The sequence below is a fragment of the Clinocottus analis genome, unplaced genomic scaffold (assembly GCF_023055335.1).
Source record: "Clinocottus analis isolate CAN_PGR_092001 unplaced genomic scaffold, fCliAna1.0.p SCAF_13, whole genome shotgun sequence".
NCBI classification, from domain to species: Eukaryota; Metazoa; Chordata; class Actinopteri; order Perciformes; family Cottidae; genus Clinocottus; species Clinocottus analis.
In genome coordinates, this window is record NW_027175854.1 from 10,397,887 (window position 1) to 10,541,608 (window position 143,722).

Below are 143,722 nucleotides of genomic sequence, written 5' to 3' on the forward strand. Positions count from 1 at the left end.
ACTCCAGCACCAGGGGCAACGTTTCATACTACCTCACCAGCCACGTATAGGAAGTGCTCTGGCGTAATTTGATATTTACATAATGTTTTAATGTTTTCAGTTTACCAAATTGATATTTTCTTCTAGGCCAAGCAAGAACATCTAGGTCATTACCAAGAGTAGAAAAAGAAATATATTAAAATGGAACTTGTTGAAATTTGTGAGAATTTCTGTTTGCTCGCTGCCAAGATGCAGCCCTCGGTGCATTAAGTGCCTGGCAGAGGACCTACAGTTAGGCTGTTGTTTAAGTTCCCAACAGCATACATCACTTGCTGATATAGTCTGTCCAAGGTTACAGAAGTTGCATGCCTTTATGGAAAGTATTTCATGAGGCTGATTAAGCCGGAGCCACGAAAAACGCACCAGTGCCACGCCACACTGTGGGTCTGCTGAAGAAGAAGAAGAAGAAGAAGAAGAAGAAGAAGAAGAAGAAGAAGAAGAAGAAGAAGTGTTGTGTTTGCTGTGCGTATGTTTCGTGCATGGTTCTCAATGATGCAGACTAGAAAAGGAGGTTCGTGCTAATCGCCATGACTGATGCTCTACTGCCATCGAGTGGAGCCAAGAGATAGAGCATGCACATGGAGACCAGCTTTTTAAGTGGATTCTGGGTAAATCAGGCATGAGTAAACATGTTGTTCGCTCTAATTTGTTAGTGTGTGTGTGGTTGAGTTATTAGATCTGACGAGATACAAGATGAGAAGCATTGGAAGCCGAGAGTTTTTTTTCATTCTCTGATGTTGCAATCCCACTTACAAACAAGTTGTAGGAAAAATGATGTTATACACATGTAAAATCAGATATTTGTGTAAGAAGTTATCTGCCACTTTCCTTTTTTTTCAAATATCTTCCAACAAGGTTTGTTTGGATTTAATAGGTGGAAGCTTTAAAGGTCCGTAACTTTCACCTGGATTCACCTGAGCGGTCCATTTCCTCCCCAGCTGTGGAAGTACACCCAACAGAAAACCTTCAGCACTCACAGATGTTTGGCAAAACGGTCCGTCAGTCTGTAAATTAGGACACATCTGGTTCTGGAATATTGCTGACCTCTGACAATGCACTGAGATTCTCCAGATGAACAAGTTGAACTATCTACTGTTAGAATGAGTCTTAATGTCGGTCGTCTGGGGAAGTTTCAAGGTGATATCTTTTACTGAAATGTTTTACCTTCCTCAACTTCAGTCAAATGCATATAATGTTACATGTGAAGGCCGTTTCATCAAAATCTTGTTTTTTTCCCTCAAACTCTAATAATTTCATTCCTATCAATATTCTGAAGGTTTTGTAAGAAGGGGCGTGATCATATAGCATTCATAATCTCATTTATAGAAGAACATTTTTATTTTTGAAAATTGCCAAATTATTTTTATGGCTGTTGACAGTATTTTCTGGCTTTTATCGTGATTGAAAAAAAAAAGAGATAACTTGATATGACTAATGAGATGGGCATGTTTCATGGGTTATTTATTTGTGACACCCTTATTCACCTGAAACACCATCTTTCAAATGGCTGCTGTTTTTGCACCCTCCGTTGTTGATTTTTTATTGTATCATAAAACAGAAAAGATGCATTTCTAAAATAGGAAAAACCATTTCAGAGTGGCAGCGGATCCACAGGTGTCCAAGAGGCCTCATAGGATGGCGAGAAACAAAAGGTCACTCCGCCACGCAACTCATCAAACGGTGAACCAGACGAGCAGCAGCCAAAGACCGTGCTGGTTTCCAATTCCCTCAGATAATAACAAGGCCATTCGGGTACAGTAAGTAAGCCCATAATCCCAGCTCTTTTGATTGAATTTCACAGTTCACGCGAAAAGAACATCTTCCCCTTGTCCACAATGAACACCCCCTTCTCTCTGCTATCACTCAGTGATGGTGAACCGGTTTGATCATTCAGAGGAATCGACAACAGTAGTGTCCACAAGACATAGTTAGTACAAGGCACGTGGTAATGAGAAGTGAAAATGAGAAATGAAAAATCCATTCAGTGATAATGAGAGGTCTGAGGAAGCAGCAAGTAAAGACCCAAAGAGGTCGAAAATCCTATTCAGGTGTGTGTCAAGGGTCACTTTCTGTCCATTATGTATTCCTGTACTTGTGTGGAGGGTGTGTGAAAGCACGTCAAGAAAGTTCTCCAGGCAAGTAAGTCCACTAAGGGCTTGTGGGCCAAACGAACCCAGGACACCAGAAGTCAACATTGACTTTGTACTTTGTTACACGTTACATCATGTTATGTAAGGGAGTCCGCCAGGAGCAGCAGTTATTTACCCTAAAACAACTGTAACCATCAACCAAGTATTTTTGTTGCATAAATAAAAAGGAATGCACTCCAATTTGTAGATCAATGTGTATGATATCCATATAATCAAGAAACAGGAAGTACCCAAAGAGCCACAGGGCAGGTGGAAGTGGAGCTTGGCTTCCCGGTCCTGCTTGTTTGGGTCAAACAAAGTCAAAGTTGATTTATTTGTTGTGTAACTTTCTTAATGGAGTAACGCCTCGTACGTCTCTGACTAAACTTAACTAACTATTTTACTAACCTTTCCCGAATCGATCTGTTGCCTCAATCTGTCCAAGTTGTATCCTGTGAAGATGGAAGCATATTTTAAATGGTGGTCTGAATGTAACGAGCGGAAGAGACGCTTTGCACGAAAAATTAGGAATGAATTGTTGTAAGATATCCTATTAACCGCTTTATGAGGATAATTTTCACAAAGTTTATGATGTGGACTTGGGCGTTTCTGCAAACGAGATACAATGTTGATATAAAACATATTTACATAGTTTTTCTTGAAGAAAGGTAAAGCACGGAGGGTAGTAAGTCAGCTTCATGCTCCACTCCCCGGAGGGTAAAAAAAGTTTTTTTATAGGTCGGACATGCTATACCTGTTCTGACAAAGCCCAGCTCCTGTTGCGATGCACTGATGGCAAGCAGAGGATGTAGATGAAAAAATAAATACATTTCCATGCTTGTAGGCAGACGTTGGTGGTGAGAAATCCCGTCAAGGCCACCGTAGAGTCATTTTATTTTTCTTATGCTAATATATATGTTCAGTATGCACCGTCGTCTCAAGATCTGGAGCGTGACAGTGGTGTCAGTTCTCGCGGGTGTCAGTGTCTCACGTCGTTTCAATCTCCAGGCTTAGCTGGAGGTGACACTTTTGGGATGAGGAAGAGAAAAAAAAAGGAAAAGTGTGCAGGAACCGAGCGATAGCTTTTTGATAGAGCGTGCACCAAGACAAATTCAGTCCAGGTTGGGCGTATGTAACATCAAAATATAAGTTACTATTACTTGTGGAAGGGGGCTACCCTGACCACTTCCCTTTCTCTCAGTCACCAAATATCCTCTGTAGGATTACAGACAGGGAAATGTACTCTGAGTGCATTTATCTTGTTATGTTTTAAGGAATAAATGTCGATGGGATTGCACGCAATTAAGGCATTGTGGAACGTCGCTTTTGTCGTTTTCAGTCCTGCAGCAAGGAGTGAGTTTATAATAATGCTATACATTATTCATCATGCACACGTGTACTCACTTACGCTCCCTTTGAAAATGGGACAATATGAGTAGATGGAGCCGCACTGGAAAAAAAATCACATAAAGCTTCAATAGAAACCTCATTATTATCATGTGTTTCATGAGCGACATTAGTGTTTTAAGGTCTCCAGGGATATGGCGTGTATCTTTTATTTCATTTCCCACATGTTAACATCACAGTCATTATGACACAATGCAGCTTCTGTCTTCAGAGGGTTCGCGTGTCACATAAGTTTGGGTTCAATCATTGTTTCCGATATATTTCAGAAGGAAACAAAGCGTTTTATGGAGAACGCAGCTGTTCGGCATATCTTATGTCGTCTTTCCATTTATTGCTCCACTAACTTTATTTTTAGAAATGCACATAACATTTCGATTGTCATGGATCTCCCCCATAACGATTGACAGTGATAGCGATGTGACTTGTGTTCGAAAATATGTCATTTTGGCTCGACTGCGTATTAAAACACGGGGCTGTCTGCTGATATCCGTGAGAGTCAGGAGCTCCTGGTGGAAGGTCACAGATGCTATAAGATGGCCGGAGCACGGCGGCGAGCTCCTCACATCCCAGATATATTTGATCCAAACAAATTGATTCTCGACAAACACAGACGGCTAATTTCCATATTGTATTCTCCCCCCCCCCCAAAAAAATAAACCACCCTCGACACTTTCTGCAAATCTGTCTGTTATCCTCGCCGTTGCTGATAGATATGTTACCCTACTGTATGCAATGCTTGATGTTCAGTGGCGGATGACATCCTCATTAATAGAAAGGCCGGCGCGGCAGATGGGGTCGGGCCGCGACATGAGGATGATGGAAGAGCTGGACAGGAAACTAGTGTACCAGATTAAGGGGGACGAGCAGCTTGGCTTCCCGGTCCTGCTTTCACATCCATGCTTGTGACTTCATAGACGGCAGAGTTGGACCCCGGGTGTCCCAGCTGCTGCCTCCACATGCTGAGGACCCCTGGCAAGACCCACTGTTGAGTTTACCTCTACTCAGATCTCTGATGCCCCCAACAAAGCCAGCTGTAAAATATATGCATTATTCATTTTGATTTTACTAACAGTGAGAAAAAAGGGCAACTTGTCTGTTGTGATATAAGGCAACGGTGCAAAACTCACAGATTAATCTTTGATTTCCCCGTACCACGTTCAGCTGAAAGTGACGTGTTGGCATTCACTGTTTTGTTCAGTCTGCTGAATGTAACACGATTCTCTCTGTCATAGTCATATTTTAATGATTAGCACTGCTGCTTTACACTTTTATGACATAGAAATCGTAGATTCCCAAACCTCCAGGGAAGACATTGGGTACATTAATGTCACTCTGATATGCAAATGGACTTCCACAGGCATAAAACTCGCTCATCCAAAGGCAGTTGATGGAAGAAGGAGCCGTGTTTTTTACTTAAAGGGGAACTACATCCGTTTTCAAGCCATGTTGACGTGATCTACATACAGGCAACCGTTGAAAGTCATGATAACGAGGATAAAAAGCCTGAAAGCCCACGAAGCGAACGGGTGGAACAAACTAACATTGCTCGTAATGTTACATAACATCACGTCAGAAAACCCAGCAAGAGTGGTCCTTTATTCAAGTTAGTTTCATTACTTTGTTCAGTTTGTTCAGTACTTTAACACAAACAATTATGTTTTTTTTTTCAAACTTTTAACTAACCAAGCAATGTGTTGCCTTAACCTAACTAAGTATCTCACAGCTCACAACACAGGCTGTTCTTGCACAGCGTTCACAGCCACACCCACAAACATTATTCCCTGTAATGTGTTCGGAGTAGAATAAGTTGAATTCATTTAGTTAGTTGTTTGACAAGGGGAAAAGGAGAAAGAAGCAGAAAATGTATTTATTTTCCAAACTGCTTAGTATGTTTTAATACTCTACTCATGTCAGCTGTGTTCCCAACCCAAACCACCCACCCACCAGCAGAAACCCTAACTAAGCTGCAGCAGGTCAACATCCTTGTGCATAGACATACTAAGCTATATCAGTGGGGTTTTTTCTTCTTCAAACCGAGCAGAAGGACATGCATTTAGCTGAAAAGGTCTGTCTTTGTGATGTGATCACAGTGAACTGCCAAAGTACACAAAACCAACTCTGCATAGCTGAATGGATTCAAGACTGAGACACTCAAATATCAGAACATTCCCGGAAGCTACTAGCGTGAATTGAAAAGACGACGTTTGCCCTTCCGTCAGTAAAAGCGGGAAAAGGAAAGGCCTTTGCTTCGATGGAGCGGATGTTTTAATTCAAATCGGTGGACTTCTTTGTTTTCTTTCTTTTGATGTCTCCAAGCGCTGTGACGTCGGGTCACATCTCTTTTTCTAACGCTGTGGAGGCGTTTCACAAAAGACGACGCGACCCCGTCCGCTCCCTCTGCTGTTTGTACCAGCGGTCGACAAAGAAATCGACATAATAAAGACATTGACAACGACAAAAGTTTATTTGGAAATGAGTTCATGCATTTTATATATATATATATATATATATATATATATATATATATATATATATATATATATATATATATATATATATATATATATATTACATTGCAACATCCATAAATATGTCCATCAAATCTTTTTTTTTTTTTAAATACACCTGTTTCTGTTTCACAAGCCACTGGAAATACTCACTGAGGAATTCACACCTTTATATATATATATATATATATATATATATATATATATATATATATATATATATATATATACATACACACACACACACACACACACACACACACACACACACACACACACACACAAATACACACACACACACACACACACACAATTAATAATCTAATGTGTGAGAGCTCAGAATTTGATAACGAAGGAAAAGAGACCGACAATGAAAATGTCGCGTCGCCCCCCAGCACTTCAGGATTAGCGACACGGAGCTCTTGTCCTGTTACGTAACACTGCAGCTCGCCTGCCCCTCACAGTGGAGAGGAGTCCTCCCTCCTCCTCCCACAGGGGGGTGCTACACCCGCATCCCTCCTGGCTGTATCCACAGTCAGCACAAATGATGATGGAGGTCCCGCGGGGTGGTAATGGGGTTACACGAAGCAATTTCCTGCTCGAGCCCTGCAAGCTTACATCAACCCCTCTCTTCGTTCCTCTTAAAAGCGGAATCCTAATCGTTCTGCTGGCAGAAATGCAGTTTGAGCTTTGAAGATGTTATTTCTCCCCCACCCCCCACACCAAAAGAAATAAAGTTTTGGCTTTGAAGATACTATTATTATAGCGATTTATTTATTTATTTCCCCCAGTATGGACTTGAGTCTTAAAGTGTCTGAGGCGTTTTGGATTTGAAAATGAAAACTTCAAAAGTGTTTTAAGCAGAAATATCAGTCGAGTGGTTTGCAACAGTGCATTTATATTTCCAGAAGCAAGCATAGAAATGCCTTCACTTCTCAATCATGATTTCAATTGTGAAAATCCTGCAGTCATAAATAGATATAGACAAATATTGAAACCACAAATAACCTATCAATTTGGCCTTTTTAATTTTGTATTTCCCATCAGTGAATTCAATTATAGGTATAGAACCCACATTAAAATGTAAACTTTCAGTGGTCTCAGTTCAACAGCAGGTGATGTCTGATGAGTGTTGGGCCAAAGAGCAGCGAGCGAGTTTGCTCGGCATTAAAACTTGATACTGATAATCAATGTTTGATTTTCCTAGCATGATGGGGCAGTGTGTCCTCAAGCACGCGGTTCAACACGGACGACGGTAAACAGGACGAACACGGTGCTGAAAGACGTTTCACTGGCGTAAAAGTACAGACCACCGAGTAGAAATACTCGGGAACAAGAGTCCTTCATTGAAAATGTCACTTTGGTAAAACTACAAAAGTGCTATGAATAGAAAATACACAAAATAGCAAAAGTAAGTCTGGTATAATTATTGATGCATTTATGTGTTTATGACTTCAATGTTTTATATGTTTAACTGAATATTGTGATGGGTAGTTTGTAAATTACCCAGCAGTAGTGATGTGTCGTTCGTGAACAAGGACTCGAAAGTAACGAGTCCTCTCAAAAAAAGATTTGTTTTTTTACTGAACGAGATTAAAAGAACCGAGTCGGTAAAATGATCCGATCTTCCCATCGCTACCCAGCAGGGACTGATAAAGTCTTATTGCTACATAGAAATACGATGGGAATTTATTTCTTGGTTGTATTTTTTTCTTTTCAGCGTAAAATTCAGGTCATAAGCCGATACTTTGACCCATGCGGCTTAAATATCGGTGCGGCTAATTTGTGGATTTTTCTGATTCCTTATTAAGCAGCAGTTGCAGAGACTTATGGTACAAAATGCATTTAAGTCAAACTAGTATGAGGCAGTCTGGCAGTTAGTGCGGAGACAAAATAAGTACGCTTTCAAACAAATGTAGTGGAGTGAAAAGTACAGTATTTGCCACTGAAAGTGTACAGTAGAAAGAAGCAGAAAAAGAGTCGATGTATAGCAGAAAACGGAGATATGGAAGTAAACTACCAGCAAAGGTGGTTGCTACATTCCATGCATGATAATGCAATGAGTCTGCCTGTCTGAAATGTTCATGAGGGCGTACTGGTGAGGTTACAACACTGATGTTAAAAAACAGCACAAACACTTCTTCTGTCTTCACACACTGTCTTCTCTAAATCCAATTTAGCCCGCGATGACACATGTGCCACATGAAGAAATCAGGTACAGACAGACAGACAGACAGACAGACAGACAGACAGACAGACAGACAGACAGACACTTTAAACTGAGATTAATGATGCACGCCGTATGACTCTATGTGAGCTCATTGAACATCTGCATGCGGCAGACATCAGCCAATTGGTATGCATCATGACTTTCTCAATGACCTGGAGGAGAAACAGGCTGGGGGCAGTCATTACAGATCAATGTATTTCATTGCGTGGTGTACTGGAATCAAGACGCCTGGGGTGAAAACCCCCCAAAAAACGAGACAGTAAGAGAAGTCAGACAGAACGCAGCACCTGTGTAACGTCGATGATGGAAGACTGAACCGTGTCTGAATGATGAAGAGATATGCCCAGCAGCATATACAGCTGAGCCCTTCTTTCTTAACAATGATGATGATGATGATGATAATGGAAGGACTTATCAAGACGAGTGCCTGGGTTGACAAGTGGAAAAAGGAAAGTTTCCATTTGATACTCCAGCACCTCTGGAGAAAGTGTAGGTTATGATACGAGGCCACAAAGTGGGATATTATTATGCCGAGCATGAAGTTAGCAGCAAATGAATTCTTTGTATTTGTTCGATCAAGTGTAACAGAATTTAACACAATTTCTTATTTCTCTGACAGAAAGGCACTCACTTTTGCTCTCGGCATGAGAAACAAATCCTGATTAAATTGGTTTGTGACCAACCCCTAAGGACAACTTTTGAATCTCATTTGTCCCAATATAGGCTTAAGAAACTGTTCACACAGCGTTTCTAGAATACTAGAGTAGCATGACAGGATCTAAACTGATAAGTGGGGCATGTTCGGAAATGGGCCCGTAAAAATAAATGGTGGGGGGAGGGGGTAAGGCACATTTGTGGAGACACAGCTTGTGGAGGAAATAGGCCACGCTCATAGAATGCTGAACATTTATAGCATAAAAGTGCAATAAAGGTGATACTCAAGTTTCATCCCTGCTATAAAAAGGCATACTGGGCACACAGCCACAACTTTAAAGGTTTGGTGAAATGGTAGGATTTAATTTTCACGTTCTTTCAAGCGTTCTTTTTTTTTAACATTTGTAACCCTATTTAGGTGTGAATTCAAACTTCACCAACGCACACCTGAGCATGATTCATCCCTAAAACAGTCTGTGTTGTGTGTGCTGTGTGCCATGTCGAGTGTACAGAATACACCCTCAAGAAGCAGTTGACACACCTGAGAAACAAGCAGGTGGGACGAAACGCCAACCGGATATAAGGAGGCGCGTTAAATGTTATTCCATTGTCTCGACGACGGGAGCTGAATGGCATGTTCTGCCACCAGAGAAGCTGCAGGACAGACCGAGCGATAAAGAGAGACTGAACACGGAGACGCTGACTGCGGTGGAAGGAATGTGTAAAGCCTTACTCACTGCTTTAGTTTTCGGTGACCTCGCCTCACCCGTGCAAGTCTGCACAGAGGGCATGCCAGGCTGTGTGCACTGGAGTATGTACAGTGAGTTTATACTGTAGCATGCTGACGCGGCAGCTCTCGGCTCTGCTCTCTCTTCATCTGAGAAGAGTTGAAGAGCTTTAGGCTGATAAGGACACAAGAGACTCCCTTGTTCATGAAGTGCACTGCTTACATGTTCTGTATGGGATGCAACATCGTTGTTGCTTGTTTTGTTTTGAGATGTATATTTGAGGTATTACTCTACATCATTTTGTTGTCATAGTTGTTGCATCATATTTTAAATCTCAATTTATACTTTTTTTTTTTTTAAATTCATGGAGCCCAGTTAAAACCAGTGCAGCAGAGTGACAATAAAAGAAAACATCTTTTTTTTTCTGTCATTTTTGTCATTTTAAATGATAAGAATCATAGTAAGAAGTATCAGAGTAAGAAGTATGTGTGCTCTGGGAACTGTACTTGTGAACAAAATGAATATATATATATATATATATATATATATATATATATATATATATATATATATATATATATATATATATATATATATATATATATATGAATATGCACGAATAAATAGATGAAAGGTCAGCGGTTCAAAGAGTGATAGGTGTGTTATCGTTGAATGTGTTGCTCAATCAAAATCTCCTGAAGACATTTATCAAAAGAAACATTTCCAGTTGGAACAGCTGGAAGTCAACATCAGAGAACAGGGTGGACCTTTAGTTTCTGGACGGATCCCCAAACCTGATCGATATCGCCTCCTAAAATGTGATTGAGCGAGCGTACCGTGATTGAACCAGTTGCTGAAAAAACAACCTGAGGCAGTTTCTTAAATTCTGTCACAACTCCCTGGATTACCGACTGAACTCTACCCAATGTTTCATCATTGGAATGTTGTGTTCGCTGTCCAGGGTGCAGCAGGGTGAAAACTCCCAGCCTGCAGTAAACACAAGCCTCTGTTCAGCAATGTAGACATTTCATTTAATTTGTTTTTGTATTAATTAGAAAAGGTGCACTCAGCTCGTGTGTCCCCAAGGACGACTGATGTCATGTTTGATCGGATGAATAAAAACCTAAACTGTCACCGTCTAGACTACATTTTCCACTCGCACGTCTTGGCAACAGTTTGTCATCTGCCCTCGCCATGAATGAGCCCACAATATATTTCCGGCTGATGGGTCATGTATATAAGGTTAGCCGTGGACAGGCACGCATGCATGCAAGCACACGCACACACACAGCCACACACACACACACACTCACACACACACGACTGAAAACACAATTTTCTTGGATTTTTCTTTGGGCCAATAGAAAACTTTTGACCTGACACATTAGTAGTATCGGATATATTTTAATATGTCCGATACACCACACGGCCTGAAAAGTTTGTGGAGCTAATATCATTATTACTACTACACATGACGTCATACTGAGTGTAATCAGCACCATTCCTGAAAACAGCTGAAGCTGGTAATTGTCTCGTGTTAAGCATTTCTGATCTGCTTTAATTGATGTGTTGAAGGCATACATTGGCCTTCAGGAATATAGACTAATTAAATTCAAAATGTCAATTTCAATACAACACTATTAGCAAGAAGGGTTGTTCCCACTCCCTGTCCATTAATGCATCCTCTAGAGTTTCATTCACACATTCATCCAATCAGCATGTCGAGCAAAGGGCCTGCCCTCATTAAAACAATGCACATCATCTGGAAGTTCAAGTTACTTATAAGGTTTACTTTCAACTCATTTCATATAATTAATGAGTGGGAAACATGTATTCATTCTAATCTTGGTGTGTTATACTATATAATGTATCTGGTCTGAACTGCAGTGGGTACAACATCTTCTGTATCTACATGCAGAAAAAGACAAAAGTTTGATTCGATCACGGCAGCGGAATTCCATGAAAGGTGAGCTGCGAGGCTCTGCCCTTCATGCAGCAGTGCGTTTGTGGGCAGGACATAAACAAAGGTGCTGCACTCCATTGGCTAAACTCTACCAATATGGTAATGTGATGTCAGAGAAGGTTCAGCCTCGTTTGAAAACTCTCCATACATACACACAACCTCCCGAGAGAGAGAGAGAGCGAGATAGAACAACAGTCGTGTCTGGCAAGGACGCCAGATTTACGGTAACATCTACAGCCTGAAAATGAGTTGTGCGAGGTGAGCTATTAATTATGCTTTTGACTGAACTCCTTTTACTGCAATTACAACGCACTTGGGTGTGAAACAGTATCCTCGTGACGGTAGATCTCCTTTTAAACCCCGTCATGTCTTCCTCCTCAGAGTCCTCCATGCCTTTGGGAGTCAGCCGGCTGTGACGCCCGTCGACCTCGCCGTGTGCCTGAGCCTCAGCCAGCGGCAACCTCTCTCCCAGCTGCTGTTCATGTCTCCCCTCAAGGCCACACCACGTCGGCACCAGCTGACCGGCCTTTACCCTCTGCTTCCCTCCTCCTCCTCCTCCTCCTCTTACTCTTCCACCGCTCCCTCTTCTCCCCCCATCTACTCGTCCTCGCCGCGGCTCTCCACCCCCGTGCCCTCAGAGCACCGGAGCTGCTTCCGCAGGGACGGCGGCACCGGCGGTCCGAGCAAGAAGCGCGTGGTCTTTGCCGACACCGTGGGACTGGCTCTCACCGCCGTGCGGCTGTTTGTCTCGGAGCCCTCTTACGCCGGCTCCACGCTGGCGAGGAGACCCTTCTTTGCCAAGCTGCAAAGCCAACAGTCCACCTCCGACAAACTGCAGCGCAACAGGCTGCGGCTGAGTTTGCCCCGGCCGGCGCTTGCCTCTCAAGCCTCCCTTGCGTGCGTGCAGTTGGAGAGCTGCAACGTTTCGGAGCACTCCTTGAGCGGCAAAGTGCGCGTCAACCATGTCAGCGTTGACAAGGCCGTGCACGTGCGGGTGACCTTTGACTCCTGGCGGAGCCACCATGACATTCCCTGCACGTTCCTGCAGCAGCAGCGCCTCGGGAGTTCCGATGTGGACATATTCGCCTTTGACTTCAGCTTACCGAAGAGCAAAGATCCAGCGGAGCGAGTGGAGTTCCGCGTGGCCTTCAGGCCGCGACCCGGCGCGGCGCCACACTGGGACGACAACGGGGGGCAGAATTACAAGGTGTGCGTGGAAACAGGCGGATGGAGCGGTCACCAAGGCGACGCCTACCGTTGTCACCCCACGCTGTCCCAACAGCGGCCAGCGTTGTGGCCTTTGCACGTGTCCCCCGGCAAGCAGAACTCTGCCGATCCGCACCACCTTCAGAGGACGTTATCGAGCCGAGTCAACCAAATGAAAATAAACTGTGAACTGTGAGAACAATAATGTGACTATATGGATTAACACGTATTTAAAAACAGAGTAATGGCTGTGTGAGCCTCGAGTGTTGGATGGGCTGAAGATCTACCCTGTCAAAATGTGATCCATACATCCTGTGTCACCGTTGTGATTAAATTATTTTTATAAAGGAGCTTTGCTTTCTTTTTTCCCTTCGCTCTGCAGAAGTTAAATCCCAATCATTTAACACATGCCACTTCATAGAAATGCAGCCTAAAGTTGGCAATGTGTTTATTTTTGTCAGTGTGCATTGTGTATCGTGACACATAAGCCTTGATCAAGATTCAGGGGGCCCTTGAGGAAAAGCAAAAAAAACATGACACCAAAACACGCGTATCGGTACACAAAGAGAGGTGATGTTGTGGTGGGAACCTTCTGAGCTCACAGCTGCTAACCTTTCTGTTTTCTCTCTCCAATTGAACAACTGACTGAACCGATGTGCTTTCTCACGGGCGTTATTGCTCCTGGCGTTATTCCCGGTGTTCCTTTTCATGTGGGCTCATCATTCATCATACTGGAGGGAACAAGTCAACAAAGTAAAAGAACTCCTGGACACTCCCCTGGAAGTTGGAACAACACGTCGAGATTTGTTACTCCTTGCACGATCCTCGATGTTGTTTACACACACCGAGGGTGGAGTCCTCCGTTACATAATGTTGCAGTCGCGGTGAGAAAAGTGTCTCTGTCTGCTTTCGACTCCTTCTTAGTCACCTCTCTGTCGTACTTGTTTCTTTGTCCCTCACTTTCTTTTCTCTCAGGCGGGTGCCGCCTTCTCTCTCCTGCAGCAGGTTTACCCACCTTGTACCCTGAAGAGCTTATTTATTCATGAGGCCGGTGTCCGGTGTTCAAGGAAAGATAAGCTAAAGAAAGCCATAGAGCACAAGACATGTTATCACGCACAACTATAGTGAAATGTACAACGTATCCTAATCCAGTGGTTAGTACGATATCTTACAAAAAAAGCTCTTCTTTGTTTATTGCGCCTTTTTCCGTGAAGGTCCAGAAAGACGCGTCCATGCGTCTCGCCATACGTCCTTTTTAAAATAAACCTTTCTCTTCAAAAGGAATCAACTTAGTCAGGTCTAGGCAACCAAAATACCTGGTTATGTTTTAAAAAACACTTTGGTTTGTGATCAAATAAGATACGTGAACTAGAAATCAACGACGGCGGTCTCATGTTTTTATTTGACCCATCAACTGTCGTTCTTCACACTTCCTGGTTTCTGATTACTAGAATTATGTATCTATGAATTACAGTGCATACATTGTTTGCAGTTTGAGCTACGAACGCTACATAAGAATAGCCTGATCTGTTTGCTAATTACCCATGGAGGTAAATTACCAAGCCTTTCATCAACCCATAATCTCTGACATAATTATGCACCATTCACTTGTTTAAGAACATACCATTCCAATGGTAACGTAGCATTATTTATTGGATACGCCTCAGGGAGATAATGATCTCAGGAGAGACTTCATGACGTACAACAACAACGCTTCAGTCACGCAACACAGTACTCTCACCTGTTAAAACTATCACAACTGTTCTTCAAAGTATAATAAGGGCGTTCCTCATAACTGGAACATACATTCCTCTCAGGAACTTGAATTACCTACAAATGTAACCTGTTTGTTTCGCAGTACGTTATGGTAATAAGGTGGTGGAACCGGTATTTCCGATGCCATTAATTATAATGTTACGCATTCGAGGTGCAAGTTCTGCTCATTCGTTGTAACGTGGCTCCAAACGTGTCTACCAACAGCTAATGACACCATGATAAGAAAGAGACGCACATACTTGCGTAAGGTGTTAGATTTGAAAACAGCCTTCAAGGGGTCCAGTATCTATTTTTGGATTCTTTGCAGTTGTCGTTTTTCTCATTTTATCTGTAATCCAGCAGCGGCCGGTAGCTGGCTCACGGCCAAGCAGCCAGCTAACGGTTGCTGGCTTAGTGCTGTCTGCACAATGGCCTGAAGCTACTTCACTCATCCAGTGTGCTGCGCCTGGGATCACTGGGAGTGGCGTGCGGGAGCTAGTGGCGGCGGCTAGCTGACACCGATACACTAACGATGCAGTGGATCTGTTTTTGGAAATCTGGTGTCAAGTGATCTGAATAAAAGCAACGAGAATCTCACCCGAAAGCGTCAGTTGTGTGTAGCGGCTAAAGAGAAGAGGGCTTAATAACAAGTGCTGCCAGCAACACAAAAGCAGCTGGAAATGAACTGTTTTTCACACAGCGCTGTGCTTGTATTGCCATTGCCAAAAAGTGGCTCCTGGTAGCCGTTGGCAGAATCCACACATGGTTTTGATAATAATAGTAATAGTAATATTGCTAACAAACTCGACTTACTGATGGATCTATTTAAAAAGAAGAAGTTATAAAATCCTCATTTACACGCACACAAGCTGAAGCAAAAAAACAAAACAATCCCAGTTTAATTGTATTCCTAACAGAGTTATTTATTTTTAAGTGCCAATATGACATACAATACATGGGACTTTTACAGAAAGCATAACAGGACAGCTGACATAGACCAACACATAAAAGTCTGTGCTGCCACTTTCACCCCGCAAACTAGAAATGAAATAGAAGACTGTAGTGCCCTCTGTGGTTAAAACAGCATGTGACATGATGAGAGACACACATCAATAAACCTAACAACAAGGTTATATCAGCACATGGAAAATGAGGAGGAAATACTAAATGGTTCTAAGCAACGGTGTCCCATTATTGTGTCTGTGTGTGCACGTTAATATTCCCAATAAGCCTAAACATGCACAACCATTTTTCTTTCTTTATATAGATCTGTCACTTTATCTCAGCTGTCTTCACTGACACTGGTCGCTGGGCAGGTGCTCGTGCTCGGGGATCCAAGGCGCTCCGCTAAAACACTCTGCGGCCTTCCTGTCACACTCGCAGATGAACATCTCACACTCGTTGTTGTTTGCTGAAGAAGATATAGGAGCGAGAGGGAGACTCTGTGACTACCAAAATGCTGACCAATATTTCATACAAATTAAAGAAAGTGAGGATAACATAATAATACGACTAATAATAACTTAATTTTAGCACCTTTGATAAGTTTGCAAAGTGCTACCACAGATAAGCAAAGCATAGACACAACTTAAATTGCAGTAAACAAAAAAGACAATACCATAGAGGCATTGAATACAACTAAACTAAACAAATAGCCAAAAAGAACAGTAGAAAACAAACAAATATATAAAATATACAAACAAAACCATGGGAACAAAATGACTGCATAATAGATCATAAAAAGACATAAAAGGATGAAATCACTTCAAAGTAATTCTATAAAAATGGGTTTCAAGAAGTGATTTAAAAGAAGTTATTGATTCTGCCATGATGGCAAAAGAGTGCGATCACCCTTTGATTCAAGCTTGACTTGGTACCGGCCAGGAGGGCCCCACCACAGGATCTAAGGATGCGAGTTGGCTCAAATGCCGTTAACATTTTAATAATATAATCTGGGGCCAGACCCAGGCGGGCCTTAAGATGGATCAACAAAATCTGAAAATCACTCCTAAAACTAGGAGCCAGTGGAGAGAGGTCAGAACTGAAGAAATGGGATGTTGTCTGTTAAAACCAGTAAGAACATGATAATAGAAGATGATAATATCAGCTTGATTAATACAGGAGCCCGAGGAAAGTCCCCTTTGTCTCGGCGTACTCACGGCCACAGGTGACCTTCTTGTTTTTCTCGTCACAGCTGTACTCATACAGCTCGGTGTAAGGATTGTCGACGATGGCCCAGCACGCGGGGTGCTGCATAGCTGCGTTGTAGCAATGGTCATGCACTTGGCAGCACCTACAGGTAAAAATAAAAAGTCCAACAAGACGCATTTTAATCAGATTGGACAATGAAAATGATATTTTATTGTATTTTAAGATGAAGCAGGCTGGTTCATTACCTATCCAGATCATCCACAGGTGTGCCAGAGCCTCCCTTGCCGCAGTAGCAGCCGTAGTCGGCGTAGTCGAAAATGGGCCAGCTGTCAGGCATCACGCACAGGATCATCCTTCTGAACTGGTTCAGGGCCTTTAAGTCCAACGACTGGGCTGAGGGACGACAAGCAGAAGTCAGAAGACGCGTGTGTTCCTAGGAACTGTGCGTGCGATCGTGGAGTCGTACTCACCAACAGAGAGGCCCGCGGCCAAAAGAAGCAGCGCCTGGAGGGTGTTCATCCTGGAGGGCAGGAGGGTTGAGTCAAGTAGCTCTTAATCTAATATCAGGCCGCTCTTTTTATATCATGAGCGAGACCTTGGGAGCTGCCCCGTCAGCTGTTCTTACAACACAGGTGTGTTTGCCTCGACAACAAACACAAACCAGCATCTGTAAAAGCAGGGAAGAATTCCCACAGTCTTTAAGCTCTGAACCCTGAGCCCAGAGTGTCTCTCCAGGCTTGAGTTGCTCAACCTAACCACGAGAGAGAGGATCTGGGGGTCTGGGGTGCGCTATATAAAAGCGCTGTTACTGGTTATGTTCAAGGCTCACCTCAAAGGCTTTGGTTGAGGGAGGTGCTCAGTGGGTGATTGTCTTGTGTCTGCATTTGCTCCGGCCATGCTCTTGAAATTCAATTTTCAATACAATTTATTTTGTTTAGCCCAAAATCACAAATGTGTGTGCTACAATCTGTACACAAACCCCATCCTCTGGCCCAAGGCCCCCACATCGGTACAGGAAAATAGCCCCAGGACCCTCTGATTGGAACGTCTTCCAGGCTCCACGGCTTACGAGACTATTTTTTGTTTTTTGTTTAAACGTCTTCAATAAGCAGAATTGAATGGTTGATAAATAATCATCAGGCGGACATCAATTTACAGAATGAATCGTCATCTTTGTCATGCAGCTGTATTTCAATTGGTTTGGTTCAGCTTGTCATGATGATGTAATACTCTCACGCTCCTACATACATAAGCACGAGGGCAAATACAACCTGTAAGTTCTTGTTTCGCCACACATTCAGAGACGTGGAAAATCCCAGGCTTGAAACGAGGAAGTGTCTGGTTTCCCAGCACATCTGTGAAATTACAACAGCGCCCCCTGTGGTAACTTGAGTTCAGACGTCGCTTTTTAAGAACAGTAAACAGCATGAGAGACAAAAGGCCGATCAGACTCAGTTTATTGACAGAATGGCGACGCCATTACGAACACAACAGGAGTAATTCTGCACACGGAGGGAATGGTGGATGGTTACAGATATGATACATCAATGATCCTCAGTAAAATTCATCTGTCACATAACAAAACAAAGCAAAAAATGTATATGTTGTGCTGAAGCGTGGATTCCTATTGTGATTCAGTTGTCTGGTCTTTACTGACACCGGTCGCTGGGCAGGTGCTCGTTCTCGGGGAGCCAAGGCACTTGGCTGAAACACTCGGCGGCCTTCCTGTCACACTCGCAGATGAACATCTCACACTCGTCGTTTTCGGCTGGAGGGGGAGGTAAAGCAGAGGAATTCTGTGGTTAGCAAAAGGCCGACTTTGGAGGAAGAAAAATGTTCACGCCCCACCACCTAAAAGATGGTCTCCGTGAGATTTCTGCTGTATTTTTTAAAAAGCCTCCTGTGGACAGGTGTTGGAAATTAGCATTCACTATATACACTGAACACAATGCATCTGGTATTCTTTCATGCATAGATATGTGCTAGAAATTCTAATGCTATTGTGTCCATGTCAAAAAAAAAGTCAAGTAACCTGTTAACGGCGTAACGTAAACATTTCCATGCAAGTACAGGAATTTCGCCATGAATTTATTAATGACATTTATTGTCTGTGTACTTCTCATGCAGTTTATGGGGAGTGTTCGTCCTGAAACCACAAGGTAGTCGGTTTCACCCCCGGTCCCCCTATAGTTGGCATGTTGAAGTGTCCTTGAACGAGACACTGAACCAGTAGTTGCAATGTGGCTGCAGGTTTCATGAGCAAATGAAAAAAGAGCGAGAAAGTCCCCTTTGTCTCAGTGTACTCACCACCACAGGTGAGCTTCTTGTTTTTCTTGTCACAGCTGTAGTGGTACAACTCGGTGTAAGGATTGTCGATGATGGGCCAGCACTTGGAGTGCTGCATGGCTTCACTGTAACACCTGTCATGGACTTGGCAGCATCTGCAGGTAAAAAACAAAACAAGATTAAAACAAGGTGAATTTCAACACGTTCTCATTCCAGCTGGTCACATGGCGTTGCTGGTCGGATCACTTTGTAACACAGCGCATGCCTAAAGGGCGTCGGTATTTGACGCACGTATATATAATATATATATATATATATATATATATATATATATATATATATATATATATATATATATTCATAATATTATTAATTTTAAAAAAAATATTAATATTTATACATTATACAAATTCTCAATATTTGTGTTTTTGAGCTATGGATTATACCCAATAAGATTTGTAAAATAGGATGTCTGCGCAAAATATGTGCTTATCCTGTTTCGCCCAAGAAAGACGGGTCTAATAAGCAGTCACTAATTAAAGATACAAATGAGTGAGATACAATTTATCCAATCGGCGCCCTAAAAATCATCCACGAGGGGGCCACTCTCATTTAGCCCCAGGGTACACGTTCCCATCTCTCTTTCTCGTCAGTGCTCGGCCCAATCCCAATCTCCACCCTTACGAACTCACAGACTTTGAGGTGCGCTCCCACAAAGTCCTTAAGGGCTCACGGGTGTCCCATTGTCAAATTGTCAAAGTGCCTGAGGGCTCTGTGGCGGACATTTTGAGCCCTTCATGAACTCTTTTCGTAAATCAGCATTTAATGAATAAGAGGAAGGCAAGCATATTTAACAAATATTTCATTTGAACAAAAACAAGTATATAAAGATGACTTCTCATCTCGTGAGAAAGATGTTCAAATCGGTGAATAAAAAGTATAAAATAAATACTCAATTGTACGCAATATTTTTGATGTAGTCACGTGATGTTGCAGCAAAGTGCTGTCCCATTCATATTTACACCAGCTCAAGCCCTCACAGCCTCTCACACTCAACCACTCAGCAGCTGACATCAGTGAGTCCCTGAGGGTTCGGGGAACAAATGTTGAATATTCAACTGCAGAGTAGTAATGCGTAAAACCTTTTTTTTGCATTGAATGATGAAATTGCCACCACCCGCCACTATAGTGCATCATTACCTATCCAGATCATCCACAGGTGTGCCGGAGCCTCCCTTCCCGCAGTAGCAGCCGTAGTCGGCGTAGTCGAAAATGGGCCAGCTGTCAGGCATCATGCACAGGATCATCTTTCTGAACTGGTTCAGGGCCAAGTAGTCCAACGAGTGAGCTGAGGCACGACAAGCAGGCGGCGTCAGAACTCCCATTCACACTCCACCAGAAGACGCGTCCATTATTCATACAATGCATACAGATATAGAGCATTTTGGGGAGTCATACTCACCAACAGAGAGGCCCGCGGCCAACAGAAGCAGCGCCTGGAGGGGGTTCATCGTGCCGGGAGGGTCGAGTCAAGTAGCTCTCACTTTAACGTCAGGCCCCTCTTTGTGTATGTGTATATATATATCATATAGGACCTGCCCTGTCAGCTGTTCATGCTGCACATTGTATGGACTCCAAGATGTACACAGACACCAGCATGTGTAAAAGCAGGTAAGAATTCCCACGCTCCCTGAACTCTCCCTGTACTCTACATCATGTATGAATGGTGAAAAGTACACTCACTGAAGTACGGCCTCGTACAAATTCAAGGCCCTTGTGACCACTACATACTTCCACTCCACAACATTTTTTTTTATCAGATTATTCCACAATTTAAAGAATTATCAGTGGCAACTCCAAAAAAAAATGTTCAAATGAGCTCCACCTTCTACATTTTATACTTTTACTTCTGCAGCCTTTTTTGATCAACACTTGATCTAAATACCCCCCTCGCCCACACACACACACACACACACACACACACACACACTGTACTATACGATGCCTGTGAGTGTCTTCTTTACATTGTTTATATCTATACGTGATCGAGTCGGACAGCAACTTGTCACACCCTCGTGTCCAATCTCCAGATAAATGTGAGGTAGACTGCAAACATGTTCCCCCATATGTACAGAGGCATGGAAAATCCCAGAGTAACCGTGATATGAGCGGCGATGAGGTCAAGAGGGGGGTTAAGGACAGAATGTGTCCTGAACAGGAGCGACGTGGAGGAGCGTGTGTCCGATTTCCCGGCACATCTGTGTTATTTCTGTTTTATTGACTTTTAGTTTGCATTCACCGTAGGTCAATACATACACTAATAACATGGGTAAAACAACACTTTTTATGTGTTCTACATTTCAAGCATTTTGCAAACGGAATGTTATTTTAGTATTTCTTAGTCAACTCAATTGTTAAATGAGCGTAAAGTGTAATAAACACAATTATCATGATGAACATCTTATTCTGGAAGGAATGCAGACATCTCCACGGCCGAGGCGTCCAACACGCTGCAACAAGAGAAATTGATAAATAGGAATATAGGCGATAGTAAAAATGTGTATTTTATAATATTTTGAAGTGAACTGTCCTATCATAGCCCATACACATACATATATACATACATATATAAATACATATATATATATATATATATATATATATTTATATACACATACATATATATATGTATATCTATATATATGTATATCTATATATATATGTATATATATCTATATATATATATATATATATATATATATATATATATATATATATATATATATATATATATATACATATACATATACACATATACATATATACACATACACACATATACATATACACACATATACATATATACACATACATACATATATATAATTTTTATTGTGGCTGTTATGAACGTCCCTAATTCTTTGGTACTTGCTGTCATTTCTGCATTTCTCCTCTTGGCCAATCAGCATGGGACATCTCTCTTCAGGTCTTAAAAGAGACGGGGAACTGCACACGGGCATTGTGATCCTTCCTGGATGTTATGAAAACATTATTTTAACCGATTAACTTGATAAACACTGGTCTTTGGGCCCTTTTTAGACTTCTTTGGCGTCTTAGCTTTCCTAATTGAGGGTGATTACAGAGTATTCTAAAGTGCTAGTCTAAAGATTATCATTCCTGAAGGCTTTAGTTAGCTTATTGGTTTAATTTAAATGAAACCCTCTTTATACACATTTGCTTATTATCAAAGAGGCTTTTGTTGATTAATGAAGAGGTATTAAGAGGCTTATTTTTTTTTCCTCCTCATTGTGAAGGCACTTCACAACTGATCTGTTTGTCCAGGTAAATATTTCAGTATGTTGTGTTTGAGGAGCTTGTACGCTCCTTCCCAATCAGCTGACATGTTGGGGTTGTTGGGTTTCAGTGCCGACCTCAAGAACAGTGTGCTCAAAACAAACAAACAAACCACATGTGAATTTTGAACTTAATATTTAATACAAATATCTCTCAAAATTAGGGAGAAAAAAATAAAATGTACACACCAGCATGGTTCAAAGGGTCAACGACATTCATGATACTGTGATTTATTTGATCGTTTCGCATTTTCGTATAAATAAATAATCACCACGCTGCAGCCAAACAAAATGAGATCTTTACTGAAGAGATTGTCAGCCTCCAGTGGCCTGGAGAAGGAACATTAACATCATGCTCTCATTTGATAATTGCAATTCCACCAATGATGCATTGATGCAAGTAGATGCCACAACTTTTTTTAAACTCTAAGCACAGTCCAGAGTTCATCCAACACACACGGACCATCAACAGTACAAACGTGAACAAATCTTACATGATCTGGCTCCCAAATCAGGACTCTTGGTCTTTTTTTGTCAAAATATCTTCAATATTTAATTCAAGCCCCCCCCACCCCCCCCCCCCCGCCTCCATCTAAAGGTGGCGCTGCTGTTAAAAGATTGGCAACGTTCCATGGCACAAAGTGATGATGCCGTGCTGACTAAGCTTGCGGGAAACAACTATCTGGTGCGACTGTTCATTTCTGGAATGCATTTCAATGTGATTCAGCTTGCAGACCAGTTCAGACGGGTCAGCGCTGTACCTCTGATGCATTCTCGTGCTGCAAGTGTACATACACTGTATGCATATTCTACTCTAACAATAAACGCGTGTTCTCATAGTGCAAAGCTAATACATTTGTTATATAACAAAACTCATCAAAGAAAAATATATTATGGTTTCAGTCTAAAGTAAGAAGCTGCTCTCGTGTAAATCGTGACCACAACAGTGCAACCAACTATAGAAACTAAGTAGAAAAAAAACATTATGGAATATTCTCACAAATGATAAAATGTGCGCTTTGTCGGTAAATATAACGAAACACATTCTCAAGATTAACAGGCAAATGAAAACAGTGGAGAACTACTTGCAGTGCATTCCCTCCTCACCTCCGCCGTCATGTTTTCTATGAAACACCTCAGCGACCTCGTGGATCTGAGGTGCTTTGACCTGTTTTCCCAGCGTTACCAGTAGGGCTGGGCAATATATAGATTTTATTTTTCTCTTTTTGAATATTGCCATGTGGCGCGAGTGTTTTTTAAACGCTGCATGACATTATAAAGGTTACCTTTTCTCACTCTTTCGTAGCTTATCCACATTACTGATCTCAAATCTGGTGTTCTTGATGTTCTCCACATGGCCCAGCCTTACTCACTCTTCATTACATTTCTGTTCACAAAATGTCCAACCTCCATTATTACTGCCTATCTATGTCTACGAAGCAAAGACAGTGTTGCCGATAACTAAAGAGGGCAATCAGTGAAGAAATAAAAGGCAGGTTATGTGGGATTGGAATGACCGAGTGATATGTATTATCCTGAACAGATGTGCACAACAACTGGATACACAGGGAGTGTACAAAACAGAAGCTCTGCACTATTTGTAGCCTTCTGCTTAATTCAGGATTCCAATCCAGGACAAAATAATTCCCCTGCTGTCTCTATGTAACAGAAAGAACAAGTTGAGCTGATGTTTTGTACACTGTGTACAGGTGTACATACTCAGATTAAAAAAAAGTCTTCAATCAGATGGGCTTGTAGAGCAACGTGGTGACATACTTCTTCTTGTAGCGATGTGTCGCGCTGAGCACCATCACTCCATCCTGTGACCGGGGAGAACAAGACAACGTGGATTGGGAAAATAAATTACTAAAAAAGCAACTCGTCAGAAACAATGAAACGCATGCTTACAGCCGCGTTGCGTGCGGGCCGACGGGAACAATGTTATCAGTCATCACCATGTGCAGGGATGAGTGGCAGGGCCCGCCCACTAATCTAAAACCGCTCCGCTCGCTAATCCCCATCAACAGCGGCGCGGTGGAAATGTCGACCGCTACTACTTTTTCATAAGAGCGGCTTGTGCCTCCGTTACACTTTCTGACGAGACGGTCGGATGGTGCACGAGCCGACTGGAAAACGTTTGGATCAAACCTGCCGGTTCTTAACGTCTCGGCCCATTTGCATCGGCGCAGTGAGCTAAAAATACCTTCAACTTTCCAGATAGGTCAATAAGTTAAGCTGAAAAATAATACCAACAGTATTTTGTATGGCATCATTGTTGGTATTTATATATTAGTTTGCATGTTAAGTTTTTTTTTCCTATTAAAAAAAAATGTATAAAAAAAGGTGAGCATCTGTCCTTCAGCTCCTCTCTTCAGAAGCTTTATCATCATCGTCGGCATTCCATAGATACAATCTGCTGTGCAAGCAATGTGTGAAGCTCGCTAACAGCTGCAGCAGCTCGCGCTTTCACAGTTTCTACTCAAAACAACAAAGCTGGTCCTTTCTCAAGCGGCACCACAGAGACTTTCTGTTACACTTTCAGGAGCCACGAGGTGCTGGAAAAATACACAACACTTGGTGTGACCGAGTCAGCTTGATTTTTTTTTTTTTTACCTTAATGGAAAGAGCGTAGAGGTGGTTGAGCATGACGTGGTTGGGTTCTGGGAGAAGTGCAGGATCACACTGGATATGAAAAGAAACAGAGGGGGAAAGTTTATTGAACTTACTTTCATAGAAAACATGAACGTTGCACATGCAGCGGAAGTGTAAGTCCTTTGGATACATTCCTCGTCTCCATTTTTACAGATTTACTTGATCAACTACTGAGTCGAGACGTTGCCTGATGCTCAACAATAAGGTCTATGACAGAAACATTGCTTCTCAAAAAAGTGACTATTTCCAGTTAATGTACCACAAGTATGTGACGATAAAGCGCAAAATTAGTTTTATTATTTCAGTAAATGTAAATAATTGGGACTATGCCTCATTAAACTGCCTCACACCTACTTACAGAAATCCCAGTGTCTTTGTTGAGGATGACCTGTAGCAGGTGAGGTGGGAGGATGGGTGGCGATTTAATCTTCTCTTCCTGTTTAGGAACATATGCGTCCTGATGATATGGCCCGGGAGGAGAGCTGGAGAAGTCTGATTAAGGAGGTAGAGGGGGGGAGATAAACATTTCCACAGTTCCGTTTCGAAATCATGACCAAACATTTAGGATCAAACCTCTTGACTTGAAGCACTTGAAGTTCATGCTGCATGATTTCATAACTTTGAATAAAAGTGTCTTTGACATAGTGGATGAATTTTTCAAAATAAGAAAGAAAATGTCATTCTGTACCGGCTTTGGGGCCCCGCCCATCACAGTCAGGGGCTCGTCCAGCACTCACCTGACATGTCGGAGCATTTCTGCGAGTCCACCATGAGAGCGTCGAACACTTCGAAGTCCGTCTTCCTCACCTGGATGATGTTGTTGACTGTCCCCAGCTGACTGGTCACAACCGGCTGCAAGGAAATGCGAGACAATGCACAACTTGAAGCGCGGATATTTAAACCCTACCAGACGCTTATTTAGAATTTTATATAATACATAATCGTTGTTTTAAGTCGACGACAAGTGTTTTATTTGCAGGTTACAGGAGACTTCTAGGGACACAAGCGAGACTGAAAACTTTGTCTCTCAAAAACATTTACTGGACAATGAATCATTTTCCTATTTGTACGAGGAAACGGGATTGCTCCTGTTATTCAACGTAGCTCGAATGTGGCCTCCCTCAGAACAGTGCTCGCAGGCAGAATTAAAAACTCCCTCATAAATCCGGTATGATTTAATAATGTAATACTCACCTCCGCTGGGTCGTGGGTCCACTGGCCGTCCACGTAGAACTTGTACTGGTGCTCCCCTTCTGGCAGATCAACAATGGCCACAAAGGTGTTCTGACTTTGACACGGATGACAAAAGGGGAAACGTTTGGCGCACACAAATCGAGTTAACACAGAGCATCTCTTCAGCCTCATTAATAAATGACAACGAATGTCAATGAATAACTCATTGTTATCATGGGAAACCAATCTTCAAGTTTGCACTTGAATGGTATTAGCTTGAATGAGAAATGGCAAATGATTTCTGCATAACAGTGCTCCTATTGAGGGCTACAGATGAAAATTTGCTCTCTTGACAGCGCATTTACATTGAAAAACTACAAATTAATATAGGATTATAACACTATAAAAAAACCACATGGTTCTATCTATCCCCTCTCACCTTCGTATGAGAGGAATCTTGTTGACCCAGTTGTTGAAGGACCCGGAGAGGTAGACATCCTTGCCATCGCCGGTCCAGCGAAAGACTGTTGGTCGGTCCAGAGTTGGTGCTTTGTCATCTACGTCCAAGTCGTGCTGCCACGCAAGGAACTCTTCTTTATCCAGAGGAGCCTAAAACAAGCGCCATCAATTCCCCGGGTGCAAAATGAACATGGTCACACGTGACCCCGTCTCAAAGGCAGCGGCGCAACGTACCTTCATGTCCTCGCCGTGAAATATATCTGCATCATCGGGGCTGTCCATCAGGATTTTTGGGCCCCCTCCCTCTTTGGTACCTCGGCTGTCCCTCCGCTGACCCTTCTCCCCGTGGCCCATGGCAGCCCGCTCGCTGCTCGTATTCCCCATGGCTGTGTCTTCTTGTAGGCTGGTACAAGGTCACTGTGAAGTCAAAAAAAATGAATAAAAATAAAGCCGGCAAGCAGTTTAGAAGACTGAGCGGAGAAGTCTTTTTTCTCCTTTAATATAAATAGAGGTAATTAATCATTAATAGCTGCTACCAGAGTGCTGGCGACAAAAGTTGCGTTTTAAGACCTCATCGCTCAAATGAGAAAGATAAAAAAAATAAAAATTACACCCGAGGCGCTAACGCTCCCATCTAGAATGATTTACTATGTGCTTCAGCAGACTAAGTTAAAGCAAACGTGCAGCAAATTACAAGCAGCAGCGGGTCAGGACCATTGAGAAGAACTTGACAGGCCTAGAATTTGCCGCACTTCAGAGAGAGGCACAGCACTTTGTACAACACCACATCAACCCGACAGCTGACAGCGGTGCACAAAGTGGCTTCATAGACACACTGCATGCTCACAAAACAATCCATGCAGCTGGGAACATTTTGTTCAGCATGATACCTTTTTCTTTCAAAGGTTGTGTTGGATACGCTACTTACTCCATGTCACATTTGTCACGTTAACTATTTGTATTTCTTTACCTTCCTTAGTTTCACAGCAGTATACCATTTAATTGCAGAGACTAGAAACCTCACAATCAACGTTACCTGGCTGTCATCTTTTGTTTTACTTGTTTGTGTTTCCTTTTCTATGTTATTGCTTCATGATAGTACCAACACAGTGCCAGTTGCAGAAGCAAGCAAACGGCAACATGACCTTGACAACAAGAAAAAAATAGTGCGGCTGAAAGGCATTTCTAGCAATGGATCACCGATTACCAGGATGCTTTGACTCGAGACAAAAACAAGTGAGTGTAAAAATATGTTGTTTTTCTTTAGTAACAACAGTTAAATGCAAGATCTTATATTTTAATAACTTGGGTAGTGGTGCTACAGATGTGGTTCGCATCAGGAAACAGTCACAGATTGGATCAGCACAAAAGAAAACAGAAGCAAATGCAACTTTTAGAGACCCCTGAGCCTGAGATACCATCTGCAAAACCATATTGGCAGATAGAGATCCTTTTGTTGTTTGATTATGCAGCTTGTCTACAAGGCTCAAGGCTTTATTGCCCCCCTCCCAAACATCATTTCAGTCTGTAAACAATCAAAGAAAATGTACTTTGTTAATGTCATTTATAGCGTTTTCACACAGATCAAATGGTTAGGCAAAAAATATTGTACTTTCATTGATTTTGAAACAAACTTTGTAATTTAATGAGGTTTGATTATCTGCTTAAAGATAGTGTAAATAGGTCAGAATTCATTCATTTCACGAGATTACACGTGAACACGTCCTGACATCGGTTCAATTTACATTTGCCCAACGCTCATTTTCACCGAACGGCACCTGAACGCATCATAGTGTAATTGAACGGAACCTTCATCGGCTGTCCCTTTTACAGAATTGATCTTCTCCGGTCTATTCCAACACGGGCTGCTTGTTTACAACGTATAGCTTGATTTCTCACTGTGACGGGGAACGCAAACTGTGTGAATAATCAGCGGTTCACATGTGTGCCGATCCGTGAGGGAGGGAGGGCGTACAGATCGATAACGATCCGTTACACCACTCACTATCTAGTTAACAGCTACCAGTAGAAGTCGATACTCCTGAGTTATGCTCACACTACAGTAGATTACTGGTGATGATGGAAGGTTAAGTTTTTTCCCGACTTCGCGTCAAAATGACATCATATCCACCGGGGCTATAACGAACGTGACGTTAGCTCGTGTTTTTTTTAAACCTGGCGTGCAAGAAAATGAGCTCCATTATAAGCTATCTCTTGTCGAATTAAACGTAGTAACGTTCCTGCAATGCGGGTGACGTTTGACATTTAGCAGCTAGCCTCTGTGTGCTACGGACCCGGTTGACGTCCTCACGACCCGACCCTGCTAGGTTCATGGGAGCGACGGATATTCAGACCGTGAATGCACCGACTGTAAACGCAGATATGCGCCATGCTTTTGAAAAAAAAACAAACAAAAAAAACATTTATTTGTTTTACCTGACAAGCGTCTGCTGTCGTCGGTGTCCGTGTTAGCTCATTTGACCCATTTGTGAAGGGAAGAAAACAAAACATTTGGTCATTCTCAACAAACCCGCCCCCCTTATCAGTTCGCGCATGCGCAGCAGATCGGACATTTATCTGGGGTACATTTAATTTAAAAACGGCTGATTAATCGCACATTACCCCCCCTCCCCCCATCCACCCTCCTCCTTTCACACACACACACACACACACACACACACACACACACACACACACACACACGCGCACACACATACATACAACCATGCACATAATAATACGTATCTATGTTTAGTATTTTTTTTATCATGATAATATTTTAAAATAGCCCCCTGTGCTGTAATGTCATGTTTTCAACACTAGATGGCAGCGTGAGCCCAGCGAGAATGTAAAGCTCTGTCTGCAGTGGACTGATGAATGGGTGAGCCTTATTTTCTAATGTAGGTTACAAAAAAATAAGTATTTTTCTATAAAAACTGATGCACTGTAAGGGGTATGTATAAAATGCACCCACTGGAAATAGTGTATAATCTGAAATAATCAGGTTAACACTTTCTAAAAATTGGAAACAACAAAGATGGATATAAAAAGAATCAAAGAGCTGGGCCTGCTAGGAGGCCGTCCTGTGAGCCAGACGGCTGTGGCTTTATATCTGGCACTGCGACAGCCGAGAAGGCCGAGTAGGCTCCAAGGAAGAAGTTGGCCTGGCTGGTTTGAAGGTGGTTTGGAGGTGGGCTGTGATGGAGGTGGATCCAAAACTGGATCGGGAGATGGAGTGGCAAGTTAATTCTTTTGATGTGTTGAAATTCAGTTTTATCAGGATTACTATTATTAGTCGATATTTTAGGAGAATTTCCTTCTCCCTACCAACACCTGGCTTGTCGGCTTTGATAGAATCTTTCGCCCCGAAGCCCAAAACACCTCAAGCTAAATCCCAAACTGGGAGAGCGCAGTAGAAATCCTGCATTGGCCATAAGATCTGCCGATGAACTCTGCAGATGTGAGTGAATGGCTGACATTTCGCTGTGGTTTTATTCCGGCGCCACTTCCCCCGAGCCATGACCACACCGTCACTGTTGTTTACCACTACTCAGCCCAGCCGAGTGAAGCCATCACACAGCAGCAGCAGCAGCAGCAGCAGCTGGCCCTGATGGACTCTCTGTCGGACGAGCCAGATAACCTTTTATTCTGAGTTACTCTGGATTACACATGGGAGGGGTCTGGGTGGCGATGGCTCACAAAGTCACACTTGTTGCTTTGGCACTCTTACAGACTCGGAATCTTTGCCCGATGCAACTTGACACACTTGTCTTGATGCAATTTTTGTGAAACATTTTAAAGCGCTGAAATTTGAACATGATCAAAAGAAAACCTTCTTTTCTAGGCTGGATGCATAGTTATAATACCCAAAGGTTTCATGATAACCAATAAAAATGTTGTCTGACTTCCCTTCCCTGTCTGTAGCCAAAGCTCATTGGTTCCTACCAAAATAAAACTTATTAAACATTGTCATTTCATATTTTAAAAAGGCTCAGTCAATTTGTTTTATTGTGTGCACTGCTGTTAATTGCACAACTATTCTGGACTATTTTTCGCCCGAGTATTAATAACAGCAAAACGATGTATGTTTGACTGATGTAAGGACGTTTGGGATACATTTGTTGTTGGTTTTGGTCTCATAATGGGATTTGTTGACCATAAAATACAACACAGAATATTGCCAGCCTCACCCTTCAGGTACAATCCTGAAAACATGCGTTTCACATTTTTGGCATGAAAGCTTGATCATTCAGTTGGTCTTACAACGTGTCAAGAGTTGCTTTGGTCTACTAAATTTAAATTAACTGGAACAACTTTGTTGAATGGATGGTTCCACTGACGGCTCCATCAAACTGAGTGATGCGCACCAGTGCAGCTGAATTACCTGTCAGTGTGAAACTCTGCTGCCCACAATATGAGAACTCTTTTGATGCAATCAATACCTCTGAGGTTAAAGCTGTCTGAGGTTAAATTTCACTCTTTTATCAAAGATAGAGTCGTCTTCAAACCTTTTCAAAACATGTGCACGCAAGTATAATATGGATTTTGCAAATGGTTTCAACATGCACTGAAACACCCTTTCAGAAATGTCTGTACTCAAAAATAGAAATATGTACTCAGTAAATTGTGATTGAAAGAATACAACCACCTAACAACCACCTTGGCAAATATATTCATTTGTTTAGGACTGGAAACAAAATATGTTTGTTGGAAGAAAAACAATATTCACACTTAATCATGTACTATTTCACTGTTATATTCAGACTTCTCATTTTACTGTCTCTGTTTAATCTTACACACAAACTCAGCATGTCTCCTGATAGCAGGGAGACAGGTGAATCTGTATCTTTCTATCTGAAAGAACTTGCAGTTTCTTTGTTATCCTATGACCCTTTCTCACAAACCGCTCTATGGGACGAGGAGAAAGGTTCCCGATTAGGCCGAAAACGTCATGAGGGTTTCTGTTTGTGGGTCATGATGTGTATTTAAAAGGTGGTTCTTGGAGAGATCTTTGAGCAGTCTTGGATGTGCAATTTGTCTATCACCTTGTACTTCTAACTCTGCTCCTTCCTTGCAACGAATAAATGTTCCTGTTTTAATGATTTTACTCCGAGGGGTCGAGTGAATTTTTCTAACAATGTTCTTATATCGTCTTTATATTTGTACGCTTACTATTTTTACGAACATGAAACAGATACATTTTGATGATTCTCACTGCTTTATGTGCTGCTGTCTTCATAGCTTAAACCATGGCCTTGTATCTTCATTTCAACTTTTTTCAAGTTTTTGTTTCAACACTGTAAAGTGTGGCAGGACGTTTTTGTTAGAGAGATAAAGAGTAAGTGGGCATAAAGATCCTAAATTGAATATCCCAAATGGTATGAAGGCTGCATCACAAAGCTTTTAAACAATCTCATTAGCCCGGTAATTTGTGAGGCTACTTGGGTGGGACAACCTTGGACTAATTCAAAGCTCAAGTTTCCCATTTGACCCAGCATTTAGTGCAGCAATTAGCCCGGTCGAGAACACCATGATTGAATCTGTTATGAAACAATTACATAAGATCCTCATCTAAATGATTTCCCTCCCACACACACTCTCTCGCATTCTTTGTGTCCTTTCATCTCTCTTTCGGAATTGGTCTCTGTGTCTGTTTCTCTATTTGTGTGTGTGTGTGTGTGTGTGTGTGTTGTTCTCTCTTCCATTCTGACTGTATGACCTTAGAGCTAAACATTTACGCAGATGCTTCAGACATTGTATTTGTATTTGAATGAAAAACGTGAGACATTAAGCTTTGAGGCAGAAAAGTCTTTATAACTCTATTGCCTGACAACTAACAAAGTTTGGACGAACCGGAAGGCCATCCAGACACTCCAAAATATAAGAACAAGTAACAACAAGGAAGGCAAAATGAAATAAGCCTTTATTGTAGTGGCTCATGTGGTGGATCATCAAAAGACAATCGGTTTTAAACACTTTAGGTCTTCCTGATTAACAAACAGACAACACGGATATTTTCCTCTCTTAAATAAGCATAAGATTTTTTAATACATCATACATAGGCAACACATTCCCTCCCCATTGCGTGAAATACCCAAGCTGGTTTAGTACTCCTAATCTTCAAACTATAACGCTCTAAGATGCCGTTTAGAGTCAGTTTTGGACGTGTCAGGGAAGTCATGTCAACTAACACTTGTTACACACAGAGGGTCTTTTCAAATGTAACTTTCACCATCACAGGAAGTTATGGGTCTAGGGAACAAAACCACTTGGTTCGCTTGAGGAAAACAGCGTGGTTGACATGACTTGATGAACACCTCACGTGACAAACGAGGGACAAAAGACTCGACTAAAGACTGATGAGAAAATTCATTGTGAATTCCAAAATGTGTTTTGGCCGGGACAAAAACAGCGGTCTCCTGAATGAAAGTCCTGTGTTTGCTTCACCCATCTTCCGCACCCTCCCACCTTATGTGGACTCGTAGTAGTGCAGGGAAGAAGTATGTTTGTAGGCCAATCCGGCAACTGAGCATCATACTTCTACAAAAAGCCACTGGTGGTTTTCTATTGGATTGTTGCAGAAAAAAGGTTTAACACGAGTTTAACGCTACTGACACATTTTTTTCTTCGGCAAGATAATCTCCATAAGTGAACACTACTTTTATGGTCTTTTAAACATGAATGCAATTGGCAGAAGTACAAGCTAATGTTGGCTGGAGAACAAACTACAATGCAGCTCTATGATTACGAGTATAGACAACGTGGCTTGGAAGGCAAACTAGTTCATGTGTTGTCGCCTTTTTTAAGACACGTAAAAGCTTAAATGTTTATGATAGGAGTGGCTACTTAAAAAAAAAAAAAACATTGAAAAAAAAAATCCTGACTCATTCCTGCAGCACTCTGTTGGGAAGCAAGTGTGTTTACATTGTAGTTCATTGAAGTTATGGAAGATATGTCCCACACAGGCTTTAATACAGGCTGTGAGAAAACACAGAGAAAAGAGGAAACTATTTTCTACAGAATACATGTGGAGTCTGTCCTCATTGCTTTGGTTAAGTTTCTGTATTCTGTCTTCCCGTTTCTGTCCACCTCCCTCTGGTGAGAAGGTCTCCTCTTGGCGGGATAGAGATCCTCTTCCATTTTCATTGTGCACAGGTGAAAGCTCCGGTGGCCATGATGCCTCTCAGAGCTGTCCTCTTGATGTAAGCTCGGGCAATCAATCAGCTGCTGTCTGCTCTGACTGTGCCACGACCCTCTTGACATTCAATCTCCAACGTACAGTGAGCGCTTTGTGACTGTATGAGTAGGGCCAGCCCTGTGCCCCCTGTATAATGTGTAATTGACACTGGATGAAGTAGCAGTATTCTGTTTTCTGCTCCATCCACTTAGAATATTGAGCAGGGAACAATCAGGTTGATGGAGCCGATAACCGTCTGCATTCTAAATAAGCTTAGAGTCAAAGCAAGTTTAATGCCACTGGAATCGTCCGATTTTTAATCCCTGCCCCCAGAGTTACGGTTGCTACGTCTGTCGAGCTTTCCGGTCGAGCGTGGCGCCTATACAACCGACCAGCGGTGGCAGATTCAGGGTTAAAGGTTCAGTTATATTGTCATTCGTCGTAGCTAATGGGTCAACAAGTATGACTGCATTGAAATATTTCCAATTAGAATAGAATGGAACGAGAGCAAGAAATCCAAATGATATTTACAAGTAGAGACCAACGATGCAGCGCATCGTACAGAACGTGCGTCATGAGGAGAGCTGCTTATTCACGATGGTGCGCAGAGGACGTGATGGATGTGAGGAGTCTCGCAGCCTGAGGGCAGGAGCTGCTCTGTATTCTGTTCGGCAGCCGATACCTCTGCATCTCCTGCCAGATGGCAGCAGGGTGAACAGGCTGTGGATGGGAGAGGCACCGGCTTGAAGCTTCCTTTGGGCTCATGGACGGGTACCAATGGTGTCGTGGGCGGCTCTGAGGGCGCGCTGCGGAGCCGCGAACGCCCCGCGACATATTTGTTGTGTTTACAGTCAGGGAGCTTTCTAGTGTTCCTCTACAAAAGTTGACAATGACTTGGCATGAGGATTTTGGCTTCTTAAGAAGTTAACCCTTTGCTGTGTGTGTGTGTGTGTGTGTGTGTGTGTGTGTGTGTGTGTGTGTGTGTGTGTGTGTGCATATTCTTTGTCATATATGGTAAAAAATAAAATTGACCAAATTTTAAAAAAGCTGGCTTTTCTTTTCTCACCTCGTGAAATAGAGCCCGATGGCTGTAGACATTGTCAGCTATCAGCTGTGGCTATAACTTGATAATTTGGTTGGAAAGTGTCTCTGACTTTTTGTTTTCCAGTTGCTTTGTGAGTCTTAACGATGCGTACAATGCCGACGCTACAATGCCTGGACTGGAAGGACAGGATTCAATCCATCCCCGATAGCCCCCCTACCGGTTGCAGATGGGCAGCTTCTTCCGCCGTCGTATCATAAACCACGAGGTGGAAAACTCAGCGCCTCAGGACACCCGTTGTTACCTAGAAACCATCGACAATAACCGCACAAGGGAGACTTCAACAAACCAGTCGTGGCTGTTCTTTTTTTGTACATTTGTATCTATAGCCGTGACAGCCCTGTTTGTGTGTGTGTGTGTGTGTGTGTGTGTGTGTGTGTGTGTGTGTGTCATCATGGCAACATGTGGTTCTGAAACAGAAACCACAGAAGTGGTTTTGAAGTGTTTATATTTCTCTCTGTCTGTCTGTCACGATGCTGTCAGGGGAACACTAAAGGTTTGACTGATTTGTTCCGTTTTTACCTTCCCCACATAAATGCAAAGAAATCATGAGAGAGGTCTAAATATGACATGTTCTTCTCTGCATATTGCAAAATGTGTATAAATATTCAGATGTAGGAAATTACTGGGAAATACTTAACTTCAATCTTTGCAATCCAGTCCAAATGAACATAGTTACTACAACTATGTTTATAGTTACATATACATAGTTATGAGCTATTGAATTAAACAGCAATGTGGATATTTTATATGTAATCTTACACAGCAGATGTTCATATGTATTGTTCATGTATTGTTCATGAGAGATACTAAGCACAGCTTAACATTTAGCAAAATGTTAGGATCGCTTCTTTAAAAAACAAAAACAAAACAGAGGTACAAAATATTTAGGAATATGACTTAAACACGTATTGTGTAAACATATTGTGCTATCCTTGGTAAATGTTTGATGTTTCTTATTTCTTTTATTGGAGTTTAACAACATGGAGAAAAGAAACAAAACCAAGATTCTCAATTAAATGCCATGCATTTTATTCATCACTGCGACACATCCCTCAGACCATCAAGATTCATGTCATAACCATACTTTATTGACTAAGAGGACATAAACCCGTCATTACATGGCATAAACAACACATGAAGTTCTACTGGTTACAGCACGTTTCCAGTGATTCTACGGGCAGTTTTCATGTGCATTTTTAAATCGTTGTATAACCTGTAACATTATAGAATCCCCACCACATTTTCCCATTAACATGTTTTTTTTTTTCTTTTTTCTTTTTTTAACAGTGTCTTAACAAAGGACAAACGCTTGCGCCAGATTTCCCATTGTCTTTCATCTTTCTTCCTGACAGTGATCATGTCACATATCCGCATCCTCGTTCCCACAGTGCAACTAAGGACCACAAGTAGAGGGCGGATGTTCCCACCTTGACAAAGTGCAGCTCTGAGCGCAGCGGGAACAACATGTACGATATGGCAGTATGTGCACGTCGTTTATCCGGCTTAGCTTTCGTTAGGGTTCACGTCCCTTTTTTATTTATTTTTTCACGGTTAATACTTCGGAAGAACATAGACACTTGGATGAGGCTAGGGATGAACAGAGGATACATCGGAGGGTACAGGAATAAATACAGCTTTATTTTGATGCATAATAATAATAATAATAATAATCATAATAATTTATACCGGCGTGAATAGCAGTTCTTCATATAATATCAGGTACGCGGACAGCTTTTCATTCCCGTTTTGGTATATGTTCTGAGAATAGCAGCTGCAGGGGAGGGGTATCGGTTAATCTCCACCCTCGAAGTCGGTTCACGTGTGAAACACTCCCAATAATGAATTTGCGCGTGCCTCTTGTGTTGTGTGATTAACAATTTCGATGGTGAATGACACAGATCTATTACAGTAGCAGAGAACTATTATTAGGGCACGATGAGGCCCGAAAGAAATGAATACTTGAAACAGCAACAGCCTGTCACACTGATGTATACCCGCATGGAGACAGGTGTGTTTTGCAGCTGGAGGGGCCAAACAGTGTGTGGCATATGTCATTTAATAGAGTGCGAGCATCCTGGGAGCTTTGATTTGGCCACGCGATCGCTCCACTCAGTGAACCGGCCTGCGAGCGGTCGTGGGTGGGTTGTTCTCTTTCCCCGTCGTGGACCTGTGAAGGCTGATGTCGCGTGCGTCGTCAGCCGGGTGTGTTGTCGTGGGGTTGGGGGTGATGCAGAGGAGGGAGAGGTTCCGTCGATGCCTTGATCCGCTGTCTCTTGGCGCTCCATCCAGTTCGCTCAGTTGCTCTCCGTGTGTCACACAAATGTGTCTTATCTTCCTCCGTTCGTCTGTAGACTACAGGGAACTCTCTCTCTCTCTCTCTCTCTCTCTCTCTCTCTCTCGCTCTCTCTCTCTCTCGCTCTCGCTCTCTCTCTCTCTCTCTCTCTCTCGCTCTCTCTCTCTCTCTCTCTCTCTCTCTCTCTCTCTCTCTCTGCTGGGGTGCAGTGGAGGATCCTGGACTATAGAGGCACACGGATGTGCATGGCAGAACTATTGGGCCGCGCAGCCAATAGGTAGATGGCACTCTCCTTTAAAAAGTCCACCCAGGTCACTGGCCTGTTGGATGAGCAGAGTGGAGTTATTTACAACAACAACAGAACAACAACAGAGAAAAAGGCTCTTTTGTTTCATTGTAGTGTGTAGTCTCAATATGTTGTGTACTGTCTCAAAAGAAAAAAAAACAACTAAGATAAACAATGAATAGACTCCACGATCAAGCATGGAGCCAAAGTCTGATATATCTTCCTTCAACGTGCCATTGGTTTGCCCAAAAACTATTAAAAACATAGTAACTACGTTAACATGCACAACCATATTCCACTATTATTCACAATATGACAATATTTCAAATTTCATTTAGATCACTCAAACATCATATTCAGTTTGGATATTCGGAATTAGGCCTTAATCCGAATCGAGCATTTTCTGAGTAAACCATGTGGGATATGCTGATATTGTTCTGGTATGAGGAGCATGTTTTTGCACATGTATCTACCAATTCGGAATATGGTTCCCATGTGTATATATGTGTTTGAATATGAGAACATATCGTTACGCCAATCTTTTTAAGAAGGTGGTTGAAAAAAATGACACTAATCGGAACAAAATCGGAAGGCTGCATGTAAGCAGGAATAGTATTGACATTAAGTTTCATTAGACATGGAAACAGCTTATTATGAATATTGTCTTTTTTCTAAATAAGGGCTAAAAACATAATATTTAGTGCACGCAAACGTAGTCAATGAGCAACACTGTTGCACTCGGTGAGATGTTCCCTCATAAGAATGAACTTATTTTGAGTGAATCCTCCAAAATACTCAATATAGTGAACTAAATGTATTTGTATCCGCTGCTAAAAATGCAGGTTTCAGTTCTCTTAGCTGAAAACTACACAGTGCAGCCGTTCAAAGAAATTAGGTTGTCCCCCCCCCATATTTGGTAATATCATAGTTTAGTATTTGGCCTGTGATCTCCTGTAATTTACCTCACGCTGCTTCGAATATTAATATATGAAAACACTTGTTCTCTGCCTGGATGATCTGCTAATTAGCATCCAACTGAATACGACTATCTTGTCTAACTCTCTTTTTTATTGTGGTTCCCTGAAGTCGCTGCCTCAAGTGCTAGTGCATTAACTGCGATCATTACAAAATGTCGAAGTGTGGTTTGAGAAAAAGTCTCAAAAGCCATAATATGCCAGAAAGGATTTGTCTTCATTATCTAGTGACTCGGAATCTGAGTTCCAGGTCATTTGGAAGGACGGCGAAGCCTGAAGCAGGAAGGTTGACGCCGTCCGCACTGCTGCAGACTTCAAGGTTGTTTTGCTCAAAAATCCATCCCATTTTTGCTGCCCACGAAACGCTTACTGTCTTTGAACAGCGGGGAGCTACGTGGGGAAAAGGCCTAATCCAACAGGGTGAACAAGTTCACGTTAATTTCACTGCTGAAGGAAGGCAGCAGGCTTGTGAAGTCCGTTAGTGAAAGCTGTGCGAGGAAAGCTTCACCAAATAGTTATTCAATGTAAAGCTGTAATCTGGTGGCGGAAGCGTCTTAAACGTACACAATCAATACTGGCCGTCAGGGGGCGACTCCTGATGTTATTGAAGTTCGAAAAAAAGACCCTAATTTTCATTTTATTTAGTACTTCAGTGAACATTGTGAACATGAATTTACAGTCCCAATAGTTGGTTTCTTCGATACAGTATGATGTTCATTAAATATATTATTGTCCCATTCAGAAAAGAATAAATAATAACAGTATGCTTTAAGCTTTAAGGCATAGCTAACACGGACATGCCTTCATTTTTGTCTTTGACCCTTTTACAGTTTGTTTTTCAGTTCATGAAAGTTACATTTTGGTCGCCTAATAATGTCTTGTTCTGCTTTTGATAGAAATGAGCTCCGCCATCTGGTTCCAAAAAAACAAGATGGCGACGATCGAAAGGCCGAACTCGAGGCTTCAAAACCACTGTCAACAACTCATCGGGTAACACAGTGGTGGCTATGTCAACTTCCTGTCTATGGTTGTCATATTGTTAAGTATTTCTAAAAGCTGTATTTTCTGAATCACACACACACACACACACACACACACACACACACACACACACACACACACACACTCATGAACACACTTCAAATACAAGAGGACGAACCTGCTGTCATCGGTCTTGCTCCTTTCACTGCCAGAGCTGGCCGGACTGCTCTCGCACATGGGACCAACATGGCTGATGCTGCACCACAGGACAGAAAAGCACCAGTGAGAAAGAAGGCTACAGGAACAGTGCAAAAACAATGCTTTTCCTTGCTCTGAAAAAAAAGGAAGAACAAGGGAATTAATGTTTTTCTAAGGAAATTGCACACCATGCAAACTGAAGACCGATAGTGATTTTAGTGGACAAGGACATTGTCTGACCCACATCTGTAATTCCAACATTCAAATATAACTTATTTGTTGTGGGCAAGCCAAAGAGGTAGTTAGTACGTCACTGTATTTAAATGAGTTGTAGGAGCAGACAATCCGCCACTTGTAACACCTTGTAAAGCACTGCAATGTGTGTGTAGGATTCAAGTTTGAAGTTTCGAGGTTTTTACTTTCTGAGTTTTCTTGCCCATGAGATTGTGTAGAACTGGTTACGTGTTAAAAATACATCATCAGATGGCATAAAAATCAACAAAATTCAGTCCAGTTTGAACAGACGGCAAGAAGTCTCGTCTGGACTGTGCCGCCGTCAGCTGCTCCAACAGTAATCTTCAACTTTGTAGAAATTGGAAAGCAAAAGTCGCAAGTCTCTGCTCCAGAAAAACAAATTCAATTCCCATAAATGTTCATCAAATCCTCATGTTCAAATCACATCCTGAGAACCACCCAGTGATGCAGGTTATCTCTTCCTCATCTTGTAGGGTGGAGCTCTTTTACATTTCCTGGAGAAAAAAATTGTCCGAGCCAAACGCATACTGTAATAGCATTGCTTATTCAGTAATTCCAGCTAGTTTTAATGCAATTACGTCAATGAATTTGTGTATTGGCCAAGTCTTTATAATAAATGTGGTTAAGTCACTGTTTCGAGTCTTAACAGTGCGTAGTCTCATACAAATTCAAATCAGCAATTTATCTTTTGATTCATTAGTATAAATTGATGTATGAAGTATATGAAATGTTAGAAAAGACCACTACAGTTAGTCAGAGATCATGAGGTAATGGCTTGTTTTGTCTGAAACTCCAAAAGAATCATACATCAACTATGTATGTATCTACTGCATTAGTAAAGCAATGTTTAAGTCAAACCTGATGCCTTCATCATAAAAGAATAAAACCAGTGTATTCCACACAGTGAGGCATACAGCTTATTAAATTAAACACTGGTATTAAATCGATACGCGGTAGCGGACGATACCCACAGCTTCACGAGTTTTAGATGTTTCGGAGTCGGATAGAATCTCTCCTGATGAACCTCCTGACTGATGGCTCCTTAAAAAACACACGGTAGCTTGTGAAGGTCTATAATCCTGCGATCAAAAGGGAGTTTTCAGGTGCATTTAGTTTTGATTTGCTTTCTAATGAACACGAATGCGCTTGCATCTTGGTGTGACGCGAGGACCCTCTGTGCCCGGTGCACACTCACGCTCCTTTGGTCCACAGTGTCCTCTTATGTTGATAAGTGAGGCTTTTAAATCGAAGCTCCCCCGACGAGAACAAAAGGCTTTCTTTTGATCCCTATAATTAGAGGCCAGTCTGAATCTTAACCAGGCCTCGGCATAACAAGACCTAATCATATGAAGGGCTCACACTCTGCTCGTTAAACTCCATTCAAGGATGCATCCATCTTTGATTGCTGAATGTAGTCTTGCTTTTTTTCTCCATTTTTTTTTTTTTGGCGTAAAGGATGATCTTCAGAAAGAAATCATAGCGGTGGGGGCTGTCTGAGAATACTCGAGGGTTGCAGGGGTGATCGAGGCTGTTGAAGTGAGGAAAAAAGGAGGCAAGCCGTGCAGTGCTGAGTCACACTCACCCACAATTCATAGGAGAGCAGAGTCCCATGAGTCTGTGGGAGAATGCCGCATGTTGAATAGGTGAGAGGGATGGAAATGGTACAGCAGAGGAGATTTGACAGCACAAAAAGGTTATAAGCAGTAACACGCACGCATGTGCACGCGCACGCGCACACACACACACACAGACACGCACAATCACACAGAGTACAAACAAATGTGACCTCATCAGAGTACATCAGGGCTTATTTTCCTTTTATGACTACTTTGATGAGGTCTGTCTGTGAGTATAAAAGTATAACAACTAACTGATACAAGTATATATATATATATATGTATATATATATATATATATATATATATATATATATATATATATATATATATATATATATATATATATATTCCCTATAGCGTTTTCTGCCATCAATAATATTAACCCAATGAAATGGAAACTACAAGGGACGCAGACTATACATACAACAGCTGTAAAATGCAATCCAGTACAATAATAATCCAGCAAAGAGAGCTTTCTTTAAAGGTTATTATGTTTGATTTTTGTTAAGACTTGATCTTGATTCACTTTCAAGGCTGTACGTTGCGGTGGAGTTGCACCGGATTGCGTTTTATCGGGAAATGCCTTTTTTATGTGGCCTCTCCTTTGATCTGTTATGAGCTAACATATTTGTTATCACATATTTTTTCAGGGTTTGTTTTAATTATTGTGTCCAGACCTCGTGGCCATGTTTGGAGGATGGGAACCTTTACTGCTCTCAGCCAAAACAAAAATGCAAACCGCTCTGTGCTCAGTCTCCTTCAAGAGCCATCAAAGGAGCCCAATTCAAGTGAGTTCCAGGCAAAAAGCAAAGCAAAAGCAACCAGCTTCATCAATCTAATACGTGCCAATGTATTAAAAGCAGGAATTCAGTCTTGCTCAGCATCAAACTGACGGGCACCTTGTGCATGACATGAGAGCCTGCCCAGGATACATGAATGAATGAAACACATCAGATTGGTGCTTTTAATATGATTGGGGAAACTGGCCCCATGTACTTTCAGATTTTTTTGAAAAACTTTTAATCGACACATGATTCGCAATTCCCTTTTCTTCAATTTCTCCGTCAGCGTTGTGCTGCCGTGAGCTTTGATTGCATTCAGCACTCGACAATGTGCAATCCTTACAGTTCTTTCGTGTTTTGAGCTGAGAGGTGCACAGGGACAAAGAAAGATCATTGTATTGAGAGCCAGAGGGAGGTCGACGAGTCCAGTTTCGTGCTGCATGACCTTGGGAAAATGGGTATTCAAAGCAGATACTTGAAGGGTCATAGCTGTGGGTTTTGATTGGAAAAACTCGCCAGAGGACGCGTTGAATTATATATGAATGCCACCAGCGAAAAACTACTGAACAGGGTTGTTGAAATACCTGAGTTCATGTATAATCTATGCTGAAAGTATAGCGTGGGGTGTTTTATTGTTTTTGTTCTCATTGTGTTTTGATGGAGAAACACTATCCTCCTTTTTGACGTCTTGGAAGAAAAGTGTGACTGGTATGCAAATGTTGTAATCCACAAATGTTGCAGTGGTAAAAGAATGCCTGTTTTCACTTTAATTTTCCTGCACTGTCTCTAAAGCTTACATATGTTTTCTGTTTTGCAGAGTCAACAGCTGTAGCAATAGAGCCCTGCAAACCTTGAGTGATTTAAAGTTCCAGATCAATGTCGACGTGAAGGAGATTTACTTTGCAAAGGTTGAATTCTAAAAGCTACCGTCTTGATGCCTCGTTGACAAACAGAAGTCCGAGCACTTTGGCCAAATACATTAGTTAATTGCTTGAGGTTGTGATTGAAGGCCTTTCACCTTAAAGACTATGTGTCAGTGTAGATTAACAAAATAAATGGCTCGCTGATGCAGTAACGTTCCATCTGAGCAATGCGGCGAAACTTTTTTTTTTTTTGCAACGGAAACACACAAACACGACATTGACATATCTTCAACCTTCTAAGTTGCTGACAGTTGCTTATTTACGCATCCAGCAGTTACGGAGCATTACTATTAATTTGGGGTTGTGGTGAATGTAAGTCCATCGTTCGCCCTGTTTTCGCTCTGTTATTGGTTTCTACCAACCCCTCATGGAAATATCTGGTACTTCAGCTGCTAAATGCTTCATTGGCTGTGTCTACTACCGGACACTTGAGCACTTTGAGTACTGACTTTCAGTGCTTAGGGCGCCACACTGACAAAACCAGGAGAATTCAGTGCACTGAAAGTACCCGGATGGTGCACTGCAAACGGTCACAAAATGCAGTGTAAAACAATGGGGACACTACTCGCCCCAAACGGGCGCCATCTTGGCTACGTAGCGGAAGAGGAGGAGCCCTTTCGCCAGCTTTTCACTTATTTATTTATATGCTCCTGCCGCGACTGGGGAGGTGTCGCAGTTTCCACATGGAGTGGAGAAAGAAAGGGGTGAACAAGGGACAAAAAGAAGGCAAGAAGTGCATTTGTTTTGTCAGTTTTAGTTTCGCAGGTATTGCGAGCAGATTTGCGTACGTCACTTCTGCTAAATGGCTAACGTAAGTCTTTCATTATATACGGCGCTTAACTGCGACGGAGTGCACTACAGATGTTAGTGCACTGTATTGCAGTGCATTGTATTGCTGTGTACTTCGTAAAGTGTTTGGTAATAGACACAGTCATTATGTTCACTGGCCAGTTATGGAAGCAGTAAGTCCTAACCAAAACATTAATGTAGCAGCCAGACAGCTAGCTAATGAGCTAAAATTAAATATTAAGCCATCTGAAGCAGAGGGGATCTTCAGTGTTAGTTCTCTGTCGGTTCACAACTAATACCATTTTATTCCGTTGTATAACTAGTCAAAAGCTTAAATAGCCTAGCTTGAATGGCAACACCTATCAAATAAACTAATTAATTATTAATTGATCCTACTATTTCTATTGGTGCTTCTTGAAAGTAATGTTTTAAAGTACAGAAGTGAATGTGAACGCAGAAGAGTACAAAATGTGATACAAATTCAACTCTAAGAAAGTCATAAAAGATCTGATTTTGCGCTGTTATGTACATGTAATCTTAATGATATATTATGAGCTAAATAAGATGTGGTGCGAAAACAATATTAGTATTTAATTATAAACTCTGAGTTAAACTAAACGTTTGAGCTCAGGCTTTACCACTTAACTTTCCTTTTGTGCATCTCTGATGCTGGAAACACAAAAGACTGATTTGCCTATTCAATATATTGGGAAATTAAAGACGTGTGTCATCTGCAAAGCAATCGAAATAAACATTGTTACTGGGGATTATGTCGACCGGACTAAGAATACGCAACGAGGAAAGAACACAGCTTGTTATCTTCTTCCTGACTGTCTCTACTCCCCAAGCAGACAAACCTTCTCTCCCCTCTGCCAGCTGCAGTCGGCATACAGATGAGATCCTCACTACTCCAAAAAGCCCTGCCAGACTTGAACACAGATGAGGAGCTTTTATCTCAGTCGAGACATGCAATACTTGTGTTTTCCTCAAAGGGTTCAAACTAATGCTTTGGGTTTTGAATTTGTCTATATCCTGTTTGGATACACTGACCCCTCTTCTGGTGGACTCACCTCACGTTGCAAGACTGCGAGTCTTTGTTGAGCTTGTGGAACCAGGATTGCTGGGCCTGGCGGCATTCTGCTCTTGTGATCACGCCGTCTTCATCCAGGTCCAGACCCAAGAACACAGAGCGAGCGTTGTTTCGCTCCTTGGCGGTCAACAGGCGCACCATTGAGTTCTAGAAAAAAAGAGAAAAAAAATCCAAACAGTGTTTGAGATTATGTAGTTAATTTGCCCATATTAATTCATGAATATCACCCTTTCTTTACCCTCTGCTGTAATTTAGGAACCTGGAAAAGGTATTTTAGGGCCGATATCCTTGGCCTTAACCACATCAATCTCACTAATTGGCCGATATATCTGAAAAGGAAACTAATTGTAATTCAGAGAGGTGGATGCAAGCCGACTTGTAGCATTTGTCTCAGAGACAATGAAGTAGTCTTTTGACCTATGGTTCTGCATTCTCTACATGGCTGATTAGGGAGTACTTATGCAGTTTTGTTGCTGATCTCTGCCACAGTAACCGAAAGACTGCAAACAGATTTACTTTGGCCGTGACCGCCTGAAGACAACAGTCTCTTTTTGAGGAGAGAGAAGGCAAACCTTCTCACCCCTCCGTTGCTCTGTTTCACTGTGCGAATAAAAGAACGTAAACACAGCTAGCTTGCGTCACATCATGGCCAAGTATAATTCTGCGCTCTCATTGGTTGGACGGTGTGGATTCATTTTGGTAAAGGAGATAGGAGCGGAAAGAAAAGCAACCAAAGGGAGTGTGTGTGTGACAGACAGAGAGCGTTACATAACAGTATCGCTGCTGGAAAGACGGTTTGAAGCATTGTTCTATTGTTCTTGTAGGTTGAATGTGGTCACCATTTGAGAATGTGTTTTTTTCTCAAAACTACCTTTTCGCCTGATCTCTCCTCACAACACAAACACCATATATTCTGGGGCTCAGGAATCATCTTTCATGAAAAAGAACAGTCTGGAACATTGTTGTTGTATAAGTAAACAAACAAAATACAAATTGTAATTTGATTACATGTGGCATTTTGTCAGCAAGAAGCAGAATAGGAAACACCAACAACAAGTGTGTACGTTGATCGTAATGGTGATGTTAATGCTTTACGTCATGTGGTTCTTAGCCTCCTCTATGGGGACATGTCCCAACATGTCTTCCTCGTTAAATCTCACTGTATTGGTCTAAAACACCAGTGAGGCGTATTTTGGGGGGATTTTCAGGGCCTAGTTAAATCAGTGAGTGTATAAATTGTTTTTTGGGGCCTTTTGGAGCACATGCTGGTCCTGAGCCGGGTGGTGAAAATAGGTCCGAAGGACTTATTAAACGTAGCGTCAGGCCAGTTAAGAAGAAAAAAACAGACGAAAATGAACGTGAACGAGTTCACATTCAGGACTGTGAACTTGGTTTAAACCCTATCATTTTGAGCTATGAACTGAATGTTGAACGAGCTCTTGTCAAGTGTCCACTTGCCCAACGCTGTTTATTCATATCGAACATGTCCAAGCTATTCTAACTTTGACATCGCACGTCCTCGTGTCAATACTCCCGGCAAGTGTGAAATGTACTGAGTCGGCCTACTGAGATATGTGAGGAATGCACACACACACACACATACTTATCTATACATAGGGACAGAGATCCCTAGCTTTGCAGGTGTTTTAAATGTATGCAACTCATTTCCTAATCTTAATAAATTACCTCTGTGCGCAACTTCCGCAACACTACCAGCGACTCGAAGTAAAGGAAGTCGAACCATTCGATGTGACCCTTCTTCTCAGGATCCAGCGCCGCAAACTGGGCAAGAACTTCCTCCTCCTGCTCATCAGTTAGGTCCTTATCGAACTGCTGCTTGGATGCAAAGTGGCGGTACTGCAACAGCTCGTCTGACACCAGGCACGACTCTGCAGCGGCAAGGGAACAATGCATCACATCAGACCTGATTAGTCACCGAGCCGTCTTTCAGATGCAATTAACCTATTGAGATTCGCTCTCCTCAAAGAACGGGCCCACCCCCCGCTGTTTTACCGCCACCAAAGCTGAGGAACGATAGCACACATTCAGAATTGGATTTAGAGGGATGAGGGCGGATTTTGCTCTGAGAGAGCGAAATAGTTGATTAAAAAAATCAAGGAAAAGAATGTATGGAGTACACAATTTGTTTTATGTCATTTATCCATGCAAAAGAGCCAGTACTCCCCAGAGTATGGGGGCTAGTTTATTTTCAAAAAAGAATTTCCTCAAAAACTCCCTTGAGGTAAAACCTGTGACTGACACTCTGTCTTGATTAACTGGAATTAAAAAAAAAAAAAACTGGGCACACTTTTTCATTTTCTTTGTTCATATAATATGTGACATAATATTATTTCAGCCTGAATTGTTGAACTGCTTGACTGAGGCTCGATCGCTGCCAGCTTTAGTGCTAGCTTAGTGCTAGCATGACACTGAAATCCAATGTTAACATACATTGTCAGTCATGTAAGTAGCGAGTTAAAGTCAACCACACACTTTTCCTAAATCTAACTCAGTGGTTTTGTTGCTTAAAAACAAAAATTTACGGAAATGTAGACTTATTTATGAGAGAAATTACTCCTGGCAAACAACAGCCCCCTCTTCAGCTCGCCTGTGGAAATGTAAAAGCTATACTAAAAGTCTCCAACTAACATTACCATGACTAACAAACTACCGAACAAGATGGCCAATATCACCATTTCCTCCTGCTGTACTTAACCCTTGTCTGGTGTTCGGGTCTATGGGACCCATTTTAATTTTTCATCAAAACAAAAATTATATGATTCATTATTTTTCAAACTCAGACTTATTGGCCTTGGCTCCTTTTCTGCAAGGAACATATATCAGACAAAATCGTCATTGACCGCACACCGTAACCCCCCATACACATTTATATTACATACAGGGTGTTCGGGCCACTGGACCCGGCTAATAAAAGTGTGTAAATTGTATACCTGAATTAAATTATTAACCATATTTGCTGTTTATATTGCGTCTAATTAGAATGAAGAAACATCTGTTGAGTATTTTAACATAAAATTGTTTGATTGTGTTGAATTAAAACCCCCAAAATACAGCGGGTCCAACAGACCCACAACACCTGCTGAGTAACAAAAAATTAACACCATACAAGGGTTAAATAAAATGTGTACGGTATTTTTGACCTTTGATTTGTTGACTCACCTGGGATAATCTTGCACTGTTTGAAGGTCTCCATGAGGCTGTACATCTCTTCCTCTGTCAGGAGTAGATTCAGATTATCCTGAAGAGAAGGGTGGAAGGAGGGCAGACAATTACACACACACACACACACACACACACAGAAAAAAGTATAGTGTGATCTAATTACATGGGCTTAGTCCCAGATGGGCCTCCTGTAATTAGCCACAAGCGTAGAAAGTATTGGACTGTAAATCCATCTCGGAATCTACTCTGTTTCCCAGGTGATTCAGGATGATGAGCCAGTCTGTGTGCCACTCTCTTCATAACAATATCATTTGTAAAAGAAAGCCAGGGAGAAAAGTAAGTGCAGAAAGGTACGAGTAGGTAGCAACCTCGGGGACTGACAAGTGAAATTAATGCCGAAACTTTCATTCTTTCTCATGGCCATTAGGGGGCGACTCTGATTGTATAGAAGTCTATAAGAAAATGAATCTACTTTTCTCTTGATTTATTCCCTCAGAACATGTTGTAAACATGAGTTTATGGTCTCAACCTTTAGTTTCAAGTCTTCTACAAGAAGATTGATGTTCATTTAGTAAAGTATGAACCATTTAGAGTCAGAGACAGTTTAGAGACAGACCATCAAATCATGTGACCAAGAAGGGGCGGGGCTTGTGCTACCACACCGTTGTCTCATCTGAGAGTTGTCTGTGTTTCTATCTTAGAGACGCTGATTTACATCTGTTTATTATTTGTATATTATTAATCAGATAAGTGGCGTGATAAAACTTTGATGATCCCTTTAGGATTACTAGGGAAGTCAATTCCAGTTTGTTTACCTCAGCCCTAATCGCTGTACCAATCTACCAGGGCTTTACAAAGTCCACAAATGTAAATGAAAATGCACCACTGCCCATCACACAAATGAAAGCTCCTTAGGCTAATAACAAGCTAAAAAGGAAATGGCAGAAATTGATAGAAAGCAGACACAGCAATTATTCCACAAGCTAAAATAACAGCGAATACTAAATACATGAGATGAAAAGTTTAGGGAGCCGATAAAAAACACCCCTCGCCCACGCGTGGATTGCTCCCAACCCCGGCCCGGCAAAGTGTTTCGCAAACACAGCCTCATTACATGAGCCGAGAGCCGAGCGACAGGCGGCGTGACGTCCTCCTGTTTTTCCTCAACATGTCATCAGGAGCACATTAGCTGTCGACAACTCGCTGCCCTGCTGTCTGCAACGTTTACAGATCAAGAGTGTGTGTACTGTACGTGTCGTTAATTATTCACATATTTATTTATTTATACCGCCTTTTATACCAGCCGTTCCTCGCTGCTTATGTCTGGGTGCTGCTTGTGGGTGGTGTTGCTTCACCAACTTGATGGCTGCAGGAATCTCATGGAAAGACAATTCAATTTTCATGCCATTGTCCTTTTTCCTTCCTTCATTAGTATACATGTGTGCACTCGATACAGGATTGACCTGCGCATATCCACGCCTATTGGCCATCCCAAAGTTTAAAAAAAATAACAGGCTGACGTAGGGATGCAGTCGTGGACGCCGCGTCCTCGTTAACGTGCCGCTATATTTCATTTGAACAGAGTGGAACTGTTAACCTTAAGTGTCTGAGCTGACTGAGAGCTAACAGAGGGCTGCTGTTTTCACGCTGGGGTGAAAAGGCCCTCCAGGCTTTCTTCCCCATTGGTTTGTGCTCCTTCACTCGTGGCTGCTCTCCGCAGTTTGGCAGGTTTTTGTACGATCACCCGAGCCATTCAAAAGCCCACAAGGAATACTGTCACGGAAACCATCGAACCCTGAAGTAGATTCACTTGTTTTCCAATTCCACAAACATTATGTATGCTTTGATTTTGTCTCTAGAGAGGGTATATGTGATGGATTTGATTGATGTAGTTTTTTTCAAAAGGACTTCACTCCCATCTGGCTCCCTCCACTCACTGGATGAAGTGAAGATAGCTAACTGTTTTGTCTGTGTCTTTCACAGCCCAGGCAAATGGATGGAGGCCAGTGTTTTGTGTCCAGAAAGGCTTTAGATGAAGCTAATGACACTGACCATTAGGCTGTCACAAGGACAGATACGGGAAAACATTCCTGCCCACGGCAACGAGACTGTACAATAAATCACCTCTGGCCAGATCCACTGTGGACTAATCTTCATCTTTTTCATCCTCACACACTCACTAATGTGTATTCATGCATAGTTATGGTTGTATTCTTTTGTTTATAATAATAATTAATATAACATACATATTGTATAAGAAAAAGGATTCTAAGATGAAAACATGGACAACTGCAAGATTAGACATGGAGACAAACATGTCAATCACAAGGAAGCCTGGCTTTTTAAGTCTTAAAACATTTTGCATTGGCTTCACTTTTCAAAACCCGAGGTTGTCATCTGAATCCCGTTACAGTGTCTGCGTGAAATTAAATCGTGTTCATGTCTGTCACAATTTGAAATCCTTTGTCTAATAATATCAATACATTTCCTTGCTATGTATAATATTCAAAACAATGTGCCGTATCCCTCTGCAACACTGCTCTTATCCAGCTTATTGATTTCATTTTATTGTGTTTCTTATTATCATATTTATTACAGTGCTCGGTGTGCTGAATTTTATTAATCTACTGATTAACATCCCAACAAGAATTCATAAAGTATAAATGATCCATTTATCTGTATGCATCTGTCAATCTAAAACTGAGATGAGAATCTTTAACGAGCAAAACTAATTGATGATGCTGTCATCAGGAAGCTTCTTCCTTTGTTTGTTCCATGCCAGACATCGTTTCTAATCCGTAATGTTATTATGCTCATAAAGCGTTACCCCTGGTAACACCGACCGTCTGCAAAACTATGAAACTGGCCATCCGTTATGTATGGATGGATGCTATAATTCCATTTAAGTCTGTCTGATTACCATCTCAACTCGTATTAAAAAAAAGAGACGTTAAAAGTGATTTATGCAACACCTACTGACAGCATCTGGAAAACGGACACAAAAGGCCCCGAGGGAGGGGGGGGGGGGGGGTTTAATAATAGCAACATGTTCTAATTTTAAACTGGCAGCTTGCATTAATAGTTATATCAGACAGTTCTGTTCTGTAAGAAATGACAACATTGAGTTGTGTGTTCAAACAGCTTTAAATAGGCTCAGTGCCAAAGCAGGAGGCAAAAAAAACAGAGAGCCGACCCTGCAGTTCCCCTCGTGCATGTGAGTCCTTTTAAGGCTCTTTTAGCTCATTGTTGAGAAAACTACACTCGGTCTCATTTCCGCCTGCACGTTTTTAGAAGGAAAAAGCTGTGATGAACCTGTATGTTGGCTCGAAAATACAGCAAGGTGGACACAAACACAAGCTTCTATCTCTACTTTGACTGAAGCGTGACCCCAGGATCTTGGGCCTTAAGGACCGCTAGCGTGCAAGGGCTGCGAGCATTAAAAGGAACAAATCGGCGCGATAAAGAAGAGTCATCTCATTCACAAAGCCTTCCTGCCTCTGATTGGCTGACATGCGGCAGTTCGCTTTGAAGGCTGACTGTAAATCCACTTTCAAGGAAACTTGGTGGACCGCCCCCCCCCCAGCAGTCTCCAGTGCCCTGTGTGAAGTGAAATGTCAATGCGACGGAAGGAGGGGGAACGGAGGATTTGTAACAAGTGACTGACATATACTAACAAAAAAAAGCTTATTTCTTCAGCTACGAGGGTGAGAACTCCCAATTTGAATAAACCGCAGTTTTTGGAGTCTTTTGGGGACTATCTCTCTCTCTCTCTCTCTCTCTCTCTCTCTCTCTCTCTCTCTCTCTCTCTCTCTCTCTCACTGAATTATCTTCTTCTGCCCCCCTCCTTTCCTCGCACACCAAAGGAGGCAGCCAGAGAAAGAGGACCTTTCGCTGTCCTCTCACTGATTGTGTTGCAACGCCCCCCTCCCCTCCCTGACTGCAACCTTTGGCGAGGGATTTCGCTTCTCATGGGCTGCATTGCGAAAGAGACAGCGAAAGCCCTCACTCCAGTCTGAAGGGTCCTCCAGCGAAAGCAGCTCTTCATCTATTTGCGCTCAAATTAAAGCAGATTGCATATTGTGCCTCTCGACGACCACCAGAGAGTCATCGCTTTCGGAATTGGCCTCGGATGCTGAAGTTTGTTTTTCATTGTTTAAAAATTTTTAATAAAAAAACACCTTTTATCTGACCTCAAGTTGAATGAGCTTTCCACTAAAAGCATGACAGCGGTATTTTTGTGCAGTAACTGCTGCCATGCATGGAATAATGCCACGTCAAAGAGCTCATCGTAGTTATCTCACCTGTGCTGAAGAATATAGTCTATGTAATGGACTGTGTTTTATCACATAACACATCACATCTCTCATTTAGCGCAGCCAACTGCTGCATTACGGGCAGAGCAACTGGCGCGGTATGAAGAGTGTGAGCGGTTAAGGATGGGTCAAATAAATACAGGACTTTCATCCACGGGACAACTGTTTGCATACCGTGCAAAACTAAAACTAAAATTGACATTTTGTCACGTGAGTCGTTATTCACGTGAGTTGATTGCCAGACTCTCGTCACTGGAGTTGATATAGTCGTGCAAGTTAATGTCACCAATGCTATTCTCCTATACCTGATTGTGTTGTTGTTTTTTGCGGAAAGCTAACTTGATGTGAAGACTTTATGCTTGCAAGGACCGTATTTTGGCACGCCGTCATTGACTCGTGCATAACGTACGCTGGATAGATACGTACAGCGGCATAAATTAAAGCTTAGGAGCATTGAACAAGCGGCATTTTCTGACACACTCGGGTGAGAATGTGCTCTGCGCATGACTTTTCACAAACCTTGGAAGATGATCCTACTATATGATCCATAAAATCCATTCTCACCCATTTCAGAAGAAAAATCACAATTTGAGAAGGTGCAATTAATTAAGGCAGCTTTCAATGCATTGCTGCAGCTAATCAAAGTCGCTAACTCACAGATGCACATAAAAACTCTGAATCTGGAAATCCAGGATCGCAAGCGGCGGCGGCAATGCAGCGGTGACTCTGTGAAGCTAACGTTAGCTCAAGCTGCTACAGCATAGAGCTGTGTAACGTGGTCAGATGACAAAATTCTGTCACATGGGATTCAACCACCGTTTGTCCTTGTTACGGAACATGCCAGGGTCAACACTTGGAATACCACTGAATGTAAATTCACTTAAGAGTTGACTCACCTCTAAATAGCTGATGGATCTACGATAAGAGCCCTAGGATGACTTTGAGAACATTTAAGCTTATCTGATTCTACTCTTATATTAATTTCATGGTAATCACCAACATAACCCTCTAGTTTTACTTCTAAAATAATCCCATTTGGATATCATCAAATTGTTTTTCTTTTTGCACAAGGCCCACCTTAACATTATTGTGTGAGTGAGTTGAGTGATAAATCTTGTTGGCACGAACGAGTCCTGGCTTGGGTCAAGACGCTGTATTTATACAAACAGAAAGAGGAGTTCCCATTTGGCCACAACGGCCTACTCAGCAAAGTTGCCTTGCGCAAGGGATGGGATGAAAAGGTGAGCACAAAAAAAGCTGCAGAATTTAGAAAATATAGAAAAAAACTTAAAATAATCCTCCAGAAATACCCTCCAGAATTCCTTCCACAAAACAAATGCCAGAACCCTAGAACCAAGAATACCTTCACGTATGATTTGTTTTGTTGTGTCTTACGCAATAGTAGCAGCTCCAGCCCGTAACAGTGTGGGCCGTGTCTCTCATCTCCTGCAGGGCCTCGGCTCGCAGGTAACCCAGCTCCCTCAGGCAGCCGTCGTGGAACATCCGTGTGCAGATCCTGCAGGGGTACAGGTCGTCGGCAGTCCACACCTCGCACACGTCGCACATCTCATCGTTCGACGGCTGAGGTAAAACAAAAATAAAGATGGATCGCGTCAGTCATACCTCAAGGTTTTGGTTGCAAACTTGATCTACAATCCCAATTTTGGCAGACACGAGGATTGCAAACGCATACGAACAAGCATTGCCGTCCATTAAAGCTTTAGATAAGGAGGCTGAGTGGTAAGCTCAGTGGTGGGAGTGTGGTCTGATGGTGGGACGGGTATTGTATAATGTACGAGCAGTTTGCCTTCTTTCCTCAAGGTCTTAGATAGATTATGAGGACCGCACTGTGCCTTTGGTCAAACATGTGTTCATTGTCAGTTATTCTCCAACCTCACTGTGGGCTGGATTTTACAGCCGGGATGAACCCAGCTGTCAAGCCAGGGGAAATGACTGGAGAACGCTTGACTGGTTAACCACGCTGATATATTGTCACAGAGTTTCCACGCTTGTTCCTTTTTATCTCTATTTCCGTGCCACGGCACCGGCATAGACGGAACACGTTATTGTTCTAAAGTTCGTGCTCAAGAAAAGGCCTTAGGGATCAATAAAATCCAAAGGGTTCCTCCCCTTGGGAACATGAATTTCGGAACTCTAAAATGTTATAGCTAGATTGGCGTTTGATATTACCTGCATACAATATTAAAAACAATTGCAAAAAGGTTCAAGGGACAACATGTTAAACAGCAAAATGAAAAGTAATGGATCCACTGGTATGAAATCCACTACATTAAAGTAAAACAGACGACTCAACTTAATCCAGCATAATGGAAAGATTTCAGATTTGTGTGTGTTAATGTTAATGTGGGGAATTAGTTATTTTTGACATTGGATTTTGAATATCAACACACTGACGTACAGCTACAGGGTGTCATCAGCGTAACACTAAAAAGCGCCACTGCCACTGGATAGCATGGTGTAGAAAGCTCACATAAGAATATTATGGGTCCCAAAATCAAACCTTGAGGTTCATCATACCTGACATAAGAAAACAGGGAGGAAAAATGCTAACGTGTAATGTGACAGATGAACGTAAAACAATTTGCTGCCATATTTGCCTGGCAAAACCGTGCCTTAATATTGCTTTCCTCGTTGTGGTCGGGAAACCATTTGCGTTCAGTTTCAGCCTTTCACAATCCCCGAGTACATCCTCACTGCCATGTAGACCCTTTTATTTCTGCACCACTTGTTAAAGTGCAGCATCGGCAGTACAGCAAGTTGCCAGGTGCTGTTTACTCTCTGCAAAGGAGAGAAAGCTGATGGTGTCAGTGAACCTGTGAACTCCATCCCCCTGTTAGTCAGCGTCGCACCTGGATATGGTCACCTCTCTGAGCCACAGCCAAAACCGCCCGCCCGCGAGCGGCCCGCTGTGAAGAGCTCTCAGGCACAACAACAACAACAACACATCTCAGCGCTAGTGGTTGAATAAAAAAGCATGGCAAAAAAAACAAAAACTTTTTACTTATCTTTTCTCACCTTCAACAAGGGTGTTGAGATAAAATGAGGAATCGTTTTACATTCTGGCTGAACTGCTTCATCTTAATGCCCAATGTGAGGGAGGAAAAGATAATTTGCTGCTGTTGCCATGGAGATTGTTTGACATCTTGCAGACATCTCTTTAATCCCAGGACTGGGGGATTTATAGTGTGTGTGTGTGTGTGTGTTTGGCCAAAGTAAATGGTTTATTTTTTATAGTCTGATTTAAATAACACTTTGGCCATGAATTACTCTCACGCTGCTCTTTTTACGCCCTTCTTTCATACCTGCTCTTTCTTTTCCAGCTCCACCTCAACAGGCTGGTCATCATCGGCTTCCCTTTTGGGCCGCACGAAAGCGGGCGGCGTGAGCTGATGGCTCTTGTCAAGATCTTCAGGCTCCACCCCTTTCCCGTCACGTAACCTCGACCAAGACTCCTGGTTGGCCTTGCACTCGTCCCTCGCTGGTGCCGAAGTCGACGGGCCTGCGTTATTGTCCGTATCCTCCTTCTCCGTGTCCTCTGCGTTCTTCTCGTCAGGCGTGGCTGATGATTCGGCAGGGCCGTCGCCCTCCTCCCCTTCTCCTCCGTCTTGTTTGGCTGGAGCTGGACGCTCCTTAATGCCCGCCTGGAAGGCAGAGACGACGGCGTTGCATTTCTGCACCTTCTCCACCTGCTGCTTCTTTGACATGAGAACTCCCATCGCTACAGCCAGATGGAGAGAGAGAGAGAGACAGAGAGAGAGAGAGAGAGATAGAGGGAGAGAGAGAGAGAGAGAGAGACAAAGAATGGTTACACAAGTACGCTGCATTTACAATTCATCACAGCAGTGACTTGCAACAGCACAGTTATTACCCAAGATTAAAGCCCCTGAAAATGTGTTTTCACATTTCATTGTATCATGAATATTGAACAAATATACACAACTAAAAAGGCAACAATGACAGTCAAGAGAACATCCCTGAATATAAAAAATAATCTCAAAAAGTCAGCTGGTCGGAATCATCAGGAGGAATTCTGTCCCCCGACACAATTACGTTTCTATACAACTGCAACTGAATTCTCAATAACGTTTCCTGGGAAACACATTTATGGTTCACGGTCATTTTGAACATGTGGATGGTGTTGTATGTTGGGACAAAAAAATGTGATAGAATAATTTGGTTTCGGTTTGGCAACGCATTTTGGTTAGGGTTCATAAGAACATCATGCGTTGAGTCAAGATGAGTTCATTTGTAACGTTATTTAAGTTTCTGACAACATTGACTTTTTGTTTCAAACGGGACACAAACTGCTGTCTCCTGAGTGAAAGTCCTGTGTTGATCCACCCACTCCCGTCCAACCTTACCGTGGATTTCTGTGGACTACATACATGGATGTATGAATTGTCAAACAAAAATAATTTGGGAACAGTTATATTTCCCACAAAGTGTAATTGACAATGCAGATTTGTTGAATGGAAACGACATGTTTAGAAGCCAGAGCTAGCTTTCTGCCAGAAAGGGTTTGTTCTAACCCATTTCATGATCCTTTTCCTCAACCAAGACAGCCTGTTGCCTAAAGCGAAGGAGATTCGTGGCAGAAATCCCCGAGGGAAAACTTCCCCATGTGCAAACAGGCTGTCAGGTGTGTTCGATGAGCACAATAAGCAAACAAACCTGCAGCTGTGCAGATTGTGATTCACGAATTGTGTTTATGATTGGTGCATAGAAGTCTGTGACGTCGGTATTTGCCCATTAAGGTCTAAGTATTTAAAACCTATAAGAAGAGCAAAGAAGCCAAATACAGACAAAAGTCCTAATACTTCGTATTCCTAATACTGCAGTTAAACAGCGATGAGAATATCATAGAAATATTTACTCTCGTTGCATATCGCATCTTACATTTACGAAGTGTCTTTCTCTCTCCGTACTCACAGAACAGCTCGGCCCAAATCTTCCAAATCTCTTTCTATCAGCAACAGTGTCCCTGAACTCCTTTTCTTATTACTAATAAACCCAGGCCATCTGCTTACGTTCTCACATGTCTGTGACTCACTGCTAGTATTTGGCTGTTCCCTACTCATGAAGATGTGGATATTGACTGAGATTAGGTTTTTGCTTGAATGATTCAACTGACAAATATAAAAGACGCCCACTGAGAAAGTCAATCCTATCACAGTACAGTGAAAAAACACTGCATTATATATTTGTACATAGCATACACCAGATATAAGATTTCAAATCCCAAATTTGGCCCCTGTATAGGTGTATAGGTTGGCTTGAACACTTGTTGCACATACGGTGAGTAAGGTACTATACATATTATGATGCACATATCTATACGTTCCTGTAATCATATGTCTGTGGCTGTCTGCAGCTCACAAGGTCACCATGCATCTGAAAGACTGTCAGACTAAAACTTCAGGTTTTGGAAGGTCATGTATCCCCATCACTTTGCTATATGGATCAAAGGTTTCTCTATTTACAGTAGGTTTAAGTGATAAACTACACCAACCGACACATTGCATACATTGTGTTGACTCCTTAAATTGACAAAATAAAAAAATGTGTAATTAAACTTGGACGTGAACACAAATGACGAGTGACTTTACTTGGATTTGAGCCTTTTGACTGCTTGATACCTGGCCGCAAGAGTAAAAACTAAAAAAGTGTTTTATGAATCAATCCATATGCAGACATTACATTACATTTCTTTTAGCTGACGCTTTTATCCAAAGCAACTTACATTTTTGCTCAATGTACCGTAGACACAGCAATGGGGAGCAATTCAGGGTTAAGTGTCTCGCTCAAGGATGCAACGACGTGGATTAGCACCTATCCTTTGATCGATGCTATTCATTCCGAGCAAGTCAATGCATAATTCCACCGATCCCTTGAACCAATCCGACAGCACCCACATGAGTTGGAGTGGAGAACCATAAGGAATTAAGGAATATTATGTTTCTGAGCTGCATTTAGAAATAAAACTACGAAAGATGATTTTGTACAACAAAACATTTATTGCATTATGCAGAAGTTGTGGGTCGAAAATTACAGACTTCCCTTTTGGCGAAGTGCGCTTGAGGACTCAAAACTCTTGATTAAAGACTTGCCTGTCTTGAGTTGGGACTAAACTTGGGACTTGACTGCAAAGACTTCAGGGTCCGTGTATTTTGCGGCCAACGGATTTTCGTTTCGAAATGAGAAAACCAAAATCAGGAAACGAGCTATTTCCCGATTCCCGTTTAGAAATAGAAAAACAAAAAACGGAAAATGACCCATTTTCCTTTTTGGTTTTGACAATGAAAACGGAAAACGAAAAACAACCCGTTATCTGATTTTCTTTGATGGGCTTAAACATGATAATCGAGAATTAAAATACTGCATGGAAATCTGCTTTCGCAATTTCTCGTAGGTTTCTGTGTTGTGACCCGGAAGTCGCTCACTCGAGCTCGACAGTCACATTCATGTCAGCAGAGGGTGCGCTGGTGCGCTGCGTAGGTTTTTGTGTTGTGACCCGAAAGCTATCCATAGTTGGCTGTGTATTTAATTTGGTGTCAGACATCCATGAGACGCACCTCAACAGAATGGCACGGCACGAATATGCAGGTTTTATTTTAGAACACCGAAAGAATGGCATGTCTTGTGGTGATATCGCCACTGCGTTATGTACCCAGTTTGGGATGACACAGGGTTTTTCAGAGAGGAATATGTGGAGGTTATGTACTGAAACCCTGTCTCCTACAAACTACGTTTCCCCAGAACTAATACGCATCTTCAATTACGTTGACTAGAATGCTGGTGTGACCTCAAGACCATAGGTCATCCTCTTCAACCTGTGGGCCATAAAGAAACCCGTTTTATGATTGGTAAATCAACTTTCTTAATTATGTCATGACGCCAGATTTACTTTCAGAGAGTTCAGAGAATGAGGAGGTAACCTCCTGTGTGTGTGTGTGTGTGTGTGTGTGTGTGTGTGTGTGTGTGTGTGTGTGTGCATATGGAACGTGTGCTTCTGTTTTAATGGTCCCACAGTGCTCCTGCTCAATGCTCATTTGAGCATCAATCAGCACAACTTGCTGAGTTCAGCCAGTCGTCAATGTCTGATATTACTTCTCAATTCCGGCTGTTCCCCAAGAGTGGGTATCTGATGGAGTAAGATAAGATGAACTTGTATTGATCCCAGAGGAGAAAATAATCTCTCTCTCTGCAGGTTTCCAATGAGGTTTTGTTGTTTAGACTGCTGAGCTTTTGTCTCATACGCAAATTATTTGATTTTGCAGATGTTATTGTGTTGTATTATCATTTTGGCAATAAAAGAAGGAGGTCTATCAATTTGAAAAAGCATTTAAACGCAATAAGCTCTTTTTTACGAGATATCGTTGCATGACTTTTTTTCCTCAGTGCAAAAAAACTGCCAACTCATGCATTTATAAGAAGCCCTCTCACAAATATAATTTTCACAAATAGGGTAAAATCATTCACGGTAAGGTGCAGCAAAGATAAAAGGTAAAAAAAAGAAAAAGAAACGCAGAAACTTGACTCAGTTCTCATTTCCACTTAAGTGAGACGCAACCGTGAGTGTCATTATTGAAAAATAGGCGCCTCGTAGAATCAAGTTGATTACATGGTACTTATGGTACATGTGTCTTAGCTCTCGAATACAATCCCATCCGTCCACGCTCTACATAAGTGCTTATGTGAAATTCAATCGCATTTATCTGAAGTGAAATGGGAGTCGTTCCCTCTCCCTTCCTCCCAGCCTGAGGCTCTTAATAGCCTTGGAGGCCTTATGTTCTCAGGCTGCTGGTGGACTCCAGGTGCTTCATAAGCTGCAGATGCTCTTTAGTATTGCACAGACTTCCAAACTACGCCGCACTGGCTCTGATTTCATGGATGTAAATGGTATAGAAAAACATTGAGCGATTACAAACAGTGCATTGAGCGATTACAAACAGTGCAATGACATCACAAACCAAACAAATTAAAAGCTTCTTAATGTCTTTGTCCTAGTTTGCTTTTGTTTTCCTGCGGAGAAAAGAGGCAAAGTGATACTTTATTGATCACAGCACTGAATATCTATTACGGCTGGCGTCCCTCTCACAGGAAGGTCAAAGGTCGAGTTAGCTAAAGCTCAGCAATCCTGCAGCTGCTATGGATTTATTAACTGTGATAGTCTTATCAGACACATCTTAATACATGTTTTGGGTAAGACGTTTGTTCACGAAAATGACAAAAAGTAATTTTCCAAAATGCCAACAAGCCGACTAAAATCACTCAAGTGTGTTGTTGATGGAAGAGGTAGTCAGAGTTGGACAAACTAAATATTTTCAGTTACGATGTCAAAAAAAAAGAAGAAAAAGAAGGTTTTAGAAGGTTAATACTAAATGCTAAGCCTTAATCTTCTCTGTGAAAGAAAAAAATAATAATTGGGATGGCTGTCTTCCTCAAGGACAACCACTTCATTTAAAAGGTCAGTCTTGTTAGTATTAAGATCTCCCGCCGTCTATTAAATGACAGCAACGTGCTGAGAATATGCAAAGATTATAAAAACATGGATGCAGGTCTGTGGGGTACTGGATAGGCTGTTATCCTAACTGCAGGAATGACAATCAACTCAGTGGGTTTAGCGTTGACGAGCTTGTAGGCTAAAAGGTTCTGCTCCATTATTTTAATGCGGATTGGTTCAAAGAGAAAATACAGAGATGTTTCATCATAATGGCTATTGTAAAACAGTGTATATCTTGAATGGGATCTCTTTCTGGAAACAATTTCTTTCTAAACTCTCAGATTAAACAATACTCTGCCAAATGCACATTATCCGGCACCTTTTCATGATACGTTTTGGCAATTTAGTCTTTATTGTTTTAATATAAAGTTTTTGGGTATTGCTATCCGTATGACTACGTCCTTATGCGCTAACACTTAATGTTGTACGGAAGGATGGAGTTCACATCATTAAAACCATTGGTTTGCTATCTTATGGTCTAGGCCAAGGGCTCACAAGATAAATCTAAAGGACTGAGATAATTAAAACGATAGGACTTATACTACAGGCAATTATCTTTTATATCTTTTTAATTCATCTTAAATCTTTGCTCATGACAGGAAGGCCACTCTAGTTGAAGATGGCCGCAAGTACTACAAAATGAAACGTGTGCAAGAAACGAGCCTAAGTTGTCAAAACTATTAATATACAATATACAATAGGCATCCACAAATCCCAAGGCGATCCATCCAGCCATGGTGGTGCTGGAGTAAAGTCTAACTATCACCAAAGATAGTGGGATTCCTCGTCTGGAAATAATGAACGTCGAACAACATTTTGTGGTAATCCATCAAGAACCATATCAGTCTAAACCGAAATGGTGGGCCACCCTTTCAACCGACTATCAGACAGACATTTCTGTCCCCAAGAGTCACTAACGTGGTGAAAATGTAAAGAAGGCACTGGCTTGGATATAGTTTGAACCACTTAAAACAATAAAAAGATCTCTTTTAAACAGCTAATGCATGTACTGTAAATACAGGCTGTGTGGGTGGTCGCAATACAGGATGGCAGACTCATTACCATAAAGACTTAATTATCAACTGAAGTGACCTTCCCGCTCTGGCTCGGATCAGTGCTGGCACAGACAGCGACGGCCTTTTAGAAGACGGAGACGCCAACTCGTAAACTCATTGACACCGACTCGTGCGTGACACACACAAAAAAGCAACTTTGACTTACAATATTGGTGTGGTTGATATATTGGTTCGACGGCTGTACCACAGCTGGATCCTCAATTACTGCCCAGCTAATAGGCCGTGCCATTTTAAACGACCACAATACACAAATTGTTCTTTAACGGCCAACAAACTGAATGGGCTTCATAAAACACTAGTAGAAAAATATTTAACAATAACAAATAAACTAAATGATATTACAAGCCCCAAGGTCTTCGTACACTCTATTACATCATTGCCGGCGGTAAATAGCACCGCCATTATCCTTTTGGAAGTCAAGCAGTCATAACTCTTGGTCAAAATATAATTTCTCCACAAAAATGATACACTAAAAAGGAAAGAGGGGACAGTATGTCCCCTCAGTGCATGGAATGCCCCAAACTTATCTTTTTCATCAATTTAAGAACCTATTTTGATGGAAATGTACACTCATGGATGTACAGAAGAACTATATTCTGTCTATGATAAGCTAAAGACCGGATGCCAGGAAATCACGTACACCTCACAATACGTACTCCTCAAACAAAGCTGGAAGTGGAGCCACCGCTGATGAGGGAGTATCTGAGCACACAGAAGACCTTGTCATTTTTAGGTCAACTCATGAATTTTAAATAAGGGCCTCGTGGGTTTTTAGCTTTTTTTTACCTGCTTGTACGACTCTATTCTGACACAAATGGGTCAGCGCCTGGCTTTGATACCTGAGTTTATTAGATAGCGCTGAGTAACCTGCCACGTGGTTGCCTTGCATGTCTGAGATCCCAAAGCCTTTGACCAACAAGCCTGTCAAACAGCTCAACCTTTTTATTCCTGCCTGTCTGACAGCAACATTCGTGCGGCTCAATGCCCGCATGCACTTCATACTCACAAGAGAGGTAGTCGGTATAGTTGTTTTTCGTGCATGAAAGCACTCTAGGGAGTAGCATGTCAACCAAACTTCATATGACAATCTTACTTTTGTAGTTTCCACCATCCTTCCTATCAGTAATCATATCATTGCACATCTAATATAGTTACTGCTGCAAATAATGCCTTAGAAATGTGATAATTTGGGGCTGTGCTTTGTACTGTTGTTGCATGAAGCCTTCTGGGGGATAGTTGAATGGTTGACATCAGTTCAGTTTGTAGTCAGTTGACAAACTGTCTCGTTAAATACATTCAGATTGGGGCAGCGAGTTAACCAAGAGTGACCACGTTTCCCAACCCCCAAGCGATTATACAAGACAGAAAACAAGACGTTGTATATGTATTCCATTTCTGCCAATAGATACTCCCAAAATAGGTCATTTACATTTGGTTTGGACCAAAATCTCTTCTCTCTCGTAAAACGTTTTCATTTTACAAAGCTTACAATATCTATTTTTACTGAGAGGGTTTTTTCACAGGATCGTCCTTGTAATTATGATAGAGTATGTAATAAGCTGGATCATTGAGTGATAGGTCACAAGGTCTGGGATGAAAACACACAATCCGGAAATTACCATTACAGTAATTAAGGTAATGTAATTACTTGTTCAGTTATTAATTTGTAGCCTAATGAGTAATAAACTACATTTTCAGGAAACTTGCCCAAAGCTGCCGACTTCCTAAATTAATTTAGACCTGTGTGCACCCACACATTTCCTGCCCAATAAGGCAATCATTAAGACGTGTGTGGGTGTGTGTGTGTGTGTGTGTGTGTGTGTGTGTGTGTGTGTGTGTGTGTTGTGGGTTTAACCTCCAAATGAAGTCGTTTGGTCTGCATAATGTTCTGCCTCGTTGACGTGATTTTGCCACAATCTTGGATCTCCGCAACTGCCTGGGTGAGTACGATGTTAGCATATCGGAAAACAATGATGGCCAAAAGCCACAAAGACCTGACTGAACTTGGGATGTTCCTTCAAGTGCTAAACATATCAAGCAGTCCACCAAACCCACCCATCATATCACATATTTGAGGGACAGTAGAAATGGAAGACGACGAGATAAAAAATGAAAAATAAAAACTCCCTGGGGCTTGGCGCTCAGTCGACTCCTGCGCGAGCAGCTGCCTCTGCTGCTGTGCTCTCCTTCCCGGACCCCTCTGAATGATTTAAACGCCCCCGGATAAAAAAAGATCTGGATGAACGGAAGGAAAACAGGGCCACTCCTTGGGGCAGATTGTGACATATATGGCTAAGCCAATGTTATTCTGCACTGTGACAGATCATCTTGAGATGCCGAGGAGCGGCTTCACTCATTTTGTGTGCGGGACACGGGACACAATCCACAGGAATTCGTCCATGTTCCGAAACCCGGAGAAGTAATCTTGACACTTTCTTTACTTTTTCCACACGCGTCCATGAAACCATTTCCGGGTCAATGTATACAATCTGATTCTCGCCAGCAATTGAGTGTGACGTGCATCCGGATGATGAAGCTCTCAGGAGCATCTTGGTTTAATTAAATATTGATGATTTCAGAGGGAGGTGGCACCAAAGTGCTCTTCAAATCCATGTGATTTCCTTTTCTGCTCCTCTGAGCAATCCTTTTGTAGCCCCCTCTACTCTTCACTCATTAATGCAACTCTACTAAACCATGCCGGGACACACACATGTCCTCCCCGCTATTTATCAGTTCACATCGACAACAGCAGCAGCTAACTGGAGAAGCTTAGAGAGGAGAAAAGAAACATGTCAGTAGATCTATAGTCTTTTTTGTCACATAGATTGGTGGCAGGGGCTGAATGGAGTGCTCAAACAGGAAATGACTTAAGTTGGAATTGGAATCCATTTCCACCTGCGGACAGCAGTATATTAGAGGCCTACGGGGACGCCTTAAGGTCTATATTAGTATTCAGTCCTCTGCTGCCCAAGTGTCACCATGGGGATGTTATTGAGATCTGCGGGTACTCATATAACAGCCATTCATCGGTCCACGGAAAATAGCCCACCACTGCTGACAAACACCAGTAAAAGTGCTTTCGTCCCTCCGTAGTCAATTATTTCGCAGAAATATATATTTTAGAATATATTGCGTGTATTATCACTATAGGTGCATTTGGTTGACCAGGTGCCAGAGAGGATATCGATCTTAAAATGTGGCACAGGGTCGTCGACTTGACGCTGGCGTGGCGCTGACGTGACTCCAACGAGGGCTAAGTTCAATACATCATCTGGAGGAAACGTCATTGTCAAAAAAATCTGAAAGACCGTAATCCTCTGACTGATGTTTTTCTCCATCACATGTTTTTTAAACGTTTAGGAGGCAAGTTTTGTTGTAGTAATTGCTTCTGACCCCTTTTTTGTATCTGCTTGTGACCCCTTTTTCAGAGCCAAGTCATTTTGTGATCGTTCATCAGAGGTCGGGGCCTCAGTTTTGTACGGTGCTGTTAGCAGTTCTACCAGAAGGTCTTATTTGCAGGTTATATTTCAAGGCTCATGGGAAGCAAAATTAATCTAATGCAACAACACATGTGCAGCATCAATGTTAATTTTCTTCTTTTTTGATCTCAACTATTTGACCTCTAAGTGTATCTTCAAGACCTCTTGAGTTGCCGGGTTAGGACGTCAACCACGGCTTTACATAACAAACAATAAAGCTGTATAATACTTTCACTCTCATGTTTTAGGTTCTTTTTACTCCACTAGTCTAACAATGTCAAGTAAACATACATGTCGCATCATGAAAGCGTGAAACGGGGACGCTGTATCTGGCTTCACTTGTTCCTCTGACTGTATGAATCCTATTTCCCAAAGCTGTAGGATGGCACTGTTGTGTGCTGATTAGAATCCCAACCAGCCCTCCTTTTCATTCCTTGTTTCGGGGGAGGAGAGAAAGGAGGGGAGGGAAAGAGATTTTTTTCAATGGGAGCCCCACAAAGCATGCCTTTTCATGGGAACAAATCCCCCATCAGCCGAGAGATCTCACCCACAGACCAGCAAGGCAGAGACCTGGAACTAATTACGCTAACGAGGTTCACCCTGTTTCCCGTAATGACGAGCGAGTGGCATCATTAACAGCCATTTAAACCATGCAGATGTACGCGCACTTAGAGAACAGAAATATCAAATGCGAGAGATTTAGTTTGGTTCTCCAGTTTGCGTCCATTTCTCGTTGTGGGCTTAACACAGCTACATGCATGCAACTCTTCCTCCTCCCCTCCCATCCTTGCACCTGAGCCCAACCAATGTTCTCCAACAACAACAACAACAACCACAACAGTAAAGCATGACAACAAATGCACAAGGAGGGAGTGGGGGTTGTGTTGCAATGTTCCTGAATAGGGAGGGAAAGTGAGGAGGGGGGGGATTTAAATCTCAATGCATCGTTAGTCTGGAAGCATCATGTTGGCATTCAGGCGCTGCCAGGCAGAAGGTGCCTGTGCCAGACCAGAACACTATCTGGAGAGAGAAAGAGAGAGAGAGAGAGAGTCCCACAGTGAGGCACAGAGCAGCAGCCCAGGCTGCAGGGATCTGTGAGAGAGCAAGGTGCGAACAGGACTCACTCAAGAGGCTTTACAGCATCGAAATTGGCTTGTTTGTGAGCCCGGGAGATAACGGCGGAGTCTGATGGAGGGCTTAATGGACAGCAACCCCCCTCTCCCCCCTTCTCTTGTGGGACAGTGCTGGGAAAAGTGGAAAGAGAGTGGCCAAAGGGGGTAGAGGGAGAGCACAGTAAAGCCTGCTGCTGCAGAGGATTCAGAATCATCTCAGCATTAGTTGCTCTCATTGATAGACTGCAACTTCCTGTATAAGGTCACTGAGGAACCCAAATTTAAAAAAAAATAAACAGTACCCTGGTGCTTTAACACATATTCTCCCAATGACGTACATGCACACGCACTCCCGAGAACTCCGAAAATTGTCTTTTCAGTCGAGCATTCTTTTCTTCTCCTTACATTAAACCGACGGTCACGCAGCTGCAGCCCGAGCCGCACGCGTGAACTCCCGTAGTTTTGATAAGAAACCGCGTGACGCGCGTCCACACCGCACGCGGGATGCTGACCTAAATATTCATTCCAACGACCGGCTCATCCCGGCAAACCTACAGACACACGCGGGTCCCGTGACAGCTCAATTGTTTGCAACATCTATACACACGAAATGTAACGCGGACTACCAGCGTAACGTCCCGCTTGGCAGTTGTGTTACGTAACCTTTCGAGGAGAGGAGAGGGGAAGGGAGGAGGAGGAGGTGGTGTGGGAGGGGGTGGGGGGGGGGAGGGGGCTCTGGCCATGCTTGGCTTATTGTGGTACTCACCGTCTAAAAAAAAAAATTGGGGGTGCAGTTCACCTCGACTTCTGTGGAGACTTTTCTTTTTCTTTTTTTTTTTCTTCTTTTTTTTGTTGTTATCCCTTCACCCCTTTCGCTGTCTCAAGCCCGGCCGTCCAGCATGGCAAGACTCCGCTCGGATGTAGTACGCGCCGCCGTTGCTGGCCCCGTGGGAAGAAGCCCCCCACCCCCAGCAGCAGCAGAGATGAATGGCAGCGAACCGCGGTGAGTATTATCCCCTTCCTTCCTTCCTTCCTTCCTCCTCACAGAGGACGTTTAGAGGCGGAGTGCAGCTTCTCTTCCCGTTGGCAGGAATAGAGACTTCTCCAAGAGCCGCGGACAGCTCCGGTGCTGAAATCTTTTCCCCTCTCTCTCTCTCTCTCTCTCTCTCTCTCTCTCTCTCTCTCTCTCTCTCTCTCTCTCTCTCGTACTCGTTTCCTCCGCCCTCCACCCTGAGCTACTCCCTCAGCATCTGAAGAGACGCGCAGCGCGCGTGCTGTACGGTTGGAGGCAGGAGGAGACCTTTTACTGCAGACTCACAGCTGAAGTTCGGTCGAGGATTTATAACCCATCATGTTTTGCAGACCCCCCCCACCCCCCTCTCTCCTCCACACCACCTCCCACCCACCTCTTTCCTGTCTCTTCCTCTCTCACGAGTTTTTCGTCGTGCCTGATCTTTCGGCTGAACAACTTGGGGGTTCCTCTCAAGCTTGAACCCGGACGAGCGCGCGTCCACCAGGAGCCTGCGGGTCTCCAATGACGCCAACAAGATGTCGGGCCTCCTCAGCGACTAATTACATGTATCCATACAGCAATTACAACATTTAAATAAGGGATCTTTTGCTGTTTTTTTTTTTGTTGCAGCTTCAAGGTTTAAATTCGGTATATTATTGTAAATAAAACGTGTTTTAACTGAAGATAGATTCAGAGGTTTTTTTTTACATTGGGGATTAAAGCAATAATGTGATGGTAAACCTTTAGATTATTGTTGATTTGAAAATCATAATTGTTGAATTGAATGAAATTGAGTTCATTTTGTATGGTCCAAAATCACATTACAAATTTGCCTCGGAGGGCTTTACAATCTGTACACATACAAAATCTGCTTTCTTTCAATGAACCGCCAAGACTCACATAGACCTTGTTCAGGTGGTGACAGGGACTCTATAGGAGAAAGTAGGTCAACAGTATGCGACTCAGAAGAGCTGTTCATCCTATGAAACCTGAACCTGGGGGGTTCATTTGAGATGCAGCTCAGCATCAAGTTCTTCTAGTCATTTGACTCAGAAATGTAAATAATCAAATAAATGATTTCATTTCATTTAACACTTGAGAATTGATAAATATGATTGTTTTATAAAATCCTTTCAAAAGTCCACACCAACACCTTGAGAAACACTATGGAACATTTTCAGAATTTTCATTTTCAAAATATTCATACTGAATCGAAAGTTCTACAACCTCGGACCTTGCTGCGTAAATGAGTTACTCCTTGCGTGTGTGTGTGTGTGTGTATATATATATATATATATATATATATATATATATATATATATATATATATATATATATATATATATATATATATATATATACATATATATATATATATATATATATATATATATATACATATACATATATATATATATATATATATATATATATATATATATATATATATATATATAATCAAAGTGAAGATAAATCTATGTGTGTGTGTGTGTGTGTGTGGTGTGACAGCTCGTGACAGTGAACCGCTGAGTTGGTTTTATTCCAGCGGGCTCTCCGGGGCCTTCTACAGCAGTGTACGCATACGTGATGTATGAACAACCATATGCGCCCAGTGTGTCGTTCCACAGCCTGCTGGTTCAAATGGAAGGCCATGTATTATTGATGAAGACGTAAGTGCACACTGACCTATTGGTCTTGGGGGAATAGGGGGAAAACAATGGTATACACGGTACATCACAGGGGAACCCCAACCACTCACATACCAGCCTAGGACACTATGCTATGTTAGGCTAGCTTCTTTTTGTATAGAGTAACATATTAAAGGAAACGTGTAGCCTTGAAAGCATGACACCTTTTGACTAAACTCCTCTTTTTTTTTTTACATTTCTTCCAGCAATACATTTTCAGATTTGACCCCTGTTCCTCTTTCAGAATAGTTGTACTGTTGGTCACAGTCTGTCACTATTAGCAGTCTGGTTGCATTCTTACTAATGGCATTGGATTTGGATTTTGGAGCAATGCAATCACTGCCTTTTCAGCCCTGAATTACTCCTCCTGTGGAATGAGAACAATGGACCCGAAAGCACCTGATGATCAGTCCATTCAAGTGTGCAGTAATTGCACTTTCCTCTTTCTATATTTGGTCACTTGTTCCTGTGGTTACGGAGTTTTACTGTGAGAACAGCAATTAGACAAACGACCCCTTTTTCAGTAACTGCTGTCTGATTAATCGCTTCAATAATCACTATCTTGGTTGGACAAAGATGGTGATTATAAGAGGGTGGAATCCAAACTTTTGGGGTCACTAGAAACGAAAAAAAAAAGTAATGCCACATCCTTCTTCTCATCTAAACCCTGGCAAGAAAGGACATACTTGTCTCTCAGAAAATGTCACACTATTCGTTTACATTCATCAACAGTGATTTTATCGGCCTAGTTTTGCACTGAAAATCATTACGAAGCTAAAAAACTTCATAATTACACATCCGCCTTTCTAGAAACACTGTTCTTTTCGCACACAATTGATTCATTAAATACAAACCCTAAAAGCCGCTAAAAGAGTAAGCCCATGTGAGAACAAGCCCCCAGGGACAGAGCTGTGCTCCAGTTGGCTTATTTTGGATTCTACCTAATCATGGAATAAATGAGCATAACCTGTGAAACCGAAAGCAAAATCTTAATGAATGTATGAACATTAAGACATTTTTTCAGCTACCCCCCTCGTTTTCATCCAGTATGTTTGTATGCTTTTGAATGGCAATATCATAGCTGCACTAATGGAAGCCGTCTTTGCCGTTCATACTTGTAGAAAACCCTTCTTGCCGGCCCGGCACTCCGTCCTCGTGAAGTATCACCATCATTGTTCCAGGTGATACTTTCGACACAATGTGTCATTGTGTGCTTTCACATGAAAGACTCTGAGGGGACCAACACTGTTTTATTCGATTTTGGTCGAACACTTAAAGAGAATGAGGGAAGCACTTCACTCTTGTTCCATGTGGCTCTTGACTAATCCTTGCAGCCAAAACAAAGAACTGAAGATGACATTGACACTGCATGTGTTTGCATAAATATCCAGAGATCATGAGGCATATTCAAGTGTTGTATTCAGTCTTGCAAGTTAAAGACAGCTAGGCGACATATATAGGCCCTTCCACTTGACCAAGCCAATAGCTAGCTTAAAAGATACAGACAATAGTAGCTTGAATGTTCATCTAATATTCATAAAACTGCTAAATAATGTATGCAAGGTTTTATTCCAGGCTATGCAAATATATGATTCTTTGGTATGACACGTTTATATGTAAATAAGTAAAAGACTGGTTCTACGTCACATAAACTGCAGCCACTAGCATGCCCAGTTTACCAGAGTTAGCTCACACAACATTATTTCCAAGGCAGAGGAGCGCTTTAATTAGTCTAGCTAACACTGTGAGGCGTTACAGGTTCACGAAGACCTCAACAGCTAGCCCGCCTGCTGCACAGTGTTTCCTCTTTGTGTGGAGGATGATCATGGCTAAGTGTTAGCAGCTAATGTTAGCAGCTCTGTACCGCTGCTTGTATTGGATTTTGCAAAGTTTGCAACCTTGCTGGGGGGAGGGAAGGGAGAGAGCGGAGGGGGGCGGGGGGGGGGAGGGGTACGATGACGACAAATATGGGCCACCAGTCCCGTCTGTCTTTGCGTCTTACCCTGATACAACAGATACGAGAGATATGTTTTTTCTGATTGGCTATTGTGTAGCCCATTTTTTTTTAAATTATTGGCTGATGAGGAGCTCCTCACGGAAGAACTCCAGGGGATTCGGGGGAGACTGCAGCACATTAAATAGCCTAGAGTTTTGAAATACGATGTGTGGCAGGAAGGCGTGACTTAAGACCAACATGTGTGATAGTCACGCTCAATGCGTGACACTTGAGATCCCTGGATTAACTTTATACAAAAGCAATAAGTGCTTTTCATATTTTCCAGTTCAGTTCAGTTTTTCTTACTCAGTGAGAAAAGTCGAGCCTGTGTTGTCTTGAACAAGTGCACTGAACATCTTGTGATGTAAGGAAAGTTCTCCTCTTTGAGAGAAGAGGAAAGAACCTCAGGTGATCCCGTAAAGTGCTCTGCCATAGTGGATCAGACCGCGGGGTGAGGAGCTTTGCGCATGCTTTCAATCTGGACGCGGAGCCTGCCGGTGTGAGCGCTTTGTTGAAGCTTTTGATGAAGCTGCTCGTTGCAGCACCGCTGCTCGTTGAGAACAGAAGCTACATAACAATACGTGCTTTCACGTCAGGCTCAAATCGTCAACACGGAAGCGCGCGCACCTCCATAAATCGCCTTCAAAGTAAAAGCAGTGTCAATGTATTTCATTTATAGCGTGCATCTTATTTATTTATTCATCATGTTTGATTGACCTTACGCGGGCCGTACTGGAAGAGTTGTAAGACGCCCGGGTTTGAACTACGCCGTCTGGAGAGATTTAAAGCGATAAGCCACTCCCAATGAAACTTTTTTTTTTTTTAAAAACCCGACATGCAGTTTATGCATGATCAAATAGTTAACGCCGTTAAAGGATTGACAGGTTAGTCTCGCGTTAACGCGTAATTTTGCCCAGCCCTAGTTTCTTTATTTCTAAGTCCTGGGTGGGATGATTCTCTTCCAAATGTAGCCATTTACAGCATTCTCAACCAATTTATTGAGCTAATATTACCTCAATTAGCTCTCTAACAGCTTATAAAATCTGCTGTCATTTTAGCTGAGACCATTTCTGTCTGACATAAAAGCCTCATTTATAATTAAAAAAAAAGACTTATGAATTGATTCTGCCAGCGTTATCATTGTCAAACGCATTTGTGCCTCATGAGAAGAACTAAAGTTCGACAGGCTTATCGACAACTAAGGGGGCGCTTTTTCTTCTTCTCTGTCCTTTGTTGAAAATCATTCACTTAATGTTTGTTCATGTCGTGTCTCATTTCAAGAAGTCCTTATCTCTTTTGTTCAAGCAACTTTAAATTCTGGACTACGACCTATTTTCATTCAGCCCACGTAGCAACAGAAAGTCAAAGATATAGAGGTCAAGCATGCTTCTTGCACAAGGCAGTGTGAATGCAACATAATTAAGGTGACGTTGCTTTGCTTTGGGGGACGACAAGACTCTTTCATGTCACATTATCTAAACATTTATGGGGTTTAGAATCAGCCTGGGCATGAAGCTTTTTTGTGTTCAAGCAAGATCAGATTGACTGAAAGATGACTGAGCCTTGTATCTCAACCCAATGTGGATTTAAAAAAAAGAAGTGGTCTCTAAAAATGAAACATAACTGAAAAAAATCTGTCATCTGCATCGTGGCTTGTAATATTTCGTGCCAAATAACCTCCTATATATGATGCTGTGGAATATTTACTTTTCATCAAGAAGTCCCTGCTGTATATTATTGTGTTGCCTCCCTTAGTGTAGTTTTGAAGACTGTAGGATGGGAAAAATAAAAACCTGTTGTTGCCAATACTAACACTGTTGCTAAGCAACTGATCAGTTTCGCAACTGATTTCAATTTAACTCTGATTCAGCCAAATTTCTGTTTTCTAAAAAGTTAAAGAGTGAATTTAGGGTTTTTATAAAGTGCACAATCAGTCCCTCAGACACCAACTCATTTTCATACAACTTTGGGTCACAAATAACCACAGATAAATATTTAGTTTGTATTCATTGAACCTCTCTGTTGTGTCATACATATTGTTAAATACAACAAATCATCACCAAATAATTTAAGCAATTAGATTTACAAATTATGATCGAGCATCCCTTTGAAAATATGATGCTTGAAGAAATGTCTGCAGCACATGCTGTTTGATCCCATTCCAACTGTCAGGACTCAAAATAGGCTAATTTGAATATCACAATGAATATAAATTACCAGCGTCTGATTCTAATCTTAAACCACAAATAAACTACTTTTTGTGCGTCATGAAATTGTACACTGTCAAACTCTCATCAGCAGCCTAACTAGTGTGAAGTAGTGAGATAAGACCGTCTTGTGAGGCGACAAACTTATCAAACGAAACATCTCAAACCACAGACCCTGTCTAGGTTGACAGTTCATCAACATACACAATAAGCGCTGGCGTAGGTACTGGAATATCCGAGGGGGAGGAAGTTGTGAATGTCATACATCTTCTGCTTCAACATGACAAGTGTGCATAATTTATAGCTTTCATCCAAGATTAAGAATGCAGCTTAATCATTGATTGCAGGCTTCGTTTTGGTTACTTGCTTGCTTTTTCGGGTTGTTTTAATGCTCGGTGTGGCCAGACGCTTCATGTTTTTTGGGTGGTTCGCCTGTCCAATCCATTCTCCTGAACTTTGGCACAAATGTCCAACTGAACTCAAGAATGAATAGATTCGGATTTAATGGCCAATGTGAGCTCACACCTGGCTCATCGTTGTGAACGTGATATCTGAGGAACAACTTGAGGGAATTTCCTCAGATTTACCACACATGTCAACTGGGATTCAGGGTAAACTGATGATTTGGAAACTGATTTGGTGTTAAAAAACAAACAAACGCATAATTTTTGTCCATATCTCATAAATTCATATGCAAATTATGAAAATTTCACACAAATGTCTCAGAGGACATCATGATGAACTGAGGACATTTTGGACTTGACTAATTGACAGACATTTCAACACGGTAATTCTAGTTGTTGCTGTTTTTTAACGCTCCATTCACATTTTTTAATGCTTTCTATACCTGTGAAAAAAACCAGATACAATGAAAAATGGTAATTCCCTGTGGCACGGGCCAGTGGTGATTGCTGCAAACCAGCTCGGGAGCATTACCATAAATTGGTTAATATTAATATGATATTTGGCGAGAAGTGGGGTGGCAGCTGGACAAACCTCCATTTCTTTTGGGCACTCATGTTTTTGTACAAATGATGTTATCAAAACTGTCCAGCTGGGACTTTCTGAGTCATGCCAGGTCAGATTGCTCATGATGAGGTGTCTTGAGCTGTCAAGACACCCCATCGTGCACAATGTATGGCATCTAACTGTAAATCTGAACTAGCTGCATGTATTGTGACATCACATGTGTTAAATAACCACATCGCAAAGCCAGAGAGTCTGTAAAAAAGAGAAGCAATAATGACGCTGAACTAGATTCTGCAACTGGGCGTCGACACATTTAGTTTTGTTCTACATTCTTCTATTTCAGTTTTCTGTCATTAGAACGGTTTCTACGTCTTCCTGCATCAAGGCCTCAAGACTTAAAGAAGCAATTACCAATATTTTCATACAAACTATGTATCACGAATATCACTTAAAGTGACACATTTAAAGAATCAACCCTTCAGCTCAAGAGAGCATTGTATTGTCTTCTAGCTAATTCTTTCATATAGCATACCTTGATTGTTTGATTGAACATATGGGAACAAAGTGGAACATTTAGCCGCTAAAGAGCCTCACATGTTCCGCAGTGGTTGAAGAGCAAAGAAGAAAAGAGCAAAAATAGAGTTAGAAAAAAGGAAAAGAGTGAAGATAAGTAATCATTTCTTTGGTCTGTGGCCCTACGCTTCAAACCATGACGTGCTACCCCGTTAGCATCAGTTCTGGACGTGTCACGGACAGCGTGTCATGTTTCCACTCCATAGATGCACAGTGTCTGATCAAAATATACGTCTCTGTTCACAGGAAACGTACAGTTTCTGCTCGGGTACATCTTTCTTTTTAAACTTCCAATGTAGGTTTACTTACTTTTTCACTTTAAATACGCAACAGAAGTACTCTGTTAGGTTAAAGAAAAGATAATGTTTTGGGTTCAATTGATTATGTGTCTTCTGTTAAATATCTACGCATGTCACATAACTAGCTTTAGCAAAGTCTGGCGGCTATGGAACAAAACTACCGTAAAATAATGAAATAATAGCAATGTTCACACGGGACACGAGTAGCAGCCTGCTGGGTGAAAGTCTTTGTTTGAATTATTATCAGCTCCACCTGTTTGCCGGGCAAAGCGACCTTCTGCTCCTAAATGCTTCGGACGGGTTGAATGCAGCGTTTCAATATCACGTATGGCCATGTGTGCATTTTATGATGGAAAAATGAGCACAAATTGAACAACTTTGGTCGTTTTCCCACTGTAGTCAACCTACAAAACCTTGAACAAGCTGACCGTTGACCAAAAGTTGCCCGACAATAACAGAAGGGCGCACTGCGTTTTGGGATAGAGTCTGGGTAACCATGGTGATTAGGAGCTGGATGGCAGAGACTCCACGTTTGTTACTTCATGCAGTTCAGATTTGTTTCGCTCAGAAATAAATCCCATCACCGAAGCTAAAGCTGCTCCATCATATTCCTTTTATTGTTATTTAAATGTCAAATGACTGCATATTGTAGCTTTAAATTGACTGTTTGTCCCCTTTAAGACGATCCCTCCTCTGGAGTGGCTTATCCCACACTCACACACCCCTGCAATGATATGATAGAATGAAGTGGTAATTGGATTTCTATCCTCGCATCGGAATCCGATAGACCGCCGCCAAATGCTAATCTCTTATCTACCTGTCCATCACTGCGGCGTGACAAAACAGGGAAGAGGAACGCCGAGTAATCCGGTCGCGGCGTTACATCTGGAGCACAGCTGCTCTTTGTAATGCCATGGAGCTCAGTCAGCGGCATGTGGCTCACCTTGTGACTGGGCACTGTCGGTGTGATTTTATCCAGATGCCGCCTGCAGAATGATGCTGCTCAAGCCTTCATCAATCAAAGCCACTGTCCTTCCTCCTCCTCCTTCTCGTCAAAAAGATTGGCTCTGACAGACTGAGCAAGGTCCACCTCTGGGTTTAGCGAATTGCCCGTCACGTGGATGTTCTTCCAAATTGAATTCAAACTGTGCATGTAGGCCTCGTGGTCATTTCCTCAATGCTCAGGGTTGATTAATGATTTGGAGACGTGCTCTTTCCCTCAGACAATTTGACGTCTTTGTCTGACTACGCAGATTCATTACCCGATCTGACAAAGCCCCATTATTCAGCATCACTCCCCAGAGCTGACAGAGTGGATCTGGCATCGAGGCATTACGGACCACAAGCATCCATTAGGACCAGGAGAGGGGAGGACCAAGCACAGTGTCTGACAGCTTGAGCTTTTGAATTTAATTAAATGTGTCACAGGTTTCTTCTGCCTATTTACGGCGTGGACACAGTAAGGGGGGGGACATGCTATGACTCCTGCGAGCACAGCAAGGAAATGTACTTCATCTATCTCCCGCCGTGAGCAGCGAGCTCCATAATGTGCAAAATTAGACGGCGGACTTGTAAGATGAATTGTTGGAGAATTGTTGGAGATAAAAACACATGGTAGAATTGCCCATCTGCTTCACATAATCATATTGTATTCCAAATGTCAGTGAGGGATTTACAATCCTTTACACAAGAACTCTGGGGTCAATATAGTAAATATAGTGAATAAGAAAAACTAGAATCCACGTCACATCTAAGCTGCTCAGGCGATTATAAATGGGAGGGAGAATTTACGGATCCATATTAGATTTCTTTGAGCATTTGCAGCGAAATTAACGTAATTTTCTGGCAGCGATAATCAATCCATTCGGAGAATAGTACACATAATCATAGCAGATCCAGGAGCAGCGAGTGCTTTTGTCACTGTCCCGAGGCAAACAAGCTGAACGATGCAGTCGACGGCTGATAATCAGTCATGTCTCGCTTTTATATCGCGTTATGCACTAAGCAGCGTGATTTGACTGCAAAAATAAGTTGCATTTATCAACTTCAACATTCCAAACACTACCAAATGTTCTTTTCTTCATTTCCAGTGTTTTTACCCTTGAGGGCATGGTTAGATAAACAGTTGTGATTCGTAATTTTCCACTCATGTCCTAACTCAATTTTCGGCCTGCGGATTTGAATTGGCCACCAAAATCTGCTCGAAATCAAAAGCTTGTCGGTGCTATTTTGTCAATAATCACATACGGTAGCTTGAAGTGGAAACAGAGGGCAATCTGTTTGGCAACGTACATTTAACACATTAAAAAACTCCTCTGTAGACAATGCTAACTAATAAAAAACTAAAGTTGTAAATATGAATAAACAATGAACAGGCAACATGACATTGGTGTACTTTTAGCTTACACCAGCCCCCGCCGAGATGCAATGTGATCTGTGGCTACCAAGGTAACCTGCTTCTGCTGCTAAGGACTCTGAAAGGACCTCGCAAGGTTAATTAATTAGACATGAGGTGACAGATACGGAAACGACATCTGAAACCACTGGAGACAGCGGCCTCGAAAAGTTTTTCTCTCCTCGGTTTGTTCAGAAAAACTATCCGCATCACTTCCACCCAATGACGTCTTCCACTTTTGGAAATGTGGAAGTTAATTTCTGTGCACTCCGAGGAAGGCAGTAATGAAAGGAAAAGCCATTAGCCGTGCATATGAGAACCACCTTCCCTGCCTCTTTTGGGAGCAGATAATGATTCAGAAATCAGGAGTAGATAATGTTTGGAGTACAAATGACAGTCCATATTTCCATGGCAGCAGCCCAACGGAGCATTTAAGCACAATTTAATATTTGATAGGACCGATTCCTTTAATGGAAAAGCAGTGTTTCACTCGCACCTGATGATGGGGGCAGATCACAATAGAAGGGATGTGGTCAACAGTCCGGATGTCAGCAACAAAGAAAACATACAAACTATAAGAAGTGCGTGTGTTTGTAACGACTTGTCATGTGGCTTGTTTTAAATACTCCATCACCAACTCCATCAAAAGCAGCCCTTGGGCATTGTCCATGCAGAACCCAGTGACATATCCAATGCATATTAATTAGCCGTCATTCAAGTCTCCATGAATTATCATAGACAAATAAAAACAGAATTGGACTTTTGTGCAGCCGGAGAAGGAGGGATGTGACAAGCTCATTAGGAAAAAACTGAAGATAAACAGACAGCTGCAAGCGAAACGCAGCATTGCAATGATCTAATTTCTGTCTTCCGCACATCCTCCACAGTTACAGTACAGCTGCCTCCCCAAATCACTGGCTTTGTTAATAAGTAAAATCTCGTGCTGCAACTTCATAACACGGAAACAAACTGAGGAAACCCCGGTTGAGCAGGCTGGCTAATTGGAGCTTTCCAGGTATTTAGTTCTGAGACGTTATGTGTCACTGTATGGTGATGCAGTGAGACAATGACAGATGTTTTTAAAAGACTGCAGGAAAAAAACACCCAAAGGGCGGCGGTGAACACCACCTGATAGTTTTCTTTTAACGCGGGAGAAAGTTTGATTGCTGCCTTTTTTTTCACGTGGACATTTCACATTATAATAAGAGGGCCGTCAGGTTAAAGTTCCCTCAACGACTAATCTGCCCTCTTCAGGACGGTGTGGGCGTAGTTTGATCGATACATCGTTCATCGGTGGGTTCCGCTCACCTTAAACCAATGAGAAGAGCCCAGCAAGAAAACATACATTCATTTCTCATGTGAAAAAAATAAGCAAAATGAAGAAAGATTGGCAGAAAAATGTTCAGAGATAACGGGTTGAGGAAGTAAGTTCAATGGTTACCATTACTGCCAAGATGTGCCTTTTCAACCAAACAAGGAATGAGGCTTTCAAGGTGTCTCAAATCTAATTTCAGACACATTTGCAAGATGATGTATAGCTGCACCTTTGATCTGAATTGAGTGGAAATATTTTTCGAAAAAGAGAGAAAAAATTACATAAAACTTTTATCTCGCCACTCTTAAAGTAAGAGTTGAAGGTCTGACCACGAGCAAGAGAGAAATGAAGCCAGCCACGACACTCCGTCATTATTCACAAACGCCTTGGCGCCTGGCTGTATCAGCCGTGATGCTCTCATGTACTTGAGTAAGAAAGGCGTGCTTAGCTCGCATGCATAATTAATCGAGTCACTGAGTTGGATGAAAGACGGCTATGCTGTTGTGCACAATGAGTCCAAAAAAAAAAGCTTTACCTTTGTCCGGGCTCTAATGTGAAAGGAAATGGACTGCCACTTATCTCAGATGCACTGTTGTGGATGTCTTGTTTTCTCATCCGAAGCCGCTCTGACTGTTGCCAAAATGGATACCCGATGGTCAAAAGGTCAAGAGGGTGGATTTATAAATAGGACTGCGTATCAAGTCATATGAAGATGATGTGAGCACTTACAGTATTTGATTAAGAGAAGTGCTTGCTGCGTGAGGCACCCACCATGTAGCTGGATCAGGAATGTGGCTCATTTCTCATTCGGTCCCCGTCTGACCTGGATCGCTAAGCTTTAAAATGTCCAAGAAAGGTAACAAGAACAACAGAGCTACTAACTCTCACGGTTTCGCCGTGTGACACACACTTTTGCATGTTTTAGCACACACTCACGCCACACAACCAATTTCTCAAGGCAAAAAAAATTCTGATTTTGGGCCGAGCACGTTCGTTCCTTTTCAAACTCCCCGACGACAGATGGCACTAAGGAGCGGAGGAAACTCAGGAGGAGCAAAGAGACTATGGTATTAGGGTTCTGAAGTGTCATGCATTGAACGGGACTGTCACTCAATTCGGTTTTAAGTAAGGCGCGTATTTGTTGTCGTCGTCTTTTGCACCGTCAAGTTTGGTACGCTGGCCGTCGCCATCTTGGATTATGGCATCTTGTTTTTCTTGTTTTCCAACCAGTGAATGGAAGCGACCATATTTGGACAGTGGAGGTGTGACGCCGTAGTAGAGACACCCGCCTCAAGCATAACCTGCTTTATGGTCTATTTGACTCTAAACGGAACATCATTTACCAAATGAACATCATGCTGTGTTGAAGAAGACTTGAAACTAGAGCTTGAGACCATAAACTCATGTTTATGATGTTTACTGAGGGGATAAATCAAGAGAGAAGTGGAGTCATTTACTTATAGACTTCTATACAACTGACTTTTTTATACAACCAGAGATGTCGCTCCCTAATGGCCATTAGAAATAATGCAAGTTCAAACCACTTCCATTTATATATTGGTAGAAAAAACAGAGCTGATGACACTGAGCCACAAAGTGTTTGTTTTTTGTTAGTCAGTGGCGAGGGGCCTTCTCTGCTGGCCTAAACAGAATCACAACATTATAGCTATTTTATTTAAATTTTTTTATAATAAAAAAAGTTCACAAATACACTACATGTATTGTAATTATTTTTAATATAATCGCGCGATTCGCTGTTAGACTAAGTAGTTACCGTAGTGACCTAAACCACGGCCCGCCACTGTATAGCATTATATGTCTTTATAGCAACGTAGCTGTTTTCAGTGATGCACTAAATCCATGCAATAAAAGCTGATAGAGTGATGTTTTTACATTCATATCATGTCCACCCATAAATTCACATAACGCTTGATTGGTGCGTGACTTGGACTATCTTCCATAATGGTGGTTTAACCTTTTTGAAGACGATTGTGTGTTTATTGTGCTTGAAAATGTTCACAGCTTTCATCTGTCAGCAGGTACAGATAGTTATATCTTTCCACCTCTAGCATTGAGGATATATTGCTCATCTGAGTTGAGAATTCAATATTTCTCTGCTTCATCGTGATGCTTTGTGTGATGCTTTATTGAAGCTGCTTTATTGCTACTCCATGTAATCAGTTAGGGTGTGTCCACCAGCTCTACGCAACGCTGCTAAGTGAGTTCTAGAGGCAAATTGTACTGACAGATACTTAAATAAAACTCCAATAGCATTGAAAAAGTCAGATACAGTTTTTCACGTACTTTAGTTTTTCCATGCTCTCCCTCAGATTGCTGTGTTTGGCCCCTGGCTGCAGATAAATGGAAAAGAAACAATAGGGCAGCTGTTGGCAACTGTGAAAATTGGCAAATTGTTGTTCAAAAGATGTCCTGGGTCACAAGAAGAAAATATAAAAATCCACAGCTCGTCTCCCGAGATGTAATGAAAGGCATGGCTATAACTGTTTAAAGCAGTGATGTTTTTATTGTCAATCACTGGTCTGTCCTCCTGACTGGTGACTTTTAGATAGCAAAACTATTACAACACTCTGGCCTTCAGTAACTCAAGTGTTTTAGCAGCAGGACCAGATTCACCTGTTGGGCCAACAAAAAAACGAGTTGTAAGCCGAGTCGTATTTCGTGCAAAATGTAAATACAATACTCACTGATCTCCGGTTTTGTTATTTTCCAACTCATTAGCTGCTATCTGCTCCCTTTATCTAGTCGATAACTCATCAAGTAGAGTGCCCACGGCAAAATACACATGACAGCAAGGGCGTAGGTTTGATCTCAGAAGTGGGGACAACACAATGTAATATTTTCTTTTATGTAGATACTAGTACTAATGCATAATAATGGCAGTATAAAAGAACAGCCATAATATGCAAACCTCCATCCATCCATCCATTTTCATCCGCTTATCCGGGCTTGGGTCTCGGTGGCAGCAGGCCCACCAGCCTTCCTTCTCACCCATAACATTTTCCAGCTCATTCTGGGGGACCCCGAGGCGTTCCCAGGCCAGTCGGGAAATATAATCCCTCCACCATGTCCTGGGTCTTCCCCGGGAGGCGTCCAGGAGGCATCCGAATTAGATGCCTGAACCACCTCAGCTGGCTCCTTTCGATACGAAGGAGCAGCGGCTCGACTCCAAGCTCCCTTCTGATGTCCGAGCTCCTTACCCTATCTCGAAGGCTGAGCCCGGCCACCCTACGGAGGAAACTCATTTCGGCTGCTTGTATTCGCGACCTCGTTCTTTCGGTCGCGACCTAGAGTTGACGGTTTCTGGCAGAGCAACATGGCTTCAGATTTGGAGGCGCTAACTCACATCCCCGCCGCTTCACACTTGGCTGCAAAATGCCTCAGTGAATGCTGGAGGTCACAGACCGAGGAGGCAAACAGGACCACATCATCTGCAAACAGCTGAGGCGATCCCGAGGTCCCCGAACCGGATTTCCTGCGCTTAGATATCCTGTCCGTGAAAGTCACGTGAAAGTCGCTCTCCCAGTCCGGCCCGCGTGAGGTCAATCAAACATGATGAATAAATAAGATGCACGCTATGAATGCAAATACGACACCACTGCTTTTACTTTGAAGGCAATTTATGTAGGTGCGCTTGTGCTTCCGTAGCCTCGCCATCAGGCAGCGTTGATAAATTGAGCCTGGCGTGAAAGCATGTATTGATATGTAGCTTCTGTTCTTAACAAGCAGTGGTGTTGCAAAGAGCAGCTTTGCAGCAGTAAAAGAAGAAGTCTACCGGCAGGCTCCGCTTGCAGATTGAAAGTTAATCGTGCATGCACAAAGCTCTGTTCTGATCTACTATGGCAGAGCACTTCAAATCAGGATCACTTCTGGATCTTTACTCTTCTCCTTAAGAGGAGAACTTTCCACACATCAGAAGATGTTCAGTGCACTTGTTCAAGCCAACACAGACTGGACTTTTCTCACTGAGGAAGAAAAACAGAACAGAAAAATATGAAAAGCACTTATTGCTTTTGTATAAAGTGAATCAATCGCTAGTCTTTAACATCTTTAAGGTAAGCAACAGACTAAACATGGACCAAAGAAGGAGTGGTTTGTCCCTCACAGGGACCCTTACTACTGAACAGTACCTGTTCAGAAAAAAGAACAGATTTATAAACTCTATATGTATGTATGTTAACTTGCTGTTGCTTCAAAGTGCCTGTTATATTGTTCTGATAACATTACTTTAAAATAAATGCCTGCAATACATTAGTTTTTACTTCATTGTTGAATTTGGTGCATATTGCGATTGATCAGGATTATTCGCAGAAAAGTCATGCGACTTTGCCCAGCCCTACTATAAATATTTTATACATATTTTCTTTAATATATATAATGTATATTCCCTTTGTCTAACTCAGGGCACAAGTAGCCAGGTTTGTTGTTGTTGTGTGTCAATACATTTGTGGTGATTTGATTAAGTATTATTAATCAGTATTAATGTTGTACGTGTAATAAGCAGCAGGGATGAAGGTCTTCACTGCCTCAGCACAGGGTCTTTCATATAAAACGACATGTGCCGTGTGGCATTCTGCTGGATGCTGGTATCCAAAACTTACTCAGTGCCTTTAGTATCCACAGAATCACTATCATGACATACTCAGCTCTCTGGCACAAGTCCTCAGCTCAAGGCCATCGGTCAGGAGGGATTGGGAACCAGTTCTACTGTCTCCAATAACTTGACATCCACAATTTTTGTTCAAGGGTTTGCACTCCTCCAACATTTGGGAAGAATGGCATTGCACTCCTCAGTGGTTCATCCACAGACAGCTTTTAGATATAATGTTTTAAATCACCAATATTCTATTGTGAACCAATAGCAGACGTTTTCCAGCAAACGCATCAGACAACAGGGGTTTATAAGGTTAGAACATATGAAACAGCCTTCATATAATATAACCTCAGGGTTATAGAATACTAAACAATAATACTGTTATTATGGGTCAACAATTCCAGGCAGTTGAATAGCTTAATGGACCTAAGGTCTTGACTCTGTTATCATACCCAAGTTTAGTCTCCAATCTTTTCATGCCTCAAATAGAAATTTTAAATAGCAACTTGACATCGGTTTTTAAGTACCCTGTGCTGAATGCATCAAAAGTATCTCTGAGTGTGATGGTGCACTCTAGGATACCATTTACCTGGTATTAGCATGCATCTTGGTTGACTGTATTGTAACCAGAAAAGCACTTAACCAAAAGGACTAAATGCACTCAAGACACATTGAGAGTGGAGACGTATAGTGTTGCCCAAACCACATCCAGAGACGATCAGGGATGTATATTCGACCACGTTAACACTCAAACATAAAGCTCAGTGAAGTAACTTAATACAGCTGAACACAGAACGCAGGTTTCTTTGTCAGGATAATGCTGAATAATTAAAACAAATATTAAAAAATAAAAATAAAATATAAATATTTTTATTTGTTTGTTTGTGTGTTTTTAAATTTGTTGTATTTCTTTTTTTTACGTTGTCTGTTTGCTCTAATTTCCTGCAATTCTTTTTTCACTATTATTGCAAACAGATTAACACACACAAAAGGAAAAAAATGAAAGTACCTGTTTGCTGATCCCTGTCGCCATATTGTGCATATTCTTTAATAAAATATATTATTTAAAAAAAAAGGATAATGCTGAATAGACAGGGTTTTGACAACAACTGTCAATGGGATCACAAACTGCTTCAGGGAAGGTTTGATTCAATACAAAAGTATGACAATATACAATATTCCTCAGTTTATTACATTGACAGACTAATGAAGAAATAACCTGCATGTAATGACCTGCATGCTGTTGTGGAATAACACACCGCAATGTTGTAGTACTCAAGATTGGTAAAACGACTAAATACTTCCACAACAAATAAGACAATAAGAAGTGGCTACTAAACAGCTAGGCAAATCCATAAAACCACGGTGATGACAAAAAAATAGCTGTTACATAGAGTCGTGCATTAAGCTTGAACACGACTCTTAATTGGTTTGTTCATCTTTATATTTATAGTGCAGCTATTGGTAGAAATGGGCAAAGGATGGATATACTGTATGTAGTCAACATTTTAATCTTCTCAATAGTCACTGTCAACATTTTTCATTATTGTTCCTTTTCATTTGTCTCTGTGCGTTTGTGAAGCCTATTTATTTTTAGGCTCCATGGCACAAGGACATTTTCTGCTGACGTTTTCAATTCGCATGTCTGTGTGTATTTGAGCTGATATTTAGCGTCAAATGTCTTGTGATTGACTTTGCATGCAACCGCACCACGATGTAAATTCTGTATATTCTTAGAACACTATTTATAAAAAATGCACTGATAAAAAACAAGACTGAAACATTTTATAATCAAATTTAACAAGTAGTATATCTATATGTTGTTCAAAAGACCAAACTAATGATTTTTTCAACCTAACACTGGTCAGAATCCAAAAAGTATTATGGTTTGATATGTTGTGTGTATTACAGCTACTCCCCCTCTAGCAAATACCTTGATTTTATTCTATCTAGCCCCTCTTTCAACTTCCTCTGTTAGACTTTCCTGATTGAACTGAATTGCCTCTTCCAGAGTCCCAAAACATGACTTAGATCTCACAGATCTATTACGATAAAAAAAAAGTTTGAGCTAAAAATATCAAAGCTAAAAATACAGTAGCAGCAGCAGCAGTAATTGTCATGGCAAGATGAAATAAAGGAGTTAAAAGCTTTCTCTGTCTTGTTTCTACTCTGCTGGAGATATCTCTGACTGAAAGAGAGGAAACAGCACCCTAAAACACTGCCCTGCTCTCAGTGTAAATGAGCTTTCTTCTCTGTAGTAAATCTCACTAACTGTATCGATCTCCCGTCCACCTGGAAATAAGTGGCTGAGGTGAGAGAGCCTCCACCATGTTGTTCTGCTCTCACATCCGTCCGTGTTTGTTTGTTGGCTGCTTACAGCAGCGGCAATAATGTGAATGTGATGGACCGCTCTTAGCCACGTTGGCCTCATTCCCCAATGGACGGACTTTATTATGATTATAGTCCCCCGAGGGAATCTGAGACTGAGATCTGCTCAGCCTTCATGGAAGCATATCGACGACAACAGATTTAAAGGGGCTGGAAACAAAGCCTGAGCGCTACTCAGCCTGCAAGTGAACATTGGAGAGCGCACACATGGATCAGGGAGAGCAGAATCAGGTTTGAGTGCAGTCCAGATCATGCGTACGCCTATTTCCAAGTCTTTCAATTTTCTCCAGCTATTTTGGCGGTTGCTCAGCTAGAGGTTGTTTGCCGCTATTTATTTTTTTTTTACCTTTTATTTGAACGTATGCATTTTCATTATTTCTGGTGTGTGGGTCATTATTATGCATTTCAGGCTTATGCTTTGGGTAATTTAACGCCACATCATTACCGTGAAATTGTCGGAGTTGTCTTTTAGGTATAAAGAAAACAACAGTTAACTTTAAAACAAACAACAACACTTGGGTGCCCTGTGAGGGACAAACCAAAAACTTAAAAATAATCCAACACCACTTTGGGACATGTGTTTGTTTGACCCCTCCACCTCCTCTATTCCTCACTTCTTGAGCACGTTCACACTTATGCGTTGACAGTCCAGTCAGTACATTGCACATGTTGTAACATGACACACACAAAAAGCTAAAACGCCGTTGTCGTTGCATAATAAATGACAGACAAATTGTCGAGTCATTCATACATCATACATTCTGTGAGACCGGGTCGGTTTATTCACTTCAAGGTGTTGGATTTGTGCCTGAATCTTTGCCCTGTGCACTCTCACGAGGTTGACTTGCAGACTGAGCAGCGCTCATGTTTGTTTTTAATGTTGCAACTTCTCAAAAGCACTTAAAAGCGAACGGGAAAATCAGTGACTGAATAAGTACCGTAATTTACTTACCGACAATAAGATAGCCTGCAACCCGATGCCCTTTGACTCTCAAGCGTAAGACATTCAGTGGTTCTTAAAGCCGAGCATCCCTCTGAAAGCCAAAAGCCGGCCTGCTGACAGCATGCCAGTGGGACGAGGTACGTGTCCTTGGAAAGCTGACAAAATACACGCCAGCCCTTGATCACACTGGGCAACAAAAGCCCAGTGTGATCCTTTCTAATTGTGGCTTTGCTAATTACTCACATCCAAACCGTGGGACACATTGTGCACCCTCGCTATCATCAGTGGAAGCTGACGAGCAGTATCATCGATTCAGTATGCCAGTGTGGATGTTATCCTTTCTGCCCAAACGGGTTAGCCCAAGTACGGGGATTTCAACAGGAAGGAAGGAGATAACACGGGACGCACATCAAAGTCTGGCTGCAATGTTATTCGACAACCTTGATTCTCTCTTTCATGGTTAAATCAACAGCATTTGAGAGAAACTGCTTTGGTGGAGTATCTACTACTGACAGTCCACCTTGCATCTAGGTGAATACTTTCCCTGTGGGCATGTCATTAAAACTAGATATCAGTATTGCTGTGCGGCTCCCACAAGGGCTCTGCTGTCAAACTTGTCTTTACTGAGAGGGAGACTTCACTCTTCGCTCGGTGTACCAACACAGACCCATATCTTTAGAACACGCACCACCTGCAGGCCATGCTGAGTTGGTAGATGTCAGTAGTTTGCAGGGATTCAAAACAGTTGCAGTGGATTCCAACTGCGACCCAAAAAGGGCAACAACAAAACATCAATCATCTTGTTGATCCTCATGACACTCTTAGTTTCTATGGTCTCGTCGTAGCTTTGAAGCTCTGTTAAGCAATTTATTAGCAAAGAAAAATGACAGCTGAACACAGAGCTACCAACTCTCATGGTTTCGCTGTGTGACACACGCTTTTGCGTGTTTTCACACACACTCACGCCACACAAACAAATTTCTCACAGCAAAAACATTTTGATTTGATTTTGGTCCGAGGCGCGTTCGTTCCTTTTCAAACTCCCCGACGATAGATGGCGCTAAGGAGCACATCTGTAAACCTATTCGCTGCATTGACATCCTATTTACCCCAAAGAGTCCCAAAGTTAGCAACAGAAGAAGCTTTTCAAACAGACACAGCCGCGGAAGAAACTCAGGAGGAGCAGAGAGACTAAGGCATCAGGGCTCTCAAGTGTCACGGATTGAGCGTGACTGTCACTCATTTCGGTCTTAAGTCACGCCCCCATCCCCTCCCCCCACACACCCTTCCCCCGCTACACAGCTGTCCAGCGGCAGTATTTGTCATCCTTATGTAAAATACCAGCTTTGTCGGCAGGACGTGAAATCTATTGGTTTGTCTTGATTTCTTAAATTTTTTTGCTCTGTGTGCACAAAAACAATGCCAATTGAAAGTCAATTGAGATGGTTTTTCATGGTGGACACACATTCCCATCCACGTGACTTTGCAACGGTTAAAACAAGTGACATGGTATTATATATTGATAAAGACCCCTAATGGCAGCCAGGAGGGAAGGGGAACTTCTTCAATAAACAGGAATTTTGACCATGAGACCAGTAATCGACACCATACGGTGACGCATTCGTTGCGGTTTTCCTCAAACCTCACTAGTGGTTTTGTTGCCAAAACCCTGACCGTAAGTACTTATTTTATGCCCATCCAGGATGTTTATTTCCAAAACCTAACTTAGAGGTTCCGTTGCTTGAACCTAACTTTCGTTTCGTTACTTAATGTAGCCCCCAAAAATAAGTCCTGCCAAGCGACACGGAGACAGTGGGACTGTATTGAAAACATAATCAATTTGATAAGGTGTTATTTTAAATGAAAAAATTAACCATAAGAAAGAAGCAAAGATTTATTTGTGTATTTCTTTTTCGGAAATCAGCTGCTTCTCCTCTAATGCTTTAGTCCTCGGCTCTCAAACTTCCGACTGCAGCTCCTTCAAGACCGTATTCTCTTACAAAATGCTTATTATCTATAAAAAAGCCATCCCGTATAGGCCTATTCTCTTAGGGAGGATAGCAATTGTCCAGCACGCCTTGGAGGGATGATACATTAGTGTGCAGAGGTTGTGTATGGTGTTCGGAAGGCTGTGGGGGTTGAAGAGCCGTCCACAGGCTTCATCCATTAGACTAATGTGCTCTTTTCCACTCAATAGCCGATCCCTCCAATGCCCCAATGACTGCTTTTGTCATGTGCTCGTCTCTTTTCAACTCGCTGTTGTGTTTGGGAAGAGGAGACGGGACATATTGCCATGTAATGAGTTATGCCTCCTCTAACAGACAACAATGAGTCATGCTCCTTTTGTATCATTCCCTATTTTCAATGCTCTCTAGTCCGATTAAGAAGATGAAAGATTACATGAAAGCTAGAAAATGGATATGCATGTTTATCTTGCAAGTGTATGCTTTTACTCTCTGAAGCCTGGTCCAAACAAGAGGATACATTTCCCTTTTTTTATAGAAACATGCAAGACTATAGATAGAGTGACAGATTAAACTGCTTCTCAATATTTTAAGGTAATTAAATTATTGTAAGAATGCATACACCAGAAACCTGAAATTTTCAAAGAATACTTGGCAGGTGATTTGATTTTTCAGTGTCGCTCTAGTCGCCACGCCCAAAGCTGCCAGTAGCTGCTCACAGGGCGCTGACTGCTTTGGACCATAGACTGTGAATAAGAAATGGACGGCGTCATCGTGACGCGACCCATTGGTTTCTGGACCGCCGTTATGAAGCTTTGGGTCCGGCGATTGATGAAGTCATGGCTGAGAAAACAGAAACAGATGGTCTATACATTTTGCAGCACAAGCTTGGGGCGAGTTGGTAATGAAGAGCATGTTACGGTTTTATACATTCTCTGAGCTTCCACTGGGGCTCACAGGGTGGTAACTGTGAAATGTTGGAGTAGAAAACACTCTTTCACTCTTCAGGCGCTCTTTCGCGATGTTAAACAAGCACTCACACTTCCACAAGCTTGTTCTCCTTTTCTTCTGTCCCTCTGGCTTGGGAGACAAAATATGTTTGGCATCCATGTTTATGTTTCCTACACAAGCACATAACTCGCTCTCATTGGCTGTTACTGCCGTCCTCCCACTACAGTATTACAAGAATCAGGATAAGAAATCAGAGAGACATTAGGATTTCGTCTGAGCCATCACACTGAAGAATAATTTGGTCTAATAATCTATCAGAATTGTGACCCCCCCCCCAAACATTACATGCAGCCCAAATATACTATTCCACAATAAAGAAATACAGTTCATAGCAACGGTCACCGCATATTTGATCGGGTTGCAAAACCTTCTCTTGTTTTTACTAAAATTCAAAAGAAAGCAAAGTAGGCAAAATAATCACTGCACACATGTGTTAAATAAGAGACATGAATTAGTCCGATGGTGAAAGAATATAACATTTTAAATGCATTTTCAAATGAGTGTAGAGCTGTTACAGATGTGCAAGGCCCACAAACTATCCTCATTTGCAGCTGCTTATTCTATTTGATCTTACGGCTTAGTTTACAGTGAGCAATCTGGTTCTGCATTGGTTCCCATTCCAGTGGAAGTGGCTTTCCCATCGAACAACATCGAGCGGATGTGTCCGTGACATCTGCCGCAGCAGCATATGCCTCCCAGCTGTCAGTGGCGCTGAAAGCTCCTGAGCTCAATGCTCCGGGTTTAGAAAATATGCAAACATGTGCTGATTAGCCGTGCAAAGCAGAGACATCACACACGTAGCGATTATCCAGCTCGGTCTTCATTTCACAGGGAAAATGTGCGACAGAACGTGTATGAACATGACCTCGTATGCCAGATAACTGGCTCTAGAAATGGGCACCTAATATGTGCGAATCTCTTCAGGGATTTCATTATCGGAAACCTCAGTTTTTGTTTCCAGTCTTAGAGCATGAAGCGAGCCACCTTTTGGGAGCATCGAGGCGAAGAGGACTTTTCTTGGCTGAGCATCAAATATTGCTGTGCCGCTGGAGGCAGAGCCGGGACAGCCCTCCGGATACAAGAAGCTGTAACACACCACCAGCTTCTTTAGTTTGTCTATTGAGCATGAGACACTTTTAACTGTTTGGTCTTGAACCACTCAGTGATATTATTTGACTAACACTTTTTAATAACTACATGCTGTTTAGCATTAGTAAAGTATCAGTAAATACTTAATTCATCATTTATAAAGTATTGTTCTAACTTCTATTAAGCAAGATATCGCTGCCTTATGTGCTTCAGGCAGAGGAGAAGCATCTGTGTGTGTGTGTGTGTGTGTGTGTGTGTGTGTGTGTGTGTGTGTGTGTGTGTACTTCAAAGGTGTGGTTGTAGGTTGCAAAAAAACATGAAATGCTTTTCTCTCTTCTCTTTGGAAGGCATGAGATGCAGATCGGTCTTAATCTTTGCAGTCACCCAAAGAGTAAAATAGATGTTTTGAACAGATTCCCCAGTTTTATTTTGCTATTTGAAGGTTTCTTTAGGCATAATCAGAAGTGATTCATTATAAATAATGTAGAAGAGTGCTGAACAGCGTCCTCTTGCATAAGGATATGAAATGTAGTTGAAAAAATGTTTTTGTTTTTTTTAGGTATAAGATTGTTATATATATATATATATATATATATATATATATATATATATATATATATATATATATATATATATATATATATTGTCTTACTTGTGTTTAAACCTTTTTACAGCAACACCACCACCAGGGCTGACTTTTCACCCTTTATAAATAATTTGTGAATTTGTCTATATCCATAAAAACTCTTCCGCATGAGAGAAATTTTTTTTTTTTTAATTAAAGCGTCTGTGCAGGAAACTTTGAATTTTGTTTTGATTTTGGTGGACGAAAACTGGAGTAGTTCTAGCACCTGACTGACTTTAGAAAACCTCTTACGTTACTGCAGCAAGGGTCCAACAGTCTTTCCCGCTTAGTCCTGGTTCTCCTGTGCCAGTGGGCCCAGCAATGCATCCTGGGTCTCCAGCAGAGTGGCGTCTGTGTTGGCGGCTCCCAGCCTCGGCACCAATGACAAGCATCAAGAATAACTGTTTAAAAAAGTACAAATTAATCACATTTGCTCATGCTGCACATGCAAAAATCTTGCAAAGATCATGTGTAATACTGAACAAGTCATACACCATCTGAGCACCGCCTCCGCTGTTGTTACAGTAACGAGTTAAACGTGTCAGCTCCCACTTCTTTGATGAATTTAAGCAGCTCGTCAGCATCCACGTCCACTTTCAAAAAGCGAGGCCAGCTATTTCACAATACGCCGCTACAATATTGAAATAAATATCGACAGGTGTTAAAGGAGTTCACTGTTTGTGTCCACTCGTCAGGCTGCGTTTTCTCATCTTTTCTCTTCTCTCTCGCCCCCACATCAAACGGCAAGGGCAATGGAGCCTGGAGTCTGCTGCACGCCTCCATCTCATGCATAAACATTACGGCGGCGGGAAGCCAGTCGGTCCGCCCACTCGGTGGTCTGGCACAGAAAGGGGACGTGGCAGAGATTACGCGAGATGACTCGTGACCTCTTCACAGCGCATAACGTCGCCAATTTCAACGCCTTATCGATGACGAGGGTTTTTCCCAAATACTGACACTTTGTTGGGCCCTTCAGCGTCTGTATGGGCTTTCAAGTAACTAGAACGTAAACACTGCGCTTCTCAGAGAAAAAATGCAGCAAGTCATAATAATGACGTAGTATAAAGACTGAAGGGGCAAGGGTGGGGTTGTGGGGAGGGGTGGAGGGCGGAGACACATGGGAAGGGAGGAGGAAGAAAGGGAGATGGATGGCTGAAACAAACAAATACAGGACTCTCACCCAGGAGAGCAGCATTTGTGTCGCAAAATGTTGTTTATTGAAAAGTTCAAGGGCTCAAGGATCATTTCTTGTGAAAATGACTGTTGTAGTCCATTTATAACACACAAAACAACACAAAAACTGTGGTGCATTCCTACAGTGCAATTTCTTTTCTTTGCATCATAAGAAATGTAAACGGGAGCCACAGAAACAAATCTCTAAGCAGATGACATGGCAATTTAAAATGAAAGAATTCAACGTCGGTAAAACAATTGAGTCTATTTTGACTGATGTTTGAGCACCAGGCATCACAATGGAAACACATGGTCCACTTCGGGAGGGACGATAGAGCCAGGTCTCTGTGAAAATGTGGGCTCAACCGTCCCCGACCTCTGTTTGCGGATCTTATTTCATCCATCTTTATTGTTTCTCCCGTCCTCTGGGGGCTTTTGGTCCGGCAGGTCCGGCTCGTTCAGTCAGATCGACTCGAAGTCTGCTGCACTTAATCCAATCCCCACACTTCCTTTTCCGATGTTGATGAATGTATTTCGTCCTATGGCATAAGTGCTCCAGTAATAAACGTGGAAAATAAATAAATAAAATTATGACTACCGGCCACAGCATATACATTACGTGGCAACACCAGTAAATGTGCTGTCCAGGAGGTTGTGAACATTTCGTAGATGCCACTGTGAGAACCCACACAGTAAACTTCCTTTTCCGATGTCGATGAATGTATTCGCGTCCTATAGGACGCGGCATTAGTGTCCTGTATTACAGTAAATTGACATATTTCAACTCGGGCGAAAAAATTTGCTTGATACTGAGCCAATCAGTGTCGAGAAACTCCACCCCTCGTCACCGCCGTCCTGCCGTTGCTGAATTCAACATGGCTGCCGGTCCGCCTGAACTGGACGCGGCATCATTCAGACACTCGTCCTGGAGGAGTTGCACCTGTGTGCAACTACGGATAATATTATGAAACCAGACATGAGGGCGTTTGATGTTCCGACATTTGTGGTATTTCCACAACAAGTATAACGCAGCAATAGTTGTTAATTTTCTATGGTCGATAGCGGAAATAAAAACAGTTTTACAGGAACGTGACCGGGTCAGTTAAGGTTAGCTAGTGAGGCTGTGTGCTGGTAACTTGGGGTAACGTGGCTCAAGCGCCCTTTCCGCCGCAAGTGGTTGCAAAAAAGAGAATTAATTACATAAAGTATAGCCGGTGAGGTCAGGTGAAAAAGCGTTGCGGAAATTCCCAACTGTTTTGGTGTGAACGCACCATGAGGCTGCCCTTTCAAAGGAAATGCATTAGTGTGGTTTTCACTTGAGTTTTTGTCCTGGGTCAACACATTATTGTGATAATAGAGATTGGCACAGATTGACTTAATGCACAGATCAGCTGCTAATTACTCTCCATAAAACCAGATCCAGCTTTCTCGATTTCCCTCTAATGCTCGCTGCAGCTCAACACTTGTCCCAATGCACAGACTTCTCTCCGCATTAAAGGAAGCTGGCGAAACAGCGAGTGCCGGATTCTGTTTGACGGTGGAAGCTGCTTTGATGTCACCCAGGGCACCGTCTCTGTCCGGCATTCGTGTTTGTTTGGAGGAGCGCAAGAATACTGAATCTTGTTGTACCTCAGGCTCTTACACACATTCCTCACAAGCAAGTCAAGCCAGAACATAACTTGTGTAGTGTGTGATACCACCACTGAGTGGACCACAGGACAGTTGCATGGACTCTATACTGTATACACACCAATGCGTCAAATACAATGCTTGTTCAATTCTCCTTAGCTTCAAGCCATGATGCTCGCCCTGTGTGGACAACTCACACGTCAATGCGACTTTGCGACCTTCGTCTGGGAAAAGTGAGATATAAATAAACTTTGCTTACTTACTGACGCCAGTTGCTCCGTCGGTAATGCCGAAGTATAGATGTGTCGTATAAACATGATTCAGATGCTGAGGAGCGATGACCACCCAGTGTCAGTAGTTAATGTGTTAGCAGCAGAGTCCGTGCATAAGTGATTTCCTCATGCCTGCACGTCATATGAATAATTTCTGAATGTGCTGCAACTCTGTTATGATGTTCATTTTGTACACATGACATCTATTGCACTTCTGTGCATTAAAGGTTCTTTGGGGCCGTGATCAAGTTGCCATTTGCAACCTGTCAATCACAAGGTAGTCCCGCCCAAAAGCATACCCTACTTTATGGTCTGTTGGATTCTAAATAGATCATAATTTACAAGATAAACATCATTCTGTATTGAAGAAGATTTGAAACTACAGATTGAGACATAACATCATGTTAACAATGTCTACTGAGGGAATAAATCAAGAGAGAAGTAGAGTTATTTTCACATAGACTCAATGAGATTTCTTTTGAGTTGCCCCCTGATGGCTAGTAGAGAGAATGCAAGTTTATTACACTTCCACGTTTGCTTCACTTTTCAGAACCGGAGGTTGAAATGTTATTGTGAAAATATGGGAAAATCCAAAACACATAGAATTTTAAAAACAAATCATTCTTAGGATTGACAATGATTATAATGATTAACTTGCCGATTGGTTCGGTTTCCCGGGGAAAATCATTTTAAATGTTGCAAGTGTACTTGGTAAACCCTGTCTGTGCTTCATGCTGGTGTGTTAGACGGGAAGAGTGTGGCTCTACAAATTGACCCTTTGACTTCTTTGTCCTGAGGGAGATCGATAGAAAATCATTAGGTCACTGAAATGCCAGCAACTGACTATCAGGGGCACTCTATCCGGCACACGTTCTTTGTGGTATCCTCTCAGCTCTGTGACCCTTTAAAAAATAATAGTAAGGGAAGAATTTAACCAACTTTCAAAAGCTGCACTGATACCCACATTTTTAAAATAACAATAGGAAATAAAAGAATTGTTTGATGAGATGCCTATCTTAAGCCATTTCTGCTCTGAGGACTGAAATATAGCTACTGCAAGAATCTTAAACAAATGTATTTATTTGTTTGTCTTGTGTGTGTCTGTTTTTGTCGGGTTTCTGTTTTTACTTCTGTTTCAACATGATGCTATCCTCCCTCCTGGAAAAATCCATTTACAAGCAACGCCTGATGCTGCACAGAACAATTCACGATCAGAATTGGTGATAACAAAGATGCATGAAAGTATCCAGAGTATTGCGCACTAACAGTGACTCTCACAGTGGGAGCTGTCTTGAAAGCCAGAGGTGTTCACAGCAGCAGTCAGTGTGTGTCTGGTGCCAACTGGGTGAAAGAGCGAGATTATTTCCATTCATTTTTTTGCTGCCATCTGCATTTGCCGTCCTTAACATCAGCATCCTGACTCCCTGCTTTGGCTTCTAATCGGAGCCCCATGGGCCAAACACGAAAGCACTAGCACGGCCTTCTAGCTCCACCATGCTTACAGTGTTTATTGATTCAACACATTTGTATTTATGGTGGTAAATGAACAAGCTGTGAACACATATTTTATGTCTTGTCTGTTTGGTCGGGACAGAAACAATATGATTCCCTGATGCCACGTATCGCCTTGAAATACAGAGGTGTTCAGAGAATGTTCTTATTGCGGACAATAAATAAAAAATGTGACGACAACCGCTGTTCGCGCTTGTATTGCACGTTGGGATTAAGGCAGTGGAATATAAATGTATATAACATGAGTATCATCAAGGTGAAATGTCACGAAGGTATCTGGGTTAGAACCGAGCCGTACGAGGAGCGCTAGAACGATCATCTTAAATAACTCCGCTCACGTGCCTTTTTTTTATGTCACCGGTGCCTCCAAAAACATTTTGGCAAAGGATGCACCGATATCTCCATGTGGAATAGCTCTTCCGTCAAAGATCCTTCACTCCTCGCGTTGCATTTTAGGAATCGCGTTGTCCTTTAAGGAGAGCTGAGGTCACAAGCAGGAGGAGGGAGGAAGCGAGAAATCACCAGGAAATGCAAACGATCTACTATGCAAAAGATCCACTGTCCACTATTTTTGGTCTCCACCAACTTTTGAGGAAACACATGACTCGTTAGCTACGGAACGCTCCACTATTGTTGAGCTGGAACATGGGACACTACTGAAAATCACATCCTAAACTAACATTTTACTCTGACATTTTTCATTTTCTTCTCCAAGCTATTCACAGACATATTTTAATTATAATATAGTTGTATTATAATCCCATTCTTACATTTTTTTTGCACTAACTTTCTGATCCAGACCCATTAAGGGAGGGGGAGATCTCCTTTTGGACTTCTTCTCCCGGGCTAGTTGTTCCCAGACTCTGCGGTTCAGGACTTAACACTTCTAAATGGCAGTTTCTGAAACTAAATTCCAGAAACTACCATTTAGAACTTTTGACTTGCAAAGTTGTCACATTTTTACAGCGTGCAATTATCTGGGTCTGAAGGGGAGGTGGGGGGGGGGGCAACTTGTTCAAGCAACAAATTGTCTCCGTGCGTGGATACACATGTCATTTAGAAAATGAATCTCTACACAGGCTTTTCATGTCACTGAGGCAAAGCCCACCTGCAGCACATGGTGTGTTACTGCAGCTCATGTGTGTGTGTGTGTGTGTGTGTGTGTGTGTGTGTGTGTGTGTGAGCGTGTGTGTGGGTGTGTGTGTATATGTGAGCGTGTATGTGGGTGTGTGTATGTTCTCTCTCACTGTGAGCAGCTGAAAATCCCTTCAAGCATGAAGCTCACTTATTCTACAAATTGTGTGCAGGACTAGACCATTAACCCTGAACTGGAGTATGTCCAATTTGACATACATGCAGTGTATTGTGTGTGTGTGTGTGTGTGTGTGTGTGTGTGTGTGTGTGTGTGTGTGTGTGTGTGTGTGTTTACAGCATATAGATCACATGTCTGTAGAGTGGTGATAGGGGGCCTCAGTATAATATATTTTCTCTCCTCTTATCTACAGTATGCACATGTTTATTTCTATTTCCATTTATAGTGTCTTTATTATATAGCTATTATGACTATTTAAAAAATAGTTGTAATAAGTGGTTGTCCTTGTTATTTAATAACTAGATTTACTGTTTAAATCCAAAATACAAGAGTGTCATATTCAGCGTGGGATTTCTTAGTTACGGCCAAAGACTCCTACGCTGAGGTCGCGGTGATCTTTTGAGATAGGTTTACCATTAGAGATATTGCGCTTCTCTAGAAAAGGTATCGACCGTAACGCCTCCAGCTGTCACACAAAACAAACAAAAAATGACATGAAAACATAATGAATGTGTGTCCTTCAGAGTTTGAGCGAATGTCCACTGGGAATGAGACAAAGACTTTGTATTCACGAAGTTTGGAATTAGATTTAAGTTTATGAAGACTATGTCTGTAATGGTCCTCCCAGGTACAGAGGTACAAAGTTTAGTGTGTGTGTGAAAATCTGAAAAATGTATCTCCAAAAGGGGATTAATTTTTTGCTAGAATTAAGTTTAAGTTGAGCTTAAGTCCAGGGCTGGGGCGAGGCCTGAAGCAGAAAAGAGAAAGGTTAACGGAAGAATTTTTAATGCGTCCCAGGCATCACAAGGTTTATAGGAAAAAAGACTTAATAGAGAGAAAATCCAATTAAAGTCCATGGAATTCAATTCAACAAACATCACTGGGAACCAACAGCTTATCTGGTAAATGAAATACATATTAATTGTCTTTTTATCACTGGAAGCTCCAGCTGGAAACACACATTGCCCGTTTTTTCTTTTTCGTTAAAAACAGACATCGGTGAGTAAAACGCCTCTTCAAAGGGGTTTTCTCTATCGGAGCGGAGGCCATTGCATTGTTATTCAGGCAGAATACAGAATGATGTTGAAATGACCCTGAAGCTGAAATAACTACAGACTGCAGACAGACTGCAAACCCAATCTTGGGCCTCTGAAGATCATTCCTCACCACACGGCTTCTGATTTCATCCAGTGTCTTGTGTGTAGTTATACATATTTTACTTACTCTTCTTTGTTATTTTAACTTTTACTGAATCTGTAGATCTGTACTGAGCACAGAGTTGGCTGTAAAAGAACAAGAACCTGAGACACAATGTCACCCTCGCGATGAGTATTATAATATGCTATTTAGCTCCTGTGGTGTGATTATCTGGAAATGTCTATATTGTGAATTATAGAATTACATTTTTTTGTAAAGTATCGTGATCACCCATCCATTGGTGTTAAATTAGGTCAAACAGTTAAGCCTCTAAACACAATTCAAACGTCATCAATATTATTTTCAGACACATCATGTGATTGCACAGCCTTTCTTCTTTATTCAAAAAACATTTTTTCTTATCATAATCCCAAAGATTTTCATGAATTTTAATAAGATTCACGGCCTGTATTCTTTAGCAAATCAATGTATTTACGTTCAGCAATTACCTCTCTGAGAGGTAGTTTTCTTTGCTAGTGGCGGGGTCCGCCATTCCCGCCCTGGGTACGAATGTCTTTTACGCGCTTAAGAGATCCATAATGCAAAAATAAACACTGTGCATGCGTTGCAATTTGACCTCAACATCATCTCATGGATCACTGCTGCTCCTGCATAATACTCAAAAAAACACCATCAAAAGATTTTTGCCGAATAGTGTGGAGACTATTAAACATTATACTAAATGACTACAGTGTTGCAAAATCCTAAAATCATTCCTGAAGCCGCAAAAAATATATATATATATATTTTCAATGTTAGCATTTAACATGTTTAACATGTTTTTCATGATTTTCACACTTGTGTGCCTACATTTCATTGGAATAAAGTTTTTTTTTTATGTTGCTCTTGGTGTTGCCTGTTCACAAGTTCCTATGTCCAACAACATCCTTTTGTAACACCAAGTTTCTGGACTCAAAGTTTGCCTTTCTACCGGTCCTGTATCAGTTAAGTGGCGTAACGGCTGCATCCACCCTCCCTGCATCCCATGCTTTCTCTTCAGAGGAGCCCCACAAAGCGCTGGTGGATATCATCAAAACAGTTTTATGTCCGCCCCGCCCGCTGGAAAGATGAAGCCGTTCTCCCCGAACTCAAGAGTGCAAAACATCAGAGGGCAGCCGGATGATTTATTATTTTTTTTCCATCCCTCTAACACAAAATTGGTCTGACTTTAATAGTCGATGCAAGCAGAAATGCCCGGGTTGTTGTCCAAAGGGCACGCTGATCTGATAATGATGGAGCAATTAGACAAGCACTGATGCTTCCAATGAAAGCTGCTCCACAGCTTCACGGTCATAATGGAGTTCCACATATCAAATAAGATGAGATCCAAAGCTTCAAACAACAACGTGATGTCTTTTTTGACCTGGCATGATCAGAGCCTGTACAAGAATTCAGGCGTGTGCTCGGTTACATTTACCGGCAGCAGACGCCTCCGGGCTCTCTACTGGAAGCAGCTCGTCTGAGTAAATGTAGATGAAGCGCCGTAGGAAGCGCCGGCCTCATCTGCAACAAGTCACACTGAAGTGTATCGTTGTTGCCGACTGCACCACCACAGTGTCCGTGCCTATATTAAAATAAAACTTCTGTCTCTGGAGCGCAGACGACACCAACGACTCCAAAGATCTTGACCAGTAAAATCCCAGTGGATTGATTATAATAATCCAACCAGCTTGTCTGACTCATCAGAGACGTTATGGGGCCCATCCCCTTTCTTATCCAGTCTGTCGTTTGGTTTTGAGCTTTATCAGATTGTCTTCACCATGTCTACGTGGCATGTGATTGGCTGATTTAGATGTTTGTGTAGCCCTGAGGTCAGAGCATAAAACCCTGAGGTCAGTTGTAACAGCTGTTACTAAAGAAGGTTTTATTGCACCGGTTACTATACAATGACACAAAATACCCAATGGGATCCTTCCTTTGCATTTTAGATTATTGCAGAAAATCAACTCCTTGGCAAACACGTTAATGTCACTTCCACGATTTGTTCAGAGAGATAATCTCGTCAATCAGCAGAAGTAAAACCACCTTTATTAAATATGTAAAAACCTTCTTTTTTTTTTTTTAAAAGAGTGACGTATAACAACACTTTTAAATATCTTAAGCACTTATTATTCAGAGGTAGGGGCTTGGAAAGCTACACTATTACATTTCTTAAGCTTTGACGTTTGCTCGCTCGGAGAAGTGAGAAGTTTGACGACTTCAGGATTTATGGGAAGCGGGAATGTGGAAGAGCCCCGGTGAATAATGAATAAAGAGCCGCGACTGATGGGCAGTAAAAACTCATGGCTGCACCCGTCTCCTCCATCAAGTCCCCAGATCGATAAGCAAAACATTAAATACCACTTTTGAGCAACGTATGAATAGTTTGTGCTGCAACAATAAATAAAGAAACGGGGAATGCACCAGATATCGCAGCAGGTGAATCATAGCAACACCAAGACGTCACGTAAAAAACTTTTATTACATTTTAATATTCTTTTTTTTTCTTTACAGAATGAAAAAATGAAAAATCTTAATTAATCAAATAATAATATATTAAATATTTTAAAAGAGGGAAAAAGTGTTGCGTCATCAGGCAACCTAGCCGAGGCATCGCTACAGCGGCCGTTCTAAATCCCGTACAACCAGAAGTGCTATTGCTTTGTAGCCGATTCAACATCCCTTCCATGCAAGCATCAGCTGATGAGCTGCAGCTGCAGGACAGTAACATCTCACACGGACTCAGAACCTCCTGCAAACAAATAAATCAACTATCGGCATTTTTCTGCAGGTCCTGGATTTAATGACGTCAGCGTAATGACATCATACAGAAGAGGGGAAAAAGGCACCTATTCCAGAAAAAAGATGTACGAGGTCTAGTTAAGACAAAAGTTTAATTTTTCAAATGCATCATTAGTTATTAAAAGAATTTAAATTATAAATAGAAATCAGAACAGATTAAGAAGAATTCAGAAAAATGAATTTTAAAAAAACAAACGAGAAAGTTCACAGTAATACTATGGGTGTTGGCAGTAACCACGTGTTGGTTATTTTAACATCCTGACAATACAAAAAGTTCCTCCAGCACTTTTATTTGGGATGGATTTCCCCAAATGACGCAGATCTGCTTGCAGATTGATCCTAAAAGCAGCATCGGGTGACAAATTGGCTTCAGTTATTAAAATTGGTCATTTTTAATTATTTCCCTTTATTTCTATTTTTTTCTCCCCCTCTTAATAATATTCAACTTGCAACAAGCCAATTTTTTTGTTCAAACGCTGTTGCTAGCCAGCTGCGACCGTTACGTAATGAGTGTAAATGGCTTTCCGTTTGCATTTAGTGAAGCCCTTTTGGCTGCAGCACCGTGACCCACTTGCAAGTCTGTCTGTCCTCGGAAGGTTTCAGCTACGCTCCGAGTTAAGGAAACAGGACTTTAGGAGACATTCAGAAACTGCCGTTCCTTCTCGGACCACGCATAAATAAAAGGCCTTCAACCTCATAGGCTGGGTGAGGCAGGTCTACAAGCTTATCGTCTTCAATGTGACTCAGGATGAAGTCAGTCCAACATTTGAGGTTCCTCTAGTCCCTCTGGTTGAAGAGGAGGTGGTCGGTAATGCACGACAAAGCCCTCAAAAAAGGGAGCGACGCAGGTTCCTTGCGCTAGACACGGATGGCAATGTTCTGTTATTTTGCTGTAAAGGATCCATGTTTAAAAAAAAAAAATTCTAAAAAAAAAACACCTTACAGTGACAACGCTGTGTCCGTTTTCTCTGTGGCACAGTGAGCTCTGGTGGGCATTCGTGGTAAAGCAGCAGCAGCCGTCGCTACCTGGATGCATCGGGGATAAGTCTCTTAAACCAGCGGGCCACGGCCATGTCGATTCGCAGCACTAACGTGACCCCGATCAGCAGAGACGCGCAGCTCACCAGGAACCCCGAGGTCTCAAACATTAACCTGGAAGGAAGAAAACAGACGGCTTTGTATTTCAAATTAAAGTCCAACTCTGCCTATTTGTTTTTCTTCATGTTCATCAGGACTAACAATGGCTGAGCATTACACCGCCACAACGTTTAAAAAAGTGTAACTCCCCCAAAAATATTTTTCAGGTTCTTTATATTAACGTGCTTAGTCCAAAAATTATTTCCCAATGTTTCTTCAATATTATGAGTAAAAATAAGAAAATAAAAAGGCCGTTGGACCGCGCCCGTACCCAAAGAGGCCTATTGTGCTGTAAGCAAGTGAGCGTGAGCCGGGCAGTCCGCTCGGGCACTTACTTGGGTGCGAAAACCTTCCACACCATTAGGTGTCTCCTGAGGATGGCGGCGGCACAGACTGACGCAAAGACCTGAGAAAAAGAAAAAAACATGACAGACATATGAAAAAAAAAAGGCAGAAAAAGTAGATTAGAACCTACTGAACCAAAGAAGCACGTACCTGTGCTCCGAGAATAAAGAGGTAGCGCGTTGAGAGCTGCAGGAGGGCCGAGCTGAACTGCTGGGGGTTCTCCCGCAGCCTCATCTCCATCACGGCGTCCTCCCCCTCATCCCCGCAGGCTCTTCCTGTCCTGCCCCCGCGCACCTCACACACCAGGGGCCAAAACAGCAGCAGCGGGCAACCCACTGCGGACAAGAGACGGGGACACGAAGGGTTCATAGTTTTATCCCCTGCACCGAATCACTGGCCACGTCGTAAATCATTGGATTTTATATCTCTGGAGATCAATTCTAATTTGCTCTACGCTTTAAAGGTTGTAATTCACATAGACACATTTTATTTATATATATATATATATAGTATAAAATAATGTATCAATGTGTGTATACATATCTCATTTGTGTTGTATTTTTTACAATAAAACACATACATTACTTTCTAACAACTAAGATTTTTATTTTGTCATTTTGTTATAGAAAATATGCATTGGCCTTGCATTTAATCATGTAGTCAGAATACTAATTTAGCTTTTGCACTTCAGTAAAGCAGTGTACCATCGCTTTTCAAGGGGAAGTAATTCCGTTTCTTGATTTCAAATTGTGTTCAAATAGTTTTCCGAACTGTACACAGCAGGCTTTCAGAAACTGTATTGTATGCATTTAGAATAATATACTTCTTTATTTTAAATATTCTTTAATCTAATTGGTTATTCTTTGATTGTTTATAATGTAGCTTGTCTTTTGTGAACAGGAGATTTATTTTTTTGTAAATTTTCAACTGAAAATCATATTAAACCCTCACATTTTCCTTTTAAATCTACCTGAGAACAAGATGTGTGAGGCAAAAGTGTTGAGGGTGACCAGGGAGGCGGGCAGCATGGTGCCCGTATGTCCGTCGGGGAATCCCACGAAAGCGGCGCCCCACTGGATGGATGGAAAGGTGGGGAGGTGACCGGTGGCGTGGAAGAACTGAGTGGCGGCTAGCGACCACAGCACCAGTGGAGTCCAGGGCACATTGAAGCAACCTGAGGGGAAAAACAAATTATCAGATCACAGAGAGGAGGGGTAAGGGACAAACAAAGCAAAGAAGAGAATCTCACCAGAACACGCTCCCTGTGGACCACTGAGGTTGGTGGAGGAGGCGTGAATGTGCAGCAGGGCCCCCATCTCCAGCAGCAGCAGGAGAAAGGACAGAGCCATGCCCTCTGGGTGCAGCAGCAGCAGGCCGATGCCCAACAGACCACAGAACAGCAGCAAAGGGGCCGAGTAGACCGTCCCGAGTCCGTAAGCCTCCACAGCGGGCCGTCCGTCCGCCTCGACGGCCCTGCTCGGCTCTTCGTCTTCCAGAGAGCGCCGCATGCGCTGGTAGATCTGCGGGATGAGGTGGTGCAGCTCGGCCTGGGGGCTCATGCCCGTGCTGGCTCGGTAGCGTGGCGGGGGCAGCGATGGACTCCGGGACGAAGCCACGGCCCTGGTCTTTGCGAACACCGTGAGGGGGTCGAGCCAGATCAGGGACAGCCCCAGTCCCAGGAGGCAGAAGGCGGTCCTGGGGAGGACCAGCTGGGCCAGGCTGATCAGCTCGCCCAGGTTCCTGAAGCTGTCCTCTGGAGTAGCACTGACGGCCCAGTAGAGCGCCAGGCACACAGACAGCAGCAGGAGGACCCAGCGGGCTGCGAACACCGTCCCGCTCGCGGAGTTGAGGTTGCCGTAGTGGCGGAGGAAGCGGCGCAGCAGATACGTCCACAGGGCCAGGGCGAAGACGGAGAGGACGTAGTGAAGGTTCTTCAGCCGGCTGTCCTGCAACCGGGAGAGGGGAGAGAGGAACGGGGACGGCTGGCAGGAGCCCTGCTCCTCCCGACAAGCGTGAAAGGAGAGGGAAAGGTAGAGGCTGCCGACTAGCAGCCCCAAGCAGGCGAGGAGGGTGAAGCCTTCTTTCCTCACCGTCGACGGTGACAGCGCTGGGGAGGGCAGGATCCCTGCGGCCTTCAGGGGGTCGTGGTTGGGGGGCAGGAGCAGGCCATCCCAGTTGAGACGGATGGGAATGTAGAGCGCCAGAGAGAACACCAAGAAGGTCACAGCGCGGCCCTCTGCGATCACGTAACTGTCCGAGAGCAGGGAGGCGCAGCGGAGGAGCGGCACTAGGAGGTGTGGGGCGAGTAGGCTCTGCATGGTCAGCCAGCCGGTGACTCCAAACCCGCTCTTTTCCATGCCGGCGGTTCCCGATCGGCGAGCTTTCCAGAGAAAGAGCAGTTCCGAGCTGAGTGCGGCAGCGGCCAGGCACCACACAAGCTCGATGTAACCCCGCGCTCTCAGCTGGCCGACCGCCGTGCACACCCCCGCCGCCAGCGCCGCAGCCACGGGAGCCCTCAGTCCAGGACCGTCCTCCCTGAGCAGCACGTGGGACAGCTCAGACTGGACGAGACACGTCAGGCAGGCGAGCCCCAGGATAGTGAGGCCTGCGGCCATCTTCAGCGGGTTGAACTGAGCCCAGGTGGCTCGGCAGGTGTCCCTGACAGAGGTGAGGTAGGCCTGCAGCGAGGCAGCCAGTTGCAGGGAAGGGGGCCGACCCTGTCGAACCGTGGCGAGGTACTCGGAGGAGAGGCTGGAGAACTCGGCCTTCAGCTGAGAGAGGCTCTCTGGTGGGATGTCTTTGGCCATGCCGGAGTACGTCTCAAGAAAACGGTTGACCTTCAGAAACAGGACCGTCACAAAAGGTGAAACACACATACCCACGAACGCACACGCACTCCCTTTTTAAACGAGCAGACTACCTGTTTTGCATTGATCCACAGCGCCTCCAGCTGGCTGAGACCTCCAACTGCGCCTTCCGTCTGCCCATGGGGCGGGAACACGGGCAGGAGAACCTGCCCCACGCTGCTGTACGGGATGGGAACCCCAAGCAGCAGGGCCAGGGTGGGGACCAGGTCCGTCTGGGGCACCACGTCTGGTTCGCTCTACAAACGCAAGGAAAATAAGAGCGATGACAACTCTTTTATTATCTATGATGTTTTTTATGCGCCAGGCAAATTGGCACAAATAATTGTTGAAGACATGCATCAACTTAAGTCAGAAAATTATTTTAGCAGCCGTGAGGTTGTACATCTACTAATGAATGGCATTGACTATCTCTTTCTTTGCCAAGTTTGAAAAATGAAGAAGAAAGGATTTAAATGAAAACTTTCATTTATAAGCAATAAAACAAACCCTTCGTCAAATCATTGCATTTGGGACTTAAGTCCCTGCGGCCTCATCTGGTCTAGTATGAAAAGAAAAAAAATGTAAAGAAAAACTGTTTTGAATTTTAGCAGCAGCATATTTTTCTTCCAGTGGGACATACATTGAGAATGCATTTTTAGTTAACATTTATCGAGACACTTTAAATGATGCAGGCTAAACTGACAGACACGTTTGAGAAAAAAAAAAGACTGATGAATGACGGAGCATCTCCGTGTCTAATGATCGCTGTTCTCCTTGCAGGAGTAGTATTTTGTGTGCTCGGCCGACCTTTAAAAGAAACGTGTGACGAAGTGATTTGATGTTTCATATTTGTATAAAATGTGTCTTTGTGAAAACAGACTAGAGACATAACTCTACATTCACCTATTTTAATTTTAATTTTTAATTTATATGTACTTCTTAACTGTGTATTGTTTTTGTTAATATACAGCGCTTTCTGACCCTGGTCTGCAAAATGCCTGTACAAATAAAGTTTACTCACTTACCCCTTTTGATTTCTCCAATAAACGTTTGCCCAAAACAGCCCTAAAGTCTTTTTGTAAAGACTTGAAACTCATCTTCTCAACCACAAAATAAAAAAGCCAACACCAACCACCTCAAGTCAAAACCAACTTTTGAGGAGGCGCCTAATCTCCCACCAACCTGGGATGGCAGCGCGGAGAACAGAGGGGAGGGACTGTAGAGGAAGATGGCGGCGTCCGTCTCCTTCTGACTTTCTCCACCGTGGTCCCCGGTGTCCGTCATCCCGTGGTCCCCCATCACCACCAGCAGAGTGTCGTTCTGCAGCCGATCGATCACAGACCTGGAGGGGACATACAAGCAGGAGGGTTGGGGTGATCAGAGAACAACTCCTAGGGCCGAACGAGTCTGTGACGGCACGGGAGGACGGATGTCTGACCTGATGACCCCGTCCATCTGGGTGAGCTTGTCGGCCATGGCCGGGTGGTCGGGACCGAACCTGTGACCGCAGTGGTCCACTCCGAGGAAATGGGCAACCAGGACGTCCCAATCGTCTCCCACCACTGTCAAAAAATAAAGGAAGGGAGAGACAGAGAGACGTGAGCACAAGCACAGGACACGGACAGCGCAGGAGTCAAAGGCGTGAACACGTACTGGTGGTGTAGAGGTGCTGGAGGATGCCATTGTCAACTGTGTGCAGGTCCTTGACATTGAAGGAAGGGAAGGGCAGAGAGCGGTGGAACTTCTTTGGGAAAAGGTTCTCCCAGGTGTCGTCGCCCATAAACACCACGCGTTTGCCTGTGAAGAGAGGAGGGGGAGGGAGCATGCATTTTTAAACAGAACAAGTCCAGAAACCCCAGTCAGAAATGACTGTAAATGCATCCAACACACAAACACAATTTTAGCTTAAATAGATGCAGGGGTGTAATTAAGTACGATGCAAGCAGAAAAGATTTTTTAAAAATTACGTCTGTGTAACAAGAGACCCAAAAGGTGAGATAACAGAAGCAAAGATAAATATATTATCCCTCCAGGCTTTGTTTTTCAATACAAACTATCACACAAAGAAGAAAACCAGCAGCTGCAGACTTTTGTAACCAACCGCCAAAACAATGAAAGTTTGAATCTGTTGTAACGCACACTGTATAAAAATGTGCTATATGAATTGAATATAATAAAATAAGATGTATCATAAAATAAAGAGGTGCATTATTTATTTTTCTCAATCATATTTTAAACCATTTATCTAAAATCCAGAACATACTTTACAGTACTGTTTGAAACTTTCTGAGTGTGCTTTAGAGCTGACAGCAGGTCACTTCTGCTATCTGTAAAAGACTGACACACACGCATGTCATTGTGCTTGTGTTTCTCTTTGATGAGCTGTGTTGCAGGCACGTTTCACTCTCCAGACCTGCAGATCCACTGTGAAACTACTCACCCACTTGTCCAAACTGGTGGATGAGGTTGTCCTCCAGGATGGCACTGGACGCGAAGTTATTGCCCACGTCCACAAAGGTGGGCAGGGAGCCGGTCGTGAAGCCCTTGATCCTTTGCATGGTGGTCGTGGGCGGGTCCGCGCGGAACGGGTACAAGCGGCTGTTTGCAGGCCTGGACGAGACGGTCTCCTCCAGCACGGGCAGCTTGTTTTCGTAAGGTCGCGGCGCGGCGTTGTCCGGGTCGAACCAGGCGAAGTCGATCTTGAGGGCGTCGACGATGAGGAGGACGGCGCGGCGGAAGCGCGGCCGCACGCGGCAGAAGTCCGCCGGCTCCTCTCCGGGCTGCAGCACGTCCCCGCAGGTGCTGGTCCTGTTCACCTCCAGCCTCACCAACAGGAAGCCGCCGACGAACAGGTAGATGCCCACGGAGAACAGGGCGCATATCCAGAGGAGCAGCCACAGCACCGGGAGCCTCTTCATTCTACACAGAAGTACAGGTTGAAAAATAAATATATAAATACAAGCACGCTTCTTTCACACAAGATTTTAAAAAAAAAAGTCAAATGAACTGTGGGTAACACCTGCTATACGAGACGCTCACGCCAGTGGCGTCTAAAATTGAGATAAACCTCGCGTTCCCACTTCAGCACGAAACACGCAAAGGCTGGCACTGTTGAGACTTGACAGCTGGTAATAAGCTAACCGTAGGAGGTGGAGACGGTTAATAAGTTGACGTTTGTTAGCCGCGGCTAGCTCGTCTGGCGCTCGTCACTGACCTTGTCGCAGTCGGGTTTTCTGTCCTCTCGCGGCCGGAGGGAGGAGGGAAGGGGGTGTTGTGTGTGTAAACAACACGGTGTGGGCACAGGTGTCTCAGGTGAACGGAGAACTGCGCAACACCACCCTCACCTTCATGTGGACTCCGGTACAATGAGATTAGGTGGCTGGTGACAGCTAGGAACCTCAGCGCGCATGCAACCCTGCGGAAATATGCGGCGGGCGGTTTTCGATGTTACACCACATGTTTTTCTTATCTGTGCCCTAAACACGGACTTTTAGACGCAACTTGATAATAGATTTAAAAAATAAATATAAAAAAATCCCAGAAATTGTCCAATCGCTTTGTAAAACTATTGACCATAAAAACGGTCTAAAACGTAATATATTTTAGACTTCATATATCGGGTATATAGTTTTAGAATAGGTTTTTAGCTGCCCTCTAAAGTTCCATCATTAATTATCTTTTTATAATTAATAATGAATCTAATTTTATTTGACAAGTGATACTATATATATATAGGTTGTTTATTCCGGGAAAGCCCAAACTACACGCTTCCATACCTTCTGTGAGGCAAAGAAGAGGGCCGATTGACCGCGAGGACAAAGAGGGAGAAAACAAGCGAAGATGTGTCACTCAGTCAAGGAATCCAAAACTCCCTCAATATTCTGTGAATTGTAAACTATTAAATACAAAGTTGTCATGAGCGTCATTTCGTACAGACAACTTAAAAAAAACAGTAATACATGATATGTTGTTGTAAAATGAATTTCGTATGGTAATAACAAATATGCAAAAATAAAGTATTTACTGAACATTTTGAGATATAAAAATAACTCTGTTAAACCCTGTGGAACTCAAAAAGGGTCATTTATTCTCTAAGTAATTTAGTACCACACGTAAGCTAATAAGCATAAGTCATAAATAATGATTAAAATACAAACACCATTCCAACTCTGGTACGCTTGTTCCAATCATTTTACAATTTTGAAACATATTTCACTCACAGACTGTACAACCTTTTTTTATTTCATGGTAAGTCAACATTGCTGAACCCAACTATCCGTCGGCGTATAGGTAAAGGTTTTTCCAGACATTACATTTAAGAAAGTCCAGCTATTTTCAGATGAATTGTTATTCACTTTGTTCTCTGACATAATTTTATATTTTTAAACAAGTTCCTGATGTCCCAAGTCATAAACCTAAACCAAGCTCTCTTAATTCCACGAGAGCCTCAAATGATTCACATGTCTTTGCATGTTATGTCATTTAATAAATAGAATTATTAATACGACAATAAGAGATGAAAACATATGTGAAAAAGAAAGGAACTTGTGCTCCTAGGGCTGACCTTGTATACAAGATTGTTATCTAGAAAAAATAAAACATTAGAAGGCCATATTTCTTAAGTAAATACATGTTCAGGCAGCTATTCAATCTAACATCGGCCAAATAGTGAATGAACTAAACCGTGGGACACTTTCCATCATTAAGAGGCTCCGGCAAGACGTCACACGTGGCGACTGAAACTGGACCCACAACGCTGAAGACAGTACAAGAATTGCCACCGGTGTCTGTAAACAAGCCGTGTTTTTTTTCGTGTGTTTCTACAGTAGCCAGAGTGGACAAACTAAACACTGGCTTTAGCGAGAGCCTTTTTCCTGATTTATTTTAAACGTTACCCTGTAGGTCACAGTAGATCTACCGACACTGCTTGGGAAGAGGTGGGGGGAATGATCTAGATTACTCGATGCCATTAAATCCGACACACTGCTCCTTCAAAGTTTAACCCTTTACATCCAAGTCAACCAGGGTCGGTGCAACAATACGTGCCTCAACCGAAGATCGAAGGCAGCAAACTAAAATCACACAAAAATAATTAATGTATTCTGATAAATCACACATTTTTGCACCCAATGGCTGAAGCATTCAAATTTTCCATTTTGTCAGCCTGCCAGAGGCTGGTGTCAATTTCCCAAATCTGACAATAACTGAGCAGAAAGAATAGTCAGTGAAGACTGAAACTCCTCTTACAAAAGATGTGACTCCAAAGGTAAAAGATTCCAGAAGTTGGCAGTTTTTCCTCTTTCTGGCCTGTCGGCATAAGGTATGTGAGACTTTACAGACACACACAGCGACTGCTGCTTCTTCTTCTCCTGCTGCTGCTGCTGCTGCTGCTGCTGCTGCTACTGCTGCTGTTTCTGTGTCATTTTCCTGTTGTGAGTTCATTCACAAAGTCCTCCACTACTGAGACGATTGGCTCCCAAAGTCGTCACTCTTCTCTTCCGCCACTGCCGCCTTCGGGCTCGTCTTTGCTAACGTGCCGTAAATGGTCATAGCCTGAGTGCAGAGAGAGCGATAGATAGAGAGGTTAGCGTGAGGACAACTTTAACAGCACATGACTACAAAATAATAAGATGCACGCGATGGTGTGTGTAAATACCTGTGTGACCATTCCGCTGATGTCCCCGGCGCTCGAGGGCAGCAGGATTGTGTTGGACTCTTTGGCGAGGTTGGAGAAGGCAGACACGTACTGCTCGGCCACGCTTAGCGAGGCGGCCGCGTCTCCATTCTATACGATAAAATAAACACAATTTTTCATAATTTGCTTTAAAGAAATGCCATGTCATGAAAAAATGTATAAAAATCTCCTCTTCACCTGCTCGGTCAGAGCATCCGACAGCATACTGATGGCCTTAGCTTTTGCTTCTGCCTTGGCCATGATTGCTTGGGCCTCACCTGGAGGTAACAAAGTAATTGATTAAGGATCTATAACTCATATAGTGGAGCTTTATGAAACGACCAAACCGGGTCTGTTAAGTGAACGCACCAGTCGCCTTATTGATCTGCTCTGCTTTTTGGCCCTCCGAGGCCAGGATCTGAGCTTGTTTGCGACCCTCAGCGACGTTAATGGCCGCCTCCCTCGTCCCCTCGGACTCTAGCACCGTAGCCCTCTTCTTCCGCTCGGCCTCCACCTGCACAGGGCGGAATTTGAAAAATGCGTATTATAGAAGGTTTTTTTGTGTGTGCGCGGTCAGCTTTTTTTTCTTTTTTCTTTAGAAAGCTACATTTGTTTCGAATAGTACATTGTGGGTTTAAACCCATTAAAAGTACGAGAACAACAGTATCACTATGTCTACAGACAGTGTGTTCAATGCAGTGTGCAAAAAATACCATGCCCTCCTGGTTGCATTTTGCAGTGTGCAACCTAATACGCTTTTTTTGGGCTACTCTGACCCACAATCCTCTGCATGTAAGCAAGAGGGTCAAAGTTCAAGAGCTGATTAAATGCATACCGCATGAAACAGTGTGTACTGAAAGAGTGTAATGAACATCTGTCGGCATGAACGAGAAAAGGTATGTGGTGATGTCACTCATTCATTCATTCATTCATTCTGTTCGCCCCACCTGCATCTGCATGGACTCTTTGACGCGAGGCGGAACATGGATGTCCTTGATTTCATATCGGAGGCAACGGATTCCCCACTCGTCTGCTGCTTGGTTGATGGAGTGGACGATGTTGGAATTGAGGGATTCCCTTTCCTTAAAAAACAAAGAGGGTAAAGAGTGAATATCTAAAGTACTTATGACATCTTACACTACAAGCCTGTGTAGAGCAATGTGTGTGGGAGGAAAACAAACACATCAGTGGTTTGTCATTACCCGGAACACTTTGTCCAGCGTGAGTTTGCCCAGCTCCGACCGCATGGTGGTCTGTGCCAGTTGTGTGACGGCGTATTCTGGATCCTCAACGCCGTAGCTGGACTGGGAGATGAACAAGGCGGAGGAAAGAGTCTATTACAGCGATTGGACAAAAAAAACATGACACCAGGGTGCAGACAATTACTGCAGCGCAGTATACCTTAAAAGGGTTGAGGATCCTTAAGTAAAGCACTCCGTCAATCTGTAGCGTCACGTTATCTGTAAAAACAAGATGCACTCACTTAAAATGAACTGGACGTCTATCAACTTCTATCGCACTTGGAATTCGATCCGATGTATTGAACCCTCACCTAGCGATACCGCCGACTGCTCCGGAACATTGATGACGATCTCTTTGAGACTCTGCACGTAGCGAATTCGATCAAGTAGAGGTATAAGAAAGTTTAAACCCTATGAGAGAGAGGAAGAAAAAAAAAAGGATTACCACACTTTTTGGTCTTTATCCCCCTTGGTAAATATTTTGCGTTATTTCAACAGAAATCTTCTCAGAATTAGGTATGACTAATACCTAAATCTAAAAAAACAATATTAATATATGACCGTGCGCATTTATTGTTATTTGTTTTATTCTATTTGTTTTATTGCTTAGCTTTTAGAATATTTTGAATGTTATGTTACGTGACTTTGAGGACCAAGAAAAGGACTATTTGAATTAAATGCATTATTATTATTAATATTATTAAGTGTAGATACCGGCTCCAAGATACGGTGGTAGCGACCCATTCTTTCCACCACCCAGGCTTCTTGCTGGGGCACGAATAGGACCACGGTGTTCATGGGCAGGCTGGATGCCCATCGCTGCTGGGCTGGTGTGACCCACAACCTCGGGGCAGCCCGCTGGGTTTGCTAAAAAAATAATTATTAGAAAATACACAATCAATAAATAAAAAAAGAAGAAAATCATCAAGATACAGTACTCAAACAAAAATTATTGCAACAATTCTCATGTCAAAAAGGAAAATAAATAGGACCGCAGCCAACAGTTTTCACGATTCTGTTTTGATAATATGTATTGTATCGTTGAGTCTATAGAAACTCTGAAAACTGTCCAAAACGCCTCCTACAACGTGCAGCTGGGATGTTCAGACCAATCAGCAGTCAACAACTAATTTAATGTATGTAAAATGAAATGCTTCTTTTGGTGAGCTCCTCAATATATGAATGTATTTTAAAATACAGCATCGAATTTTGTACATTTCGTTACATTTTGTAACGTTATTGAGTATGTTTAGTTCAACACTGTAAAGATTTAATAACGCATCATAATAATACATGTTCCATGCAGCGTGAATGGTGAGGATGTGAGTGGTCCGCTTCTTATGCTGATAGATACGGACTGAGTGGTGCTTCTATCGGGACGGAGAGCGACGTTTCGTGGATTATTAACACTACGGTGCTCGCTAAATGACACCACTGGACCAAATCCGTCCTGCAGAGGGACGAGCTAACAAGCCGAATACGAGGAGATGACTCCCAGTTTACCTGCAGAAGGACGCCGCCGGTCCGACACAGCGCTCGCAACATCATTCAAAGTACTTTCAGTGGCTGTGTAGAAGGTTCCGCTCCGTAAACTGGACTCCACGCAAAGTCGGTACTCATGTGTGACCCTTAACCAGTCAGGAAATGAAAGTTACATCAGTGGTGCAACGGGGAAGAAGTCCGTCAATGCGTGCTGCAAAAACCGAGCGGCTAAGGTTCCGCTAGCAGGATAACGGTACTACTAATAGTAATAATGATAATAATACCAATAATAATACATTAGCGGTAAGAACCATTAAGCTAAGTATATAGCTGGAAATAAACTTTCAAATTTTGCTCTCAATAACTTCAAGAAGAAATTGACGACCATTGTTACTAGAGTTTTAATTAAACTCTGTATTTATTTATAATTTCCACTAATTTTTGTCTTTCCTCTCAGAAAACGTTTCTATTTAGTAAATGAACAATAAATAAATAAAAACTAAAACAGTAGTAAGTTGTTTTATTGATGTTTTGACACAATATCAGTTTGTATATTCTGGGCTGAAGTGAAGTGAATTCCTTATGCATAAGTGTCTGTCGCCATACATGTTTTAGGCAGTATAATTTATAATGTTTATTTAATTACCTTTTTAAAAAAAAAAAAACAATTGGGCACCTGACTACAAACTGTGAGAATTAAACACAATTAAATACTGTTCAATTTACCCAAATATCAGTGACAGTGTATATCAAATCTCAAAATAGCCTACTTTTGATGAGAAGAGAAAAAAGCAAAAGAGTGTGACACAGAAAATTATGACATCTTTGAAAAACCCACAGTCACTCTTTCCATCAAACGATTTAATAAAGGCTCCAGGACTAAATGTAATGATGCAATAGTTACACAGGGTGGCGCTGTTGGTTTCGTCTTTGCTCTGCTGCGGTTGTTCCCGTTTACACAATGTAACTTATTGTTATGTGGGGTCTTTTGTTTTAAATCATCATGCCTGTGTATAAGGAACCTTTGCATGGGACACTGGAATGTCAGTCTATGTGTGTTCAGTAGCTGTATTTATGGCTGTATTTCTTCTTCTTTTTTAATTATTGGCTGTTCATTATTGTGTGGTCTGCTTTTTTTTGTAAATCTCTTTGACACGAAGGTTGTTGATAATCCTGACCTGACGTGACACCCAAAGATTTAGTTTTTACATAATGAAGCAACTGTAGCATGCTCCATCCAGTTACAGTAATGCTAGAGAGAAAACACATGTATGAAAGCAAAACATATATATATATATATATAGAATAATTCAAGAAATATAAGGGAATTGTGAAAGAATCATTGATCGTATGTGTGGTGCAGATCCAATAAGTGAGGTCCAACGTTGTAAAACAAATTGATTTATAGTTATTCACATTCACATGAAAGTACATTTAGGGGTAAAAAAGGAAATTATAAATGAATGTAACACATTTTTAAGCCACAGGTACAAAACAAATGGCAACTATCTTTAAAATGTCACGAAACAGCGCACATGCTTTACATTATTTTTCTCAAAATGTAACTTTTAACCAAAAAAAGTTTCAATTTGTTTAGATCACTCAGTTTCTTCCTCTAATCTGATTGGTTAGATTTCTGGTGTTTTTAAGGGTTCCGCCTTCTATCGCAATGCTGCAATCTCATTGGACATCCACGGAGGCCCAGTGACAGGTGCCTCGACCCCGCCTCCCCTCTCCAGTCCGTGCCCTCAGGTTGTTCGTCAGTCCGCTAAACCTGTGATGAGAGTTTTAATAATGGCGTGGCGGTGGCGGGGGGCTGCCGCTCTCTGCCGAAGTTTAGCACCGGGAAACCACCTGTGAACACCCGCTCGGAGCTCACTGGCGTTTCGAAAAGTGACTTTTACCGCCTGCAACAATGCCGGACGGAGTAAATCTCTGCTGAGAGAGTGCTCCTCGTGAAACTGTGAAACTACTGGACCTGTCGCTGGAAGAACGAGCGCTTTGCCATGTCGTTACTGTGTGTCCGAGGTGAGTCTGGCGGTTTTTTTTTTGTTTTTTTTTACAGTTCATTTATTTTATTCATGCCGTTAGACACGATACAAAGTGTTTGACACGTAAAAGTTCTAAGAGGAGTTTGTTAAATTAATGCGAGTAAAATCTCGCAGAGCAGGTTTTCTGACCGGAGCCCCCCTGAGGGACGAGGAAAGTGGCAAGTAGCCTACATTGGTCCTGTCGTGATTTACATTTTATTTATTTATTTTTATTATTAACCTCGACTATTCATGAAGAGAATGAAGAGTTGTTTCACTGACTGGATGGAAAAGATGTTGACTCTATTTTATTCAGGCTTTCCATCGACTGCTATACCAGCTGTTAACAGAACCACCACTGATCCCGTGGTGTATTGACTTTGACATATCACAACTACAACCACACACTGGAGCCGTGAGCATACTGTATGATCAGTGTAGAATGAATTTGATTTGATGGATCAGGAGACAAACCATCTGATGTATTGATTGGCAAAATAAACTAAAAATGAAGGGTCATTTAAATGAATACAATGCTTGAATTAATCAGCAGATACTTAAAGGGACAGTTCACCCCAAAATCAAAAATTATAATTTTCTTTCCCTTTTTCTTGTCCGGGTTAGTGCTTTTTAGATTGTTTTGCTGTAAAAAGTTGTCAATAGCTATCGGAGATATTGTCAGGAGATGTCTGCCTTCTCTCCAATATATATATTGCCTTCTCTCCAGTATATATATATATATATATATATATATATATATATATATATATATATATATATATATGCTTGTTGTGCTATATATATATGCTTGTTGTGCTTTGTATCATGTCTGACAAAAATGTACTATTCCATTGGAGAGGAAAACAACATTCTAAATTATATTACATTGGCCAAATGAAAAAAATAACAATATAACCATTGACTTTTGTGTGTGTATTCTAAACAAGTGTAAAGTCTCCCGTATATGGACACGTTTATGGGTAATAACAAGACTAAACCAAATGAGGCCGGGGCGGGTTAACACTAAAGAGAAGCCACCCAAGCATCCTTCACCAAAGCAAAGCACATTATGCAACATCCTGTTCAGTGCCAAGACCAATGCCCAGCGTTTTGGTCCAATTTCTTCTTTTTTTCTTCTCATATACAGTTTGGCGTAAAGTGTTATTTTTTTTGTTTAAAACAAAACAAAATGGTCTAAATATAGAAGAAACTTTTGTTTTCTTTGGATAAGATATCTTATTTAAAAATAATAATAATAATTTTAGGAACATAAATATACATGACTCTGTCTCATCTCAGAACTACTTCTTACCACTCACTCCCCTCCACATCCCTTCAAACTTAATTTTTAAATTTTTAAATACACATGTCACTTTAACTTTAACATTACACTTTAACATACACTTACAGAACATTTGAAGCGTTGGGTGGTGACCACTGGAGCACTTTAACAGCACAGACCTTTAAAAGCAGCAGTCACACACTCTGTGGCTTTCTGTCCCATGTTTGGTGATGGGTCCATGAGTGCTCCCCTCCTCTTCCCTCTGCGTGTGGATGTTCTTCTGAGTCCCGCCCCCTCCCTCCCTCCTTAAACGGCGCCGCTTTCCATGACAGGACTTGGGAAGGACTCAGCCAAACATGTCTCCGAAATCCTGGCTGTAGTCCCAATGGGTTAAAAAAACAAAAAAACACCAATATTATAATGTCCAAAAATGAGTAAATATGAAAAAATATCCGCATAGTTGAGTATTTGGTGTTCGGCCCTCGAGATTTCATCGAGCATTGGGGTCAAAAGGTTAATGGTCAGAGAACTATGCTCGGGTTTTCAATCATGTTTTGTGTCTCAAAGCATGGTAGTATGTTCATTCTTCTAGTTTTTGCTTATAAAAAAAAATCAGTTTGAAGCCAGCCTCCTTAAAACCTGTTGACAAAGTATAAGGAGCTGAACACACTGCTTCAATTTAGAAAAAGAAAGAAGACAACTTTTGAATGAATGTAATGTGGCACCACAGCTAATTTTTCCTGACACTTAGAACGCCATTGATTATATTTCATGACATTACATTTCGTTCCGCTGACGCTGACAGTCGTGACTTTGTTGAGTGTGTAGCTCGCAGTGACGGAGCTACAAGCTGATTAGCTGAAGCTGAGCGCAGTGAACGAGCTACTGTGTACGGTTTTACCATGTCCTGGATGTAGATCGGACCCGATCTGTTCGTAGCGCGGTACGCCAGTACCAATGTTTTGAAGCGTGTGTGTGTGTGTGTGTGTGTGTGTGTGTGTGTGTGTGTGTACACAAAAATGTGGCACTGAAAGAAACGGCTGTGTTGTGTACCAGCTGTTTAGTGGGAAAAAAATCAAAGTATGTTTCTATGAAAACCTTTTAAACCGCACGCCTCAAAAGAGATCTTTCGTCAATACACCAGGTTGGGAGAAAGAAAAGGTCTCCTCGCATGGAAAAGGTCACGACGGAGGCAAGTCATCTCGGCCCCACTTGCTTCACAAAGTTCAGCCCAATCGCTCCGAGAATCAAGAGTCATTGTGCCAAGTGGTCCCTAAGGAGCTGGCACTCGAGGTCCGTTTATCGATCACGGTTGTGACAAACGCAGGCTGGTGCAGGAATTATGCGGCCTGGAGATAACAGGGGACGGGGAGGGGGGGGGTTGTGTGATTAGCCGATGACGTGACTCATGACTCATCCCCTGATTGCACAGCTTTACAATGTTGCTTATTTATTGGGAGTGGAGATGCCCCATCTCCATGGCGATGTCTTTGCACTCCATGGCGATGTCTTTGCACAACAGATAAGTGGTTGCCCTCACAAGTGGACATGCGTGTGGCGGATGGGGTGACGGCTGACCAGAAGTGTGGCTCAAATGGACCCCATGACGCAGCAGGGTTAGAGCTGTACAGATTCAGACACGTGGCCTGGGCCCGAGAGAGAGTGGTACCCGGAATAAAGGTTCAGAGCTTGCACGCGGCCATCGGACGGTGGCCTTTGTGGTCGTGGTTCAGTCTTGGTCTCAATCGGGTCCCCAGCAAGTTTTTGAGGTAAGCAGTTGTGGATTGAGGTAGATGGCAGTATTTTGATGTCATGATCTGCTCAAAGTGGGGCAACTGTGGTTCAGTGTAAGAGCAGGGTTGTCCTTCAATCAAAGGACTGGCCGTTCGATCCACAGCTCCTGTGTCCTTGGGCAGGGTAATTAATCCTGATTTGTGTGAATGTAAAATAGTCCTGATGGCTCGGGTCCCTGATAGCTACTGACATCAGTGTATGAATGAGTGAATGATAATGTAGTGTTAAAGCGCTTTGAGAGTTCGGAAGACTAAAAAAAAAAGAGATTCACAAGTACAGTCCATCAGCTCTTTTACGCCACACAGGAACAGCAACAACACGCATCACCTGGTCCGTACATCCGGCCCGATGGGCTCAGCACATGTGCAAGCTTGTACTCTGCACTTGTGGTCAAACATTCTGCGTTGAAATCGGCGAGAGGAGAACTAGTTGACAGCACAGTCCTGCTGGGCTGAAACAATGGAGCTAACGTCAAACGGAGGTTGCTTTGAGTAACATTACGATGCGTTTAAATTCCGTTCATTAAAAATGAGTTGGGGGCAAAGATACTTTTTAACATTCTCATGGCAAGGGCAGACGTAATCTTGTAAAATTCTGTTTTTTGGCCGGAGAAACTTGAATGAATACAGCTGTTTTGTAGGAGTTGTTTGTTATCGACCGACACATACATTGAGGTGTCAGGTGATGTAACAAGTCTTTCAGTCCCGTTTGGTGTAAAACAAGCTTACACACACAGGACGCAGAGCTTGTTTGCATGCATCTTTTTGTATGTGCCAATTATAGCTTCACTTCAACAGTGACATAGCAGATCCTTGTCCCGAGCACACACACTCCAGTCATTGAAGTCCAGTTAACACAACTGCAGCGACGCTGTTTGCTTGGAGCCTGCTGACTTTGTTTGAGGAGATATCGCAAGAAAAGAATGTGATTCAGGATGAGAACCGGAGGCCCCTGCAGGACAAGAAATGACTGAGCGGCAGGAGGAGAGGGTTGAAGTGTAGCGAGCGGCCGAGTAGTGGAATTATGAGAGAACGAGGCAGAGTGAGTGCTTAGAGATTGTGGGAGTAATCCCCTGGCCATCTGTTGCTCCCTCCCTCCCTCCGTCCTCTCTCCCTCCTCCCTCCCTGCCTCCTCCACTGATCAGATCAAAGCGGAAGCTGCCTGCTACTGCGGCAGATCCACGGTGTCACTTCCTGTTCCCGTACTGTCCTGCTCTCTGCCTAACCCTCCAGCTGACGGTGTCTTTTTTTTTGGAATGTCACGTTTCCTGAAAAATTTATTTTGTGCAATACATTATAACATGTTAAAGACTCAGATGGTTAACTAACAATTACAAAGGTGTAAATATAGTTATGGTGGAGTATTATTACTATTATTGGCTTATTTATTCTTTCTCATGCTGTTGTGAAATTGTAACTCAAACAATCAAAGTAGACCTTATTGTAAACTATACAATGATATCACTATATGCAATATACAGTAATATCATAATCTATGTGACTCCCCGATGCGTCTAAAAGGACATTGTCACACAAGTATAAAACGTCAACAATGTTTGTATAATCACTTATTAATCTTTTGTAGGCGCATAACCGTTTTTTTTTCCTAAGATCTATTGATGAACCTCCAGAGTTGTGCTCCAGAATCAACTGACCAGAAGCATGCACACGCTTAAATAGGTGGGGGACATCACTCTCTTTTTTTATACAATTTAAAATGCCTTTATTATATGGGAATATTGGTCTCGCGAGTAAAAAAAAAAGAAATGTTCCGGTATCAGGAAGTCAAAGTTGCAGGAATGTTCCAAAGAAAGTAAGCATCATGGGTAAAGAACAAAGGACAGAAAAAGCAGTAAATTGACAGGGTAATCGTGCAAGTCGCCCTGCCAAATCGTGAGCTGAATGACCTCTAAAGCCATGGATGGCCCGGGACAGAAAATGATAAGCATCAGTTTCCACTGCAATGGGGGCCCCCTGGTTTATGGCGTTTCACTTTGTGTCCTACAGTTGTCTGAAAGGCCTCCGTGGAAAGCCAAAGAAAATATCACACCGCCGGTTTCTCTCCACATTTCCCCTGCTTCCTTTCCGCTTCACAGCACAAGACAGGAAATGCTTTGGAAGAAGTGACGAGTTCCTAAACTGTGGCTAAAATAGTCACAATTTGGAAATCAAGTAAATGCCGCTGCCTGCTGTGTTGTGGTTTTCATACGCGCAGAGAGAGAGGGAGGAAGAGAAACATGAAAATATGAAAGCTTCATTTATGCCCACATCATCCCGCCCATCTGCCACAGCGGGGCCTCTGAAGCTTTAGGAGTTTAGATGCCTAAACACATATCCCCGCCATAGCAATCACAATTAATCCCCTGGATAGCGCTCGGCAATCCCATAAACTTTATTGTATGCATCAAGGGGCTAAAAGATGATTTAAAAATAGACCAAAATATGCCTGTGTTTGTTTTTACAGCTGTTTTTTGTAATTACAGCTTTTGCCAGCAATTCTTTCTTTTTAGTTATTTATTATTTATATAGTTTGATATCTTAATACCCATCTGCCCTGGCCCACTTTTGCCATTGTATTTTGTGTGTTTTGTTCGCCAGCTGTTGTGTTTTATGACACAGCTGGATACAGGCGTATGCTTCTTTACTTATATCAAAGTTGGTATTGTGCAATCAGATGAAAATGCTTTCGTCAGCTCTAATCAGATTGCCGGAGAGGGACGGGGGGACGGGGGGGGACGGGGGGCAATCCGAAGTGTACTGTCTTCTGCTCAGCGTAACAGCTCTCACTCAACGCAAGGTTTATATTACAGATATTACAGCTCAATGACAAATGTGACGACCCATATGCTTTAGTTTAATAAACAATTACCGGTTGCAAAAATACGGCTGGTGTTTCAGACAGAGACGCTATCAGAATCCAACTATTCCACTTGTGAGCTCTGTGATGGAAGATTTTATTTGACACTCGGGAAAGGAGGAAGTTGTGATGGAATATTTTCTTTGTCACTCGGGGAAGGAGCAATAAAGTCTCAAGAATCTAAGGTGTCTTTTGTCCATTTATTTCTTGCAAGAAAGGACGACATCTGTAACAGCTACCAAAGCAGTTTGCGGCAAGATTTCTTTGACACATGAAAAAGTCACCGATATATTCATAACTGTTGGAAGTAACACCCCCCTTTTTAGTTGAACTGAACTAGTCTAAACCAGATATGGTTTCTTCACAATACAATCATATCTTATCAATGTTAGGTTTGCAAAAGGTACTTAAAACGGGACGTCCCATGCACATTGCGATACGTTGTTACCTCTGCTAGCGGAGCAGGCTGTCCAGACAGAGTCCCGCTGTCTTCTCTTGGCCTGTGACCCTTCAATTCACTTCTGCTTAAATTGGCTTGTTGTAACATATGCAATGGTATATTTTTGCCTTTATGCTTGAGCAGATGTTTTAGCATCAGGAGAATAAGTGAACCTTAGTTCCGAATGTATTTGATTTATTTGTCTACAACGCTGCTCACCAAAAAACAAACGGATTATCCGTTGGGACAGGGCTGTCGACGTGTTCGAGTGGCTCGGCTTTGTCCGCATACAAATGAGTCGGTCAGGCCTCAATAACACGACATCCTGTCCACTGTTCATGACTCACGCCCAGAAGTGTTTTCCTTTCCACCGGTGCACTCAAAACATCACGTGCACGCAGAAGAATCACGTTGCAGTGGAAATGTTGTTTTGTTTCTTCCTTGCTTTGCCTAACCGTTGTTTTTGTTTTGTGTTGCAGTGAAAAAAGCCAAGCTCCAAGGACCACCAGGTGAGCGCTTCTGTTTTTTTAATGACTGTTTACTGTGTTTGTCATCATTCAGTTTTGGGAGCTGTAAAGCTCCCTGTACAGGATCCACACGAACAAGGACACGGTGTCAATACATGACGTGCACTCCAAATGCAGGTTCATCAGTTAAAAAAAAGTCAAGTCGCCGAAAGCTCTGGGTTGATTTTGCATTATGTAATCCCAGTGTCCTTCTACGGGCCGACCCTGCACAGGTGAGCTTAGATGGGTGACCGCTAAATCCAAATCCTCATGCTCTCCACCTCCAGCAAATCCCTCTAGTGTTCAGCCTCTCGCCTCCCTCTAAGTCCTGTGACGGGAAGCCCCACCGAGGTGACTTTTCCCGCTGGTTCTCAGTCCCGGACTGACCGCTTCTTCTCGCCTCTGCACGCTTAGGATAATTGGTAAAGTTAATTACTCAGCATTTGTTCAGCGTGGGACTTTTCGACATCCCTCATCCCTCAAATGTTATGATTTCGAATGTTTTGGTCCCTTTTTTTATGATCGTCACAAGCAGCCCCGTTACTGAGATATGTGTTTTAGAGATTGTCAGCCTATGCCGGTCTGTCTCTGCCCTCCCTCCCTCTCTCCTTTTGGGCCACACCGCATGTGACACCTGTCCCTGAGCAAACATCAGGGCAATTCAGTTAAGCCTGTCATCTCCCTTGGGTGAAATGTAAACACCAGTCACTTTATTTGTAATTTTTACTGAGTAAAGAAAGCTTATTTAGATCCAGTGTGTATGTTTAATAAATACTAAGATAATTACATGATTTTGGGTCACCTTTCCGCAAATAGAACATCAATTTGGTTATTCTATGTGCAACTTTGCATATTATTAGACTCTATGCACCGATATTGTACGTATTCGTAATAACAGGTCAATTCATTGTGATATTGAGGACTTCGGCAAGGACCCTGTTCACTCACGTCTTTCGAGAATAGTGTCACCAAGTACTGACCCAGATTATAATTGAGTAAAACTAACTAAAGCCTATGTTAGAAATAATAAAATGAGGATATGGAAATAGAGCCTGAATATGACTAAACTGTCATACAATAAAATTTGGTCAAAGTCAGGCTTTTCTTTCATTAATAACGTGATGGCCTGCATGTTCCCGCTACCCCGGGGTCAGGTCAGAGGAAGACATTACTGAACATAACGTGGGGCCCTACGACTCCTCCGCCTTAAGCCGGACTCGATCTACTAAAAGGAGAGATGTGGGATTTATTAGAAGAGGCCTCTGTGTTTACACAGGGCTAGTTCGGGATGTGTGTTTACCTGTCCTTCTCGCCACACCTTCGCTTGCACAGCTTTCCGGCCTTAACGGCAAGCCCGTTTCATCACGAGTTGTCTCTGGAGAACACTGTTTGTGTAGAAGCAAATGTGCCTTTGGAGTGTGTGTTTGCCTCCACACATTTTCTGTCATAATTTAGATTCCCCCCCCCCCCCCCCAACAGCAAAACATATTCTCTCTCTCCTCTGCTGGGTTTATGTTTTGGTGTCACATGCAATATAGATGAGCGGTCTGCATTTGAAATGTCAGCCTTCCAGCCGCCTGCGTTTCCTTGACTAATTTATTGGAGAAAAAAAATCATCCTCAGTCAATAATGGATGGAGACGCTCAACCGAGAGCTCAGGGGCGACTGGGCAATACGCAAAAAAACATTAACTGCGCAAGGGAGGCCCGCATCCTCGCTCCTCTTTACGTCACACGCAAGCAAAGTGTCATAGCATCAATGCACCAGTCACTGTGTGTGTGAATGAGAGACATGCGCCGTGACGTCATGCATCTCAACCCGGCACGTGAGTCATCATTATGATTACCATGTTTATGATTGGGCAGTCTCTATCTATCTATCTATCTATCTATCTATCTATCTATCTATCTATCTATCTATCTATCTATCTATCTATCTATCTATATATATATATATATATATATATATATATATATATATATATATATATATATATATATATGAAGTGGGAATGAAGTACGATAACATTGTCCAACATGTTTGGATTGAGATGAGATTTATGTTCCCATTTAATAATAATAATATTTCATGTTATTTATATAGTGCTTTTCTAAGGACTCTAAGTCACTTTACATAACAGTTCAAATATCCTAAAAGATAAACAATAAAACAAATAGAATAAAACAAATAAAATAAATAAATCAAAGCAGTATGAGCATGCAGTCTTACATTAAAAGCAGGTTTAAAGAGGTGAGTTTTGATTTGTGATTTGAATGTGGGGAGGTCGGAGCAGTCACGGATGAGTTTGGGGAGCGAGTTCCAGAGGGAGGGGGCGGCTATGGGAAGGCTCTGTCACCCCGTGTCCGGTGCTTGGTCCTATTGGGGATGGACAGGAGGTTGGCATCAGAGGAGCGGAGCTGACAGGATGGAGTGTGCTGGTGGAGCAGGCCAGTGAGGTAGGAGCGGGCCTGATTGTGGAAGGCTTTATGGGTGAGGAGAAGGATTTAGTAATAAATGCGTTGTGGGACCAGGAGCCAGTGGTGGTTCTGGATGAATTGAATGTCAGTCGGGTTAACTTAACCTGGATACAGTGACTCGCACTTTCTCAAAACGCATCGTCATTGGCTGTTTTATACTGCCATTAAACGCCTGCTGAGTCCCGACTTAATCAGCGGGGATGGCAGCTGAGTGCATCGCCAACCCCCCTCATCCCTGCACGCTGTCGTTTTTGGCGATCGTTTAAAAAACATGCTTTCCATAATGCTGCCGGGTTTTCTTAGTTCAGAGGGTTAATGTCTTTTTGCTGGACAAATCCATCATGCCAAGCCCCCCAACCCCAAGCAGTTATTACTGCTTTCTCCTCAGCAGGGCAGATTGTATCAGCCACATTGTGGGCAGCACCTGCTGTAAAGGGCCCACAGCCGCTAAGTGGCTCTTATCTAATCCATACATCCTTTTCCCTTATCTCATCTCCTCTAATCATGAGAGCTGGCCCAAATGTGGCACAATGCATGGACTATCTAATTAGGGAAAAGGCTTGAGCATCCCCCAGGCTCCTTTCTAATAATGCCTGTGTTTTGTCCCAATGCCCCCCCCCTTCCACCCCTACCCACCCACTAATTAGGTCTGTCTCCTTTCACTCGGAGTGCTTGTAGGAGGGCAATGCTTTCTGGCCACGTCGTGTGTTGTGTGGGTCACCGGCTTTCAGTTCACCGTAGTCTTGTTTTGGGGGGCCTAATTCAATCTTTATTTCTAGTGTGTGTCAGCTGCACGTCCTAATAATCCACCTGTATCAGTTGTTTACCGTCCCATTGTGTCAAGGGTTGCGTTTACTTATCCTGCTGCTGTGTTACACACTATGTGCAGAGTAAATGTTTTAATACGTTGTCGGCAGTAACCAGGGGGAAACAAATCTTTGTTTAGTGTGTGTGGTCAGGTGATGCATTGGGTTTTATTTCTCATGGACCAAAAGAGTGTGTGTGTGTGTGTGTGTGTGTGTGCGTGTGCGTGCGCGTGCGTGTGCGTGTGTGTGCGTGTGTGTGTGTGTGTGTGTTGGGGCTGTTGTTGCAGATACAAGAAGCAATGGGGAGGCCATAGTCAAATCTGGACCAAACAATTGACAGAAAATAATCTGCACATTTTGAGGATGATTCTAATAATTACTATACGCAGCCCTAATGATTGTGCTCACTGATATTTCAGAAGTGCAAATCTAAACAATGTAGTTTTGTAGGGCTGCCCATCACGGTCATATGTAACATATATTTACAGGAACGGAATAAAATATTCACTTCAATGCAATGTTTTAGTTTTTTGATACACCATCAATTGAGGTGATGACATGAGATGGTCTCGTTAGATTTCTGGGTTCATGGGATTTCCGTGGTTGTTCTGCCTCAATCAAGGAGAGTGTTTTTCCCTCATTGTCTCCTCGCAGCAGGAGAGTGTGCGAGATATTCGCACGGTAAAGCGCACTCTCTTAATGGACAACTGTGGCTCAGTGGTGAGCAAGGTCGTCCTTCAATGGCCAGACTCCATGTCCAGAATCCATTGTATGTGGTTGAACTACTTCGCCCTTACTCCACAGCCCGTAACCTCAGGTCCAACCAATTAAACCTTCTGACCGTCCCACACACTCGTCTTAAAACACGTGGTGACCGAGCTTTTGAGGCAGTAGCTCCAAGGCTTTGGAACACTCTGCCTGCTCCTCTGCGTTTTGCTGTTTCAGTTTCAACTTTTAGAAGCCTACTAAAAACATACTTATTTACACTAGCGTTTAGTTAAACACATGCTCTATAACCTGCTTTTTATCATTTTATCATTTTTCTGTTGAAATGTTTGGCCCTGTAATTGTCAATCTGGTTCTATCTCTTATTTATATATTTTTCCTGACCCCCACTTTATGACCCTTGCCTGTAAAAAGTTAGCTATAAACATTACTCACTTACTTACTTACTTACTCAATCAGAGGATCGGCGGTTCGATCCCCGGTTCCGCTAGCCCATATCGATGTATCATTGGGAAAGACACTTAAATCGCTCCCGTCGCTGTGTTTACGGTGTGTGGATGTGTCTATGAATGTTAGTTACTCCTGATGACCTCATGGCACCTTAGCCCCTCTCATTAGTGTATGTGGGTGTCCATGATGTCATGTGTTAAAGCACTTTGAGTACTTTACAAGTACAGCCCATTTCACAGTTTCCGCGCTCGATGGTATGAAAGGGGACCGAGAGAGCGATTTGAGTCGTTGGCCGTCACCTGAGAGATCTTGGATTACCGCTTTTTGTTCGTTCTTCTATGTGATTTGAGGCCGGCAAAAGGAGTGGGCGGCCTGTATGCTTTCTTTTGTTCAGCATTCTTTTGATTCAGTTTAATGAAATTCCCGGGATTCATTTTTTTGTCGTTTGTTTAAGTCAACTTCTTCTTAAGGCTGATTTATACTCGGGTTTTACGCAGAGACGCAAGCACGCAAGACACGCATGGCCGACCTTGCGTGGTCAAATCGGCCATTTTGCGTGCTTGCGTGCGTCACCCCAAATTTCTCACTATCCGTCAAAGCAACGCAAGCCCACGAGGCTGTGATTGGTCCGCTAACCACATCCTTTCTGAGTCTGGCATTTCCGGTTTCATAGCATAATGCCGCTGTTTTTAAAAGCCAAAGCAGAAACACAAACAATGGATCCCGTTGAAGAACGTTTGGCTGAAGAGGTCTGCAAATATGAGCATTTATATAACCTGTCTGACGGATTATGAGGACACGCAGATGGAGGTGAATTCCTGGAGGGAGATATCGGTGAACGTTGGTGTGTATGTCTACTCTAAACGGTCGTTGCGCCACCCACTGTTTTGCCGTATGAAAAACGCACGGGGACCATAAACCAAAACAAGTCCGTCAATCCGACTGTGTGGCCAGCCGCAGTTGTAGTTGCAGAAGTATAATTCGCCCTTAAGTACAGGACAAAACGTTGTGATGAAGTAATTCATTCAGTTGAGCTGTGAAGATCAGACATCCCTCTCTGATGATTCCCTCCTTATTCAGTTTGAAATTTGAAGTCATAAAAGTTAGTTATAATGTGACTTAATCCGTATTGCCCATCCCAGTCTGCCATCCAACCCACACTCAAGATCAGCATTTCAATTTAAGCCGTTTCCTCCATCTGCATGCTCTTGTGTGCAGGTAGGGGGTCGGATTTAGGCTGCTAGAATTGGGATGGAGGGGGTGGACAGTTCGCAGGGAGGACCACTGGTTGCGCAGCGAGCCCGGTTATCTGCCTGAGCGAAACAGAGTACATCGGCAGGCGCGTGTTGACGCTCCCTCACCCTGAGAGAAATGAAATAGTGGTGGCTGTGTCACTGGCAGTCTAATCCCAGCCCCCATCCCCCTCCCCTTCTCTCCCCTCATCCTTCAGCCATCACCCCGCCCAGGGCAGACAGCTGGCGCGGACAATTTGTTTTCGCCTCTGCTGACTGGCCGAGAGGAGGCTGATGGAGATGACTGGGCGGGGAAGTTGTCTTGACAGTGCCAGTTTGATTAAAGGAGGAAAAAAAGAAGAAAAAAACAACAGAGTAAATTTACTACTCTGTTTGTAAAGGCTGTCACCTTTCGACCTTGCCGTATTTCGCCTTTTAGCCCTGATCGTATCAGGGACGACGTAGACCTTTTCCCACAGCAGGGAGAGATCAGGAGGGCCTTCCACTCCGCTATCCAGTATCGGTGGACCCGTCTGCCTCTGTGACGTGTGTTTAGTGGGCAGTTGTTCTGGGGAAGCTGCGATCCACAATGCAGGATCCTGTACTTGTATCTGCTGCATGGGGCTGGCTCTCTTTGCAGATTAACAGGGTCAGTGTTTTCTGGCCTGTCCCTGCCCAGCCTGGCTTGACATAGTTGGGGGGGATTTATCTGCTTTCACTCTCACTAGAGCTCCTGATGTCTTTTTCTACCGCACAAAGCCAAAGTAGAACTGACATGGTCTGTATTATGCGTGTATTTTAGCTCGGCTGCATGACATTCCTGCAGACATGTTCTCACTGTACTAATCACTACAGTATATTATGTCTCATTTTGCTGTGCTTATAGTGACACACACACACACACACACACACACACACACACACACACACACGTGTGTCCCTTCCTGATGCAGCCCCTCCACATGTTCTCGGTGTATTGTGACCACTTCGGCACTAACTTACAACTACAATCTCATTTTTCCTTCGTCTTCAGACAAGTTCAACGCCTACGTGACGCTAAAGGTGCAGAATGTCAAGAGCACAACCATCACGGTGCGGGGCGACCAGCCCTGCTGGGAACAGGACTTCATGTTGTAAGTTAAAAATCCAACACGATTTTTCATATATTCTGAGTATATATATTAGTTCCTCCCTCGTGCTGAAATCTACAGGAGAGGTGTCTTGTTTGGGAGCTATGCGAGTAGCTCGGTAAACAGCTGCCGTTCATTTCCCTCCGAGTAATTCATTGGTTTAATTTCCTCATTTTACTTTCCCTTGAAAGGTATCTATGGCGACGAGAGAGCCAGCATGTTGTTTCATGTGTGTCATTGTTTGTCTTTAGTGAACTCCCTCATTGCAACGGTGTTTGTTTTTCCAGACCTTCATCCTTCCACTCTCCATTAATGATGTGTCAGCGAGGTGTTACTGAACATCAAAACACAGCCATTCATCGGCGTTTCGGGCTAATTCTCAGCAACACCTGTTGCAACAAAAGTGCATATATTTTACCTTTATCTCCATTAAAAAGGAACTGCAGCATATAGATTTAGCATCGCTGGAAGGCACATTTTTGTTTCCTTTTGACGGACTGAAGTGTTTTCCTTCTGTTCCTCGTCTTTGTGCTAAGATGAGCTAACTAGATTCAGCTACATGTCTATTGCACAGACATGAGGGCTGTGATCTAACTGCCAGAAAGAAAGAAAAATGGTGTATGGGGGGCGGGGAAGGGGGGGGTCAAAACAATTAACACTTTTATTTTTTTGGACGCTGTGTTTGGCTAACAGCCACCCAGTGATGCACTCAGCTGTCTAAATACTTTACTAATTAACACAGCTGAGTGCATCACAGTCCCCCAGTCAACACTCTGCTGCCAGGGACGTTTTGGGTGAGATTGTATGAAATGTCTTGGGCAACGAATCTGAGCCCAAAGCATTTATATGCCACCGCTTGTTTCTGAGTTTGAATGAAGTGTTTTCATTTATCAGAGTTCTTATAGTCATAGAAAACCTGGAAAAGTCATGGAATTTTAAAGTGGTTATTTCCATGCCTGAAAAAATCATAGAATTTTTTTTCTTCTTTTTTTTTCTAAAAGTCATTTAAATGTGTTATATTCATATGTTCATGATTTCATTTACGCTGAATTTTAAATAATTGATTTGGCTTTTAAAAGAAAGATGCTCAAAATATAAGCAGGCATACGCTGAGTGTCTATAAATGTGTATTCCTTTAATCAAACTATTGTCTCTCAGTCATTTGTGACATTTAAGGTATACTGGATGCTTTAGAATTCTCATTGTTACTTTGAATACTATATTTCCTCCAGATTCCTGATTTAGTCACATGATACAGCACCTTTTGAGTTTGTATTTTGCGGCATTTTGAATGAGCACCTGATTTAGAAAGCCTACTGTATAGTTCTGCACCTGGACACCCTGGACCCTCCTCACATCCCCCACATCCTCCCTGCAGTTCGCTCAATTCACTGCTGTCTTTATTATCCTTTCTCTCATCTTCCTTTTGTTTGGCGCCCGTCGATAGATGTCAGCCGCCAAAGAGGAGAATATGCAAATGCCCTTGTCAAGCGGCTCTTTCAAACATGTGTATGCCAGTTCATTGCTGTCATCAAGCTGTTTTCGAGCCCTTTTTGAATAGCACGCTGAATGACAAAAAAAAGGCCTGAATGTATTATGACAGCTATTACACAACAAAAAGAGGAAGGTAGCCTTTGTTATAAGCCGCTGGTCGTGCCTGGCAGTTATTATGGAGACATTTTCAGATTCATTGAGTGTCGAGTGACATATTTGAAAGTTTCCTTGGTTAAAAAAAAAATAAAGTAACATTCTGATAACAAAGCCCCAAAGTACACGGTCATTGTTCGGCTCTTATTCGCTTGCATTTCCCACGCTGTTTATAAGGGAGGGCTTTTTTTGTATTTATTTTTTATGGAAGCTTGACATTATTTCAAACATGAATACCACCCCCTTCTTCCCCCTTCAGCGAGATCAACCGGCTGGACCTCGGCCTCATCGTGGAGGTGTGGAACAAAGGCCTCATCTGGGACACCATGGTGGGGACGGCTTGGATTCCTCTGACGAGCATCCAGCAATCAGAGGAGGTCCGATCATGCACACACAGACACACACACACACACACACAGACACACATATGATTCATATGTTCGACGGAAAAGTAAAACCAGTCGTAAGAATTTCCTTTTTTTTAAATTATGTTTATCATTTGTAAAAAGATATTTCACTTCCATCAACTCCATAGACTTTCAGACTCAATGTGGCTTCACTGTTAATTATCTTAGAAATAATACAAATTCTCAAATATATAATACTAATGGTGTAGTAGGTTGAGTCACAAAGAAGGACCTCATCGACTTGCATTTGCATCTCTTTTATTATTGTTCTGTTGTGTCCGATTGAGTCATATATTTTACATACTCTGCATGCTTTTGTGGTTTGTGCTTCTGCTCTGTATGTTTTTATTGTTGAACAATGCCTCGTCATTTAGTATTTCAGTCCAGGTTTCTATTTATAATTATCCCTCATTCATTTGCTTAGCATGTGTTGTATTGTGAGCCTCTGTGTCTCATGTCTTAGTACTTGAAAATGTCCTGAATGATGTTTCTACTTATATTAATTGATTAATTAATTCCCTCTTCTTTGTATTATTGTTTCTGCATGCTTATAAAGGAAAACATATTTTGATATTCAGTTTTTTAGGCTGACTTCATAACATCTGTCTATGGACTATAGATTTTTTTTAAATAGCCTCTTGGCTAACTGTGGTGCATCTACATGGATGTGTTAATGTGCACTGTACCAAATATACCAACAAAAATATATGTATATAACGTATCTCAATTGCAGGAGGGCTCGGGCGACTGGATCTTTCTGGATGCGGAGGTCCTGATGAAGGCAGACGAGATATATGGCACCAAGAACCCGACGCCCCACCGCCTTCTGCTGGACACGCGCTTCGAGCTGCCTTTTGGTGAGACGGTTACTTTACTTCTTTTGTGTTTTAGCTGCGAATCTCCCGACGAACAAACCACATATTTGAAAAGATCAGGCGCTTATCCGAGCTGTCACCTCAAGTACCTGCTCTCGACAACAGTGGAGGGCACTGATTCCAGTTCCCTCGGGGCGAATAAAAACCTTGACCCTTGGAGTTCCAACAAAGGCCACACATGTTTTTCCTGCCGAAAATGTCAGCGGTCGCTCCGTGAAGCTCCGCGGGGGAAAGCTGCCCAGCTTGAAGCGCCTTCTGACAAGCTGATGAAGTCCTGTAACCTGGTGTCCCGTAGCCCCATGCAAGCATCATCTGGACCTCAAGTAAAAACAAAAATAAATCAAAAGGTCCATGTGTACAACATTTTTCATGAGAAAATCACATGATCTCATTGGCTGACGCTTGAGTTGAGCAGCTGAACGGCTCGGAGCGGGCTGCCTTTATTCTTCGTCTTACAGTCAAACGTCCTCTATCTGGTTCCACTGGGGATTAGAACTTCCTGTCCGTCTTAAATTGAGGCCACTGTTTCATCAACGACAGATCTCCCTTTATTAACTTAGGTTCAGTAATATGGTTTGATCTTTGCCCGGTTGTTCCATTGTGGCCAACCGGATTAAGAAACCAATAAAAATGACTTTTATATATTTAAATATTTACAGTATGTATACATTAGTATGTGCAGAGTATGACTGTGGGACAGTTTAAGTCACTTATTATTATTATTTTTGATTAAAGCTGCATTCATTGTTTGTTTTTTTGGGTGATGTTCCCTAGTGTTTTATTGTCTCATACATTTGTAATAGTTTTAAACATCTGTCAACGTTAGCCTTTTATTTGGCGTATCTTTATATGCGTGTGTGTGTGTGTATCTATCTATCTATCTATCTATCTATCTATAGATATCTATATATCTATATATATATATATATATATATCTATATATATATATATATATAGATATATATATATATATATATATAGATATCTATATATATATATATATATATAGATATATATATATATATATATATAGATATCTATATATATATATATATATATATATATATATATATATATATATATATATATCTATATATATATATATATATATATATCAACACAAGAGGCATTGTTTAGTTGCCTGTAGTTGCGTCAGACTTTAGACAAATATTACATCCAACAGTGATTTTGCTTGACCTCGGCTTGGGTAGACTGTCCACTAACTTTGTCTGTCTGTTGTTTTGTAGATGGATTCATCTGAGATTTTTACATTTTTAGTCTCTGTCTAAGTGCCTAAGTCCTGCTAGTGATGCAGAGTTCCTCATTGCGGTCGCTTTAATGTTTTCCGTTGTGTCCCAACTAACTCACTACACCTCGTTGGCTTTACAGACAGAATGCTGGACCCTACAAATATATAAATTTAGCAATATGAAGAGAAAAAAAACATGGCCCTGAATTGTATTAGATTTGATTAAATGAAGGCTCTGCATGATCGGAGGGTGAAACGGCCAATTTGCTCCTTGACCACAGTTCCAGCCGGAGCAGCTCTGTTTTTCGGCACTTCATGTCCGGCTCAAACGTTGCGATCAAAGGGCATCAAAGTGGGAGCAGGGCTACTGTGTTTTTCACGTTTTTGAGAGGAGTCCTTTCAAGGCAGCGGGAGGTCATGGTGACTCTCCATGGCACCGGAGCTGTTCATTAAAGCTGCGGCCGGTGTGTCTTTGAAGCCCTGGCCTTTGTGCGCACGGCCTTTACTGTGCATCTGTCTGCAAAGCAGCACACCCACACGTGAGAAGTGGGACTGGTCAGAGCACCTGATCTGATACTACTTCATTTTTTGTTGTTGTATTTATTGTTCATATGGGACTCGCTTCAGATCAGCAACTAAGTTTTGCCTGACACAACTTTAAAATGAGCTAACAAGTTGGACAAAGGTTTTTACATTTGAATAAATGTACCAATGTTCATTGAGAGAAAAAGATAGAGAACAATGCACACAATTTAAAAAAAAGCTCATATTCAATAAGGACTTACTAACTCCAAGCACAATTCCACTGTTTTCTGTTGAATATAAATTATACATCAGTCCTGGTTAAGTTTTTTTAAATCTATGCTGTGCAGACACTTCCTTCCAGGGAGCTTGCTGCTCCCACCGAAAAGGCTGATTGTTTCATTTGGCTGCATCTGAAAGGCACGATACGGCCTCCTTTAGCGACAACCCTTGTCCTGGAAGCGGCGTCCATGACATCATCAAACCAAAAGGCACAATTTCCTGTCATTTTGAAAGCTTTCCTTATTGGATAAAGCATGTTGTGTAAATGAGATGACAGCACTGATAATGACTGGATTTGTCTGAGAGTATTAAGAGCCTTTGTTTAGAGAGTGAACTTGTTGGCTTTAGTGCGCAGGCCGAGAACACAACAGTTCTCTGGGCTTAGAGGGAGAATATTCGGAGAAAAAAAAAACACTCCCATCCTGCAGTTGGATTTTCTTTTGCTTTAAATCCGAGGGAGCAGGATGTTAACTTCCAACACACGTTTATATCTATGTTCATCTGCTGTGTTGTACATATTTTGTTACCAGACATCCCAGATGATGAGGCGCAGTACTGGACGGGCAAGCTGGAACGCATCAATACCATGGGAATCCACGATGAGGTGACGTGCAATTATATAACAACATTTTACTATTGAGGAATACGCCGTGCATGTCTTGGGAGTTGTTTCTTTTCACAGTTAAATCATGCAGACAAAGTCCACCAGTTCCCTTTTGTTTTAAAAGGAACGCGCTTCTGTGTTCTTGTCTGCAACTACTTTTTGCACCGATGTCGCCGAACCGTTGCATTTATCCTCATCGTTGTTGTTGCAAATGTTGATGAGCTGCTGAATTACTGTGCTCAGTAACAGCAACATGGGTGACATTGATGCCTGCCGTTTGTCTCCTCTGTAGTACCCTCTTCACGATGATGTTCAGAGTCGCCCGCCGCCGTTTGCGGCCTCCCAGTGCTGTGAGTGTGCCCGCCCGTTCTCCACTCGGCCTCTAGATGGAGCCGCCTCTCCACCATGCTGGCTTTCAGGCTTTCAAATGATTTCCCTCTCTTACATAAACCCTATTGGTCTGCCTGATGTTGTGACAGTCGAGCACTCTTACACCGAGTTGAAAATGAAGGACTAGAGACACACGTTTTTATTTTTATTTTTAACAAACATAACATCCTCCTAGCCTCTCACTATCACGACAGAGGGGATTTTTTTCTTTGTTTTCACAACCCCTGCACCCTCTTACTATACCTCTCACTTTTGTAACGTCTGCACTTCCACCAGGCAACTATTTCGGATGGGCTGACCCACTGAGTATGTAAAACAAAACTTTGATTCTCCTCACCACACTCGACCCCGCCTGGCCAATCCTCAGTGCCCTCTGCATGTCCCACGGTCACTGTATTCCCCAATAACATGTCATCAATCACTAAAGCTTCTGAGCATTTTGTTTTTCATTATTTCTCCAGTAACACGTGATTTTCCTCAGTGATTTCCCCCTGAACCCACTTTGGTCTTATTTTATTTCATTTTTGTTTAACTTCCAATCCCTGCTTTTGCCGTTTTCCTCTTTACAGTTTGTGCTGATGTCACATAATTATCATTACCCAAATATACATCAATCATAAATTATTAGATTTAGTTTAGCACGTGTCCTAGATAAAGTCAGGACAACTTCGAAATTGTGCTCCTTGCATGTTTTTAGAAAGAATTAGCTTGAATTCAATGGGGACACTGAGATCAATAATATTAAGATATAAAAGTAACTGTAGAAATATTTCTGAAAGTTTGCTTAACAACAGGAGCCCTTATCAAATATTAATGAAATGGTGTAAGTTGCAGTTGCATCACCAAACTGATAGGTGGCAGTCTTTGCTAAACAGTTTTTGTGCTGCGTGTCAGCGTTTCTTCCCAAGGGATATCAACAGAGGTTCCTCCTTGTACCTTCACTCTATCACTTTGGGAAGATAAACTTTACTCTCTCCTCCGGCATGCAGATAATTAGGCCCTGAAATAAGTTTTTCTCAGGACAGTCATGTCACGTGTGTAATGTAACAATACACACTGTCAAAGTGTCCCATCTGTATAGCAACACAATGTTGCTTTTTCCGAAAAATCATGTTTAAACACATACAAATTAGAATCCTACAGATGCTCCTCCACCACCTGGATGGTGACTGAACGCTAGTCCAAAGTATTTTGCCGCATAAAATTTCTACGCAGCTAAATTGTGTTTTAACTATATTGTGACCTCATCATTTTGTAACCATCTTTACAGCTTCAGAAAACAAGAGTACAAAAAGATACCAAATTTTTCTATACATTGACGATACAGCAACAAAATCTACAGGACAAATGCATATCAACAGCAGTTCGATGGCCTCCATTGAAGAGTGTGTGCACGTGTAATGGGTCTGTAAAGGTGCACCACCACCGTTGCCCGCTCAACCTCCCCATCAACCTGCTGTCCGCTGACCCCTGTGTGTCTTTAATCTGTCGGCTCCTCGCGGTTTGGTTATGTTACGAGATTGTAAGCTTCAATGCAGGTTAAATATTAGCATTAATTATTTAAATGTGTCAAGAAAGACCCGCGTGTACTGAGCGCACCTTGTCCCCCTGCTGCAGCTCTGGATGACCAGGACAGTGCCGTGGACGACCGGGATAGTGACTACCGCAGCGAGACAAGTAACAGTCTGCCGCCGCGGTACCACACAACAGCTCAGCCCAACTCCTCCCTGCACCAGTATCCCATGGGGCCTCGGCAGCAGCAGCACCACCAGCCAGACTCCTGCACAGACTCGGTCCATAGCTTCGACCTGGACTACAGGGACCAGAGGGGAACAAGGTAGACGGAGTCTCAATATCGAAACTGCGAAAGCAAACAGCCAGCAAAAAGTTTACACAGTCATTCAATTTCACGCTTTATAAGTTATACACATCACTGACAAAAAACTTCTTAGATTCACAGTGGCAGGAGAAGTCATTTTAAATCTCATGCTTCTCTGATAGTTTACATGACTAAGAATCCCACTGGAGCGTGATAGTTTTTCTTTTCTTTCTGTTAGCTGGCTGTCCTATGCGCCACAGTAGATGGTTCATTCAAGTGCTTCAGTCCACCACGGGGGATCTGTTCCATTGGAGGGAAGGCACATTTGTTCACACCCAAATTTCCATCTAGGTGCTGGAGTGCATTCATTCATTATTATAGTCGTCCACTCACTTGCACGTCACAAGGCATTTAGATTGTTTTAATGAAGAAAATAAAATCTATTTAAATACAGAGGCAAAGACAATATCAGTGACCCCATTGCTATAGAAATAATAATACATTGTTGTTTGTATAATATTACCACTGTGCAGCTGTTTTGAGGCCGATTTTGGCCAATAGGCCAATTGGCTCAGTGCATGGAATCTGCTTTTGTGCTTTTATGGGCCGTGTACCAGTGAGACTGCTGCAAATCTGCCTGTGTGGACTGATAGGAAGTTGATCCGGATAATTCTACATCAGGCAAAAAAATAAAAATGAAAAGGGGATTACAGCCAGGGAAAGCTCATTGTTAGTGTTTCTTTTTGTCTTGAGTTTCTTCTGTTGTGTTGGTTAAAGTTCGGTAGTTTAGAAGGCTTCAGACTTGGTTTGGCCATATGAGGTTATCCTTCTGTCACACATGGAGGGAGTAGGTCAGTGACACACATGCACATTTCTTTAGTGATTCAAAACTTGTTCAGTGTGCGCCATATGGTGGTTAATTACTGTAGCATGCAATTCTCATGACCGCTGTCGCAGGCTGAGTGTTGAAGCACTGATAAGCTTGAATGTTGAGCTGAGGGATTTACGAAGATCTAAATGTACAAAGGCACATGCAAACACTCATGCACTTGCATACACATACAATTGTATTCATCATTTAACCAAGCACAGCAAAATGTGCAACACAGTATTTTTTTAACAAGTTCTTTTTCTTCTTTTCAGTCCAGCTTTGCTTTCTGATGAAATGACAGTGTCTTAACACAAGATTAACAAAAACCGCGAGATATTTCGCCTGCAGTCTATGTTAAGAACATTGCAATATTATTGCAACATTAATGACTAAGCTAAATTATGTCTATACATTTGCATCAAGAGTTTCTTGGCTTGAATTGACTGTATCGTTCTGCTTCATTTATCATTCTGCTTAACTTTTGTTTGCATTTTTTCTTGTGTGTTTGCTTTCTCTTTTTCTTTCCCTGTATCTTTCCCACCTCTTTGTTAAATCCGTTCTTCAACCTAAACTAGATCATTAAACCAGAAAGGAAGGGTCAAAATTATACCTGTAGATTCTGGCATGGGGGTCGAAGATTGGGAAAACAAATTCAAAGGGCATGGCAAGCCCCAGCTGAGTGACTTCCTGGATGAACGGGAAGACAACGTTATCCTTCGAATGGGGGGACCCTACCCCGAGACATCTCGTACCTCTATCCGTCTGAATTCACAACACAGTGGTTTTATTCCCCCCACCTACCCTGAGGGCTATGACACTATTGATCGGCGGCGAAAGAAAAAGATAAGGGACCCAAGGGGATTGCTCAGTACGGAGACAGACAAAATGAGGGAAGAGGCTTTTCCTTCTGACCTTGCACTGCTCCGTGAGAAGAGAGGGGAGCTGTTTATGCGGCAGGTAGTTGAGATGCAGGAAGAAGAGGAGCGTATTACACCATGCCTGAGGCCGCACCAGAATGCGCTTCTCTACAAGACAAGGATGTGGGCAAAAAATGAGCTGGACAACACTTTGGAGAATTATGTGGCATACAAAAAAGAGCAAGATGCTATAATTAGGGCAAGGTTTGATTTTGATTTGGAGAACTTTGAGGATCTGCACTACCCAATTGGAGCAGAGGAGGACATTGATGACATTGCCTTTATAGCGGAAGACTTTCATCCAGATCGCGCAAGGCATTACAAAGACAGGTATTCTTACTCCTGTCACGTTGAAAATTCTCAGGGTCCTCGAGAGAAGAAGTGTGGAAAAGCTAAACTTGGAGGATGGGCTCCTGAGGCAATGCTCTCTCCTGTAGAGGAACCAAGTGATGAATATGTAGACCCAATGGATGAGCTTCAGTGTCTCGTTGAAACAGTTTCTGAATACCTTGCTGAAAAAGAGGAGGAAATTAGCAGGTATGGTTCCCTTCCTAAATCAAGCAAATCGAGGCTATCATCTCAGGGTAGCTATAGAACCAATTCTTTTGGAGAAGACCAAAATATTTCATCCAAAGATCCTAAAGGAGAGGACCAATCACACACAACTTCTGATCAAGGTATTTCTGGAGTAAAAAATGCTATGAGCTCATTATTTAGTTCCCTCACTGACTCTCTCACAGTTGGAGGTGGATCCAAACAGCCTGTCCTGTCTCCACAAGCACCATCTGCACAACCTTCCAATCAATCTGGCCTAACAAAACTGTTTTCGTTTATTCCAAAATCAAATGGCTCAGCTCCTGTAGCTGTTGTATCTCCAGTAGAAAGTTGTCAGAACAAATCATTCAGTTATTTGCCTACTCACTCACATAAAGCTGAGCAAGGTCAAGAAACAAAAACTCCAACAAGGAACGAGACTCAACCAAGTACAAAAGAACAACAGAAGTGTGTAACAAGGCCTCAAAATGCTCCAGGAAACTCAGTCTTGGGGAAATTGAATCCTTTAAAGCTTTTTTCTGCAGGGGATACTGAGAACTCTGCTGAAAATGCACCAGAGTCTACATATTCTCAAAGCCATACACAATGGAATGAGAAATGTGTTCGACAAGGTAAACAGTCAGGGAAAGAAGAAACAAATTGGAAATCAGAAAAATTAGGAAGTTCCTCACAAGATAAATATGTCGAGCAAAAACAAGATGAAGATTTATATGGCAGACAAAATCCAATGCTTTACGAAAAAGAGAATGTGCCTCCTCCTGCAAGGACGCCTGGCCAAACGCAATCAGCAAACACTGGATTGTTTAGCCCTTTCAAGAAGTCCTTCGGTTCATTAATCACATCTGCTGTACCCATTCCACCTCAGGGAGTTCCACCTGTGGCAGTGTATCCAGTGTTCAGAGTCACAGAGGATCCCCGACTAGAGAAACCAGTAGAGGAACCATCATCAAGTAAGCTTAGACTGCCTTTTCTCTCTTCTGAAAATGTCTCCACTCAGCAGCGTCCCAAATCAGAGGGAGGAATGCTCTCTGGTTTTCTAAAGTTTGCGTCGAATGAAGATGTTAGTGCCTCCATAAACCCACAGAATCCTGTGCAATCATATCAAGATTCAACTTCAACAACAACTGCCACATTTACACCAAATCCTGGTGTGCCCCAAGAAAATAATGAAAAAGGATGGTTTTCAAGCCTGTTTAATCCTACCACTGCTCCCTCTGGTTCAAATCAGAATGCTACCAGTAATCAGCAATGTCAGAACAGCGAAGTGTCATCTGGCTCACATGGAAATAATCCATCAAATCAGAAACCAATAGTAGAACACCATGGAATGCAGCATCACACCCCCAGTCAGCCTGAATCAAAATTGTTGACAGGTCTTTTCAAAGGGAACTCTGCTGATGACGTTTCTCACATGGGCTCTAATCAACCTAAACAAGGACTTCTATCTGGATTTCTTAAATTTGGCTCTACCAGTGACCTATCTGGCAATTTGCCACAGCAGGCTTCCCATGACAATCAACCACACAGGATCAGTAATTCCTCACAGTTTCCCAATCAACCTCCCCCACAACCAAGTCATTCTGTACCGCGGATGGGGGGCTTTGTCTCTGGGCTATTGAAGTTTTCATCCACAGAAAATATACCACAAAATGTACAGCCTTCTGAAGCTGTAAAGCAGGGAAGCATCATTGGAAATGACTCTGGTCAGCAGCAGACCTCAGATGAAACTCAGCAAACGCAGTCTCAGAAAAAGGGGTTGTTATCTGGCTTGCTTAAATTTGCATCCTCTGAGAATGTTTCAAACAGCCAAACCGGTCAGCACCAACAAAACAGTGCTCAACACAATCAACAGGGTTTCAACCAACAAACTACTCAACGTCCAAACCAAGGGCCTCATCTCAGGAATAGATCATCAGGTCAGCAAGTTGTCCAACAGGACACAAATAAACCAGGCTTTATTCGACAACAAACTGTTCCACTCCAGCAAACACCATCTCAACAAAGTGGTCTTTTATCTGGTCTTTTTAAATTTGCTTCAGCAGACAACATAAATGCACAACAGAAGCCATCAGATCAACAACACGGAATTATGCCAAGTAAATCCAGCTGTGAGCAACCAAGAGGAAGGAATATTCCAATTCCCAACCAAAATCAACCACAAAATAGCTCAACACAGAAATATACTCAACCCAGTGGTCTACTTTCTGGACTATTTAAATCCTCCTCTGAAAATGTAGCTCAACAGCCCCAAATTATCCATGATACACAACAACAAATCAAAGTGCCAAGCAGCCAGACAACTGCCACACAGGTGGAGACAGCAAGTCAATCTGGAGTGCTCTCAGGGTTGTTTAACAAGTTCACAAAATCATCTGAAAATGTCCACACAACCTGCCAGACAATGACAGGACAATCACCGTCTCAGAATGCCAATAATTATGCAGTCACAGTAAAGACGCCTCTGCAAAAACAATTAGACACTAATGTAACACAACCATCCTCCCATGAACATACAGAAAAAAATAAAACGATTCCACAACCTGCCCAACAAGGGTTTTTATCTGGACTGTTTAGCAAAAAAATTACTGAGGACTCTTGTACTCATAAACAGGTAGAAACACCAGGTCAGATTAGGGAACAAGAGGTACCCTCAAATAAGTTCACAGAGTTACATTCAGGCGTATTAAAGTGTAGTGCTTCTTCAGACTTTAGAAGCGACAGCTGTCAAAGAGTTGTTCAAGGTTGTGTCAATCCAGGGCAGAGTAGACACACTTTCTTCAATGCATCTGTCTCAATTGATACTGAGAGTCTAGACTTAAGAACATCAGCTACTTTTGCAAGATCTCTTCAGAGTCAGGCACCATACTCCTCAATTAGCACAGGTAATTTATCTCAGATGTATTATTCTAGCTCACTTCAATCACTTCATCCAATGGCTTATAGTACAGGAAATATTCATTCCTTTTTACAAAGCCCAACACCTTCCTCAGTAATGACCATACAGCCAAACATTTGCAGAAGCACTTCCTCCTTGTATGGAGCAACAGGGCATGATAATTACCAAGGTCAGTTGTCCCCTTATGGAACAAGTCCCTCTTATGATGAAAACCAGTGGATCCGTGAAAGTGCTCTATTACAGCAGTTTCAGAACGAGTCACTGAATTATCAATTGCAAGGAGAGGATCAAGTGTATACACATGCCTGTGAAGGTGTGCCATTACCAGCATCTACTATTTCCTGCAACTCCTCAAATGCATATCAACCATTTAACTCCTCCACACCATGGCATGGTGTCACTTGCCGAGAGGAAAATCAACC

The 143,722-nt window shown here is 42.4% G+C and overlaps 8 protein-coding genes across 13 annotated transcripts in view; 2 read left to right on the forward strand and 6 right to left on the reverse strand.

Annotated features, from left to right (window-relative positions):
* The first annotated feature begins 11,826 nt into the window (after window positions 1-11,826).
* Window positions 11,827-13,166, forward strand: ppp1r3c2a (protein phosphatase 1 regulatory subunit 3C2, duplicate a). The gene is made up of 2 exons (XM_068574639.1): window positions 11,827-11,915; window positions 12,039-13,166. Exons 1-2 carry the CDS (start codon window positions 11,902-11,904, stop codon window positions 13,057-13,059), a joined length of 1,035 nt encoding a protein of 344 aa, XP_068430740.1. The 5' UTR covers window positions 11,827-11,901; the 3' UTR covers window positions 13,060-13,166.
* A 2,744-nt stretch (window positions 13,167-15,910) lies between these two features.
* Window positions 15,911-17,288, reverse strand: LOC137783983 (phospholipase A2-like). The gene is made up of 4 exons (XM_068574368.1): window positions 17,240-17,288; window positions 17,015-17,162; window positions 16,778-16,911; window positions 15,911-16,029 (listed from the first exon to the last, which is right to left on the reverse strand). The coding sequence occupies exons 1-4, from the start codon at window positions 17,286-17,288 to the stop codon at window positions 15,911-15,913; spliced, it is 450 nt and encodes a 149-aa protein (XP_068430469.1).
* A 1,121-nt stretch (window positions 17,289-18,409) lies between these two features.
* Window positions 18,410-20,830, reverse strand: LOC137784019 (phospholipase A2-like). The gene is made up of 4 exons (XM_068574428.1): window positions 20,518-20,830; window positions 20,256-20,403; window positions 19,077-19,210; window positions 18,410-18,537 (listed from the first exon to the last, which is right to left on the reverse strand). Exons 1-4 carry the CDS (start codon window positions 20,564-20,566, stop codon window positions 18,419-18,421), a joined length of 450 nt encoding a protein of 149 aa, XP_068430529.1. The 5' UTR covers window positions 20,567-20,830; the 3' UTR covers window positions 18,410-18,418.
* A 3,075-nt stretch (window positions 20,831-23,905) lies between these two features.
* On the reverse strand, window positions 23,906-29,270 carry prkab1a (protein kinase, AMP-activated, beta 1 non-catalytic subunit, a). The gene is made up of 8 exons (XM_068574760.1): window positions 29,129-29,270; window positions 26,927-27,109; window positions 26,673-26,842; window positions 26,255-26,348; window positions 25,798-25,912; window positions 25,419-25,552; window positions 25,022-25,090; window positions 23,906-24,228 (listed from the first exon to the last, which is right to left on the reverse strand). Exons 2-8 carry the CDS (start codon window positions 27,074-27,076, stop codon window positions 24,151-24,153), a joined length of 810 nt encoding a protein of 269 aa, XP_068430861.1. The 5' UTR covers window positions 27,077-27,109; window positions 29,129-29,270; the 3' UTR covers window positions 23,906-24,150.
* Window positions 29,271-35,967: 6,697 nt separating this feature from the next.
* phf24 (PHD finger protein 24) lies at window positions 35,968-76,621 on the reverse strand. 3 transcript variants are annotated; one of them, XM_068574353.1, is made up of 9 exons: window positions 76,539-76,621; window positions 55,984-56,399; window positions 54,056-54,241; window positions 48,345-48,423; window positions 46,851-47,053; window positions 45,145-45,311; window positions 41,544-41,576; window positions 39,687-39,764; window positions 35,968-37,587 (listed from the first exon to the last, which is right to left on the reverse strand). In XM_068574353.1, the coding sequence occupies exons 2-9, from the start codon at window positions 56,395-56,397 to the stop codon at window positions 37,491-37,493; spliced, it is 1,257 nt and encodes a 418-aa protein (XP_068430454.1). In that variant the 5' UTR covers window positions 56,398-56,399; window positions 76,539-76,621; the 3' UTR covers window positions 35,968-37,490. The 3 variants fall into 3 exon arrangements, with proteins under 3 accessions (XP_068430454.1, XP_068430453.1, XP_068430455.1); XM_068574352.1 differs by lacking the exon at window positions 76,539-76,621 and adding an exon at window positions 67,618-68,166; XM_068574354.1 differs by lacking the exons at window positions 41,544-41,576; window positions 76,539-76,621 and adding an exon at window positions 67,618-68,165 and having other exon boundaries at window positions 35,969-37,587.
* Window positions 76,622-101,524: 24,903 nt separating this feature from the next.
* Window positions 101,525-109,547, reverse strand: pigo (phosphatidylinositol glycan anchor biosynthesis, class O). 2 transcript variants are annotated; one of them, XM_068573328.1, is made up of 11 exons: window positions 109,486-109,547; window positions 108,582-109,060; window positions 107,795-107,938; window positions 107,580-107,703; window positions 107,324-107,483; window positions 106,216-106,398; window positions 104,545-106,132; window positions 104,266-104,469; window positions 103,446-103,630; window positions 103,286-103,356; window positions 101,525-102,965 (listed from the first exon to the last, which is right to left on the reverse strand). In XM_068573328.1, the coding sequence occupies exons 2-11, from the start codon at window positions 109,057-109,059 to the stop codon at window positions 102,836-102,838; spliced, it is 3,267 nt and encodes a 1,088-aa protein (XP_068429429.1). In that variant the 5' UTR covers window position 109,060; window positions 109,486-109,547; the 3' UTR covers window positions 101,525-102,835. The 2 variants fall into 2 exon arrangements, with proteins under 2 accessions (XP_068429429.1, XP_068429428.1); XM_068573327.1 differs by having other exon boundaries at window positions 109,356-109,527.
* An 815-nt stretch (window positions 109,548-110,362) lies between these two features.
* Window positions 110,363-114,701, reverse strand: LOC137783813 (stomatin-like protein 2, mitochondrial). Its single transcript, XM_068574147.1, has 10 exons — window positions 114,560-114,701; window positions 113,771-113,923; window positions 113,368-113,467; window positions 113,217-113,275; window positions 113,018-113,119; window positions 112,763-112,897; window positions 112,185-112,329; window positions 112,014-112,093; window positions 111,798-111,926; window positions 110,363-111,694 (listed from the first exon to the last, which is right to left on the reverse strand). Exons 1-10 carry the CDS (start codon window positions 114,602-114,604, stop codon window positions 111,599-111,601), a joined length of 1,044 nt encoding a protein of 347 aa, XP_068430248.1. The 5' UTR covers window positions 114,605-114,701; the 3' UTR covers window positions 110,363-111,598.
* Window positions 114,702-116,361: 1,660 nt separating this feature from the next.
* LOC137783611 (protein unc-13 homolog B-like) overlaps window positions 116,362-143,722 on the forward strand; it is a 62,379-nt gene continuing 35,018 nt past the window's right edge. For 2 of the 3 annotated variants that reach the window (XM_068573736.1, XM_068573738.1), the window contains exons 1-8: window positions 116,362-116,566; window positions 123,419-123,448; window positions 130,170-130,269; window positions 132,173-132,290; window positions 133,054-133,177; window positions 135,779-135,852; window positions 136,145-136,202; window positions 137,860-138,079. In XM_068573736.1, the coding sequence (XP_068429837.1) occupies window positions 116,545-116,566; window positions 123,419-123,448; window positions 130,170-130,269; window positions 132,173-132,290; window positions 133,054-133,177; window positions 135,779-135,852; window positions 136,145-136,202; window positions 137,860-138,079 (746 nt within the window). In that variant the 5' untranslated portion in view covers window positions 116,362-116,544. Of the gene's footprint in view, window positions 116,567-119,489; window positions 119,620-123,418; window positions 123,449-130,169; window positions 130,270-132,172; window positions 132,291-133,053; window positions 133,178-135,778; window positions 135,853-136,144; window positions 136,203-137,859; window positions 138,080-143,722 lie in introns of those variants that run through there. The other variant, XM_068573737.1, reaches the window with a different exon arrangement.

Coding starts and splice junctions, on each gene's coding strand:
- pigo (XM_068573328.1), bottom strand. CDS start 109,059: ATGAAGAGGCTCCCGGTGCTGTGGCTGCTCCTCTGGATATGCGCCCTG. Junction 104,470..104,544: donor TCCACAGGGAGCGTGTTCTG/GTGAGATTCTCT, acceptor TTTTCCCCTCAG/GTTGCTTCAATGTGCCCTGG. Junction 102,966..103,285: donor TGGAAGGTTTTCGCACCCAA/GTAAGTGCCCGA, acceptor TCTTCCTTCCAG/GTTAATGTTTGAGACCTCGG.
- LOC137784019 (XM_068574428.1), bottom strand. CDS start 20,566: ATGAACCCCCTCCAGGCGCTGCTTCTGTTGGCCGCGGGCCTCTCTGTT. Junction 19,211..20,255: donor CCTGTGGATGATCTGGATAG/GTAATGATGCAC, acceptor TTTTACCTGCAG/ATGCTGCCAAGTCCATGACA. Junction 18,538..19,076: donor CAAGAAGCTCACCTGTGGTG/GTGAGTACACTG, acceptor CTCCCCCTCCAG/CCGAAAACGACGAGTGTGAG.
- phf24 (XM_068574353.1), bottom strand. CDS start 56,397: ATGGGAGTTCTCATGTCAAAGAAGCAGCAGGTGGAGAAGGTGCAGAAA. Junction 54,242..55,983: donor AGCTGGAAAAGAAAGAGCAG/GTATGAAAGAAG, acceptor GTTTTACCTCAG/CCGTCGAACGATGAGATGTG. Junction 37,588..39,686: donor AGCAAGACCGATGACAGCAG/GTTCGTCCTCTT, acceptor CTCATCCAACAG/GCCAGTGACCTGGGTGGACT.
- LOC137783983 (XM_068574368.1), bottom strand. CDS start 17,288: ATGAACACCCTCCAGGCGCTGCTTCTTTTGGCCGCGGGCCTCTCTGTT. Junction 17,163..17,239: donor GGCCGCGGGCCTCTCTGTTG/GTGAGTACGACT, acceptor GTCGTCCCTCAG/CCCAGTCGTTGGACTTAAAG. Junction 16,912..17,014: donor CCTGTGGATGATCTGGATAG/GTAATGAACCAG, acceptor TTTTACCTGTAG/GTGCTGCCAAGTGCATGACC.
- LOC137783813 (XM_068574147.1), bottom strand. CDS start 114,604: ATGATGTTGCGAGCGCTGTGTCGGACCGGCGGCGTCCTTCTGCAG. Junction 112,898..113,017: donor CGCTGGACAAAGTGTTCCGG/GTAATGACAAAC, acceptor TTGTTTTTTAAG/GAAAGGGAATCCCTCAATTC. Junction 111,695..111,797: donor TCAGCGGAATGGTCACACAG/GTATTTACACAC, acceptor CTCTGCACTCAG/GCTATGACCATTTACGGCAC.
- prkab1a (XM_068574760.1), bottom strand. CDS start 27,076: ATGGGGAATACGAGCAGCGAGCGGGCTGCCATGGGCCACGGGGAGAAG. Junction 26,843..26,926: donor TTCACGGCGAGGACATGAAG/GTACGTTGCGCC, acceptor CGCTTGTTTTAG/GCTCCTCTGGATAAAGAAGA. Junction 25,913..26,254: donor GGACCCACGACCCAGCGGAG/GTGAGTATTACA, acceptor ATTTCCTTGCAG/CCGGTTGTGACCAGTCAGCT.